Source organism: Anomalospiza imberbis, chromosome 2, assembly GCF_031753505.1.
Source record: "Anomalospiza imberbis isolate Cuckoo-Finch-1a 21T00152 chromosome 2, ASM3175350v1, whole genome shotgun sequence".
Lineage (NCBI taxonomy): Eukaryota > Metazoa > Chordata > Aves > Passeriformes > Viduidae > Anomalospiza > Anomalospiza imberbis.
Genome location: NC_089682.1, coordinates 1296784 through 1439235, shown reverse-complemented (window position 1 = coordinate 1439235; position 142452 = coordinate 1296784). Strand labels below are relative to the sequence as shown.

Genomic DNA, 142452 nt, shown 5'->3' with positions numbered 1-142452 from the left:
CAAGAAGAAGTAAATACATTAGTAATTAACCAACACTAAACACACCACACTCATTTAGTACATTAGCCAAGAAATCTCAGAATTGAAAAAAATCTCAAACTAGCAAACCAAAACCACTACACAAAATTAGTGTTTCCACCCAGTTCAAACTAAAACCACCACAGTCACTCATCCCCATCCTGACTGATGGGGAAATATTATGGAATTTTCTTCTCTTTTCCATTGGAATAGTTTGGACTGTTCAGTTGGAACCAAAGCTTTTTGCTCTGTGTTTTAAGTGCCCAACTCTTGGAATTCCACTAATAGAAAAGCTACTTCAATAGATAGAAAATGTTGAATAAACACTGGGATAATTCCAGTAATAGTGAAACACCTGGCACTGGAAAAGCACAGCCCCTGGAACTGGCAGAAATTCCCTCTTCCAGAGGTAAATGGATGCTTCCCATGCCTGAGTTTTCCAGCAGATCCTGCACAGAAGGAACAGAAATTGGTTTAAAAGGCTCCATCCCAAGTCCCTTTGTCCTTCTGGCTGAGGAATTACTCACAGTGACACAAATTTATCACCTCCAACAGTCCAGTGCTTCCAGTCTGGGAAATGGAGGGATTGGGAAAGTCACCCCGCTCATCTCCACGCAAAATTCCCAAATTGTTGCCAATAATTTTGGAGAGTCCAACACTGCCAGAGCTCCTGAGAGCAGAACTGCAGCCAGTTTTCCTTTCTTTTTCCCCTTTTATGCCCTTTTTTATGCCTTTGATGAACTTCAAAAGGAAGCCCAAATTTGGGCCTGGCTGGTGGCAGCTGAGCATTTTAACACCCCTGGAATTCTCAGGATGGATCTCATTAACAAAGGTCTAAAATAAGCACAGGAATTTCAGAAGGGCAATAAAGAGCTGCTTTGGTTTAGGGTAAATTTCAGAGAAAAAAATTTAAGGGTTTTTTTCTAGAAAGTAGATTTAAGTGTTTTTTTTTTTTTAATTGGTTTGAGGAAATATTTTTTTGGAGAAAAGTGGAAAAAATTGTTTACTTAGTAGGTAAAGTATTTATTAGCATAAAAAATATTAAATAATAAAATTTTTGGTTGTTTTTGAAGAGATGATACATTTAGAAAGGTTTTTTTGTGGGTTGTAGGGTGGTTTATTTAGTTTTATTAGTTTTTTTGGTGTTATAAATGTTGTGGCTTAGGCTTGGTTTGGTGAGTCATGGGTGTGAGTTGGTGGAGGGTTTTTGGGTGTTTAGTTTAGAGTAGGTTTAAATAGTTTTAAGGAAAAGAAAAAAATATTATTTAGGGATTTTTTTTTGTTTTAGTTAAAAACTATTGTGCTTATTCCTGTTCCATAACAAAGATAAGAGCAAACCTTTCCTTGTTGGGAGAGGTTTTTTAGCAGGATGATTCCCTAGGGATGAACTTTAGGAGAAGCATCCCAGTGTTTGTCACCCTCTGTGCTATGGCAGAGTGGGAGAGAAGGACAAATTCTTGCTGCTTTAGGGAGGTTTTGTCACTGCTCAGTTATTTCCTGCTTATTTTGGGATCCAGCTGGATCTCAGTGCCACCTACAGCCTTGGGAATGCAGGATATCAACCAACACCTCTTTGGAGGTGAAGTCCTTGGAGCTTCAGACTTATCCAGGGAGGGAGTTTCACTTTGGCAAAGACAACTTGACCTTGTTTTATTTCAGCTCTTCCTCTCCCGGAGTCCCTTGGGACAGTTTGGGAAATTGGGATGAGCATCCATAATTCCCATGGGAAGCCCAGAGTTATCTCCAGGCTTTGGGAAAGATCTGTTGCTCTCCTAAGGTTGTGAGCAATCCTCATTGCTGAAAGGTTCATGAACTGCCCAGAATTTTCTGGCACAAAATGGTTATTCCAGGAATTCCCACTGGCTCCTCCAATCCTGAGAAGGTCCCAGAACCACTGGAAAATCTCTCAGGCTGGGTTGGCCAGCATGGATCTACATCCACATTAACAGACAGCAGGAACTGTCCTGGTTTTCCTTGGATCTCCTGGATTCCAAAGGTGCCTTCCCTTTCTCTGGGCCCACAGATCTTGTTGGCACCAGGAGGAACATCCATGAAATGTCTGGAAAACCAGCAGATGAGCCATCAACCCAAATATTCCCTCTTCCTTGTAAGAAAACTTCCCTCAGAGGTGACTTCCTGCTCCGGGTTTTCCTTGCCATCCCTTTCCTCCTGCTGTTGTCACCCCATTCCTGCTTCTCTCTCAGTCCTTGGCAGACAACACCTCAAAAATCCCTGGCAGATCCCTCAGATCCCTGAGGACTGAGGCAAACTTCCCCAAAACACCTGTGGAGATCTTGGGATGCTCCGGCTTCTCCCACCAAGTGGCAAAACCCAACCAGAAGGACTCAGCTGCAACGGAAAGGAAAAGCAAATCCATCAGGAAAGGCTGGAATGGCTTCAGAGTCCCACTGAGGTTTGAGGGGAGCCCAGGATGGGGTGGGGCTGCACAGGATCCAGCTGTGCCAGGATATCCAGCACATTCCTGCCGGGAGCAGGGAGAGCAGCCAGTGCTCCAGGGGGGATGGATGCCACGGGAAGCCACCTGGGATGAGGGACAAACACGGGACACCAGTGATGCCTTGGGAAGGCTGACCTGCAACAGAGTTAAATAATAAAGTAGATTTATTAAAATAATAAAGACTAAATAAATAATAATGTAATAATAAATCATTATATATATATAAAATATATATATATAATATATTATTGTGTTAGAATAAATTTAATAATGTTATAATACTGAAATGTAACTATTTATTAAAATATGTTTTGATAAATATTTTAATAAAGATTTATTAAAAGGCCTGCATGGATCCACCCTGGGCAGCACCAGAGCCCAGCCAGGGCTGCACCCAAGATGAACCCAAATGGTCCCAAAATGCACGAGCGCTCCCGGGGGCTCTCACTGGGATCAGCTCTGCTCCATTGGCACATTGGAGTTCATTGTCCCATTCCAGCTTTAGCCCATGCAGTCCCATCCTGCTTGTTTTCCTCTCTCCAGCCCACGTTGTTTGTGCTCCTGGGCTGAGATTTGGATCATTTGTCCTTGGTGCCCAGCTGGAGCAGGAATTGTTTTGTCTCCCTGCTCTCTGAAGAGAGCTCACCATCCCATAATATGAAGCTCGGAACTGCACACTGAAGCGGCTGAAAAGTGGAAAATAGAAAAGCTCAAACCTGAGGCATCACCAGCACAGATGAGGTGCTGGGGAGCAGGAAGCAGGAAAAGGGGTAGGAGGAGCAGGGAATGCTCAGCCTAGCAGCTGGACAAGGAACGAATCCTGGCCACGTGAGCACCACATGGGACAGGGAGTGGGAATCAGGGAAAAGCATGGCCTGGAGATACTTAATGGGACTTCCAGTGTTTGAAGGGGTTGGAGAGGGATTTGTCTCAGGAGTGTGGAGGGACAGGACAAGAGGGAATGGTTTAAACTGCGGGAAAACAGAGTTAGGTGGGATTTTGGGAATTAGGAATTGTTCCCTGGCAGGGTGGGCAGGGGCTGGGATGGAATTCCCAGAGCAGCTGGGGCTGCCCCTGGATCCCTGGCAGTGCCCAAGGCCAGGATGGACACTGGGGCTGGGAGCAGCCTGGGACAGTGGGAGGTGTCCCTGCCATGGCAGGGGTGGCACTGGGTGGGCCTTAAAGTCCTTTCCAACCCAAAACAGGGATTCCACAACAAATTTGGGAAGAGTTTCCCCCTGGTGAGCTGGGTTTGCATTCCCAGCCTGGCGGCTGCCCTCTCCTTACAGATCACATCCCCAGCCTTCCCCACAGCCAGCTCAGCTCCCCTGGCCCCATGTCCATGGAGAGGCAGGGAAATCCCCCCTGCTCATCCCAAAGTGCCCAATTGTTCCATGGATAAATTAATTTATTTTCTGTTTTTCTGCATCTTTCTCTGACAATTCCAGGGATGGGGAATCCACAATCCTTCTGGGAAAACTCCTCTGGGCTGCTGCTGTCTCCTCCTAAAAGTACCCAAAAAATGACCCCGGATTGTGGGGTGGCTTCCAGAGGCTTTGAGAATAACAACAAAAATGAGCAGCACTGGAGAAATTCAGTGATCCCAGAAATTCCCCCTTCCCAAGGCTGGCTCCTGCACCTCGGACTGGTGGGATGCAATTCCAGAGGAAAATTCCCAGGAATTTCTTGCTCTGTGTTGGGATTTGATTGTCTGGAGCTGAGGTTTGGGAGCAGGAAGGGGAGGAGGGAGCTGTGCATCCTCTCATCCTCTAAATTCAAATAAGTCCCGATTTTTTGCATCATTCCCAATACTTTTTATCTGGAATGAGCAAGTCACAAATTAGGAATTCAGGCTGGGATTGCTTCCTTCCCACTGCCATTGCTTTCCTCAAAGTATTGCCACAAATCCACCAAGAGCACAGCAAAACACTGGAATTAAGGAATGAAGGAACTGAAGCTACTCTTGAAGGCTTTTAAATATTATTATTTATTAAAATATAAACACACCATACATTATTATTATTATTATTATTATTATTATTATTATTATTATTATTAATTATGTTCCAGTATCTTCTGGGAACATTTTCCTTTTCCAAGGATGCAAAAAAAAGGTCCTGAGGCACCTGAAAGAGCAAGAAAAATCTGAAAAAGAAGAAGAAGATCGTAATCTGGAAATTTGAAAGCATTCCTTTAATTAGTTTATAGGGTGTGAAATTCATGTGGAATTATTACCGTATGATTACAAAATAGTACTAATTATTACTAAATAGTTCTCAGCCAGGATGGTTCTTTACTTTTTACCAAATTAAGATGGATAAAAGGATGGAAAACCATCACTTGATAATGACATGGAAAATAAAATATACTCCCTGTGAGTTTAAAGAGAGAATGTTGGGATGACTGGAAATATTAGGCTGGAATAAAGAGAGTTTTTCTTTAATTTTCTCTTAATTCTTCAGGACTCTGCAGTGCCTCATCCCCTGGGACAACCAGCAGCAATGGCAGAATATTCCTGACACTCCAGTTATGCAGCAGGTCCTATCAAATCCTCTTATCACTTCCAATCCAGCTGAAATAGGAACTTATTCCTGTATTTATTTGCAGCAAACCCAAACACTGAGGCTGGAAAACCCCAGAGGCCAAGGGAGATGTTGGATTTAATCCAAAGGGAAACAAATCCATTTTATTTGAAATTAAATCCTGGCTCACTCAGAGCTGTTTGTTACTGGGAATTGCAAAAATGGGAATGTTTCACTTTAGGACAGTCAAAATATTCCTGTTTTTCCCCTTTTTTTTGATCCTATTTGGGGTTTGTTTGTGTTTTTGGCTGAAGGAATTGGGTGAGTTTGACATGACACTTCATGAAGGCTGTGGGAAGGAAAATAGAAGGAAAAAGAGGGCCTGAGAATGATCCAGGGGTTGGCAAATAACTCCTGGAATGACAGGCAAGATTGATAGGCAATAGGAAATAACCCAGACTTCCCAGGTTTGGGAATATTTTTAAGCATCTCACAGTTTCCAGCACACAACCATTCCCAAAATCTCATCCCTGACTGGGTGAACAGGATCCTAAATCACCTCCTTCCCTTAGTGATGGTATAAATTCACTTTCCTTCTCCCAGAGCCCTGGAATTGAGGAACGAAAGGGATGAACCTGTCATAAAATGTGTTTTTTGCTGGAAAAAAGGTGGGGAGGGATGGAAAGCCAGTGTGTGTGGATATATAAAATTATATAAAATATTATAAATATATTATAAAACAGATGATAAATCTATAAATTACATAAAAATTAACCATGAGGAAAATGGAATGAGAAGAGAACCCACAAAAATCATGAGGTGACAGAAAAGATGATGGGACAAGAGGCAGAAGTTGTCACCTCAAAACAACGTCCCTGCCCTGGGTATTCTGCTAGCAGGGAAGGATTTTCTCCGTCACCTCAGCCTGGCTTTATCCAGGAGTTTTTAAATCCCCTCTCCCTGAAGAATTCAATGTTCCAGTGGTGGAAGGTGGCTCTTCCCAAATCCCAAATTAATTTGGGGTTGGCAGGAGCTCCTCGAGGTTCATTTGTCCCCTCACAGCTGGACTCCATTTTGTGAAGTCTCACTCCAGTAAAAAACTCAGCCATTGGAGCTCTCAGCAGAGCCAAATAACTTTTCCAAGTTGTTTTTAAGGAAATTTTGAAATGAAAACGTTTGAAAAATCCCAAGGTTGTTTTGGAGTTTCGGGTCACTGACCCTTACCAGGGATCGGGGGTGTCAGGAGCGGAGCAGGGCCTTGGGGATGCGCAGGAGGTTGTGGTGCCTCAGAACTTGGGCACTGCAGGAATTTTGTGCGCAAATTGCTCCTTGTGGAACTTCCTGTCACATCCACACACTTCCCTGCTGGATCTCCTCAGGAATTTCTCCTAAATTCCCCAAAAATCTCTGGATCCCCCCAGTGGTAATCACCCCAAAACTTGATTTCTGATTTCCACACCCCAGCCCTGTCCCAGCCTTGGCTGAAGCTGCTGCACCCTCATTTCCCAAGGGAAGAACGTGCAAAAATTCCACAGAATTTTGATCAGTTTCCACAGAGGATGATCCTTCCTCCCTTAGGGAGTGCCCTGGCTCCGGCTGCAGCTCTGGGATGGATTTCCAGGGCGCTGCTGGAATGCTGGAGGAGCTGCAGCCAGGCCACCTGCAGTGCTGGGGGTGTTTCCTTGGCCTCTTTGCCAGAGCAATTCCATGTATTCCTTTCATCTCCCTCAGAAGTTCTCTGTTTTCCAGGAAATGCAAATCCAGTTTAAAGTTTTCCTAGATTTCTTTCCCCCTTCCACCCAAGGGATTGTTTTGACCGTTTGAGTAACCACAAAGAACAAATCAGTGACAGGAAAAGGGGGATTTCTGTCTGCCACAGGAATCACCGATGCAGTGGATGGAATAACCCCACTCCTAGTTTATCCATGGATAAAAGCTTCATTTGGCACTGGTGCTTTGGGAAGATCCTCCAGGCCAAAGTGTGAACACCAGAAATGGGAGTTTATGTGGATCAAACCTCACCTTTCCAAGTCTGTCCTTCACTAAAGGAATCATGGACTGGTTGGGTCGGAAAGGGTTGAAGAAACATTTAATCCAACATGGGCAGGGATATTTCCATGGCACTTTCCCCCTCCCAGGAGAAAGAGTGGCCAGCAGGTAGGGAAAGGAATTTAAAATAAACTTTGGAGCTGGAAAGCTCTTCTTTCCCCTTATCCATCACGGAATAAAGATGGATAAAATGTGGCCTCGATGTCCCTAAAGCCAGGCCCAACTCCCAGCATTTCACTCCTGGGAAGACCCCCCCATTTAATATTGCATCAAATGCAGAGATTCCATTTTCCATTTCTGTTTCTGCTGCAGAGAAGCCTGAGGTGACCATCCAGATGGGAAATTATTCCAAGTTTGGCACCAAAGGCTGCTCTGGTCTCCTAATAAACCATTTGTCCTGCTTATTTATTGGATCATTTATGTCCAGCTCTGAGGCCAAGTTCTGCCCAGAGCTAGGCATGAGTGATCCCATGAAGGTGCAGGAAGGAGCAGAATTTCACCCTGAAACACCTCCAGAAGCATTTGGAAACACCTTGGACTTAATTTTATAAACACTTGCTCAGGGTCTGGATGTTCTGGATGGGAAATAAATGGAAGGTTTTGATTGGATGGAAATAGTTTTAGTTGGCACAATCAGAATTAAAAACCAACCAAACAAAAAAGCCCAAACCAAAGAAACAAATAAACGAAAACACCTCCCCCGCAAAAAAGCCCACAAAACATCCCCTCAAAAGGAAAAAAAAAAAAAAAAAAAAAAAAAAAAAAAAAAAAAAGACATTTTGTTTTCCACAGATTTTGATCACTGGATTTCCCCAAGGAACTGGAATTTTTTCCAGACAATGAAAAGGCTTTGGGAGTTTGCACATGGCAGCATAGCCCCACCTCCTTGAGTGCCAGATATTCCAGAGAATCCCAGAATCAGCTGGGATCCTATAAGAATTATCCAGTCCAGTTCCTGGCCCTGAGTCTGGGATGAGTCTAGGAATGATCACAAGAACTGGGTTAGGCTTGGGAGGCAGCTGAGCCTGGAGCAGAGCTTGTGGATCATGGATAAGGTGTGGGAAGGAGCATGGAGAGGATGGAGGTTCCCACTGTAAATCCCAGCTCTGCAAATCCCAAATCTGTAAATCCCAGGTCTGTAAATCCCACATTGCAAATCCCAATGCTCTAAACCCCAGCTCTGTAAATCACCACACTAAATCCCAACAGTGTAAATCCCAACTCTGCAAATCCCAGCTCTGCAAATCCCAGTTTTGTAAATCCCAACTCTATAAATCTCAACTCTGTAAATCCCAACTCTGTAAATCCCCATACTGTAAATCCCGACATTGCAAATCCCAACTCTCTAAACCCCAGCTCTGAATCACCACACTAAATCCCAACTCTGTAAATCCCAACTCTGCAAATCCCAGCTCTGTTAATCCCAGCTCTGCAAATCCCAGCTCTGCAAGTCCCAGGTCTGTAAATCCCCACTCTCCAACCTCTCCTCTTTAAAGACGAATCCCAGGGAGGAAGGGCTTGGAGAACATTTGGAAAAACCAACAGGGATGAATCCTCATGGTTGGAAGGAAGAGGGGGTGTGAGCAAGGAGGGAGGGCTGGGATTGGATGGAGGGATTTTGTGGAGTGTCCCGGCCCATGGAAGGAGGTGGGAGTGGATGATCCATGAGCCCAAATCATTCTGTGATCCTGGAAAAAAACAGCCCAACCTCATCATCCCTGGGAGCTTCCAAAGCAAATTGTGCAAGGAAAACCCTGAATTTATCAGGGTTCATCCTGCTGATCCCACATGGAATAAAATACAAGGGCAAACTGTTCCCTGCTGGATTTTCTTTCCTTGAGATCCAGGGTGGAAAGCAGCAGATAACATTTTCCTCTGGTGGCTGGACACATCTCAGGGAAAGAGAATTCCCTGGTGTTTCTAAGGAAATTTGAAAAACTGACTTCTGGGGAAGAGGGAGCAAAGAATTCCAGAAGAGGAAGGAACTCCATGGAAAGCAAATCTCTGCCTTCAGTTATCACACAAGGAAATCATGGAGATACCAAGCCTAGGGGGAAAAAATCAATATGGGGGGAAAAGGGAATCCATTGGAAGCAGAATCAGGAACTGAGGGGGGAAATGGAGCAAAATATAAAAAGGGAAAGGAGTGCAAGAGGAAAAGGAAGGAACGTGGATGAACCATGAACAGATGTGAGGAATGAATTGCTGGACAATGCCCAGAAACATCTGAGAACTGGGAAAAGAGGCAGAAAAAGGAAGGGAAAGAAGCCAAAAATCCCAAGAGCACTGTTTTTATCTCCTCAGGATTTGTTTGTAGCTGTTCTGAGAACCCGACTTCTCTTTCCAGAACCACTCAGGAATTTTGTTGGAAGCTTCAGCCTCCTGTGAACAAATCCCACCTCCGGGAGGTTCTCCTGTTGTTAACCCCACTCCTGTAGTGGTGTCCCCACTCTGTCAGGGCTGGTCCATGGACATTTTCCCTCTGCTGTGGGAGGCCTCTGGGAGTTGCCACGAGGAGCAGGAGAAATCCAGACCAGCTCCACTCCTCACTAACAGTGAAATGTGGGCAGCAGGCACAGAAGCAGCTCCTCCCTGTGTCCAGGTTTATGTCCTGAATTCCTTGTCCTCTTTAGCAGGACAAGGAAAATCTCCTGGGGCTCTGCAGCTGGAGAAACATCTTGACACACAAAGGAACTTCTTTATTTTCACTTTGCATTCTGCCCTTTTATATCGTTGTGATGTAATTCCTCATCCCAGTTATTCCAGAGGGTGGAAAATCTTTGTTCCTTTTGATGATTTTCCTCAGGCTGGGAGATTTTTTATCCTCTGTAGTTAAAAAACCACCCAAACACACACACACACCATAATTTGGGATTTAATCATCATTGGAATCATGGAATCACTGAACGGGTTGGGAGGGACATTAAGGATCATCCCATCCCATCCCACCCCTGCCACGGCAGCGACACCTTCCAGTGTCCCAGACTGCTCCAAGCCCCATCCAAGCTGGCCTGGGACACTTCCAGGGATCCAGGGGCAGCCACAGCTTCTCTGGGAAACCTTTTAGTTCTCCTAAAACCTGCTTTATAATTTTTCTTTCCACCAATTTTTTAGGCCTTTCCTTCCATGCAGCCTCAGCTCCCTCGGAGAGCATGAAACACGTGACAAATGATAATCAATCTTGTGAAGAGCTCTCAGCTCCAGGTGCTGGGGCTATTCCCTTCTTTGCCAGAAGTGTTTATGGGATAACACTTGCAGAGTTTAAAAAGTACAGCTGGAAAATGAGGGCAAAAAATCCCAGAAATGCCTGACCTTGGATCTCCAGAGGGATGAGGAGTCCCTGTGTGATCCCCGTGCCCCCCTGGCAGAGGGCTTGTCCTGGAGATGTGTGACACAAACCAGTGAGGATCAGGATCTGTCTCTTTCCAGGTGCAACTGGAACACTTCAGAGCCTTCCTGCAATTCATCAGTGCAGATGTTAACGAGTTTTTGTTTACATTGCACGTTCAAGACACAATTACAGCCGCGCTTGTAAGGGACGGGTTAAACTGAGTCCGTTATTTTGTGGAAAAATGAAGGATCCTGGTTTGTTTCCTCCTGGTTTTTCCTCCAGGCACTTAAAAATCACTTCTTCCTCTTCCAAGGTCTTTCCTGACACTCTGGAAGAGATTATGCAAACCAGATTTTCATGGAGTTATGGAATAGTTTGGGGTGGAGGGGATTTTAAGGATCATCCTATTCCATTCCCTGCCATGGTGTCTGGGTTTGAAAAGCCAGGTGTTTGCTTTGGAAGGCAGGAGCCTCCCCTGAAATGGAAAATGTAAAGCCCCTCTCTCAGAATTATTATAATTTTGAAATTAAGGGGCTCTCAGGCAAAGATGTGGGAGCAGGAATAACAGTTCTTTAGTAGGAAAATTAAAACACAAATGCAATAATACAAAACAAACCAGTGCCAGAGTCAGAACAGACCTGGCAGCCTGTGGGTCAGGGTGGTGGCAGCAGTCCCATCCCATGGTGGCTCAGCCCTCCTGCAGTGCCAGCTGTGCTTCTGCTGGAGCAGGGATCCTGCACAAGGCTGGAGTTTTCCTCTGAAGCTCCAGGGCTGCTGGAGATGGGCCTGGGTTTCCTCTGGGAATGCAGTGGGCAAAGGCTGCTGTGGTGTTCCCAAAGTCAGATTGTATCCAGGTAGGAATGCTTGGCTCCTCCCCTGGGCGGAGCCTCTCCCCATGGGATGATGGAAATTTCTCAGCCATGCAGGGACACTCAGTGGCCATGGACAGAAGATAATTAATAATTAATGGCCCATGAACAGAAGAGATCTCCTGGAGGGAGGATTGGCTGTGGAAGAGATAAAGAAAGAACTGCCCAGTGAACAGCAGAGAACTGCCCCACCTCTGACAGATGGGAGCAGAACACACAGCCCAGCTAAACCTGAGACACATGGCAGGGACACCTCCCACTGTGCCAGGCTGCTCCAGCCCCAGTGTCCAGCCTGGCCTTGGGCACTGCCAGGGATCCAGGGGCAGCCCCAGCTGCTCTGGGAATTCCATCCCAGCCCCTGCCCACCCTGCCAGGGAACAATTCCCAATTCCCAATCTCCCATCCAGCCCTGCCCTCTGGCAGTGGGAGCCATTCCCTGGCTCCTGTCCCTCCAGGCCTTGTCCCCAGTCCCTCTCCAGCTCTCCTGGAGCCCCTTCAGGTCCTGGCAGGGGCTCTGAGCTCTCCCTGGAGCTTCTCCTCTCCTGGTGAACATTCCCAGCTCTCCCAGCCTGGCTGCAGAGGGGCTCCAGCCCTGGAGCAGCTCCGTGGCTCCTCTGGATTTGTTCCAAGAGCTCCACATCTTTCCTGTGGGGAAAATGAGACAATTTTGATTTGATGTTAGAATTTCAGATTCCAGATTTATCCACCTGCCTGGAGCCTTCTCTCCCTGGATCCTTCTCCTCTCCAGGCTGAACATCCCTGTGGGCCAGAATCCCATTTTAGAGGACAGGTCCTATTTCCATCCTGGAGAACTCCTAAACCCCAGAGCTGTACAACATCAAAAATGAGGAAAATCAGCTTGGCCCAAAACCCTTACTGCTTAATTGTACTGTTAATTACCTAAATCCTTTTATCCATTAGGAATATCCCAGTTCCATCACTTTTATGGGCTTTAACAGCGGAAGTTTGATAACTTGTAAGATCCTGTTTAAAAATAAAATAAAAATGTGCTGATTTTTTCAGGGAATTGTCCCATGTTTAGAGATGTTTGTGTGTCCTGTTGAGCTGCTGTTTAAGAGAATTATTTGCTGTCTCCAATGCCAAATAAAGCTGTTATTTCTTATCTCTGATGAGGATTAATTAAAATAAATCAAAATTTAAAATCCCATTTTTCACTCTGTTCTTCCCTCACAACTAAAAATGATTTAAAATGTAATTATTTTATCCAAAGCATTGCTGTAAAATATAAAGACTATAAATAATAATACCCAAAAAAAATTTTGCAAAGACTTTTCCATTTTCTAAACTTCCTGATTTTGCTGATTTCTTGGAATACACTTTATTTTTTCCTTGAGGAGGAAATTCAAGATATATTTTAAATTTCCAAATCCTCCTGTCACCCTAATTTATAAAATGTCATTTAATTTTCTTAAATCATTACAGATATAAGTGATATCAATAATAAACCACTGGGTTAATTACATAAATGGCTACATAAATTAATTTTTAATGAAATTTTTATCCTTTTTTTTTTTTAAGGAAACCACACTTGTGTATTCACTTTGCATTTTCACTGCAACCTTTTCAAACAAACTTGACAGAAATTTCCAAGATATTAAATTCCCCCAGAATTCCATGGCTGGCAGTGAAGAAGACTCTTGGATTAATGTAAATTACTCCAAGGGATTATCAAGCACCAGAGAAACCACCCCAAAAAAAAAGATGCATCAGAGAAAACAATTCCTTCTCTATTCTCGAGGATAAAAACCACTTCTTTGTGTCTCTCCATAATTCCCTTTTTTTTTTTTTTTTTTGGACAGAGCAGAATATTCCCGAATGTCCCAGTGCTTTAAAAGCTCATTTTGGACTCCAGCACCAACATATCAACGTTCTCCATTGTTTCTCTTGGAGTGGGGAGAAAATTCAGTTATTCCCAGGGAATTGGGTAAATTCTGGGATGGCATAAGGGATTCCTTGGATCTCCTCCCTCCTGCTCCATTCCTTGGGATTGCTGAGGCCTCCTGGGCAGAACAGAGTGTCCAGCTTGGATTAGGGCATGGAATCCTTGTGGAAAAAATAGAAATAAAATTAAATTTAAAAAATAAAATAAAATAAAATAAAATAAAATAAAATAAAATAAAATAAAATAAAATAATAAAATAAAATAATAAAATAAAATAAAATAAATAGACCAGCCTTAATTCCAATACCCTCAGAGCTAAAAAGTCCTTAATTAAGCCAGGACAGAGTTGAGGCATCTGAAACTGAGGCCATGCTTATCCCAATGATGGGACTCTCCTCTAGGGATGTTTGGAAGTCTCCTACAGGGATGTTTGGGAATCTCCTCAAGTGGTGGTTGGGAATCTCCTCAAGAAGGATTTAGGAATCTCCTCTAGGGATGTTTGGAATTCTCCTCAAGTGGTGTTTGGGAATCTCCTCAAGGAATGTTTATCCCAGTGGGAGTTTCTAAGTGCGGGAAGCTCTTCAGAACAGGTAAACAGAGAAGAAAGTTTGGATGAGCCCAGGAGGGAGTTGGCAGCTGCTTTGGAACAACAAATCCGACTTTTAATATTCCCTCAGCACAACCTGGAGCTCCTTTGAGTTATTCCAGTGGCCACTTGGAATTTCTAGGAATTATGAACACTTGGAACAAGAGGCTCCTCGTTAGGTTTGATGAGGAGTCTGTTTAAATATTGGGATGTTGCTCCTGACTGGGAGAGGGGAAACAGCACAGAATCCCAGAATGGGACTGGGAGAGCCCTCCATTCCCTCCATTCCCTCCATTCCCTTCATTCCTTACATTTTTTACATTCCCTACATTCCCTTCTTTTCCGACATTCCCTTCATTCCCATGGATAATTTTGCTGGTGTAGCTTCCAGGCCTGTTTTCCTTGGATTGTCAGAAGCTGAGGATGCTCAGCAGCAGTTTTATGAAATGAAGTCAAAAGTAATTTTCTTTTTTTTTTTTTTTTTTTTTTCAGTGATATTGCAGTTTTCCCCCTTGGACAAATGCACCAAAGAATTGTTTTCTGGTGGAACAGGATGATTCCATGCAGAAACTGTGTTCCAGAGGAAAAGTCAACCCCAGAGTTTGATAAAAGGCAGTTGGACTGGAAAAGTTACAAAGTTTGAAATAAAAATAATGAGTTTTGCCCACAAATTTTGTTCATTTGTACATAAAAATATTGGATTTTGTAGGAATTTTGTCCAGGCACAAAATCAGGCTAGAAATAAGACTAAAAGGAATTTCAGAGTATTTTATTTCATTTAAAGGTTCACAATTAGCCCATTTACCTGGATAAAAAATCTTTACCAGGCTCCCATCCCTTCCATCCCAGTTTTTAACCATGTACTGCTTCCCTGGGCTACATTAAAAAAAAAAAAAAGGGATGAAATTGGGGGTTTTTTTGTGTGTTTTTCTCTATATTTTTCCCTTTTTTTCTGGTGTTAAACTCCCCCAGATTGCCTCGAGCAACAAAGCCAGGCTTTGGCAGGTTAATCCTAGTTAAGGACATATGGCTCCTTATTCCCTGTGGGAATTCAGCCAGAAGTCAGCCAGAAAATCCAGATTCCCCTAATTAACAACAGCCAAACATTTGGCTAAAAAATCATGATGGTTTTTTGCTGTTGTTTGTTTGTTTTGTGTTGGTTTTGCATGGCTTTCTACCCATTTATCCATCTTTCTTTTTTAAGGGGAAAAAAACCAAGGAAAAAACCCACACCACTGTGGGATTGATGGAGCAAATTATGTTGCAATTATCCTAACGATGTCTTTGTGATTTTTTTGGGAAAATATTTGGTTTTTACTACGACCCTCCTTGGATTTGCCATAGATTTCAGGATGAATTGAAATAAATTTCATTGATTATAAATCATCATTGGGGGACATTTTTTTTTGAGGGAAGCCAAACCACTCTTAGATGGTCCAGAGGAGGCCACAAAATTGAGGATCCCACTGGGAAATTGGGAAGGCTGAAGTACCTCTAATAAAGAAAAAATGGGAGAGTTGGGGTTGGAAAAGAAAAGGCTGCAGGGAGACCTTCTGCACTTCCAATATATTAAGGATGTTCCTAAAAAAAGGATGGACACAGACATTTTCCCAGGGTCTGGATTGACAAAAAGCAGATTTAAATTGGACATGAGCAAGATATTTTTTGGTTTGAGAATGGAGAGGCACTGGAACTGTTCCCATGTGGCTGCCCCTGGATCCCTGGAAGTGTCCCAGGCTAGGTTGGATACTGGGGCTTGGAGCAGCCTGGGACAGTGGAAGCTGTCTCTGCCATGGCAGGGGTGGAGTAAAAGGATCTTTGAAGGTTTTTTTCAAACCAAACCAATCCATGAATCTGGGATAAACCACCCAAAAAAAAACAAAACCAGAGTATCCCTGGGATTGCCACAAAAAGGGAACATGAAACATTGGGAATATGACTAAGAGAAGCAGCTGGGAGGGATTTTAGGAGCCCTGATCTGCTCCATTAACTTGGACATGGATAAATCCTGGATTTCCTCCTCCCTGACCCATCAGACTTGCTCCAGATCTTCCCTTTCCCCACCTCTCCAGGCAGCAGGACACAGGTGACTACCAGGGAAAGATAGGAGCAGATGGAGCAGTTGGAAAGCTCTGGAATGTACAGGAAGCTCCAAACCATGGCTGGGAAGGTTCCTTCACACCCCAGTGGCAAAGAAACCCCAAAATTGCTTTATCAGAGCCTACAAGCTCTGAGCTGAGCCCATCTTAACATCCCTCCCCACCTGGAAACATCATTCTCCACTGGAATTCCCTTCTGCACCATCCCCCTTCCTCCTGAGTGACCTCCTCTTCCTCCCATTGTGCCAGAACCGGCATTCCAAGCCCAGGAATGATTCAGCAAATCAGGCAGTGCAGATTCCCAGCTCCTTGTTGGACGTGGAGAGCAAACGTTATTCACATTCCCAGCAGTTCATTAAAAAAAAAAGCTAAATCAAGATGTTGTTGAGCTTTATTTTCAGTCTGTTACTTCCAAAGGCTTAATAAGAAAATCCTGGTTTCCTTAGGGATGATTCACTCAGACTTTGGAGGCTCTGGAAGGGACAGAGGCAGCAGCAGTGATTTGTGAGCTCTGGAAGGGAAAGGCAGCAGTGGAGCCCTGATCCCAGCCTGGAATGCTCCTAATAAATAATCCTGAGCTCCAAGCCAGGTCCCAGGAGCTCTCCCAAGCTCTCCCTCCACAGCAACCTCATAGGCCCTGGAAGGACCTGGAGAGCTCAGCTCTCCCTGCCCTCCTCCACAGCCTGGCTGCCAGTGCTCTGGAATAAACCCCACATCCCTGTCTTCTTCCCATGAGAAACCCTAAATTCCCTGTCCCTCCTCTTCTCTTCTCTTCTCTTCTCTTCTCTTCTCTTCTCTTCTCTTCTCTTCTCTTCTCTTCTCTTCTCTTCTCTTCTCTTCTCTTCTCTTCTCTTCTCTTCTCTTCTCTTCTCTTCTCTTCTCTTCTCTCCTCTCCTCTCCTCTCCTCTCCTCTCCTCTCCTCTCCTCTCCTCTCCTCTCCTCTCCTCTCCTCTCCTCTCCTCTCCTCTCCTCTCCTCTCCTCTCCTCTCCTCTCCTCTCCTCTCCTCTCCTCTCCTCTCCTCTCCTCTCCTCTCCTCTCCTCTCCTCTCCTCTCCTCTCCTCTCCTCTCCTCTCCTCTCCTCTCCTCTCCTCTCCTCTCCTCTCCTCTCCTCTCCTCTCCTCTCCTCTCCTCTCCTCTCCTCTCCTCTCTCCTTTATCCCTACAAACCCTTCCTCTTGCAGGTGGGAAAAGGCTGAGGAGGACCTGGATGATTTTTAAGGCTCTTTCCAACCCAAATCATTCTGGGATTCTCTGATTCTACTTCCCTGATGATCCCAGCATCTTTCTGTTTCCATGTGGATGGGGAAGGACTTCTTATAAGGGCATGTACAGGACAAGGGGGAATTTTAAACTGCCAGAGGGCAGAGATGGATGGGATATTGGGAAGAAATCCTTCCCTGGCAGGGTGGGCAGGGGCTGGGATGGAATTCCCAGAGCAGCTGGGGCTGCCCCTGGATCCCTGGCAGTGCCCAAGGCCAGGTTGGACACTGGGGCTGGAGCAGCCTGGGACAGTGGGAGGTGTCCCTGCCATGGCAGGGGTGGCACTGGGTGGGCTTTAAAGCCCCTTCCAATCCAAACCATTCAGTGATTCCGACCTCAATGATCCTGGGGTTCTGGGATTCAGGATTGAGATAACATTGCTGTGCCCATCCATCCCCCAAGACAATGCCTGTGGCCAACCAGGAACATGGAAATCCGTCCTATCCCTGACTTCCAGCCCCTGACCCGAAGTTCCAGAACAAACCCCAAACCTCATTTCAGCCTCTCCATAATCCATGGGGGGATTTGTGGGATATGGGGAGGGGTGGACCCGAACCAAACAAGTTATTCCTGCAGATTTGATGAAAGGTTCTTGGGCCAAAGGGTTTTGCTTGAAACCCAGGAATTTTTCCTTCCCTGCTCCAACTCCAATGCAGGCAATTGTGTGTGGTTTGTGCTGTTGCTGTGAACATTCTCTGGATGCACAAAAGCAGGGTTAATTAAGCTCTCACAGCTATACATTAATTAATACTCAACATAAATAATCATAAAAACATTACCCTGTGATAGCAAGACTTGACCAATTCCAACGGGGCTCAATGGAGCATTCGAAGAATTTGGCCATAATCTGCTTTTTTTTGCCAACCTTTAAAGGAGTTCTTTCCCTGCTAAGCATGTTTTTGTTCAAGAGATTATCCTATTTCCAAGCCAATTAACTGCATTTCAACGAAAACAGGGAGAATTTGAAATAAATGATACCAGGCTGTTTGTAAAGAAAGAGAGAGGGGGAATGAGAACACAATTGAGAGTCTGAAATTGCGGTCACTTAAATCAAACCCCTTCTATGCACAGCTGAAAACATTTTCTCTCCTCAAATCCTGACATTTTACCACAGGAGAAGGAACAAGGGCATTAAATCTTCCAGGGGTTTTCACTTGTTTGGGTTGCCAGAGTGGCTCTGGTGCTGCCTCACGTTCTGAGTGTTTTAAGAAAGACATTAATTACCCAATTCAGGGGCTGAACAATCAGGGGAAAACAGAAAAAGAAGGAGAACACAAAATATTCTGAGCTGGAAGGGACCCACAGGATCATTGATAGCAACTCTTTGAGTACTTGGATCAAATCCAGTTTTTTTGTGGAATCAGAGCTGAACAAAGTACAGGATAAACCTGCAGGAATTTGGGAACAGTAGCTGAAGGGATCCCTCACCTTCCCAACACCCGAGGTGAACCCGAAAAACGACACTGGGGTCTGGGACAAGGTGTTCACACAGCCATGACCCAGGAGCTGGGATCAGCCCAGGAGAGGAGATCAGAACTTGGATATTCCAAAAGGAATTTGGATCTTCCAAAGAAATTCCTCCCTGGCAGGGTGGGCAGGCCCTGGCACAGGGTGCCCAGAGCAGCTGGGGCTGCCCCTGGATCCCTGGCAGTGCCCAAGGCCAGGTTGGACACTGGGGCTGGAGCAGCCTGGGACAGTGGGAGGTGTCCATGAACCCAGTGGAACTGGATGAACTTTAAGGATTCTCCAACCCAACCCAACCCATTCCATGATTCCATGAACTCTCAACCCAGCGGGTCTGGCTTGCTTTGACAGCTGCTCCTGCTGGTGGCCCCACCAGAGATGCTCCTGGTGTCCCCTTGGTGGGACGAGCAGCTGCCTCAGGAGTGAAATTCTCCAGGTGCTCCCAGAGGAACTTGAGCCCCAAAGAGGATGAAAACTGGCCCAGCCTTGAGCACTGAGGAGAAAGAGGCCACTGAAAGCTCTCCCAGGCTTTTCCATGCAGGTCTGGTTGAGCACAAGGAAGATCCAGCTGGATTCCCTTCCCAAACCCAGCAGAGAAGCCACGCTGAGCTGGGAGCACCCTGGAGTTCTTCTCCAATGCCTTCCTACCTCCAGCATTTCCACAAAGCCAGGGCTGCCAGAACCCTTGGGAAAGGAGAGCTCCCGTTTTCACCTGGAGCAAACCACCAGGGATGGAGCAGGTTTGGATGTCAACGCCCAGCTGTGTGGGCACCCAGCTCTCAGGGCGGATTTTTGGAACTTCAAAATCCCATCCTCAGTGGAGACCTCTCTCCTGCATGGAAAAGCAGAGGCAGCTCTCTCATTCCTCCTCCCCTGTGACATGGATCCACCAGGAGTCCTATTCCCATGTCCAAAGGCTGCATCCAAGGGCTTTAAAAAGTTGGATTCCAAGTCTTCCTTAGGTCAAATCCCAGCCTGGTGTGTTCCACATCCATCCTGTGAGGAGCTGTGAGGAGCCCCTCTTGAAAGGGAAGGATTCCTGCTGCTGTTATTTCTATTCCCTCAACACTCTGGCCCAGGGTCCCTTTATTTTAGGAACTGTCCAAACAAACTCTTTCACCAGTCCTTCCCTCGGGGGCTCCCCAAATAGGAGAGCCTGAAATCCTTCAGGATCGTCTGGCCCTCCCACTTCCTCCAGAACATCTGCTTACATCAGGGTTTATGAATGTGAGAAAATAGCTGCAGCTCCTCCTCTGCGAGCCGAGGTTCCAAGCAGCTTTCCCTGAACCCATCCATCAGGCCATGCTGGGGTTGCTTCCACGGAGCATTCCCAGTTCCTATCTCGGCTGTGGTGACCACCAGGGTGTTCCTCATTGGAAGTTCCCTCATTGTGGCTCTGCAAGGGGCTGGCAGATGGAGCCATGTCACAGCCAACTCCCAGTTCTGTGCAGGAACAAACTGCAAATCCTGGGAAAAGCCACAGCTGGCAGGACTTCTCCATCCTCCACATCTCAGGTGTTTCACCTCCCTGCCAGCAACAAGAAGGCACAGTGAGGAATAGGGAACATTCCCATCCTTGGATGTGCCCAAGGCCAGGTTGGATAGGGCTTGGAGCAACCTGGAATAGTGGAAGATGTCCCTGTCCATGGGATGAGATCATCTTTAAAATCCCTCCCAGTCCAAACCATTCCATGATTCTCTAAGCTGTCCAAGCCTAACATTTTATTAGGGAATTCAAACCACCCTTTCCTCTCTTCTGTCACTTTCTCTCGGGGTTCTGAAGGTCAGGGTGACCCCAAGATCATAAAGAGTCTTTTCTCCCTTAGCCCGACGCAGCCAAAGAAGGAGCCTGGAATGCTTCCGATTGCGCTTTCAAGGTTGTTTATTTATTCTTATCTAAACATTCTGCCTCTGACCTGCCGAGCTCTGGCTAGCAAGGAGGCCACGGCATTCTGGCCTCGAGCCTCGGGTGGCTCCCACGTTATATACTCAAAACTACGTGTACCATGTTTACAGTTCCCATACCAATACCTAAGATCTATGGTGGACAGTGTGTCCCTACCTTAAACCAACAGAAAATGTCACCATCACAGCAAGACATGGAGGGCAAGGAGAAGAAGGTCAGACACGCCCAAATTCCTCCATCTTGTACCCCCCTGAGCCCCATTCAAAAAATCCCAAAATTCTGCTTTTCCACCCTGTGTTAGTTCAAATATCACACTACTCAAACCCCTGTGGCCTGCAATTCCTCACACAAAACTGACAGCTTTTTCCACGGGCTAAAATGGAAGCCACAGGTGTTTTTGACTTCTTGCCAAGGTCCCCGAGTCCCCTGCCAGGGTCTGGAGACAGCCAGGGCAGCCAGAGGGATGTTCTGGACTCCAACACTCTTCCACATGGCCTGGGCTGCCTCTTGCTGTCAGGGCCTTGAGTTCCTCTTGCCATCTTGATGCAGGAGGAACCCAAGGCCCCCAAGCTCAGCTCCTGTGGACTTCTCCCAGCTCAAAGAGCTCCCAGATGCACCTCTGGACACCCAAACTGTGCTTCAGTAGCTTGGATTCCAGGGAATTTTCACTCAGGAACTGTGCTTCCCTCTCTTGGCCAGCTTGGAAGTTCTAACAAGCCTCTTCTGGCCAATTTTTCTTCATTCTCACCCCAGCAATTAGCTGGACAGCCTCCCTGGATTCCTGCATTATCCTCTTGCTTGCTGAGGCAAATTTAATAAAGTTTCCAGAAGAAAACATCTCCCAGACAAACTCCAGTTGCTTTTTGCCTTTGATGCCTCCCAGGAGCAAGTCTGGACTAACAGAGCTCCCAGCAGTTGAATTCCACCTTTTTTTTTGTCTGCTTCCCTTCCCGGGGAGCTGCTCCAAAGGGAGGTTCAGTCTCCCTGGCAGATTCCACAGCTGTGTGAAGTGTTCTCAGCCTCCTTCCACATCTGGGGCTGTAAATCCGAGCCCAGCTCAACATCCACAGATTGCTTCATTTATCTTGGAAAGGCTCCTGTGGATGGGCCTGGAACCTAAATTTTCTCAGCTCCTCACTTCTGATGGCCCCCCCTGGCTTTTTTTTTTTTTTTTTTTAATTTTTTTTTCACTTCTCCCATCAAGAATTGAAGCCAAATATAGAGATTTCTTATCCTGCATCCTGATCTAAATGAAAACCAGGCCCAGGCCAGAAATCATATTTTTGAAGCTTTTTTCCTTCAAGCAACTTCTGGTTTTTGCCTAAGGAGCAAATTCTCTCTCACTCTTAGAATCAGTTGCTCTTGGGCTTGTTTACTGAAGGAGGAAAACAAAATGAGTGCCAGCTTCAGAGAGATCCTTTGGTGAGATCCTATTTACAAAGTGTGCCCACCAAGTCCTGCTTCCCAGGAAAAAACAAGCAGGAACCAAAGACAGAAAACATTTCCCTGCTCACAGTTCCTGACTCTCCCCCTCCTGTCTGTCCTGCTTGTTTTTTCAGGACACATTTAACTATTTCTGGGGGTTTCTTGCTTTTTTCTCTTGCACAGTGACTCCACTTTGGAGGAGTGAAGTCACTCCACTCATCTATTTATTTCCTCCCATGGAACTTCCTCCCGAGCAAAGCTTTTGCCTCAAGGCAAGTAGTAACACCCTGCTGTAAACAACTCAATATTCTGTTCAATCCAGCTCTTCCTCCAGCCCTTACATCCCTAAACCCAGTTTTACTCCCTTGAGCATTCCTGGCATTCAGCTCCTGGGGCTACCTGACCATTATCCAGGGTCTCGCTGGGGGTGAGCCTCAAAAAAACCTGTATTTGGGCCTTTCTCCCACACTGGAATAAAGTTTTGTTGTCCTTTTTTAACCAGCTGCTTCAGATCATGGCCACAGAGACCTGCTGTGTGGCCCAGGTGGGCTGAGGCAGGGATTTCTGGCTGATTTCTGAGTAGATTAAATCCTGTACCTGCCTTGGAAAGCAGACCCTCTGCCAGGTTTTCTGCTGCTCCCAAACCCAAGCCTGGAAAATCAGTTTTGCCTTGGATAGTTCTTTCTGTGGATAATTTCTGGAACACCAACTCCAGAAAAGCTGGAAAAAAGGGGAAAAAACGAGGTGTTGCTGGAGCAGGGAGGTGGCACCAGGTGACCACTGGGAGCCCTTCCAATCCCCCCATCCTGGGATTCTCTGCAACAATTTTTTTCCTTCAGAAATATTCCTCACCTTGTGCATCAAACCCTCGGAGTCAGGACTAGGGAATGCTGGCTTTCCCTAGGGAAGTCAGCAGTCCCTGAGCCAGGCTTTTCTCACAGGCAGCTGCTGTGCATGGCAGGATTCATCCCAGCCTCCAACAGGTGTTTAAATTTGGGCAAGAAAGTTGAAATTTAAGGTATTTTAAAATGGTATTTAAACTAAGGCAAGAAAGTTGAAATCTGATTTATTTTAAAATTGCATTTAAATTAAAGCAAGAAAGTTGAAATCTGATTTATTTTAAAGGCTGTACTGAAAATATGGGCAATAAGAGTTTAGATTTAATTCATTTTAAAATTGTATTTTAATTTGGGCAAGAAAGTTGAAATTTACTGTATTGAAAAATTGCATTTCAATTTGGGAAAGAAAGTTGAAATTTAATTTATTTAAAGATTTTACTGAAATTTGGCCAAGCTGCCTTTGCTGGAAGAGACATCTCCCCCCAGACTTTGGAAGTTCCCATCTCCAGACACTTTCCAGCTGACCCAGCTCATCCACAACCCTCATTTATCTCAACAAAAAAAGAAAATCTTTCTTCTAGACTTTTATTTCTATACTTCTCCTTTAAATTCCAGGTTTATATCACAGAGATCTGGGGGGAAATAACCCTTCAGGGATTAATAAGGGTGGAAACATCCTCACCTGGCTGAATTCCAGCTCAAGAGCTCACCCAGACCTTTGTCACCTCGTGTCACACAAAGCTGCACTCCCAAATCAAATACTTTCAATCAAGCCACTTAGGGGACTCTGAAGTAAATAATTTGCAGCATTTTAGCCCAAATTACTGCTGTTTACTCCCTATTATTGTTCAAACAACTCCCAAGACATCACCAGGGGTTTATAAACACAGAAAGCAGGGAGATCTCAGCCCATAAAAGCTTTGGATGGGAACAAAAGGGAGCAATAAATGAAGGCAGACTCGTGTGGTGGCTGAGGGAATGGTTACAACCAGGATGGATCATTTGGTGGAGCTGTAAAAATAAAAATTGTGCATTTTTGGGTTGATATTTCTGGCATTTAATGCTTGAAAATCTTCTTCCTGAAACCTTCTGGGTTTATTTGCAGGTAAACATTTGCTCCATCGCAGTCAAGAGACTGCAGGATTGCCTGAAGTCCCTGTTTTAAGCAGAATCTCCAGGTCTGAGCATTCAAACTCTTGGGAAATCCCTGTTTTAAGCAGAATCTCCAGGTCTGAGCATCCAGACTCTTGGGAGAAGCCAGGGAATGCTGACCCCAGGCCAGTCCCAGGTTGCCTCCCAAGGAGTGGAGCTTTCCTTGGAAAAACCCTGCTCTTGTGAGGGAATGGGGATGGAAAGAGGGAGGGTCAGATGAGTCAGGAGAGAAAATTTCCCTGGCAGAGTGGCCAGTCCTTGGGATGAGCTGCCCAGGGAGGTTTGGAGTCACTGTCTGTGGGATGTGGCCCTTGGGGACAGGGTTTGGGGTGATGCTGGTGGGGCTGGGGTGGCACTGGATGATCCTGAAGAGCTCTTCCAGCCTGGGTGATCCTGGGATTCTGCTGACCTGATGGGATCCAGGCCAGCAGAGCCACTGCCACGGAGTGTCACAAAATTAGCCCTGTCCTTCCCACAGCAGTGACAAAAATCACCTTTTGCAGGAACAGATGGCAACGATTTGAATTCATTTTAATCCATAATATGAAACAGCCCAAATATGATAATTCAATATGCTCATATGATCTGTTCTGATCAGAAATAAGGTTATCACCTCCTGCTAAGTCCTGAATCCTGCAGCTTGTGACACACATCCCCTTTTCACACACCTTCCAAGGCCACCCTGATGTCACAGCTTCCCCTCAGGAATGGCCTGGGACAGGGGTTCTTCCCATTCCAAAGATTTACTCACTGTTGGGATAACCACAGGCACAGGGATGAGGAAATATAAGCAAGACTGTGCAGAGCTTGGAGGTGACTCCTGAAATTCCTCAGTCTGGAGATGATTCCCAGAGCTTCCTTCAAAAAACTTCCAGCACAACCTCCCCTGTCACCTTGGCAGGGTCGTCCTGCTGATTCTCCCAGTGAGAAAAGCACGGAATTATGGAATCATGGGATGGTTTGGGTTGGAATGGACCTTAAAGATCATCTTGTGCCACTTCCACTGTGCCAGGCTGCTCCAGCCCCAGTGTCCAACCTGGCCTTGGGCACTGCCAGGGATCCAGGGGCAGCCCCAGCTGCTCTGGGCACCCTGTGCCAGGGCCTGCCCACCCTGCCAGGGAGGAATCTTCTCCCAGAATATTTCATCATTCACCATCAACCAGGCTTTCCATGCTGGAGGTCCCATCCCATCTCTGCAAACTGGGTTGAACTGGGAGTGCTTTTAGCACAAACCACCACCATGCCAAAGGGGAAATAATCAGTGGAATTGGTCTTTATGAACAGCTGATAATTCAGTGTTCAAGGCTGGTTCTCCTCCCACAGATTTCCATGGCAAATTTATCCCTGCTTGCACAAAGTGAGAGGAAACCTGGAGAACTCAGGGAGCTTTCTGCTCATCATTCTGTTCATAAGAGAAGATTGGTCAAAGCTTCTTTTGCCTTCATAAAACACAAGGATGAAGCTCCCCAGTATTCCAAGGGCTGCTGACCACTGGAATTCCCTTTGGAGAGCCCTCCCCAGAGCAGGAGCTTTTCCAGAAGGGTGAGGTTTATCTCAGCACTTCCCTGCTCCAGAAATTAGAGCAAAGTGGAGCTAAGCAAATCCATGAGGGAGGAATCTCTGCAGGGTTTGGATGGTTTGGAGCAAATGAGGCCTGGGGTCATCCTTTGAAGGCTGGGAATGACCCAGGAACAATGAAGAGTTGCCCAGCACGAGGGGCAATGTCACAGAAAACAGGGACACTGTGTACCCGGAAACCACAATGGGATGGGCAACACACAACCAGTTCCATCCCTTTTTCCATCCCAATCTTCCCCACTTCCCTTTCCCGGACTGAAGGTGCCCTCAAGGAGCATTCCAGATGGGACACATGGAAATATTTCCATCCTCACAGCAACGCTGAGCACACAGCCCCTGGGAAAAGCAGGGCTACAAAGGCTTTGGCAAGAGAGGTTGTTCAGAACCCAGCACGGCCCCAAATTCCTCCGTGCGCTGCCGTGGGATCCATTGTGCAAACACCTATGGATCTGCAGGAACTCATTCCACCTGCCTGGGAGGGCCTGGGACACTCAGGGCAAAGCTCTGGCAGTTGGAGAACATCAATAATTCAAAACCTGTGTGTGACTCACGCTGCCCAGCCCATCCCCCTAAGGTTACTTAGACTCAATATTCACAGAAGGCACATTGTTATTTCTTCTTCCAAAAAGTCATGAATAATTTACCATTCATTACCCAAAAAACTTCTTTTTTTTTACGATATTTTTTTTACAATTGGCTTCATCCAAAAGAATGAGAAAATAGAGAAAATGTTCATTTCCCAACCCCTTCTTAGTTCATTGTTGTTGAGCATAAAAGTATCCCTCAGAAATCTTTAGTTAGCAAAAGATGACATTTTTGGGGTTTCATTTGAAGAACTGCATTTGTTTGAGAAGCAAAATTCACCTCTGCTCTGAAAAAAGTGTCTGGGGAAGGGAAAAAAAAAGGCAAAAAAAGCTGGATATTTGGACAATGCTCTGAGGGACAGGGTGGGATTGTTGGGGTGTCAGTGCAGGACTGGATGATCCTTGTGGGTCCTTCCAGCTCAGGATATTCCATGATTCTACAGGAATGCATCAGAAGTCACACTTCAGGCTACCAGAGGAACATGGACTGCTGGAGTCTTGCTCTCCCTGCTTGGCAGATGTCGACAAATCCTCCAGAATTCCACCTGGGATCGTTAGAAATGTCCCCAGCCAGAGCAGCTTCCTCCGTCTGCTCTGTGAAAAGCCATCCCTCCATGGCAGGCCTTGTCCATGGGATCAGGTGGAATCTGGCACCTGCCGGTTTTCTGTGTGGGAATGACACCTGATCCTACTGGGATGACACCTGATCCCATGGGGAATCACACCTGATCCTACTGGGAATCAGACCTGATTCCACTGGAATGACACCTGATCCTACTGGGATTACACCTGATCCCACTGGGAATTACACCTGATCCCACTAGGATGACACCTGCAGCGAGGGGCCTGGAGCAGTTACCACACAAACCGTTTTCCATGGAATTGCTCCACCTGGCTGAGCTGAACACATTTCCCAGAGGGTTCATTTTGGGGTCCAGACAAATTGATGGGTTTGGGGTGGGATGAGGACCCCGTTCCACCCTCACTGACAGCCAAAAATCCCCCCCAAAAAGGGTCTTGCCCTCATCCCCCAGGTTCCTCCCAAGAATTCAGTTCCTCCCTTCAGGACTCCTGGCCTGGGCCCCAACACCCCTGTCCCTCTGGAGAGGGTGATTTAACCCAGAGCAGTTCCAACCCTGCACACCATGGCTCAGTGCCCCCCAGAGAGGGCTGCTGTGGGAATGGAAGCACCGGAGCAGTGAAAGGTTTCACTCCCTGATTCCTGCCGGGATAAAATGATCCTGGGCCTAAAAGCACTCCAGGCACGCTTATCTCGCTCCCAGCCTGAGTTTGCCTCCCCGTGTGGCTCTGTTTTCAGATTTTTAAATTTCTCTAAGTCCTTAAATCTGTCCTATGTCTAAAATTGTAGCTTCCCATTAACGAGGCAAATTAATTGATGTTCACCAGTGCTTGACACAGCCCAAGCAGGATCTTCCCCATGATTTTCCCTGTAAATCCTGCAGGAAGGGAAGGGATGGTGCTGTTTTATCCTTGGCATTCCAGCACCTCTGGTGCAGCAGCTCCACCTCAGGCACGTGGCGGGACACAAGACCCTGGTTCACATCTCTGCCTCTTCACCTCTTTCCTGTCACCTCTGCACATCCACATCCAGGGATTGCACTTCCAACCCCTCAGCCCCATGATGCCTCAGGTTTGAGCTTTTCTATTTTCCACGTTCTGTGCTGCTTCAGTGTGCAGTTCTGAGCTTCACATTATGGGATGGTGAGCTCTCCTCACAGAGCAGGGAGACAAAACAATTCCTTCTCCAGCTGGGCACCAGGGACAAATGATCCAAATCTCAGCCCAAGAGCACAAACAACGTGGGCTGGAGAGAGGAAAACAAGCAGGATGGGACTGCATGGGCTAAAGCTGGAATGGGACAATGAACTCCAATGTGCCAATGGAGCAGAGCTGATCCCAGTGAGAGCCCCCGGGAGCGCTCGTGCATTTTGGGACCATTTGGGTTCATCTTGGGTGCAGCCCTGGCTGGGCTCTGGTGCTGCCCAGGGTGGATCCATGGAGGAGATCCTTTTCATAAATCCCTGCTTTATTCTTTAGCTCTGTCCAGCCTCTTCTCTAGCTCAGCCTTCACAAGGCATCACCCAGAGGAACCCCTGGATGCTTTGGGCTGAGCCTCACAGATCATCAATTCCTACCACCAGGAATGAGCAGGGACAGCTTCCCACAAATCCTGCTCTGGGGGACACCAGAGCAGTGCCTGGGGACACCGGGCAGCCATGGGGACAGGACAGGGCCTGTGCCACACAAGGGCTTGTGAGGAGATTCCTCTCTCCATTTTCTGTGGGAGAAGGAGCCTGAAACACCAGCAGTGACCTGTCCCTTCAGCATGGAGCTGTGCCAGGAGATATCATGGAATGGTTTGGGTTGGAAGGGACCTTAGAGACCCTCCAGTTCCATCTGGGACATGTCCACTACCCCACATTGCTCCGAACCATCCAACCTGGCCTTGGACAATTCCAAGGGCAGCCACAGCTTCTCTGGGATCCATCCTGCCAGGATACAGCCTTGGAGCCTCTGCCAGAGGAAAGCCTGAGGAGGAGAGGGATTTCTTCCTCCTTCAGAAGAAAAAAAAAGGCCCAGAAATTTTGTCACCTGAGCTGGACATGAGCTGAGCACAGAGGGAATGGTTTTGCTGGCCCTGACTCTGCTCAAATCCTTCTCCCTCAGCTTCATCCTGACTGGATTTTCCCCTCTCTGGTTGCTGCTGTGCCTCATCAGCCCTGGACTGGCACAATTCCTGCACCAGCCCTTGGCTCCAAGCAAGCAGAGCCTCCTGCCCTCACACGGGAGTTTATTTGGGCCAGGGCTGGAGAAGCCCTTTGCTCCTGATGGAATTCCAAATGAAATCCCATCCTCCAGGACACAAAAATCCTGAAAAACCAACCCCTGGAAGAGAAGAAACCCCAGCAGGAAAACCACCAACAATGAGCTTGGAATCTAACACATCCAAAGTGGGAAAGAGGGGCTGGGACAAGAGAAACACCTGTGGTGCTGGAGCAAGTTAAATTCAGCAAATTCCATCAGTCACAGAATTCCAGACTGGTTTGGGTCTGGAATCATCATCCCATCCCATCCCACCCCTGCCATGGGCACCTTCCACTGTCCCAGGCCGCTCCAAGCCCCAGTGTCCAACCTGGCCTTGGGCACTTCCAGGGATGGGGAAGGCAGGGAAATTATTTTCTAAGCAACCAGGGCTTTAATTTGTCTCCTGCCATCACTAAAACCTGAAAACCTGTGCAACATTGTCACTATAAACATGGGGTAAATCTAATTTGCAAGTGACACACCACTGTAACAGCCAGGTCACTTTTAAATTTATAGATCAACACATGTCACACAGATATTTATATACAGACTCCTGTATATAAAACCTTTTATATATAAACCCCTGTACATAAATATATATATATATGTGTGTTTGTATGTTATATATATATATGCATGTATGTATATATATAAAAAATATAATATATATTTATATATATAAATATATAAAAATATATATCTCTCTATATATAAATATATTTTTAAATATATATATATTTTATATATATATATCCATTTTTCCTTTATTTTTATGCTATGGATCATATTTTTTTTTTATAAACCTGCCCCTTTGCTTTTAGCAAAAATCAGCAGTCCAGTACCACAGCAGAGGCTACTTGTCTGTGAACTATTTCTTTTCTTTTATGTTACTTTTCTTTTTTTAAATGCTACTTTTCATTTCTAAATGTTACTTTTTTGCTTAATATGCACCAGTTTGCCCAGTTTAGATTCTTGTTCAGATATTCCTGTTTAGCTTCCACGAAGAAAAACTTGAGCATGAGACTGGAACTATTCAAGTTTCAAACCTGGCCAAATTAAAGCCAGATTAAAACCAGGCCACTCCTCACCAGCACGTTCCTAAGGATGAGACAGCGTTTTCCAAGGAATGGGAAGGATGGAAGGCAGGGAAATACCCATGGATTCCCATCTAGGTGGCAGCTCTGCAAGGAGCAGAGGGATCTGAGCCTGGAAGGAGGAGACTGGACAAAATTTGGGGTGTGAATTTATTTTAATTGGACGTAAATTTCATTGGAATGTGGAGGACTCCAACATGAGCATGGGCAGTTTGGAGACCTGAGTGGCTTTTAAACCTCCTGAGCCTGGAAGTGCCTGACATTCCCTGCCTGCAGTGTGGGCTCAGCACAGGCAGGATGCAGTGCCAGGAGCAGCAGTTTCCCATCTTTTTGGAATAACCCAACTCACCCCTCGTGCCTTTGCCTGAAAAGTGTCCAAGTGCTTTCTAAATCCACATGGAGCAATTCCAGAGGGGTGCCCAGAGGTATTCCAGCCTGTGCTGGGGCACATTCCCAACACTGAGGACCTGCAGAGGCAATTCCCAATAAAAGGTGCTTTTATTGCCTGCTTTTCCCAGTTGGGAAATGGGATGGAACTCCTGCAATGGCAGCTTGGGGCAAGGAGTGTTTAGAAGCAGCTCCCAACTTTTTTCATTTCCTATGAAGACACAGCTCCTTGTTTTTTCCATGTTTAATGGCTCCTTAAAGTAGGATAAATCATATTTTTACGTCTGCTGATTAGCAGAGACTTCATAGGAGAGGTCACACACAAAAACCAGGAACAAAATTAACAAAATAAACAAAATTATATCTATTATATATATATATAAACAAAATTATATATATAATTATTTATATATTGGTATTTTATATGTATGTATATATATATATATATATATAAAAACAAAATTATTTCCTAAATCTTGCTCTGGAGTAGTTCAGCACTCACCAGTCCAGGCAGCTCTTAGGACGTGTCAAATAGGGGGAGTTTTGGGATCAACCAGCAGGAGATCTGCTCTAGGACCATGCAGCCAGGTGGGTGAGCCTGGCAGGAGGAGATTAAACAAGATTGAGGGCAAATTTGCATTAATTGGAGGTAAATTTGCATTAATTGGAGGTAGATTTGCATTAACTGGAGGTATGAATCAAACTGAGCAGACACTGGGCCTGTAAATAATGACACAACACAATAAAGATTCCTCTGGCTGCCCTTAGGACACAAAGGCTCCTGAGGTGGGATGAAGGAGTAGAAAAGAACCCGCAAGGGAAGGGCTATCAGTCCCCAGGGTGGAAAAAACCAAGGAATGAAACAAATGGGAATAGCCTTGAGGAGTGCAGAGCTCCCTGATCTTTGTCCCTCCCAGCCACCCCTGCTCCTGGCAGGGTCATAAATAAGGAAAAGAAGGCTCTGGAGCTCTCCAACAACAAAACAGCTTCCAGGTATCCTATCAGCAAGAGCAGTTTCCAATGTTTATTGTGGAGATAAAGCAGGAAGAACGTTGCTCAGGCTGAATCCCACTGTAGGGTCAAAACCCAAACCAATCTGTTTTGCTCTACACTGGAATTTTTGAGCCCTGTTTTGAGGTGGAGAGCTCCACTGCCTTCCCAGTTAGTCAAAACACCATTATCTGGGGTAACAGGACACGGACACAATGGCTAAAGAAATTTTTAAAAAAGCTTTTTGAATCTTCCCCCCTGAGATTCGCTGGGGATTTGGTCCTCTTCAAACTCAAAATGAAGGCCAGGTTTGGTCCCACGGAGGGAAAAGCTTTTGGCTGGTTTGGGAATAACTTCCAGTCACTGAGGATGAGCCGTGGTGACTCACAGACTCCCAATGCAGATCCATGTTCTTGTTAGAGGGGGAAAGGGAGTGGAAGGACAGTCCTACAAGAGGGAAGAAGTCTTAATCCAGAAAAATCCCTCCATTTTAATTTCTGGAGGCCCCAGTCCCTTTTTTCTGCCCTCAGCCTCCGTGCCAAACATGGCAGCATTCCCAAGCCACCTCCAAACTTCTCCTGAGCTCCTGAAGTCATGGTCTGAACATTCCGCAGGGATGGGTTCTCTGAATCTCTCCACTGGCTACACACATCTGTCAAATTTTGGGAGTGAGACAAACAGGGGCAATTAATCTTGGAAAAACAGCAGAAGGCATGGCCCTGACCCCATGGCATCCCACTGTGAAATCCAAGCATGGAAACACCAAAACTTCTCAGCAGAACCTCTGGAATCATTTTGGTTTTAATGCAGGAGAAATCAACATCCTTTTTATTCTTGGGAATGATTGAACTCATCCAGGGAAGTCTTCCCCAAAAACACCACTCTGAGGCGGCTGCTTGACCCAGAACCACTGAAATGGTCCAAGATTTTTAAAAATGTGGGACATGCAGGAGAGCTTCTTGTGTTCTACCTGTCCATGCACATCCTCGTGCCTGTCACGAGAGGGAATCAACAACAAAAACTGGCAGCATCCTGCTCTGGCACCCTTTGGATGTTCCCTACTTCTTCTGGCATCCAAACAGTGTCCTGGGGTAGCAGGAGAGCTTGGAGCACACCCAGGTTTCACCCCCAGTGGCTGTGGGGATGCTCACAAACACATCAGAGGCTAGAGCTGCTGCCAATGCCAACAATTCCAGAGCAGGGAAGCACCCCAAAAACTTGGAGGAAGGAGTGTTTGGAAAAACAGACAGGCCTGGCACACTGAGAGCTGGCTTTGGGAAGGAATTGTTCCCTGGCAGGGTGGGCAGGGGCTGGGATGGAATTCCCAGAGCAGCTGGGGCTGCCCCTGGATCCCTGGCAGTGCCCAAGGCCAGGCTGGACACTGGGGCTGGAGCAGCCTGGCACAGTGGAAGGTGTCCCTGCCATGGCAGAGGTGGCACTGGGTGATCCTTAAAATCCCTCCCAACCCAAACTGTTCTGGGATTTGTTGATTCTCCCACTCAGGTGAGACCTCCCAGAGCCAAAAGGAGAACACGGAGCCTTTTACCTGCACTTTCACTGGGAATCACCCTCTGGAGATTCCATGGAGCAGTGGAACGATCCACACCTGCTCCACAGTCCTGGTGCCTCCTGTTGCTGTCACAGCCCTCAGAAATTCCAGCAGGGAATTCCTCCCTTCAGCAGCCCCCAGGGTGGGAGGAAAACTGGCTCCAGGGCTTGTTAAATGCCACCGCAGGGAGTGGGAATAAGGGAATAAACACCTCAAAGGGAGAGGGAATTCAACTGGAGCTCTATCCCTAAGCTCTGCTGGAGGGAGAATTCCCAGGCACTCCCTCTCCAACCTGCCTGTCTCTCCAGCTGTGCACTCCACAGACAGAGCTCACTTTTCCTCCTGTTTCTTTCATTCAGCACTTCATTCCAGAGGAGCAGCTCCTCCGTGCACAGCACAGGAGGTCCCGGGCTGGCCAGCCTTGTTTTCCTCAGGGAAGCGTGTGTGGAGCCAGAAGGAGCCGAAGCATGTAAAAATCCTGCCCTGAACACTCTCCCTGCAGCTGGAGCTCTCCAGTTTTCCACTGCTGGATGCTGCTGCCAGGCTAAGAGGAGCTCCAGTACTTTTCCATGGAAGGATGAAATCCCCAAGAATAACAATTTATCAGAGGAGCTGTGGCTGTTTGACCTGGCTCATTTTCAGAGATTAGGAACCAACAAGCTCCCGATGAATTGTGGTGACTTTGTGGTTGGGTTTTTTTTTTTTCTGGTTTTTTTTTTTTTTTTTTTTTTTTTTTTTTTGGGGGGGGGGGTTGGGGTTTTTGTTTGTTTGTTTGTTTGTTTGTTTTTTCCCTAAGAAGTGATTTTCATGTTTCATCAGTTCTCGGGGAAGGGAGGGGGAGAAGGAATGCACATCTGTCTTCCCGAGTGGATCAGGGAGAGGATAATAACAAATAATGATAACTCACCCACGTGGAGGGCCTTTCATCCTGCAGGAGCCTGGGAATGCTGCAGTTTGTGGGCCAGGCCTGGAGTCTGGGGATTTCAGGGAGAGCAGGAGCATCACACAGGGTAGGGCAGAATCCCTGGAACCCTGCAGGTATCCTGTGGTATCCACAGGTATTAGTGGGAAAAGAAGTGTTTTTAGCAGAACTTTCACATTCCTGCTCTCCTGGAGCAGATTTTCTACAGGAACAACTCCTTGGTTCAATGCTGCCTGAAGAGCAGGTGAGCGGAAAGGAGTGGGAGATATCCCTGTTGTGATGGAGGAGACAGTCATGGAAGGGGCTTGGAAAACCCTCAGGATGTCAGGGTCACTGTCATCATATCCCTGACAGAAACAACCCCTGGCCATTCCTGCAGGTCCCACCTGGTGCTGGCCAAACCCCAAAGATGTGGATGCACACAAAGCCACGCTCACGGAATCACGGCATGGCATGGCATGGCATGGACCTCAGAGCCCACCCAGTGCCACCCTGCCATGGCAGGGACACCTCCCACTGCCCCAGGCTGCTCCAGCCCCAGTGTCCAACCTGGCCTTGGGCACTGCCAGGGATCCAGGGGCAGCCCCAGCTGCTCTGGGAATTCCAGCCCAGCCCCTGCCCACCCTGCCAGGGAACAATTCCCAATTCCCAATCTCCCATCCAGCCCTGCCCTCTGGCAGTGGGAGCCATTCCCTGGCTCCTGTCCCTCCAGTTCCCGATGAAAAGTCCCTTTCCATGTTCCCTGTAGCCCCTTCAGAACCTGGAATTTTCTGTGAGGACTCCACACGCCCTCCTCTTCTCCAGGCTGAACATTCCCAGCTCTCCCAGCCTGGCTCCACAGGGCAGCTGCTCCAGTCCCTTTAGGAATTTTGTGGCCTCCTCTGGATCTGCTCCACCTTCCACATCCTTCTCACACTGGAGGCACCAGGATTGTTGCCACTGTTCCAGGTGGGATCTCAGGAGAGCAGAGCAGGGGGGCAGAATCCCCTCCCTGCCCTGCTGCCCACACCGCTTTGGGTACAGCCCAGGACACCAGGAAAAGGCTGGAAAAGGCTCAAACTCCTCACAGATTTCACCAGGCAAATTCTGCCTCCATGGAAAGCCAATGGAGCAGAAAAGGACACTTTTGGATGCCTCCAACGAGATGGAAAAAGCAAAATCTTCCCCCATGTCAGGTACCTCCTGCACTTCAGACATTTCCCTGCCGTCTCCACCGACCCGAAAACATCAGCGCTAAACTAACGAGCTGCACATTCCAGCTCTTTCCCAACTCCAGCCTTGCCTGCTGGGATGACTCAGAAGTGCCAGGTGCAACTTCAAAGCAACCACCAGGGCTGGTTGTTGTGCTAGGACCTCCAGAGGAGATCCTGAGGATACACAAATCAAAAACAGAACAGCGAATGATGGAGATACGGATGTGCTGCCTGGGAGAAATTGCTGGAAAAGCCACCCGGCTTCAGTGCTGGAGAAGGATTTCCATGGGCTGAGGTTTCCAAATAGGCAGGGAAGAATTCTTTCCCATCTCATGGACATTTGTCAAACAAAATGGGAAATGTTTTTAAGGCCTCTGCCAAATTTAGCTGCTGTTTGCTCCTGCCTGGCCCTCACCACCACTCCAGAGGTCACATGAGAAATGGTTCTCACAGCACAACATCAAGTGGTTCCTCCTCTGTCCAGGATAATCCCAGCCTCCCCATTCCCTCCAGAAAAACCCTGAGTACATGCTGGGATGCCACATCCCCTGTGCAGAGCTAAATTTGTCCAGTGCTCAGCATCTGGGAGATGTTCACAGGCACAGAACGCAGAGCGGGGAGCTCCTCTGAGCCATCCCCGCTCCCAGTGTTTGCCAGGAAAGCAGCCCCGTGTGAGCACAGAAAAGGTGCAATTCCAGCCCAAATCTGCCTCTGGAAAAATTGTCACCATCTCCTGCAGCTGCTGATCCTTCAGGGGACCCTCGGAGGTGGCAGCAGTGAGGCCCTGGCAACAGAAGCCCAAAAAAATGTGGGGACAATTATTGTAAATGCAGGTGAACTTGGTGGTTAGAAATGCTGATGTGTGACTCCAGCTCAGAAGCTGAATGATTTCTTTATTATAACTGTGCTATAACACATTAATACACTATTTAAAGGAGATACTGAAACTGCAAACCTACTTTTCTAACTACCATATCTAACTCACAACTGGTGCCCCTCTCTGAGAGTCCAGCCACAGGTGGGTTGGATTGGCCATCAGCTCAAACAATCCTCACCAGAATCCAACCAAGCAATCACCCCAGGTAAACAATTCTCCAAACACATTCCACATGGGAAAAACAAGGAGCAGAAATAGAAATTGTTTTCTCTTTCTTCTCTCTGTGCACCTCTATGAAAAATTCCTGAGAGAGAGAGAAATGTGCTGCCACAGACAATCCTTGCAGGAGGTGGCCACCAATCCTACACCTCAGGGACACCATGGCAAACCCCAGGGAGAATTCCAAATCAATGGAGCCCTTTGGGAAATACTCCTGGCTCATCATTCAGGAGTTACGGGCTGGGCACCAGTAAAATTCAGTGTTGGTGGGGATGGGGCTCTTTTCTCATGGAGAAGCTTCTTTCCAGATGTTTCTGGGATATTTTTGTGTGGATTTTCTTTTCCATAATTCACGTAAGAACCAGAAAAAACTCAGAATATGCTGCTGGGGTGCAAAAAACTCAACCAATGGTGCCTCACACAGGCCTTGAGCCCACCCTGAGCCCAGCTTCGTTAAGACAAACTCAGACCTGAATTAGAACTGTATTTAAGGGTGGCAGAGCAGATCAGGATTGCTCAGTAATGCTCCATCCTCTTTCCAGGAGCATCATCCAGACAGAAATGTCCCATCTGCTCTGGTGGCCTCTGCTCAGGGAATATTGTGGTGCCGAGGTCATTCCCATGGAATGACATAAACCCTGATGGTCTTGGGAATTTGGAGCCTGGAAGTATCTGATGAGGGAGGGTTAACTGTGCTTCAAGGCACTCTCTAACCCTGCTCAGGGCTGGTTTTGCCTTCCTACATCATGGAATTACGGAATGGTTGGTGTTGGGAGGGATTTTATGGATCACCTCATCCCACCCCTGCCATGGCAGGGACACCTCCCACTTTCCCAGGCCACTCCAGCCCCAGTGTCCAGCCTGGCTTTGGGCACTGCCAGGGATCCAGGGGCAGCCCCAGATGCTCTGCCCACCCTGTGCCAGGGCCTGCCCACCCTGCCAGGGGGGAAATTTTTCCTAATATCTGATCTAAACTTGTAATTTTTCAGTGTGAAGCCATTCCCTGGCTCCTGTCCCTGCATCCCCTGGAAATTGTCTCTCTCCAGGTTTCCTGGGGCTCCTCCAGGCCCTGCAAGGCCACACTGAGCTCAGCCCAAAGCTTCTCCTGTGCAGGTGAACAATGCCAGCTGTGCCAGCCTTTCCTGCCAGCAGAGCTGCTCCATCCCTCTGCTCATCCTGGAATATCCCAGCTCCCAGTCCAGTGAAAGCAAAGGAAAATTGCTGAATTTGAAGTCTCATCTCCAGAGCAGACAGGGACTGATCCAAAGAGGATTAAAGGTGAACAAGCTGGAGGGTTTGCTCTTTGAAATAAGTGGTTCCTAGAACATTGGGAGTTGACCCTTAATTCGTTCCATTTTTACATTAAGCTGGGAAAAGTAAATGGATTTTCCAATCCAATAATATTTATTTTGTTCTAGCCTGTTATAACGAGCTTGTGCTGCCCTGAAGGCAGCTCTGCATCCAGGGGCTCCATTTCATGGCTGCTGTTTTCTGGGAGAGAAGTAGGAAAAAGATTGACTTTGATGTTTTGTAGCCCATGGCAGAATCCTTCCTGAGATCCCTTCTCCTCCAAGGAAAGGAACCTTCTGGCTGTCAGCAAAGTGGGTGGAAGAATAACATTTTAACGTCCAGCAAGACTTCTGGTGATTGTAAAAAGAAACATTGCCAGAGTTTGGGATGTCTGAGCACACAGGATAAGGTGTCAAGCAAGGAATTCTGTGCAGTGTTTGCATCTCTGCTGCTCCACCTCCTTGGGAAGGTGAATTTCCCAACAGGCTGGAACAAAATAAATACTATTGCACTGGAAAATCCATTTACTTTTCCCAGCTTAATGTAAAAATGGAACAAATAAGGGGTCAACTCCCAGTGTTCTAGGAACCACTTTTTTCAAAGAACAAACCCCTCCAGCTTGTTCACCTTTAATCCTTTTGGGATCAGTCCCTTGTCCCCAAGTGTCAAACAGGCTGATCAAACATGGAACTGCTCCTGTGGCCTGATGGGACTCAGGGAGCTGGGCCAGGAGGGTTTAGGTTGGGTTTTAGGGAAAGGTTCTTCCCCAGAGGGGGCTGGCACTGCCCAGGCTCCCCAGGGAATGGGCACGGCCCCGAGGCTGCCAGAGCTCCAGGAGCCTTGGGACAGCGCTGCCAGGGATGCCCAGGGTGGGGTTGTGGGGGTCTGGGCAGGGCAGGGCAGGGGTGGCACTGGGGGATCCCTGGGGGTCCCTTCCTGTGAGTCTGTGGAACCCAAGCTGGGCAACTCCCTGGGGCTCCCCTGGCAGGGGAGACCCTCCTGGAGCAGTTCTGTGTCAGGAACCAGAGACGCACTGGACTTTTTCTGTCTGCAGCTTCTGTTTATTGTTATCTTATCAAAACTTCAGCACGCCGTCTGCACCAGACTCTGTGTGCAGGAAAACAGCACAAAAATGGCCAACGACCTCGTGTTGCAAGGCCTTTTAAGTCTAATCAAAAACTGAGCTACCCAATTAAAAAGTGACTCCTAAATTATTTCCCTTTCTACCCCAATAACTGACCCCTACAGACCCACAATGCAGATTTTTCCACCCAATTACAAGACACCACCCAAACCCAAGAAGAAAGAGGAAGAAGAAGGGAACTCGGGCCAACACCCTGTACCCTCCATCTTGAACCCATCTAGAACCTACTAAAAATCCTAAATCCCAAATTTCTCACCCAAGTCACACACTACACCACTCTCTACAGTCTATTTCACACTTTTGTGGTTTCTGGTTTCCCTTGAGGCTTTGGAAGTTTTCTCCATGAGTGAGGGTCAAAGTCAGTGCTCCCCTGGGGGTCAGGACAGCCCAGAGCAGACAGAGAAATATTCCCGGGGCCCTGGGTTTCCACATCTTCCAGCTCAGGATATTCCAGGATTCTGTGATTCTCTGAACCAGCTCGAAGCTGAGCATGCAGGACAACGGGGAAGCAGAAATTCCAATTTTGGGGTTTTCACACGGTGCTACTCCCAAGACTGGCAGAGCAGGAGCACCCCAGTTCCTGGAACATAGAGAACATCCCTGTCCCCACCAGAGCCACCAGTCTGAGCTGGGACAATCCCGACATCCCCCAGCAGCACTCACCCGTGTGCTCCTTCATCCAGGGATGTGTTCCCGAGGGGTTTGTCCAACTCCTGACTCACTGGGATCCCTGGACACAGCACACACCCCCATAAGGATCATCCCATTCCCAGGGCTGCATCCAGGAGGCCCAGCTGGGCAATTCCTCTGTGGTTCCATGTTGAGATGGAAATTCCCACTGAGGACACTCAAATCCCATCAGGCACTCCCTGGCAGGGAAAACAAGGATTAGGATGAAGTTGGAAATTCCCAAAAGGACACTGCGCTGAGTCTGAGCTCTCACCCTCCCCCACTCTGCCCTTCTCATTCCCAATTTTTCTCTCATCCTAATTCCCACATGGCCACAGGGTTGCCTTTCCCCACCTGCACCTCCCCATCCCTCAGGCAGAGGGGAAAAGCCTGGGGAATTGCTGCCACTTCCCCACATTCCTCCCCTTTTCCCAGGTGGATCCACCCACATTCCTGATTCCACACACCTGGGAAGGCTTCTCTTCCCATCCCTCACCAAGAGGAAGACATGGAATGGTTTGGAAGGGATTTTCTAGTGCAACCTCCCCTCTGCAATAAACAGAAACACCTCCAAGTTCCTAAAACTCCATCCATGTGGGTGAGGCATCCACAACCTCTCTGGACAATCTTTTCCAGCGTTCTTCCACCCTTACTGCAAAAAAATTCTTCCTTATATCTGATCTGAATTCACTTTTAATTTAACCCCCTCACCCTGTGTCCTTCACGCCCTGTTAAGAAGCCTGTCCTTAAAATTCCTTGAGATATTTCCTATTTCTATAGGATTGAGGTCCAAGTGCAATCCCAAAGTGAGGAATGCTGTGCTTGAAGCGTTTTGGAGGTGATTGTGAAGGGGAGGGATTAAATTCAGCCCCAATTCCGAGCAGGTGATTGTATTTGGGGTTGGAATGGGATGATCTGTAATATCACAACCCAAACCATTCCATGATTCCTTATCCTCTCAGGCTGATTCCAAGAATATGGAAGTGGGAAGCAAATAAAGAGGGTGAAAAAAAAGAAGTGAAGGAATCCACAATAAACATAAATTAAAATGTTTTAAAATATTGTGAGCAGTGTAAGAATGGAAAAGAGATCAAAAATAATCCCAGAGGAAGAGAGAGGTGACAAAGGGACACCCAGACATGCTCTGAGGGGACATTTTTGTTCTAGTTCTGTTTAACAGAGAAAAATCTGGAAGAATCACCAGATTTCTTAATCTGGAAACAGAAACTTGACTTGGCCAAAACCACAACCATGAGCAAGAGGAAATTCCTGGTGAAACTGAGCTCCATTTGCCTTCCCTGAGGCCTGGGATCCTCATTTGCAGGATTATTATCCTCAAGTGAAGGATTTCAGGGATGTTCCCCTGCCCTCGCTGCCCACAGCAGAGTCAGAGCCTGGCCCCACGTGCAGCTCTTCAAAATCACAGCTGGGAAATCCACAGTGGGAGGAAACCATCCCAGCCTGGAATCAGATTTCGTTTTTAAGCATCCAAGAATTTAAGCAGAAGCAAAAGGAGCAGTTTCCCCCTAAATTAGGAATCTGCTAATTGAGAAGGAGCCAAGGGCTGGGATTAGAGAGCTTTCATTGCAGGAATTTTGGTGGGATAATCCAGGGTACTTTTTGTGTCGTTGGGGGTTACAAAGCAAACAACAACAAAACCAAAACAAACCCCAGGAAAGAAGAGGAAGTGAAGTTTTAGGGATTAATTTCTATAAACACCAGCTCCTGCTGGGTTTCTGTGGCTTTGGGGAGCTCAGGGACACGATGGAGAGCAGGATTTGGATTATCCAGAGGGGAGATCATTCCTTAAAGGCCCAACATGGTCAAAAATCACTGGGAGAACAAAATCAGAGCAGCACTACAGGAAGGAGAGGCAGGAATAATTGTGGAGGTTCATCCAGGAGAGAGATCCATGATTCCATAAAGAAAGGAAAAAAAAAAAAAAAAAAAGAGAGAGATTGTTGAACATCAGGTTAAAAACAGAGCTGGGAAAATGGCACCAATCTCACTTTTAAAAGCTCCTAAAAACCACTTTTAAAAGGGGAGAGGGACAAAGGAGTTTTCCCAGGAATATCTGATGGGACACGGAAAACTCTTGCACAAGGAATTCAGTGGGGAAAGTGCCTGGAGCAGCTGAGTGCGGCTTGGGATGGGATTTGGAGAAGGTTGGGGTGGCTGGGTTGGGCCTTTTTGCTCAGTTCCAAGTGAGGGACGAGTGACAAACTGGGAGATAATTGGGATGAAGGGACAGAGTTCAGTATTCCAAGGAAAAGGAGCTGTGGGAACAGCAGCAAAGAAACAATGGACCTCAGGAGATCAGAGTCCAGCAGCTGGAGGTGAAGTTTCTGGGAAGAGAATTGGGAATAGTGGTGGAGACTCCATCAAAAGTGCACTGGGAAGCCACAAGATTCCAGAGAAAGGCCTGGATGCAACCTCTGGATGGAAAATGGAGCCCTCAGTGGCCAGAACATCAAACAGGGCTCATACACATCACGGGATTAAAAACAGAGCTAAGGATTAGGGAATGGAGCAGGGAAAGGCCTGGAATCCAAGGGCATGGAGCAGGGAAAGGCCAGGAATCCAAGGGAATGGAGAAGGAAAAGGCCAGGAATCCAAGGGACTGTTGAGTGACGAGGGCTAAAGGCAATAAAAATAACTTGGAGGAGTAAAAGTGGTGCTTTTCCAAGCAGGAATGTGGGAAATTCCACAGAGGTGTCAGATCTATGGGAATGTATTTTGTGTGTTCACAGAGAGGATTTAACATTGGATTTAATATTCCCAAGGAAAAGCCAAGGTGGGAAACACAGGTCAAGGAGATTTCTGACCAGTTATGGATTTCTGACAAATTAGGGGCTTCTAACAAATTGTGGATTTCTAACAGATTATTGATTTCTAAGCAATTAAGGATTTATTGCAAAGTAAGGATTTCCAAATCATCAGGATCTGAGGAAATCCCTGGCATGAGGAGGAGCCAGCACCAGGAATCTGGGAGCCTTGAGTAGCTGGGAAATAGAAAGCACAGCACTTCCCTGGAAAAATGAGGGGAATTATAGAGCTGCCAGCAAGACAGGAAGCCCTGGGAAGCAGAAATTCCCACTAAATAAAACTCTCATTTTCCCACTAGAAGATGATCCTGAGCAGTTTTACTGGGCTTGGCAAGAACAAATTGGGCCAAGTTACTGAAATTCCAGCCTTAAAAATGGGAACAGATGTGGTGGATCCAGGGACATTATGGCACAAGGTGTTGTTTGGATGTGGAACCATGGAGTAGTCTGGGGTGGAAGGCATTTTAAGGATCATCCTATTGCCATGGCAGGGACACCTCCCACTGTCCCAGGCTGCTCCAGCCCCAGTGTTCAACCTGGCCTTGGGCACTGCCAGGGATCCAGGGGCAGCCCCAGCTGCTCTGGGAATTCCATCCCAGCCCCTCAGCAACTTCCCAGGGAGGAATTTCTTCCCAATATTCAATGTAGGGGAGTAATGATGATGCTGTGAGAGAACAGAAATGACAGAGAATTCCAGGGAAAGACACCACAGAATCCTGGGCAGGAATATTAGCTTTTCACACCACTTTTCCGTTTATTTCTCTCACACGGCGAAAAACACATGGAACAATTTTATCCAACCTTCTTCAGTTCACAAACCCCTGCAGCAAATCCCAGTGGTCCCAGAAAATATCTTCATTCTATTCCTTCCCTAATCCCATTTTTCTCAGGGAGTGAAACCAACACAGGATGTCTCAAAGCATCCAGGTTTTCTCCCCAGGCACAGCAGATGGGAAAGGGGCAGGGAGAGGTTTTCCAAAAGGAAGTTGGGAGCAGGAGCCTGATTCCCGTGTCCAGGATCATGCTGGGCAGCAGGTTTTCACTCTAGATCCCAGAGCCAGCCTAAAATTAGTCTGAACTAATGTGTTCCAGTAGAAATTAAGCCAGGGATTCTTTTCAGGACACACTTGGAATTCCAAGTTGGTTTTATGTTAAAAAAGCCATATTTCCTAAACACACATATTTTAATTCATTTGAGTTTAATTAATTTTCAGTCTTCTACTGAATTTTTCAAACCTCTCCATTAATTCTTTTTCAGTTTTCCACAATAGAAATAAAATATAATCCCAAATATTCAGGCAGGCAGATGACAACGAGCTTCACAACAAACGGTTTGTGTAAATCTAGGCTGCCAGACAAAGTCAAGACTTTTTAGCTCTGTTTTCCCTGTGGAAGACAAGAAGATGGAATCAAAGCCTTATATTTTTACAAAGTAAATTCAATGATATAATTGAAAAAGCTACTTTGATTTTCAAATTCCAGGAATGAGGAGCCTTCCATAAAAATGCGCTTTTAAATTGTTGAATTATTCTTATTCTGCTCACCTGGAGAGGAGAAGCTCCAGGGAGAGCTCAGAGCCCCTGCCAGAGCCTGAAGGGGCTCCAGGAGAGCTGGAGAGGGACTGGGGACAAGCTCTGGCAGGGCTGGCACTGGGTGGGCTCTGAGGTCCCTCCCAACCCAAATCCTTCTGGGATTCTGGGACTCCAACTGAAGTCTGAGCCTGCAGGTGAGCAGAGGATGGTGCTGGAAAGGCCACACGTTGCCCTGGCCCCTGCTTTCCCCTGGAATGCTCCTGGAAGCGATGGCACTGCAGCTGCAGCTGTGCCTGATGGATCATCTGAGAACCAACCAAAGGGGGAAACAGCCCTGCAGATGAACTGGAGAAATGTGGAATTGTGGATGGTTTGGGCTGAAGGGACCTCAGAGCCCACCCAGTGCCACCCCTGCCATGGCAGGGACACCTCCCACTGTCCCAGGCTGCTCCCAGCCCCAGTGTCCAACCTGGCCTTGGGCACTGCCAGGGATCCAGGGGCAGCCCCAGCTGCTCTGGGCACCCTGTGCCAGGGTCTGCCCACCCTGCCAGGGAAGAATCTTCTCCCAGAATATTTCATCATTCACCATCAACCAGGCTTTCCATGCTGGAGGTCACATCCCATCTCTGCAAACTGGGTTGAATTGGGAGTGCTTTTAGCACAAACTACCACCATGCCAAAGGGGAAATAATCAATGGAATTGGTCTTTATGAACAGCTGATAATTCAGTGTTCAAGGCTGGTTCTCCTCCCACAGATTTCCATGGCAAATTTATCCCTGTTTGCACAAAGTGAGAGGAAACCTGGAGAACTCAGGGAGCTTTCTGCTCATCATTCTGTTCATAATATTTCTGTTCATAATATTGTGTTCAGTGTGCACTCACCCAGGGAAGTGGACTCAACAAACAAACTGAGGAAAGCAAAACCACATCCAGGATTGGAGTGGAATTTTTTTTGCCCTCATTTTCGCATGGAAAGGCCAGAGAATTCCCAGAGGTTTGCCAGCTGCGTGGTGAAAAGCTCCAGTGCTGGTTGTCCCACTGTCCTATCCCTGCCAGCAGCCCAAGGATGGGAGATTTCCTCAAGTCTTTGGAGACCCAAACCCAGTGTGGACATTTGGGCTGCTGCTCCTCTGGGAAAGCCAGGCATGCCAAGAGCTGTCCAAGAGCAGCAGAAATCCAGGTGGATGCTCCCCTGCTCCTCCTCCCTCCCACCACAGGGTCCAGCTGCTCTGTCCAGGGCTCGTGGTGTTGGGAGTAAACATTTCCCTCTCCTTTCAAACGATGAAACAGCCAAAAAGGGAACGAGGGCAGCTCCAAAGCCCTTCATTAACACACACTCTGAGTGCATGAAGCACATCCCGAACTCTACCAACCACAGGAACTGAGAGAATTGGATTTTGGGCAGCCAAATCCTCCTTTGGTTCTGTTCCAGCTGCTCTTCAGCCTCTCCAGATGTAGCAATCACTAAAGGATGGGCCAAGCCTGAGGACAGGAAAGATGGGGCAGTGGAAACTCATTCACCTCCAAATTCATCTCAAAACACGAAGATCTTTCCCAATATCGCCTGAATTTTCAGTTTTTCTTATATTTAAACATCTGTCTTTGGCAGAAACCTCTCCCTGCCCTGTCCCACAGAGCAGCTCTGCCATTCCGTGGGGAGCCTTAGGAAGTGCCAGGTTCCAGCAGCTGGACTTGCCATGGAGCCATGGACCAGACCCACCCCTGGCTCTGATTCCTCCTGAATTTCTGTCTCTGCATGAACTCAGTGAATCTTTAGTGATGCCCCACTAGCCAGGCATGAATTCTTTGCCATTTAACAAACTCTGACTGCAGCTGCAATAGGAGAGAAATTCCCTGCTTTTCATTTCCAAGAAGGCTCCTTTTTCCAACTCTAGTAGTGAAAGAGAGGCTTAAGTAGACCTTACACCAAGTAGTTGCCACAGAGGCATGAATAAACACGAGGAGCTCCCTCTCCTTTGTGTTTGCACAAGAAAATTATGATTTTCTGTTTGCTTGCAGCAAATCCCAGGATTCTGCTGTAAATAGACAGGGCAGGAGTGAAGTACTCAGAGAAGATGGAACAAATCCATTGTTTGCAGTGATTCTCCCAAGCTCCAAACCAGACCCAGCAATTAATTTGCTTTGATAGATCCATGGTTTTCGTTAGAGTTCCTCATATTTAATTATGTCCTAATCCACCTCCAAGAAAGCAGAGGGAGCTCAACAGAGAACCATTACCTACAAACAGGAGTGGGAGCCAAGCATTTGAAATCCAGTTATTGATACAAAACAGAAGGCAGGCTTCCAGCTCAAGCAGCCCCTCGGGTTTAATCTGAAGATCTATCAGGAAAAATCTCTTCTCTTTCCCACTGGAGGCTTTCATCTCTTCCCAGGAGGCAGCAATCATCTTCCCAACCCCTCCCTCATGGTCCTAATTGTCCAAAGGGAGTCTTTGTGTTTGTGCACTTAATGAATTTACTGAGGGAAGATCGTATCTGCCACAGGACAACTCCTGAGCTGCAGCAGGGAGTGATTCCCAACCTCGTGTCCTGGAAAAATCCCTTCCCATGGAGCCAGAATCCCAGAGAAATTGCTGCTCGGTTCTCCTGAAAGCTCAGATTGTCACCAGCTCAGAGACACCCTCAAGGTTAAAAGTTTCCTCCAGGCAAAGTTGTTGCTTCTCGCCTGGGACTCCGAGTTGTCCAAACCAGGGCTGGGATGTTCCTTAAGGAATTGTCACAATTTCAGGGAAGGAGAAAAACCTTTCCCTGCAGGTGGAAGGTCTCCAGTTGTGTAAAGGGTGTGGCACTGGGGTAGGAGAAGCTGGAGGTGTCCAAGGCCAGGTTGGACACTGGGGCTTGGAGCAGCCTGGGACAGTGGAAGGTGTCCTTTCCATGGCAGGGGGTGGAATGAGATGATCCTTAAGGTCCTTCCAAACCATTCCATGATTCTGTGACACTGCAGCCTTGCAGCGAGCAGATGTCATTACGACCACCCAATTTCAGCTGCTCCAAGCCCAGCTGTTGACTTAAATGCCCTGGAAAAACTGGATTTCTCCCAGGATTTCCAGTTTTCCGTGGTGAGAGTGAGAATCTGCCCTCAGTAATCCAGCTCAAATCCCCAGAGGCAGATCCCGGATGGAATGGTTGGTGTTCTGGAGCATTCCCTCAGTAATTCTTGTCCAAGATGGTTTGGTGGAAGGTCACACATTTAAAAGCCTCATGGCCAATCCCAAATTTTCCTTTAAAAGGAATCAAACTATTTTGGGTGAGAATGGCAAATGTGGGTGATGAATTCTCCTAAAGGAGCTCATTTTTTGGACCAGCTCAGTGATTCCCATTCCTAAGCCACATCCACGCAGGATAAAATCCACCTGGAAATGCTGAGCTGTTACAGCAGTGAACAAAAGCTGTAATTTTGGTGTGGGTACCAAGACTTTCAAATCCCACTGCTTCAATATCCATGGAAATGAATCCAACAGCAAGAAGTTTCCCAGAAGGTTCCAAGAAATTCCAAGCAGATTCCTTGAATTCCACCCATCCTAAAAAACCTGTCTCTTTACAGAGGCTTCTCTGTGCCTGCAGAAGCCACAGTCCTAAATCCTCTCCTCCTGTCTGGCACTTCCACTCATCCACCTGGAGACAATAATGGAGCATCCCTGTCCCATTTTCATCCAGTGGCTCTTCAGTTATTGAATTCCTGCAGAGCCTGGATTGGAATCGAGATAAGGATCTCCACTCTAGGCTCAGGGAGATAATATTGCTGTTACCTAACCCTGGGCATCCAAATATCTTTAAGATCCAGCCCTTACCACCCCAAAACTCTCAGAATTCCCCCCAGCTGTGATTCCCACACCTTTGGAGATGGTTGTGAGGGACCAAGGTCTTTTGAGGTGAAATTCTTTGAGCTGAAATGAAAATATTTCAGTACCTGATAAATATCTGGACTTCCCCTCTGATCAGAAAATGCCCCCAGGCATTTCAGCCTGTTCTCCATTCTTTTTGAGGGAATGAGTCACGATTTTGGATTGCTTCCACTTGGTAGGAAGGATAAGGACACAGCTCCTGAATGTGAGCTGCTGGGAGGTTTGGGAGACTTCAGTTCATTTTCTGAGCTAAAGTGGAGTCGTGGTCAGCCCCAAACTGATAAAATAAACCCACCCTGGTGGAGTCTGAGGGCCATCCAGCTGCTGGTGATTCTGCCTGGCAGTCAGATTCCAAGGGAAGGGCTGGAGCTACTGGGATCTGCTGATAGCCCAGATGAAGGAAGGAGAGGCATCAAAGAGCAGGGAAGGCCAAAATCCCCCATCCACAGCCACACACACATTTGGAATGTTCCTCAGCAGGGAGGCTCCCAAAATCATTGTTGGGAGAACAAAGGGGAGTTTGGGATGACAGACATTTCAAACAACAGAAAAGTTGGAGGAGAGCAATAAGAAAAACAATTGGAATGGGAAAGGATTAAGTGGTCAACAGAAAACAACAAAAGGAAAATTAGCATCTTTTCAAAACTCACAAAGCAGCCTCAGAAGCAGGGGGAGAACAGTAAAAAGCCCAAATTATGCACAGTTTAACAGCAAAGCTCACAAAGAAATGAAGTGACTCCTGCAGAGAAAGGGTGTGGGGACATCTTATAAATTGACCACATTCCAAAGAGGAATAAAAAAGCAATTCTCACACACATGGCCTGGGAGGCAGCCAGGCCCACTTGGTGCCCTGAGTTTGGAAGGCCAAATTCTGAAATGCATCTCAAATCCCAAGGGTTCTGCAGAGGGGGAAGCTGGAAAAGAAACCAACATCCACCAAGTCCAACTGAGATTGGGAGGAGCTGCCAAGGAGTGCAACAGCAAAACGTGATTTTCTGGATCTGTCACCTCAACAAACTTCAGGAATTTGGGATGAAATTTGGCGTGACAGGCAATGAACTCAGGTAAAATTCAGTTTCTTGTTTGTTCTGAAAGGTTCAGCTGATTTCATTGTGCTGCTGTTTCCCAGGAGGAGAGTTGGAGTTGGTGAATCATTATATCACTGGAAGGAATTTCCCTCTGGAGAGCTTTGCTATTCCCAGGATCTGAAAATTTAGCAGAAGCCTGAAATTCGATTTATCCGTGTCATGGTTTTATCTTCTGCCACCAAAGTCCAAGTGAATTTCATTATAAATCTTAGAGAAAACACACGTCCTTAGGAGACCTCCTCCATTTCAGCAGTGAAATGTTCATGGAATCCTGGAATTCCCGGGGCTGGAAAAGCCCTCCCAGCCCATGCAGTCCCACCTTGTCCCCAGCCCAGAGCTCTGAGTGCCACCTCCAGGGGACACCTGCAGGGATGGGCACTCCAAAGCTCCCTGGGCAGCCCCTGCCCAGGCCTGAGCAGCCTTTCCATGGGGAAATTCCTGCTGCTGGCCAAGCTGAGCCTGCCCTGGCCCAGCCTGAGGCCGTTCCCTCTCCCCTTGTCCCTGTTCCCTGGGAGCAGAGCCCTATCCCCACCTGGCTCCATCTTGCCACACAATCCCTTTCCTGTTATTTCCCAAACAACCCAGGAATCTGCCCAGGGAGCGACTCTCTCCAAACCCACAGCGGGGTTGCAGAAGCCTCATTTCCCTCTCTCCCATCAACACCCTCAGATAAGAGCTTTTAATGACACAACCCTGGGAGGTTGTTCCTCCAGCCCATGCTCCCTCCACACGTGGCACCAGCCAGACTCTCCCAACAACTTTTCCACAGTTTGTTTTCCCACAACCATCCAGTGTTAGCAAACATTATTTACAGCACACAGTTCTGACTGCCTCCAAACAGAGTCCTTATCTGCCACAATAAACTTCCTCACATCCTTAAATGTACACTTGTTCACTTCCTTACTGAGTCCTCTTTGGGTGTCATTTCAAGGCTTTTCCAAGGCCTAAACACTCCTCAGTTTGTTCGGGAGCCCAGAAAGGCAGCCAGAGCTTTAAATGGAGTTTGGAATAATGAGGCCCAGCATTGCTGGGAGTGTTTGCTTCTACTGCCCTACATATTTGTATTTGTATTTGAATAAACACCTTTGGAAAGCTGCTTCTCTGGCCTTGCACAACTCCAATCCCTTTATTTTCACAATTCCCATTCCTTTATTTTCACAACACTTCCCTCAGGGCAGGGCAGACAATGTCGTTCCCTGGTTAGGAAATTGGAGCGATGAAAGTGTCTGGGCAGAGCTGGAGAGGGGCAGGAATGGCTCCCCGTGGCACTTCACTGGCAGCAGCTCCTCCCTGTCCCACAGGAGCCCCTGGCCTGGCATCCTTTGGGAAAAACCAAGTGCTGGTGCTGAACGTGGATTGGGACAGCCCCGGGATCAATCCAGGCTGGGATGAGCAGATGGAGCAGCCCTAGGAGAGATGGACCTGGACCTGCCCCAGCCCAGAGCCCCCCGTGCCCTGGGCTGAGCCCCAGCTGGGGATCAGGAGAGGGATTGGGATTGGGATTATGCCCCAGTGCCCCCACAGGTGAGATCCTGTGAGAACCCAGGACATCCCTCTGGCTGCCCTGGCTGTCTCCAGACCCTGGCAGGGGGCTGGGAGACCTTGGCACAAAGTCAAAAGCACCTGTGGCTTCGATTTTAGCCCATGGAAAAGGTTGCCAACTCTTTATGAGGAATTACAAGCCACAAGGGTTTGAGTGGTGTGGTAGATGAATTAACACAGGGTGAAAAAGTAGAATTTTGGGGCTTTTTAGAATGGGGTTCAGGGAGACAAGATGAAGGGATTTGGGCATGTCCTGACCTTCTTGCCCTCCATGTCTTGGTGTGATGGTGACACTTTTCTGTTGGTTTAAGGTACAGACACACTGTCCCACATAGATGACAGACATTGGCACGTGGAGCTGCTGCAGAGAGCCCAGAGGAGGCTCCAGGATGAGCAGAGGGATGGAGCAGCTCTGCTGGGAGGAAAGGCTGGCACAGCTGGCATTGTTCACCTGCACAGGAGAAGCTTTGGGCTGAGCTCAGTGTGGCCTTGCAGGGCCTGGAGGAGCCCCAGGAAACCTGGAGAGAGACAATTTCCAGGGAATGCAGGGACAGGACCCAGGGAATGTCTCCCACTGCCAGAGGGCAAGGCTGGATGGGAGATTGGGAATTGGGAATTGTTCCCTGGCAGGGTGGGCAGGGGCTGGGATGGAATTCCCAGAGCAGCTGGGGCTGCCCCTGGATCCCTGGCAGTGCCCAAAGCCACCTGGGAGAGTGAGTGGCATCCCCAGCTATGGCAGATGGGATTGGATGCCCTTTCCAGACTCTTCCATCCCAAACCCTCCATGACTCCATTCTAGGATTCTCCCAAGCCGACTTTTCCCCACCAGTGAAATTCACTCACAGCCAGTAGGAAATCTGTGCACAGCTCACCTGGATGCCAACACAGCTCTTTCCCTTCTGAGCCAACAATTCTGGAGCACAAAGGGAAAAGAACAAGATCCCTGTGCCATCCAAGCGACACTGGAACAAGGCCTGAACTGCACCAAACTTTGTGGCCAAATGCAGCAAAAATTGAGATTTGCCCTTGAAGTGCAGCCCATGAAGTTCCCGTGGTGTCACACATTGGCCAGAAATGGATTTAATTCCGAGTTTAAACCTGATGAGTGATTTACTAAAGGCCTCCCATCCTGATATTTGGTTTTCCAGCTGCAGCATGACTGTGCACAAGTGTGTGGGATGAGAGGGCCACAATTCAGGCTGCAGACTAATGGCTTTTCTCTTATCTCATTCCTCGCCCCCGAAAAAAAACCCTGCTATTTTCTAGATTTCAATTTTCTGGACACAAATGATACTAAAAAGTCATCCTGGCTGATGAGGTTTAAGAGCAGGATTACAGCAAGATTGAAAACCTCAATTCTGTCGGAGAAAAGCACTCACTCCTCACCAGATTGGTGCTTTGCTGCTGCTCAGATGATAATACCCACATGAATACCCACATGAAAACCCCTGAGGAGCCACAGGCACACCCTGGAGGAGATTCCAGCTCCATCCATTTGGGACTAGTGAAAGGAGATCCTTTCCAAAGAGGTCCAGAACCAGCCCGGGGCATTTTCTGCCACAGAAACTCACCGGGGCAAAGAGCACAACCATATTTTGTAAAAACCAGGATCATTGTCTGGATATTCCTGGAGATAAGGAAGAGGGAAGCACACACATTTTTTTCCAGTCCTGTTGGGGCCTTCCATGAGATGAGGCAGCTCCAGAAACCCAGCACATGGTGAAGTCTAAATGCACATCCCCAGTAACCTACTTTAAAATTTCCACCGAGCCTGGCAGAGTCAGTCCAAGGCATGATTCAGCCTCTGGAGAAGTTCCAGGTCAAGCATGAGTCGGAGGTAAAATGTTGATGGAGTTCAAGGACTGCAAATCCCAGAAGCAGCAGAGGAGAGTTCATGGAAATGCTAAACCTTGTGGGATGGTCTTGCTTAGGAACTTCGTGCCCTCTGGGGCTCTAATGGCATGTGAAAAACTCTTCAATAGAAGATTTCTGGTGCAACCCAAAGGCCAGAGAGCCTAGGTTGGTGTAGGAGCTGTTATCAGCAAGAGAACTGATAATGAGCTGATAACAAACAGTGACAGCAGGACCAGGCTGAGCCAGCTCTGCTGCCAGACCAGGCCAGGGCCCTTCTCCGCTCCACAGAGAAGAGAGGTTAAAAATGTGAAATTCCACACGATCCCCAAATCCCTGAGGCTGGAAAAGCCCTCCCAGCCCATGCGGTCCCAGCTGTGCCCCATGCCCACCTTGTCCCCAGCCCAGAGCTCTGAGTGCCACCTCCAGGGGACACCTGCAGGGATGGGCACTCCAAAGCTCCCTGGGCAGCCCCTGCCAAGGCCTGAGCAGCCTTTCCATGGAGAAATTCCTGCTGCTGGCCAAGCTGAGCCTGCCCTGGCCCAGCCTGAGGCTGTTCCCTCTCCTCCTGTCCCTGTTCCCTGGCAGCACAGCCCGACCCCCCCGGCTGTCCCCTCCTGGCAGGAGCTGTGCAGAGCCACAAGGTCCCCCCTGAGCCTCCTTTGCTCCAGGCTCAGCCCCTTCCCAGCTCTCTCAGGAATTCTCCAGCCCCTTCCCAGCTCCCTCAGGAATTCTCCAGCCCCTTCCCAGCTCTGTTCCCTGCCCTGGACACGCTCCAGCCCCTCCAGGTCTCTCCTGCAGGACCAGAACTGGACACAGCCCTCAAGGGACCTCTCAGAGCCAGCCCAGAGGGACAATCCCTGCCCTGCTCCTGCTGGACACACAATTCCTCACCCAGCCCAGCTGCCAGCGGCCTCTTGTCCCCCCTGGGCACCCCTGGGCTCGTGTCCAGCCCCTGTCACCAGCACCCCCAGGGCCTTTTCCAGCTTTCCAGCCCCTCTGCCCAGCCTGGAGCTCCCTGGGCTTGTTGTGACCCAAGGACAGGACCCAGCACTTGGCCATTTGCCCCCGTTCACCTCAAAACAATTCCAGCAACACCCTCTGTGTCTGGAGCCCCAGAGATTTGTCCTCCCTGAGCTCCAGGACACATCCAGGAATATCATCCCCATACTGCTCCGTCCCCACCATCCCTCTGCCAGGGACAAACACCAACAGAATTCCCAGGGTGGAGGTTTGAAGGTTTCCCACACGTGGGTGCAGAGCCAAACTCCCAGAAAGGCCCTTCCCAACCCTGCAAGCTCACGGCACTTCCAGCCTGGACACCCTCCCTTCCATCCTGGATTTCCTGACCTGGTGCAATCCAGCAGCCAGGGCCAGCCCTGGTGGTTCCATTGCCACCTCAGGTAGGACTGCTGTCCCATCACAGGGACATTTCCATACCTTCCTCAGCAGCACCAGGCTCATTTCCAGCCTGGCTCCCGATTTCCATGCACTGACAGCTCCACTTCCCCTCCCAGTGTGGAATATTTTGGGCTCACACAAGGGAAAAGACAGTACAGAAACAAGAACACAGAAAAGGTAGGAAATGCTGCACTTCCCTGGAGATGAAGCTTCAGTTTTCCTCATTGTCCCAGTGAGGGAATTTCAATGTATGGCAGAGCAAATCTTAAAGTGAGATTCCACACCTGCATTGTCCCAGCCAGGAGCACCCTCCTGCCCAGCAGATACACTGGCAGGAATTCCCACTGTGGCTGTGTCCAGTTCTGGTCCTGCAGGAGAGACCTGGAGGGACTGGAGAGTGCCCAGGGCAGGGAAGGGAGCTGGGAAGGGGCTGGAGAATTCCCGAGGGAGCTGGAAAGGGGCTGAGCCTGGAGCAAAGGAGGCTCGGGAGGACCTTGTGGTTCTCCACAGTTTTCCACCATTCCCAGCCTTATCTGCATCATTCCCCTGCCATCAGGAACCCAGAGAGAACTTTGGGATTCAGCAAATTCCCATTATGAGGCAGCACAACCCCAATTTCACCCCCAGGAGCTCCAGATCTCCATCCCTGCCCAGAGCACGTTTCCTGCCTCATATCCCTGTGGAGTTTGGGAAAAGCCCAAACTCCTGAGCTGAAACCCTCCCAGTCCTTTCCAGTTCTTATCAGGAACTGCCTGCAGGTTCCCAGTTGTTGAGCACCAGTGGGGTAATAACAACTTCTTCTTCCTCTTCTTCTTCTCCATCTTCTAATTTTCTTCTTCTTCTTCTCTTTCTTCTCCTTCTTCTCCTCCTTCATCTTCTCCTTCTTCTCCTTCTTCTTCTTTTCTTCTTCTTCTCCTTCTTCTTCTTATTTTCTTCTTATTCTCCTTCTTCTTCTCCTCCTTCTCCTTCTTCGGAACTCAATAATAACTTGATAGTAACTCAAAATAATCATAGCAATAATAACAATAAAGATAAAGACAATAAAGATAAATATGATAATAATAATAATAACAACAACAACAACTACTACTACTACTACTGTTCCCAGATAATCAGCTGTCAAATTGTGCAGGCTGGAATATTCAAATCCACCTCCAAATCACTCTGAAAAGGGAACTTGGAGAGTCCTGAGCTGCTGGACAGACAAGGAGGGCAAGTTCCAGCTATTTTCTACCACCTTAAAATGGAAATAAAAGGCACTTGGGTAAGGAGAACCCCTGGCTGGTGCAGCACATGGTGAGGAGAGCTCAGAAAAGGTCTTAAACCCCAAATTCTGGAAGTTCAGGAAGCTCCCAGTCTTCCTCCACTGATTCCTCCTCCCTACCTGAGCCAGAAAGTTCCCAGGATTCTCATTTCCTGGGATCAAGGGGTTGAAAACCATCCAAGCTCCTCTTCCCACTGTCCCCTGGCAGTTCCCACATGGAGTCTCCTCCTCAGCAAGGAAACCTCCCCCAGCTCCGTGCCAGGGAGTGCAGTTTCTGGGAAAGCTGCCACCACTTCTTCCAATCAATTGTTCTGAGATGCCACCACTTCGCCAGGGCTGGAAGTGCCACTCCTGGGGGACATCTGAAAATAATTCCTTCATTTTTTTAGGTCAAACATTGCCCTCCAGCACCGCAGAGCCCACATGACAGAAGGGACTGAAGGGAGAAGTGGCCAGCTCTGGAACTGAGATGCCCAGCACAGAGCTCCTGGTGTGGTCCAGGCTGGAATGTCATTGAATATCCAAGGCACTGAGGTTTGGAGGCAAGAGGATGAGCTGAGTCCAACCTCTCCTCGGGGGTAAGGGAGGGGAGCAGCAGTTTAGGTTTCAACCTCAAGTGATACCTCATTCATTTAGGGGGAAAACCCCAAGAGGGGATGGATGTGAGGCTTGAGATTCCTCAGGAAATTAAAAAAAAAAAAAAAAAAAAGGGAAAAATCCATCAGTCCAAGGCCTAATCCGTGCACTGTGACAGCTCTTCATCAGCCCATAAAGGAGCAATGAACACAATAATTCAATTTTGCCTCAGTAAAGGCTCAGCTGGAAGGGAAACCTGAGCTTGTTACAGTTATCCAGCTGAACAACAGGGAAAATCCAGCCAGGACGGAAGATCTGGAATGCCTGGGGTCAGAGGAGGAGCTGGCAGCACCTGGAGCAGCAATAATTCCCTTTGGAACACCCAGCTGGGTAAGGAGCAAACAATCACACCTTGTCTGCTCCACCTGTGCCTGCCCAGCCTTAATTAGAGCCCATCTCAAGAAAATTGGGATGGACTGTCTCAGACAGCATTCCCAGGAATCAAACACACACCGGCACATGCAGAGGGCCAAGCAGGAAGAGCAGGAGCCAAAATCCCCACCTTGGCCTGCTGGGAGCCCCATAGAATCTCCCAGGAGCAGAGTTCCCCTCTGCCTCAGAGCTCCCAAAATCCCAAAACCCTTCACCCTGCAACCAGGGGAAACATGCACAAGTGGGAGAGACCCTGAGGAATCACCTGATTCTAAAGTCCCACCCCAAGCACACTCACCAGGACCAGGAGTTGCCAGGACACTTTTGTTCCCAGCCAAAGGGGTTTTTCTATGGAAGTAAAAATTTGCTGAGTCAGGTAAACCCCAGAATTCCATGGAATGTCTTTTTGGGGCCTTCCAGCCATAAACCCCAGCCCACAGGTGCTCCCAGCCATGTCCACGAGCACAAGCAGGGCTTTAGTTAAGCTGCTGCTGTAGGCAGGCCTGAACTTATGGAATCATGGAATCGTTTGGGTTGGGAGGGACCTGAAAGTTCATCCAGATCCATGGCAGGGACACCTCCCACTGTGCCAGGCTGCTCCCAGCCCCAATGTCCAACCTGGCCTTGGGCACTGCCAGGGATCCAGGGGCAGCCCCAGCTGCTCTGGGAATTCCATCCCAGCCCCTGCCCACCCTGCCAGGGAACAATTCCCAATTCCCAATCTCCCATCCAGCCCTGCCCTCTGGCAGTGGGAGCCATTCCCTGGCTCCTGTCCCTCCAGGCCTTGTCCCCAGTCCCTCTCCAGCTCTCCTGGAGTCCCTTCAGGCCCTGGCAGGGGCTCTGAGCTCTCCCTGGAGCTTCTCCTCTCCAGGTGAGCACCCCCAGCTCTCTCAGCCTGGCTCCAGAGGGGCTCCAGCCCTGGAGCAGTTCCGTGGCTCCTCTGGATTTGTTCCACGAGCTCCACATCTTTCCTGTGGGGAAAACGAGGCAATTTTGATTTGATGTCAAATTTGGGATTCCAGCTTTATCCACCTGCCCCATTCTGGATATGAGGCTGCAAAGGGTGAGCTGGAAGATGCCAGAACAAGCAGAATTTTCCAGGAAGGAATCCAGTCCTTCCCAGGACTCCCAGTTGCTGAGCACCCACGAGGTCACACCGCAGGGAGCTGTTCCCAGACAACCATCCTTGGGATAGTGCAGTGCAAATGCCAGGCTGGGATATGCAAATCCACCTCCAAAGGAACCTGTGCCCTCTGGAAAGGGAACTTGACAAGGTCTGAGCTGAGGACTGGCCAAGGAGGGCAATTCCCAAATGTCTCCTACAACCTGAGATTGAAAACAAAGGCACTTGGATAAGTGTTCATTTCCAAGGCCAGGTTGGATGGCACTTGGAGACACCTGGCACAGTGGAAGGTGTCCCTGCCCATGGCAGGGATGGCACTGGGTGATCCTTAAAATCCCTTCCAACCCAAACCATGCTGGGATTCCCTCTGAGGTGACTTTTCCTGGCTGCTGAGCTGCCTTCCCTACACTGCTCCTATCCTGTGAGGGCAGATATGAACCTGTGTCGGGGTCCAGCACATCCCTCTGGCTGCCCTGGCTGTCTCCAGACCCTGGCAGGGGGCTGGGAGACCTTGGCACAAAATCAAAAACACCTGTGGCTTTGATTTCAGCCCATGGAAAAACTGTCAATTTTGTGTAAGGAATTACAAGCCACAAGGGTTTTAGTGTAATAGGTGAATTAACACAGGGTGGAAAAGCAGAATTTTGGGGTTTTTAGAATGTGATTCAGGGGTACAAGATGGAGAGATCTGGGCATGTCCTGGCCTTCTTCTCCTTCTCCTTGCCCTCCATGTCTCACTGTGATGGTGACACTTTTCTGTTGGGTTAAGGCACAGACACACTGTCCAACGTAAATGACAGACATTGGCACGTTATTGTAAACATGGCACACGGAGTTTTTGGGATAAAATGTGAACACCGCCCTGAGGGCAGACAGAATGCCATGGCCGACCTGCTGGACAGAGCTCAGCAGGGAGAGAAAGAATGTTCTAGATAAGGGAAAATAAACAACCTTGAGAAGCTGATCCTGCGCATCCAGACTCCTTCTTTGTCTGCACAGGCTGGGAATCGAGGACTTTTACACTCTTGGGGCGTAAAACCTCAACACCCCAGACCCCGAGAAACCTGAGCAAGGTTCTCCCTCCGGGTGAAGTGTCCCAGCCCTGCTCCAGTCCTGGAACACTTCAGGAGCCAGTTCCATGCCCTCAATCCAGCCAGGAAGCAGCTGACAGTAATTGCTTGTCCTGCTTTGCTTCCCAGCCAAGGAGAACGAGGAGCAGGGAACAATAGAGGAGAAATGACACTTGTGGAACAAGGCTGCTTAAGGAAAGGCTTAAATAATCAACTCTGACAAAGACATCCCGAAATGTCCAATTGTCCCAGGGGGAGGGAGGGGAGCTGCACAGGCACTCTGTGCTCAGACTCACAAATCAGGGAAATTAGGGAACAGAAATGGCACCTGGGGCCACCCTGAGTCATCACCGAGGGGAGTTCATTAATGAAAGGCCTGAGGAAAGAACAGATGGCTCCACGGGGAGCTCCAGGAGGGCTTAGGCTGCCCTAGCAGGCAGTGTCTGTTTGGAAAACTCCTCCTGATGAAGGGAATGATAAATGACTGGGAGCAAGAGAGGAGAGGGAGATCAGAAGAGCCAAACTGGAGTTTGAAACCTAAATAGCCCAAAGTATTCAAACAAATCAGCTCGAGGTCTGTGCAGAGTTTCTCCCCATTTGTGCCTCGGTTCAGGTCAGCAGAAGGGTTTGGAGCAACTTCTCATCTTCTTCACTTGGTGTGCTCTGCTCCTGGCTTGGGACAACAATGGAAATCCTGCACAGCTCCAACCCGTGTGTCCCTGGCTGTCCCTGGCTGTCTCCCAGGAGCAGGGAGGTCATTCTGCCCCTGTACCTGGCACAGGTGAGGGCACACCTCGAGTGCTGTGTCCAGCTCTGGCCCCTCCGCTTGGGAAGGACCTTGGGACACTGAGCACATCCAGAGGAGGCAGCGAGGCTGGAGAGGGGCTGGGAGCACAAACCCTGTGAGGAACCACTGAGGGAGCTGGGGGTGCTCAGCCTGGAGAAAAGGAGACTCAGGGGTGACCTCAGCGCTCTCCAGAGCTCCTGAAAGGTGGCTGTGCTCAGCTGGGGCTGGGCTCTGTCTCCAGGAACTGACAGAACCAGAGCACACAGCCTCGAGCTGCACCAAGGGAAATACAGGCTGGATATCAGGAAAAGGTTTTCACAGAAAGGGTGATAAAGTTCTGGAGTGGCTGCCCGGGGAGGTGGTGCAGTCACCATCCCTGGGTGTGTTTAACAAAGCCTGGGTGTGGCACTGGGGGCCAGGGTGGAGTTGAGGTGTTGGGGCTGGGTTGGACTCGATGGTCTTGGAGGTCTCTTCCAACCCAGTGATTCTGGAATTCTGTGAATTCTGTCTGTCCCTGTGTGTCCCTGTCTGTTCCTGTCTATCACTGTGTGTCCCTGACTGTCCCTGGCTGTCCCTGGCTGTCCCTGTGTATCAGTCCCTGTCTGTCTGTCCCTGTGTGTCCCTGTGTGCAGGAGGTCAGAGCCGGCCCAGGCTCTGCTCCAGGCCCAGCAATGGCCCCAGAGCCACGGGCAGGGGCTGAGCCCAGCAATTCCCCTGCCCAGGAGGCACAACTTCTGCCCTGGGCCGGGACCGAGCTGGAACAGAGCCCGGAGAGGGGCTGCAGTGTCCTCCCTGGGATATTCCAGAATATCCACAATCCCATGGCCTGGGCTCTGGGATGATCCCAGGTGAGCTCTGTGGGCCCTCCCAGCCTCACCCATCCTGGGATTCTGTGGCTTAGGCTCCAGCCCAGCGCTGAGTTTAAACCACTTTGCAGGTTTACCTTGCTGAGCCTGGGTGAAATCACATCAGGTCCTCACAGAAAGAAATAAATCCATTAAACTCAGGCCCTGTTTCAATGCCTGGGAGGCTGCACAGGTCTGGATCTTTTTCAGGAAGCTGAACCAGGTCAAACACCACCAGAGCTTGGAGTTAAACCAGTTTGAAAAAGAGAACAAGATCTTCCAAGAACTTCACTCAAGTGGAGTCCTGCAAAAATCCTTTCCTGCGAGGGAAAAAAGGGGCTGGGATATGATTCTCAGAGCAGCTGTGGCTGCCCCTGGATCCCTGGCAGTGCCCAAGGCCAGGTTGGACACTGGGGCTGGAGCAGCCTGGGACAGTGGGAGGTGTCCCTGCCATGGCAGGAGTGGCACTGGGTGGGCTGTGAGGTCCCTCCAGCCCAACCCATCCACAATTCCACATTTCTCCAATTCATCTGCAGGGCTGTTTCCCCCTTTGGTTGGTTCTCAGATGATCCATCAGGCACAGCTGCAGCTGCAGTGCCATTGCTTCCAGGAGCATTCCAGGGGAAAGGAGAGGCCAGGGCAATATGTGGCCTTTCCAGCACCATCCTCTGCTCACCTGCAGGCTCAGACTTCAGTTGGAGTCCCAGAATCCCAGAAGGATTTGGGTTGGGAGGGACCTCAGAGCCCACCCAGTGCCACCCCTGCCATGGCAGGGACACCTCCCACTGTCCCAGGCTGCTCCCAGCTCCAGTGTCCAACCTGGCCTTGGGCACTGCCAGGGATCCATGGGCTTTTTGGGGCATTATGAAATCATAAAATATGGACAAGAAATAGAAAATTACCTGAGATCATCTTTTGACTGAAGTTCCAACCACAAACCTTCATTTCAGAGCTAACCAAAACTCAGAACTTCTTTTCTCATCAAAGTTTTGAGATTTTTAATTTTGGCCTCAATCCAAGTGTTAAAGGCAGAGAGAGGGGCTGGAGCTGGCCCAGGAGGGATTTAGGTTGGATTTTGGGAAAGGTTCTTCCCCAGAGGGGGCTGGCACTGCCCAGGCTCCCCAGGGAATGGGCACGGCCCCGAGGCTGCCAGAGCTCCAGGAGCCTTTGGACAGCGCTGCCAGGGATGCCCAGGGTGGGGTTGTGGGGGTCTGGGCAGGGCAGGGCTGGCACTGGGGGATCCCTGTGGGTTTATTCCCACTCAGGATTTTCTATGATTCCATAGAAGTTTTCCAGCAATTTCCCAAGAAATGCCCAATCTGGAAGAAAACAAGAATTAAACCTGGTTTTATTCGCCTCAGTTGTTCCCGGAGTCCACTACAAACCCTTCAACCTTCATTTTAAACTATATCCTATCTCATAGAAATTCTCTTACTTCCTATTTTCCTGTTATTTCATGACTAGTCAATGGAATTATGCACTGACTAATACCAGCATGTCATAACATGACACAGCATCATTGAAATCTCCTTCTCTTTCACCCAAAAATGCTATTTTTAACAGCATTAAGGGCAGTTGCTGCCTGGCACTGATCAAAACATCTTTTTTTTTTCCCCTCACAGGGTAGTTTGGTGCTTTGACACAGAAAAGAAAGGAAGATGAAATATTTCTGTCAGCTCTCAGCAGAAGTTACTCTAAATTATTTGAGAATCAAATTGAAAAATCAAATGGAAGTGATGGGATGTTTGAACTGGGTGTCACTCTGTGTGTACAACACCACATACAATACCCAGAAATAGCTGAAAACTGTGAAAAATACAAAATAAAACACTATAAAAATATTGTTAAATCAAAACCCCCACTACAATTATTGAAAATAAGGTTATTTCCCCAACAATTCCCAGAAATATCTGAAAACTGTGAAAAATACAAAATAAAACACTATAAAAATATTTTAAAATCAAAACCCCCACTACATTTATACAAAATACAGTTATTTCCCTAACAATTCCTAGAAATATCTGAAAACTGTGAAAAATACAAAATAAAACATGACACAAAAATATTTTTAAATCAAAACCCCCACTACATTTATATACAATACGGTTATTTCCCCAACAATTCCCAGGAATAGCTGAAAACCTTGAAAAATACAAACTAAAACAGAATGAAAATGATTTTTCAATAAAAATTCGCAGTACAGTTATGGAAAATGAGGTTGTTTCTCACACAAAAGGTGCAGCAGGAGGAAAAGAGCTGCGATCTGTTTGATTCTGCAGCAATTTTTGATCCCAAATCTGGCTCCATCTGGGTGGTAAAAACCTCTCCCTTTGAAGATGGAGCGGCCACTTCTGGGAGAGCAGCAATAAAATAGGAATTGGCTCAGGAATTGTGTCCCTCAAAGGGAAGGAAGTGATTAAAAACCCCATTATTCCAAATTCTCCTCCTTTCTGCAACACTTCTGTGTCACTCCTCAGGAACAAGCACCCCTCATCTCCAAGGTTTCCCTTCAGGTGACCTGGGATACTCTGGGATCATTTGAAATTCCAGGAGAGCTGGAATCAATATGCAGCCTCACCAGGACTCTTCATTTGTAGGGAAAGATTTTCATGGAATCCCAGAATATCCTGAATGGAATCACCCAGTGCCACTCCAGGCATGCCCAAATCCCACCCTGTCCAAATGCTCCTGCAGCTCTTTTAATTAGGCTGTAAAAAATGACATAATGAAATAAAGGAGCAGGTTTCCAGGCACTCAAAGATCCTTTGGGATGTGGGCAGTGATGTGGGGCCACCATCACATTCCCAGGATCCACCAGGATTTTCCAAACTGACGTCCTCAGCAATTAAAAGAGAATAAAGAGGTAAAATTAAAAATAAATAAGTCTGGGATAGTGGAAGGTGTCCCTGCCCATGGCCTGGGCTTGGAATGAGATGATCTTTAAGGTCCCAAACTGTTCCATGGTTCCCACTTTTCCTACCTGGAAGAGGAACGGCCTCAGGCTGGGCCAGGGCAGGCTCAGCTTGGCCAGCAGCAGGAATTTCCCCATGGAAAGGCTGCTCAGGCCTGGGCAGGGGCTGCCCAGGGAGCTTTGGAGTGCCCATCCCTGCAGGTGTCCCCTGGAGGTGGCACTCAGAGCTCTGGGCTGGGGACAAGGTGGGACTCCATGGGCTGGGAGGGCTTTTCCAGCCCCCGGGATTTGGGGATTCTGTGAAAACAAAGCACTGCACGTGTCTGCAGGAGCGAGGCACCTTGGTGAGCCCCTGGACTGGATTTCATCCTCCCAAAAATCCCTCAGCAAATACTTTTGGTCACCCCCCCTGCCACGGGACTCCAGCTGGGGCCTGTGGCTTGGCCACGGTTGTCACTGAAAGAACCCATCACATTTCTGTGGGTTCTCACACGAGGAACACCACTATTGTCCTTCCCTAAATGCCAGCATTTAGGGACTGTGTCATTCCCACCAGAATAACCCTGGGAGGGGGCTCGTGCTCCTCACAGTGCAATTAGGGAGGGCTTTTAGACCACAGCTGATTTTAGAGCTCCCCGAGGTCGGCAGGAATGTCCCGGGCAGTGGGGATTGGGATCCTGGGATTTCCAACCCTCTCCCAGTCACTCAGATTACTCAGAGGCTGAGGAGCAGAAAATCCTACACAGGGGGAAATGCTGGATTTCTCAGCAGTGATTCACCCTCCCAGCACAGGGAAATCAGGGAAATCAGCACCTAAATGGGCTCCAGGAGAGCTGGAGAGGGACTGGGGACAAGGCCTGGAGGGACAGGAGCCAGGGAATGGCTCCCACTGCCAGAGGGCAGGGCTGGATGGGAGATTGGGAATTGGGAATTGTTCCCTGGCAGGGTGGGCAGGGGCTGGGTCGGAATTCCCAGAGCAGCTGGGGCTGCCCCTGGATCCCTGGCAGTGCCCCAGGCCAGGTTGGACACTGGGGCTGGAGCAGCCTGGGACGGTGGGAGGTGTCCCTGCCATGGCAGGGGTGGCACTGGATGATCCCTAAAATCCCTCCCAACCCAGCCCACTCTGGAATTCTGTGATTCTGTAGCTCCCCGTGATGGCTCCCAGCACCCAGAGATCAGGGCAGAGCTCTGGGTTAGTCTCACCACCAGGAATTTTCTCACCTCACAAACCAGGGTTCCACAGGCCAGAGAAGTGAGAACCTGCACCCAGCCCTGAGAGGGGACAAAGAGGGGACAACCACAGCCAGGGAGGTGTCACCTGGAGCACATCTGGGAACACCACAGCTCTGAGTGCAAATAAATCACCCTTGTGACCAGAGACTGCGAAACTGATGCAAAAAAAAATGCTCTTAATAAACCTGTTCTAGCACATTCCAGTCAGAATTTTGTTGTATTTCCAGTGGTGCCAGTGACAGGACAAGGAGCAGTGGCCATGAAACTAAGACACAACAAATTCCACCCCAGACAGAGGAGGAACCTCTTTCCATGGAGCCCGGGAACAGCTGCCCAGGGAGGTGATGGATTCTCCCCTTCTGGAGCCATCCCAGACCCACCTGGATGTGTCCCTGTGTCACCTGCTCAGGGTGACCCTGGCTGGGCAGGGGGGTGGACTGGGTGATCTCCAGAGGTCCCTGATCATTCTGGGATTCTGGGATTCTGGGATCTCAACCCTTGGAGCACCACACTGGGCACCAAAAAGGAGCAAGTGGTTTGACCTGGCACCCACCAGGCACAGGGGCACTTCCCAGGGCATGGGGAGAGAATTGGGAAAAAAGGGAAGACTCGTGGGGCTGAGATAAAGACAGATGATAGAACACAAAAAAGAAGGGAAAGTCATGGAATCATGGAATGGTTTGGGCTGGAAGGAACCTCAAACTCATCTTGCTTCACCCCTGCCATGGCAGGGACACCTCCCACTGTCCCAGGCTGCTCCAAGCCCCAGTGTCCAACCTGGCCTTGGGCACCTCCAGGGATGAGGAGCTGAGCATGACCCAACACACCCAACTCCCACCTCCAGCCCTGCCCATGTCCTGCACAACAAACAAAGCCTTTGGCTCTGGAGTTTCTTGGAAAACTTCTTGGAAAACGCCTTTTCCAGCCCAAGATTCTGCAGCTTTGCCTTCCTGATGATCATCCTGCTTCCCCTGGCAGCAATCCCAAACCCTCCCAGTGCAGCTGGGAGGGATCTGAGCAGCACCAGGTCACTTTTGGTTTTGTTTCTCTTCCCCTTTGGGCTGGGTGCAGCTCTTCTGGAATTGTTTTTTCTCAGTAAAGGGCAGGGAGTTATTTATAGGGGATTCCAGGGATTATCAAAGCAAACTCTCTGTTCTTTGCAGTGGCTTGGACAACTGGGAATATCCTACCTTCAGAGTGAGCAACTTGGAGGATGCTTTGTGCCCATGCCAGGAGCACTCCTGAAGTCCCTTCATCCTTAAGGAATATTTCATTCCTGCCATTCCCTGAGCAGAAGAGTGGGAATGCTGCCTGTGCATCTTTAGGATAATGAGGTCCCAGTGCCCACAGATGGAACAGACCCTGTGACATTGTCATCCTGCTTGTTCCCCAAAAACAGGGGACAGCCATGATGCCTCAGGTTTGAGCTTTTTTATTTTTCAGATTCTGTGCTGCTTCCGTGTGCAGTTCTGAGCTTCACATTATGGGATGGTGAGCTCTCTGCACAGAGCAGGGAGACAAAACAATTCCTTCTCCAGCTGGGCACCAAGGACAAATGATCCAAATCTCAGGCCCAGGAGCACAAACAACGTGGGCTGGAGAGAGAAAAACAAGCAGGATGGGACTGCATGGGCTAAAGCTGGAATGGGACAATGAACTCCAGTGTGCCAATGGAGCAGAGCTGATCACAGTGAGAGCCCCCGGGAGCGCTCGTGCATTTTGGGACCATTTTGGGTTGTGCTGCCCAAGGCAGATCTGTTAAAGCCTCTTAATAAATCCCGAGTTCATTCTTTAGCTCTGTCTAGTCCCTGTTCTAAGTCAGCCTTCACAAGGCACCACCAGGCTGCAAGGACACTGAGCGTGCCACGAGCCTCCTCTGCTGCTTCCAAGGGGAACTGGGGAGGGAAAATCCAGCTGGAAACCTTCTCCTCCCTACCTGTGACCTTTACATCTGCCCTCAGCACCACACTGAGCTGAGCTGAGCTGAGCTCGTCAGCACAGGCAGCAGCTCTGGAGAGCCCTGCAGGAGTTGGGCATTCCCCAAGGAATGTTGGATGTCTCCACCAAGAGAAGCTTTGCGTGTCTTCACCAGCAGAATTCCCAGCTCTGAAACCCTGCTGAGGTGGCTGAGGGATTCCTCTTGGGATAAGGTGCATTGTACTGTCAGGATACATGGAATTATGGAATGGTTTGGGTAGGGAGGGAATTTAAATCATCCCATCCCATCCCTGACACCTTCCTCTACCCCAGGATGCTCCAAGCCCCATCCAACCCGACCTTGGACACTTCCAGGGAGCAGCCACAGCTTCCCTGAGCATCCACAACTCCTCTGTTCCTACAAAATCCAGCCAGGGGCCTCTTACAGATTCAGTGGAATCTCACCATCCCACAAAACTCCCCTCAGGATTTTCCCAAGCCAGCAGCACCCTCCACACACACCCAACTTGGCAGCCCAAGCACAGCCCAAGCCCAGCAGGGATTAAAGCCCTCCCAGGAAAACATCCTTTAACCTGGAATGCTTCAGGAGTGCAATCTGTCAGTGCCAAGCTCCCCCTCTTCCATGAGTGCTGCCTCCTTATCAATCCTCTCATTTGCTGGAGTTTGTGTTTTTCCAAGGGCTCTTCAGTGGGATGTTCCAGGAAAATCCTGCCAGCACCCAAGTTGGAGAGAAGTGAATCATAAAATCTCAAATTAAAATCCCTCATATTTTAAACAATGCTGATGAGTTTTAAGCCTGTGCTTCCAGGCTGTAAGTTGAAAATAGCTGGGGAGGAGGGGCTGTCTCAAAATTGCAGCTTTCCAGAAGCTGAAAGGAGCCTGAAAAGTGGAATTGGTTCAAACTGACAGGGAGGAGATTTAGATGGGATATTGGGAAGGAATTCTTTATCCTGAGGGTGGGCAGGCCCTGGCACAGGGTGCCCAGCTGGGGCTGCCCCTGGATCCCTGGCAGTGCCCAAGGCCAGGTTGGACACTGGGGCTGGGAGCAGCCTGGGACAGTGGGAGTTGTCCCTGCCCATGGGATGGGATGGGATGTTCCCTAAAATCCCTCCCCACCCAAAGTAGTTTGTGATTCCATGAGAGAATGGAGATCCTGGCAGTGCTGGACCCATCCTGGGCAACTCTTTGGGCAGAAATAACCTGGTCACATCCTAAGAGAAATTCCTTCCCTTCCCTTCCCTTCCCTTCCCTTCCCTTCCCTTCCCTTCCCTTCCCTTCCCTTCCCTTCCCTTCCCTTCCCTTCCCTTCCCTTCCCTTCCCTTCCCTTCCCTTCCCTTCCCTTCCCTTCCCTTCCCTTCCCTTCCCTTCCCTTCCCTTCCCTTCCCTTCCCTTCCCTTCCCTTCCCTTCCCAGCATACAGAGCTGATCCCACCAAGGGGCAGGGATGAGTTTCAGGAATCAAATCCCAGCTCCATGAGCCAGGCTGATTTTTGCTGGTTTTTGCTGATTTTTGCCATCCGACTCCTTCCCTGGATGACTTCCCCAGCAGCTGGTGCCCAGCTCCTCCTGCACTCCCAGGCAGGAGAGGATTTCCAGAGTGACACTGAAACAGAAGATCCTGAAATTCTTTATGCTCACACTCCCAACAAAGGGGGTTTTGGTGCACTCAGGATTCAGGGAGAAAATCCTTGTGTGATCAGAGTTCCCAGGATCAGGGCAGTGGGATTCTTTTGATGGTGCAGAGCCCTCAGTCTGTTGGAGAAACCTTCAGGGTGCAACATTCCCCCATGGAAGAGAAAAGATCAGGAGAAGGGAGGGATGGAGGACATTGCCAAGATCTCCCCCATTTGTTGGCTGAGCAGACCTTTCCAAGCCAGAGCTACCAGTTGTTACTTGAATCCTTTTCCCAAAATCCACAAACAAGAAACCCAGAGGATTTAGGAGCAGAAAACTCCTCATTTCTTACCCTCAGAAAACCTGAGGAGCTTCACTATTGGATTCTCTGAGAAACAAAATTCCAGTCCTGGCATTCCAACTGCTCAGCCTTTGGGAATGGCCATGTAATGGGACATTTCAGGCCATGGTTTGGCTGCATGGCTCCTCTGGCTCTCCAGTGCCCCGAAATTTTACTCTTGGATATCCAGAGCCTCTCAGAGTCCATGGCACAAACTGGGCTATGGACAATCAAAAACTCCTCCCAAGGTTTCCCTTCCTCCACAGGGATTTATGATCCCTCAGGGCACAAATATCCCTTTTTTCCCTTGGCACAGCTGTTTGCTCAGTCCCAGGACTGCTCCAGTTTTATCCCCTCGCCTCCATTCTGGCGTTTGCTGTTATTCACTTCCCAAAATATCCAACTCTTGCTCTGGGAGCTGACTGGGCTCAACAAATTGCAACCCCCCCACTCCACCTCTAATTAAAAAACAACCTTTGAAAGTCCCTATTAGAAACTATGCATGATGAAGAAAGCAGTACCTGCAGTTGAGAGGTTTATAAATAAATCCAGGCGCTGGGGCAGCTCCAGGGCTGGGACAAGCACGCTGCAGTCCCGCTCCTGCCACCCCCAAAAAATGGGACAACAATTAAAAAGTCCTAGAGACAGTCATGTAGAGAAAATGATCAGTAATGTCAGGACTCTTGTCGACAAATTGAGCACTAAACATGTGTGAAGTCTGGCTTGCTGCTGTGCATCCCTCAAATTTAAGAGCGTGCTGATACACACCATTGAATTGAGGAGTCTGAACTACCAGTGTTCCCATACAGAGGAATTGTTTCATACAAGCAGATCGCCAGAAAAAAAAAAAAGGGAATGTAACAACTTTTAAGCCTTATTGAAGGATGCTGTGGACTTGGAGAGACTTTTACGTGGATAATAATTGAGAATCTTGTTGCTTTAACTGGATTTCGAAGGGTTGGATTTGCAAAAAAATGTAAAAAATCTGCAGTCCTGCACTGAAAACCAGCACCATGTTAATGTAGAATGTGACAGAATCTTTTCTTAGGAGGAAATTGAGTAGTTCTCATTAATTCTGCTTTGGTGCTCAACATCTCAAAGAAGTTACTGGGGTAAATTTAAAAAGAAAAACCCACAAAATTTGGCAGGAGAGTTCCTTGCTGACAATTTCAATTACTGTGGGAAAACAGGAATATAAAAATTCTGTGTAATATTTGACTTCCAGCATAAGGGGCTGAGCCTGGAGCAAAGGAGGCTCAGGGGGGACCTCGTGGCTGGGATTCCATGGGATGGGAGGGCGTTTCCAGCCCCAGGGACTCTGGGATCAACCTTGAAATTGGGACAAATGAAATGGAAAATTAAAAACTACACCAAAGAAACTGAAAAAGGACAAAAACCCCAACATTTTTACATTCACAGCCTCTGCTGAGCTTCATGGAGTGGAGCTGAAATCTTAGTTATTCCCTTTCTTACTCAATCCAAATTCCAGGTTAGAGGCAAAATCCCTTTAAACTCCAATCTTTCTGTCCAAGTTCTGTTTAAGAAAACCTTTGGAGAAACCCCTGAGTAAGACACATTCTGGCACTTTTTACACCCAAAATGTGAATTTTCAGCAGTGAGGGCAGCTCAGGGAGCCAAACCTGGGGCAGATTCCCAAATCCAAGGCTCCTCCTGGCTGAGCTCATCCCTGGCTGGGAGCCAGGTCTGTCCCACCAGGAATAGTCATGGATAAGGAAAGCAGGCAGCAAGCACAGCAATAAAAGCACCTCTAATACAGATTCAGCTTCAGGGAGTGTGTAGTGTATTTTTCCAGAAAAAAAAAAAAGAAAATTAAAAGAAAGGAAAAAATAAAATAGGGAAAAAAGAGAATTAAAAGAAAAAGGAAGATCAAAATTAAATTTTAAAAAGCCCATGATGAAAATATTCCCAAACAAACAAACCCCACAAATCCAGACTTTCATGACTCTTAAAGGAAGATGTAGAGAAAAATAAAATGGTTTTTTTTTCCTGATGCATTAGAAAAAAAAAAAAAAAAGAAATTCAGAAGAACTGGTTTCTTTTCCTTCCCAAAATTCCACATCTAAGGAAAAAAAAAAAGAGCACAAACTCCCCCTAGGAATGATTCAACCACTGGATTTACATCAGAGAGCAGGAGGTCTTTAATCATATCATTGATTTTCCTCCTGTTTTCAACAAAACAAAGGCAAAAAAGACACATGGACACAATATTCTGATGTTTTTTCCCAGTTTCAAACATCCACTTGATGGCAAAACAAAGCAGCTTTGATTCTCCTGCTCCTACAAAAGCTTGGCAATCTCCAATTCCCACCTGGAATTTTCTGGCCTTACCTAAAAAGGAATTTTTACCTGTGTTTTGAACATTGCTTACCTTCAGGACCATGAGGTGGCTTTTTGGCAGTGAAAGATTTGGGAATTTTTAATACTTAATTAAAAAAAAAAAAAAGTGTCAGGTTTTACTTTTAATCACACTTTTATTGCCTTTTCCCCCCCAAAACAACCCCACCAAATCACATCCTAGATTTCTGTATTTACACTGCAGACTTCTTAATCTCTCATGTAAATATCCATATTCTGGAGTAATCTCTGGGAAAAAAAATGCTATTTATAGCATCCTGCTGCTGGAGAAATCTTCATTATCAATGTAATGCTCCGAGAGAAAATCAAATCAATTTGCAGAGCTGTCAAACAGCAAGATAAGCACCCAGATTAAAACAGATTAAAACTATCCTAATTATTTTAAACAAAAAGAAACCTCAGTTGTTACAATAATGAAGATACTGTGACAGACCACACACATCCCATGCCCAAAAGTGATTTTTTCATTTTTTTGATGGATAGGATTTATCACAATTCTTTTCCAATAAAAAATGGGTTAAAGCAGTTTCAAACATTTGGGATTTTCAGTTTTTCTTGGCAGAGAGTTTCTCCTCGGGGCTGACTGGGAGGATGCCACTGCATTCTTCTGCCTTGGCCACGGGGTGTTTGATAAAAGCCCTCCTGATGACATCAATGTCCCGTCCCAAATGATCCATCATGGGGGACACCAGGGAAGGGGGGGCCTCTAAGTCTATCAGAAAATACCTGCAAAGAGAAACACACCAAATCAACCAAAATTCCTGGGCAGGAACAAAATCAACCAAAAAAAAAAAATAAAAATACCTGGGCTGGACAAAATCAACCAAAACACCTGGGCAAGAACAAAATCAACCAAAAAATACCTGGGCTGGATAAAAACAACCAAAATATCTGGGCAGGAACAAAATCAACCAAAAAAAAAATACCTGGGCTGGACAAAATCAACCAAAATTTTTGGGCAGGAATAAAATCAACCAAAATATCTGGGCAGAATAAAATCAACCAAAATACGTGGGCTGGCACAAAATCAACCCAAACACCTGGGCAAGAACAAAATCAACCAAAAAAATACCTGGGCTGGATAAAATCAACCAAAAAACCTGGGCAAGAACAAAATCCAAAATACCTGGGCTGCAATTCAAGGAAATCTTCTGGGCTTTTTTTTTTTTTTAATGAGAGTTCCTAAGTATTTTCTGCTCCTGTGGTGTTTTTGTTAAAATGAGAATTCCCAAGTTTTTTCTCACATTTTGGTCCCTGGATCGTTTCAAATAAAAGCTGAGCGTTAGCTTGATTTCAGTGATGAAAAGCTGAATTGAACCCTGTTGGAATCATGGAATATCCTGAGCTGGAAGATGTGCCACAGGATCATCCAGGCTCTGCCCAGACCCCCAACAATCCCAGTTTTTCCCTGGGAATGTTGTCCCAACACTCCCAGAGCCCTGTCCAGCACTGCTGACCCAAGGAGATTTATGGGGATGTTTGAAGGAGTTTTGAATAAGTTAGAGATGGGATTTTTGAATTGTTGTTGATGATGTGATTTATTTTTTTATGTTCTATATAGACAGGAAGGGTGAGTTCAGCTCACATCTTTACAGTACGGTTCAGAAGGCTGTAAGACTTTTAGTTACAAGATTTTTAAAGGATCTATTGATTAATAAAATATTGCTAACGAGGATATTTGTTTTTTATTTAATCTTTAAATATTTTGTCTTGTGGACTTACGTTACAGTGTAAGATTTCTTAGCTAATCACGTTATGATTAGTAACTTATAGAAATTTATTAGAAACATAGTAACTTATTAGAAACTTATAGTACTGTATTCTAATTTCTTTGTTTCTTTTTGTAGCTTTAAAAAAAATATTTTAAACTCCAAAACTCTAAACCTTCTTTTAGTTAGTTTAATGTGTTTCTATTTTAAACTATAAATTTACATTCTCACTTTTAACACTTAAGTTTGGAAGGTTTTTCTAAGGCCTTAGATCAAATCTTATGTTTAATTCTAAGCCTTGGCTTACAGGCCCAGATTCTAACAGATTCTAACAGAGGTTGAGGATTTTGCTTTTTCTCTTCCATCCATCTCCACATCCTGGCAGTTTTTAAGACAAGGCAGGATGGCAGGAGCAGCTCCTTCCTGGAATTCCTGATGGGTTTTTTGGGGAACAGATGCCAGTGGGAACCATCTCAAGCTCATCCACACACACAGAGATTCCTTCCTGCAAAGCTCTGCCTCGGAGCTGAATGGAAATGGGAAAAATAAATATTAAAAAAAAAAAAAAAAAGCAAAAAGAGGTGGATTTATCCCAAATCACATCTGAGATGTGAACACGGCTTAAATCTTCAGTCTGCTGGGGCTTGCTGAGCATCCAGCACTGCTGACCTTGGTGGGACTGAACCATGGAATATCCTGAGTGGGAATTGAACCATGGAATATCCTGAGTGGGAATTGAACCATGGAATATCCTGAGTGGGAATAAACCCCCAGGGATCCCCCAGTGCCAGACCCCCACAACTCCAGCCTGGGCATCCCTGGCAGCGCTGTCCAAAGGCTCCTGGAGCTCTGGCAGCCTCGGGGCCGTGCCCATTCCCTGGGGAGCCTGGGCAGTGCCAGCCCCCTCTGGGGAAAAACCTTTCCCTAAAATCCAACCTAAATCCCTCCTGGCCCAGCCCCAGCTGCTCCCTGGTGCTGTCCCTGTCCCAGGTCTCAGATCCCCAGGGAACCCTTTGGTGTCTCCAAAGCTCTCCTGACATCCATGAGGAAACAGCCACCGCCACCCTGGAAGGAGCAGAACATGGCTCCCCACTGATCTCTCAATAACCAAAGTAATTTCTGCAATAAATCCCTTTCCTGAAGATCTGCAGCTTCTTCAGGAGCTCAGCTGGAGTTTTCCAGGAGGTTTTTCCAGCTCCAGCACACCTGAGGGAGCAAAGGGGTGTTCTAGGGGACACAACATATCCTGTGCATCACTTCCTTCCCAATATCCCAGCCAGCCCTGCCCTCTGGTAGTGGGAAGCCATTCCCTGTGTCCTGTCCCTCCAGCCCTTGGAAATTGTCCCTCCAAACCAGAGAAGGTGGAAGGAACCAAAGTTCTGGTTCCAGCTTTATTGGCAGTGCTGGTTCATTCACAACAGTTCACGGGAGTAGGGCTGGATGGGAGATTGGGAATTGGGAATTGTTCCCTGGCAGGGTGGGCAGGGGCTGGGATGGAATTCCCAGAGCAGCTGGGGCTGCCCCTGGATCCCTGGCAGTGCCCAAGGCCAGGTTGGACACTGGGGCTGGGAGCAGCCTGGGACAGTGGGAGGTGTTCCTGGCAACCCAAACTATTCCATGGATGGGTACTGAGGTCCCTTCCAAGCCAAACCATTCCAGTATCCCACATTTCTCCAAGCCCACCTCCCCATGGAGCACCACACAACCAAAAGTGACATCATTTAAATGAAGACAAAATGTCCAAGCAGGATCAGACACCCCAGTTTCATCTCAAAACTGCCCCCGACAGAGAGGAATTTGCTCTGCAGGAATTTTGGATTCTTCCTTAGTCAACTACAGCAGGAGCACCCCATGTTCACAAAGGAGATCTTGGAGGGAAAGTCCCCAAGGCCAGGAGGGAACTGGGAATCTGAAGGGGAAATACAGGAGGTGGGGCTGTGAACAAGCCCTGCTCGTGCCCTTCAGGCTGCACTGGGTTCAGCTTTTTGCATCACATCCCAAATATTGCACCCCAAGAGCCCCATGGGGCCAGGAATGACTCAGGCAGCGCTGCTGGGTTGCAGAATCCACCCCTGGAAAACATGGGAACAACACTTTTCCTCAGCCAGCACCCTGATGTCACACCAGCATCCACGTAACAGTCTCAACTCATCCCCAAATCCTTTCCAGAAAGTCCAGAATTCCTTATGGGAGGGGTAGGACAGTAAAAAACCCACATGACACCCCTAATCCTGAGGCAGGAGAGGTGCCCAGCTGGAATGGGCTGTGCCTGGGTGTCCCTGAAGCCAAGGGAGCAGTGCCAGCCCATGCCAGCCCAGCATTCCAGGGTGCCTGAGCTGCAGGAATCGCCCCAGGGATTTGGAGGAATTCTGCTGGGCTCGCTCCTCCTCGCAAATCCCCACAGCAACAAAATTTGGCTTTTGGGCAACTCGGCTTCCCACTGCTCTGTGGGCTCCAGGATGCAGAGATGCCACCAGGGCTGGAGTTTAGGGACAGGGACCATTCTCCAGCCTGGCCAGTTTTGTGGAAGTGCAGCCCAGCAGGATCCAAGGATGCACCACCCAAAATCTGGGGATGTGGGATTCTCTGGTAAAGCCATTACAATCCACTGGTGAATTCAGCAGATGACACTTGAACTCTCCTCCTTGGGAAGCAGCCTTCCAAGTCCTCTCACCTAGCAGGAGGGAGGATGCGGGGAGCAATCCCAGCTGGTGATTCCTGCCCCCTTCCCTCGCACTGATCCCACTGCCATCCCCGCTCTGCATCCAGAATTTAATTCCATTTCTGCCCAGCTCTCATCTGCTGCTCTTCATAGTGCTCCTAAAACGGCAAGAGGGTTGTTTTTTGGTTTGTTTTGGGTTTTGGGGTTTTTTTTGGTTTTTTTCCCCCCTCCTTCCCTCCAAAAGCTGCTTTGCAACTTTGTGCTTTCTCTGCCATTAGCAAAGGGTGGAAATTTCCACTGACGCACTGTTGATAAGCCAAGGAGAAGGGGGGGAAGGGAGGATGAGCTGTTCCAGCAGATCTTTCTGACTCCTCTCAGGAAAAGGTATTTTATCAAAATTGCACGCACTGGGAAAAACGTGGGGTTTCAAAAACAACCACCTCTCTCCAACGTGAGCAAGGTTGCTTCCCCCTGCCACAACAAAACAAAAAAAAAGAGAGAGAAGGGAGAAAGAAGCAGAATAAAAAAAAATAATTTTGATTTCTTCAGGAAAGAAAGAAGGGCTGGATAAACAATGAGCAAGACAATGGACAATGACATCCCTGAGGAGATCTGAACCCCTTCCCCTCAAATCTCCATGCTGAAATCAGCTGCCAGGAGGCCACGGGGGTTTTTAAACCCTCAAACCTTCATTGCAGGCAGTGGTCTATGACCCCACAACGCTGCTGTTTGTGGAGTAAACAACCCCAAATCCCAGAGAGACAAAGCCAGGGAAAAATACAGGAATGCAGCAGGGAAACCACCTCGTTCTTGCAAACAGAAATGCAAAAAGCATTTGTGCTCTCTAGGAGTCACCAGGGGAGAAATGCAGGAAAATTCCACTGATTCACGATGAGCCCACAGTTATTTTTGTCCTCCTGCTTGACTGCAAACACAAGGATGATTTAAATGCAGGGGAGCAGACTGGAACACATTAAAACAATGCATTAACTCCAAAAGAAATTAAAATATAAGATGGTCTCAAATAAAAGAGGACGTGCCTTTGTATATGAGGGAAATAAAAAAAAAAGAGGGCAAAACAAAGAGCCAGGTTTCATTTCTGGAATTTACCATATTCAAAACAGAAACTGATTGAACCTTGAGTGCTAAGGATGCTCAAATCTGTTGCTTTCAGATGGCCAGGGTAGGACTTCAAGGATCCTGGATGAAAATTCCCTTTGAAACCCTCCTGGAATACAACTCTGAGCCGAGGGGAACAGTGAAGATGTGGTGGCCTTGGAAGAGGCTGTGGGGTCCCAAGGTTTTGGCCCCAAAATGTCTCCCTTGTGTGAAGGTGGAAGATTCAAGGGAAAGAAGATGTTCTGAGGAACAGCAGAGGTGAAAGGAGCAGAAAACACCTGGAGGAAACCACAGCAGGTGCAGGAGGAGCTCCGCGTTGTCCTCATTAAGGTAATTCCACAAAAAATATATTTTTTTTTTTTTTTTTTTGCTACCTGAATGTTCATTTTTAGGACCATGGAAATGGGGGAATTTGCTTTGCCCCTCCTCAGCAGGGCAAGCTCATGATCAGGATTGTCAGAAGGACCAGGACAAGTGTTGCCTTTAGCTTTTAAAAGTATGGCAGTGGAAGTTCCTTGAAAATCTGGGAAGGACCAGATCAAAGCCAAAAGTTGGACTTTTGTGACCAAACTGTGCCACAGCAATGATGGGAATGAGCCACAGAGAGCTTGGGGGGAGATACATCCACAGCCCCAGGAATGGCTTTTCCCACATTCCATCTACAGGCACCTGTTGTTCAGCTAATTAAATCATGGAAAGATATTTCATTAATTTAAAGATAATTTTAAAAAAGAAATTAAAATTAAAGTCAACCCCCCCCCCGACAAAATGGTGGCTGGTTGCCACCCCACCAAGTCCAGTGGCCACCACACTCAGTCAAGGAGCTTGCACAAGGAAGCCACAGGATTTGGTGGATTCTGGTGCCTCCACGTCACCAGCTTTGCTCAAAGCCTCTAAAAAGCACCAAAATTCCAAAGGGCACCTCCACAGGTAAGGTGGAAAGGAAAAAACATCCCAAACATTTCAGGGCTTTGATCCTTGAGGCACATCCACACTTACATGGGGAAAAGAATTTGAAGGCTCAGTAATGGTTCAACTCATCAATGAAGAAAGCCCCATCTAGTGGAAGAAGACAACCAGCTGAGCAGAAAATACTTCAAATGTCCATAAATCCACAAATATTCCAGCTGCTTTTGTTCTCATCCAACTGCACTGCAGAGCCAAGACACCTTTTCGCCCAAACAGCTCAAGATGTTCTAAAATCCAAACAGCAACAACAAGTTGGGTTGGGCATTAAGTTTAAATTTATTTTGGGGGGAGGTTAAGTAAGGGAAAATTGCAGCTCCTTTCATCTGTTTTTGTTTTGCTCTCTTTGGTCTTCAAGAGCCATGAAAAGCATCAAGAGGCTCGACTTGAGCGAGGCCAAACATGTTTGGAGAATAAAGAAAAAATATTAACTCTGCATAATTTGGGTTCAATAAAGGGTGGGGAGAGGGTTGTTCAAACCTGTGAACGCTCCAGAGAACATTTCTGACAGGTACCCATTATTTCAGTCCTACAAATCAAGGCAATCAAATTACACCCAGGCGGTGGGGATGATCAGAGGGCACTTCAACCTCTCCCATCCACATGGAAAATTTCATCCTGCCACAAGCAGAAGGCTTAAAAATGAATTGTGCAACTTCCAAAGCTCAGCTGCTTTGTGGGGAGAGGCAAAGCCTGAACATGTAAGAAAATTCAAATGGAAATGTTTCCACCAGAGTCAAAAAAAGGGGGTGTCCAGAGAGGTTGTGGATTCCTCATGCCTGGAAATGTCCAGGTTGGATGGGGCTTGGAGCAGCCTGGGAGAGTGGAAGGTGTCGGGGTGGAACGGAATGGGCTTTTCAAGATCCCTTCCAGCCCAACCCATTCCATGATTCCTTGGTCAGTTATTGAATTATTCCTCTCAATAACCATCCATTCCTGCTGGTTTAGGTTCTGGAAACAAGAGCCTTTCCTGGGCAGGTGCTCTGGCAAAGCCGCCTGGAATTTCTGCCTCCTGAGACCTTGGATGCTGTTGTGTACCCCTTGATCCTCAGGGACCCTGGAATTCACCTCCTGCAGAAAATCCCCCAGGCACGTGTGAAGATAAACTTCCCAAAATGCAATTCCTGGGTGAGAATTCCTGATCACCTCCCCAAAATGCAATTCCTGGGTGAGAATTCCTAATCAACTCCCCAAAATGCAATACCTGGGTAAGAATTCCTGATCAACTCTCCAAAATGCAATTCCTGGGTAAGAATTCCTAATCAACTCCCCAAAACGCAATTCCTGGGTGAGATTTCCTGATCAACTCCCAAAATGCAATTCCTGGGTGAGAATTCCTGATCACCTCTCCAAAAATGCAATTCCTGATAAACTCCCCAAAATGCAATTCCTGGGTGAGAATTCCTGATCAATTCTCCAAATGCAGTTCCTGGGTGAGAATTCCTCATCAACTCCCAAAATGCAATTCCTGGGTGAGAATTCCTGATCAACTCTCAAAATGCAATTCCTGGGTGAGAATTCCTGATCAACACCCAAAATGCAATTCCTGGGTGAGAATTCCTCATCCACTCCCAAAATGCAATTCCTGGGTGACAATTCCTGATCAATTCTCCAAATGCAATTCCTGGGTGAGAATTCCTGATCAACTCCCCAAATGCAAGTCCTGGGTGGTAATTCCAGATAAATTCCCAAAATGCAGTTCAGCAAGAACAAAAGCAAGCCTTGGGTTTGCTATTTCAGAGAACACGGGGGCTGAGGAGACAACTGTGAGTGAAGAGCAAAACAAAAAGATGAAGAGGCAAAGCAAGCAAATAACAAAAGAAAATTGCCATCTTTTCAAAATCGGATTTGAAAGCAAGAAAAAAAAAAACAACAAGGCAAAGAAAAACTGGCAAATAGAACATGGAAATTGTTATGAATAATCAGAGCTTTGCTGGAGAACTCGTAAGTCATGGAATGGTTGGGGTTGGAAGGGAATTGAAACTCATCCAGTGCCATGGCAGGGACACCTTCCACTGTGCCAGGCTGCTCCAAGCCCCAGTGTCCAACCTGGCCTTGGGCACTTCCAGAGAAATAAATGTGCAACTCAATAAAATGAAGTGAATGAAATTTTAAAAGCGTGGTGAGGTGAAAACATTCCTGTGTCCCAGGCAGATGTAACAGAGGGAATCCCACACTTCCCAAAACCAAGGAGAAGGAAAGGCCCTGGTGCTCCATCAGTTCCCAAACCCTGAGCAGGCTGAGCTCCATCACCTTTGCTCCAGAGTTAAGAATGCAAACAATGCTGCAGGGATGCTAAAAACCACCAAAAACTCTTAATTCCAGCCCCCAGTATTCCAAGTTCCTCCCCCAATCCCCCATCCCAGCTCCAGCAGCTTCAGAGAATCCTTGGAGCCATCACCTTCCCAAAGGAATGTGTGAATCCTAATTTTTTTTTCACAGGTTGTTTTGGAGCTGCCTTTGGATCATCTCCAAAGTGAAAACCACCCCCAGCCCAAGGCTGACCCCAAACACCCCCTGAGCCCTGCTCCGAGCCACGGAGAGGCACAAGGGTGGGGCTGAGGCAGGGCCAGAGCAAACGGGGAACCACAAAGTGCCACCCCCAGCGTGCTACTATCACTTTACAACCAGTTGGCATCTGCTCCAGCTCGGGCCTGACCAGATCTGCTCTGCTGGCCTCAGCCAGCCCCAGCCTGGAGAGGGACTTGGTGCTTCTGGAGCATCTCAAACAGCAAACAGAGCCCGAGCTGAACATTCCTTCCATTCACAGGCTGGCACACACCTTATTTAAATCAGTTTGCTTTTGTTTGTGCCAGACAGAAACACCTCTGGGACCAAAAAAAAACCAACAAGCACCTTCAAAGCAACTGAAATGCAGCTCATTAATAACAAGTAGTGGCGAGTAGAAGAAATACTTGGCACGGATGTGTTGCCCAGCAGGAGAGAAAAGTTGGGAATCTTTATTTAAGTACATTCTTCCCCTGGTTTTTCACATTCTGGGCAAGTCAGGCTCCAAGTCTCCCCTTAAATTTCCATACCTGGAACCTGGTCCTTGGCACATTTTATTCAGCCACAAGATGAATTGTTACAACTTCAAGTCATTCTCTGAAATACTTAAAAACCAAAATATTCGTGTTCCACTATGAATAAAATGAATGTGAATGAGTGGCTAATTCAGTTTAAAGATCAGTAAATCAGGGATTGAAAAGTTTGATTCTTTAATGAATCCCCACAATTCCCAAAACTTAATTTTCATAATGACCTACAGGCAAAAACGGTCAGTATCACGTCTTCCAAAACAAAAAATAAAACAAAAGGAGGAGGATGCCCAAAGAGATGCATTTAAAAGAAAAACTTAAATTTTAACAGGTCCTCAATGAGCAGGATCTCCCGAGGGAGAATAATCCCATTGTTTGTAGGATAATCCCATTGTTTGTAGGGTCTGAGGGCTGAGGAGAGTAAAACTGCTCCTGCCAGTGACAGCTGAGGGTCACAATCCCCCTTGGCAGGCTTGGAGAAATCTGTTTTACACAGCAATTGCCAGAAAATTCCTTTTCTCTGCGAAGCCTCCTGGATATTGTTAAGTTTGTAACATGCCTTTATTCACTTTATATCCCCAAAAACCCACATGATGCTGGAGCATTCCAGAGCTCAGGGAAAAAAACCCCTTTTTTAAGGACAAGCCATCCCTCCTGATGATTTATCAATTTGTATTTTCTGCTTCAACTCTTTCCCTACCCCTAAATTCACCACCAAAACCTGCACAAGCTTTGCCCTGAAAATCATGGAATGGTTTGGGTTGGGAGGGAAGTTAAAGATCATTCCGTGGGCAGGGAACCTTCCAGCAGCCCAGCTGAGTCCAAGGCCCATTCCGTTGATTTTTATATAATTATATGTAATTTATATATAATAAATTTATATATTATTTTTATATAATTATATGTAATTTATATAATTAAATTATATAAATTAATTAAATTAATAAATTAATTTTTAATACATTAAATAACAATATTTAATGTATATAATTATAATTATAGACATTAAAATTGAATTATTAAATTATATTATAATTATATATAAAATTTTATATAATTATATTAATTTTCATATAATTTACCAGCCAGGAGGTCCAAGAATTGAGTGTCCATCCCAAATCTCCAACTAACTACATGCTATAGGAAAATGAATCAGTTAAAGCTCTAAGAGTCAGGAAAATTAAAAAAATAAATAAACTTAAAAAATATTAAAAACCTCAAACAAGCAAAAAAATTAAAAGCTTTGGAAGATTCAAGATGCTCCCCCCAGACACTCATTTGAATTCTCACAGAAGCCTCTTAAGTTTATTCAGAATAAGCCAAGACCAAGGAAAAGTAGAATATTCTGGATTATCCAATGTCCCACTCCACACCAACCTGCTCCAAAAGGGACAGAGGAGAATTAGAAATTGGCTGGGAGGGAGAAAAGATTCCAGGATTTCATGGAAAGTCCAGGAGCTTAGGGAGGTATCTGGAAAAGTCGTTTATTTTCTATTTAACTTTGTCCTATTAAAAAAAAAATATATTTTTTTACAGCTGCTGTAAAGTAGAACTGGCTGATTTTACAAGGTGGCTCAAAAACTGACTTATCACTGATCAACTCCCAAAATGCAATTCCTGGGTGAGAATTCCTGATCAACTCCCCAAAATGCAATTCCTGGGTGAGAATTCCTGATCACCTCGCTAAAATTCAATTCCTGGGTGAGAATTCCTGATCAACTCCCCAAAATGCAATTCCTGGGTGAGAATTCCTGATCAACTCCCCAAAATTCAATTCCTGGGTGAGATTTCCTGATCAACACCCAAAATGCAATTCCTGGGTGAGAATTACTGATCCACTCCAAAAATGCAATTCCTGGGTGAGAATTCCTGATCAACTCCCCAAAATGCAATTCCTGGGTGAGAATTACTGATCCACTCCAAAAATGCAATTCCTGGGTGACAATTCCTGATCAGCTCCCCAAAATGCAATTTTGGGATGAGGATTCCTGATCAGCTCCCCAAAATTCAATTCCTGAGTGAGAATTCCTGATCAACTCCCCAAATTCAATTCCTGGGTGAGAATTCCTGATCAACTCCCTAAAATTCAATTCCTCGGTGAGAATTCCTGATCACCTCCCCAAAATTCAATTCCTGGGTGAGAATTCCTGATCAACTCCCCAAAATGCAATTCCTGGGTGAGAATTCCTGATCAACTCCCCAAAATGCAATTCCTGAGTGAGAATTCCTGATCAACTCCCCAAATTCAATTCCTGGGTGAGAATTCCTGATCAACTCCCTAAAATTCAATTCCTGGGTGAGAATTCCTGATCACCTCCCCAAAATTCAATTCCTGGGTGAGAATTCCTGATCAACTCCCCAAAATGCAATTCCTGGGTGAGAATTCCTGATCAACTCCCCAAAATGCAATTCCTGGGTGAGAATTCCTGATCAACTCCCCAAAATTCAATTCCTGGGTGAGATTTCCTGATCACCTCCCCAAAATTCAATTCCTGGGTGATAATTCCTGATCAACTCCCCAGAATGCAATTCCTGGGTGAGAATTCCCGATCAACACCCAATATGCAATTCCTGGGTGAGATTTCCTGATCAACTCCCCAAAATTCAATTCCTGGGTGACAATTCCTGATCAATTCTCCAAATGCAATTCCTGGGTGAGAATTCCTGATCACCTCCCTAAAATTCAATTCCTGGGTGAGAATTCCTGATCACCTCCCTAAAATTCAATTCCTCGGTGAGAATTCCTGATCACCTCCCTAAAATGCAATTCCTCGGTGAGAATTCCTGATCACCTCCCCAAAATTCAATTCCTGGGTGAGAATTCCTGATCAACTCCCCAAAATGCAATTCCTGGGTGAGAATTCCTGATCACCTCCCCAAAATGCAATTCCTGGGTGAGAATTCCTGATCAACTCCCCAAAACACAATGGCTGGCCCAGCAGGAATCCACCCTGCCTGTCCATAAAGCTGCAAATTCCACAGGAAAATCTCCAGGAATCCAATCCTCTGGAATTCCCAGGCACTGGCACTGCCAACAACCTCCCCGTGCCGTGGCTCTGGGGTTTGTGATCCCAAAGAAAGGCGCACAAACCATTTCCTGGAGCACCTCTCCCAATCCCTTCTCCTCTCAACAATCCAGGGCATCTGGGCGAGGTTCCTGTCACATCCAGGGAGGGCAGGAAGAGGGACTGAGAAATATTTGGGGACATCTGACCTGGGAGGAGGAGGAGGAGCAGAGGAGGTGGCTTTGATCTGGTGGTTCCCTGCTTGAAGGTTGCAGTTATTGGTTACTAAAACCTTGTTTTGCTCAGTACATAAAATCCACCAGCTCTGAGGGCCCTGCAGACAGGAGGGGTTTGCTCAAAGATCTCTGGGAGGATTTGGAAGTGCTGGGGGGTGAGAGCTGGACCTGCCCCATCTCAGAGCCCCCCGAGCCCACCTGGGGATCAGGAGAGGGATTGGGATTGGGATTGGGATTGGGATTGGGATTGGGATTGGGATTGTGCCCTGCTCAGTTGAGACCCAACCTGCAGAGCTGCCCCAGCCCTGTCCCAGCCCAGGGAGGAGCTGGAGCTGCTGCAGAGAGCCCAGAGGAGGCTCCAGGATGAGCAGAGGGATGGAGCAGCTCTGCTGGCAGGAAAGGCTGGCACAGCTGGCATTGTTCACCTGCCCAGGAGAAGCTTTGGGCTGAGCTCAGTGTGGCCTTGCAGGGCCTGGAGGAGCCCCAGGAAACCTGGAGAGAGACAATTTCCAGGGAATGCAGGGACAGGACCCAGGGAATGGCCTCAAAGTGAAAAATTACAGGTTTAGATCAAATAGTAGGAAGAATTTCCTCCATGTGAGGGTGGGCAGGGGCTGGGATGGAATTCCCAGAGCAGCTGGGGCTGCCCCTGGATCCCTGGCAGTGCCCAAGGCCAGGCTGGACACTGGGGCTGGAGCAGCCTGGCACAGTGGGAGGTGTCCCCATGGCCAGGGTGGCACTGGGTGGGCTCTGAGGTCCCTCCCAACCCAAACCAGTCCCTGACTCCACTTCAGGCACTGCCATTGTGCCCGTGCCTGTTTTGCTCTCCTGCTCCATATGGGATTTTTTTCAAACCATGCTTGACCCTGCCAGTTTTGCAATGTAGGATGAAATCCTGTTGCATGCCCATGGGAGCTGAGAAATTCTTGTCTCGGGACAGAATTAGTGATTACCTCATCCTGCTGTCGGAGCAGAAGCATTTTATAATCATTAAAGCCTTTTCCAAGGGCAGAACAAGGAGCTGGTGTTCCTCTCCTTGTGCCAGCGGGGAGCTACGGCAGAGGGATGGAATTCCACTGATTTTGGGTGCTGAAGTGGAGGTTGGATGACAGTTCTTGGCTTGGGTGGCAGCACTTCTGCAGGTCAGGTTTTGGGTTCCTCAACAGAAGACAGGAGCCAGCATCTCCAGAACTTTGGAGAAGAGATGAAGAGAAGCTATTTCTCCAGGGGATCTGTGCCAGGGCCTCATCACCTCCACAGGGAGGAATCCTCCCCAGTGTCCCATCCAACCCTGCCCTCTGGCAGTGGGAAGCCATTCCCCCTGTCTGTCACTACATGTTCTTGGAGAAATTCCCCTTCCTTCCTTTTTAAAGCGTTCCTTAATGTCGCCCTGTTCTTTTAAAAGTTTTAAAGTTCTGTTAAAAGTTTTCTATGCCTTCTGATGTTTACATATTTCCACTGGAGTTCTCACGCACTGCCATGTAAATAATGACTGTTTTGCATTCTTCTCTGTGAGAGGAGAGAATTGGTGGACTGTTGGTTTGACCAGTGTGGTTGGGGAAGTGGCAATTCCATCCTCCAATCCACTGCCACTTTTAGAATTCTGTATATTGCAAAGTCAGAAATAAAGCTTCCTCTTTTCCTTCTTTTGCATCTTGAGTGAGTGCAGGAGTTATGTCGTGTCGTAGTGTGACACCTTACAGTTCTAGAAGGGTTCTGAGGTCTCCCTGAAGTTCCTCTTCCCCAGGCTGATGGAACAGGAGTGTGGTGCAGATCCCCCCTTCCCCTGGCAGCTCTCACCATTCCCATTTGGCAGGAGCACCACAAGGTGCTCAGAAGAGGGAATGAAACCAGGAGTCATGCCTAGAGAGTTGATCCAAGGAGGACTTTGCAGCTCTGGAGTCCCCTGAGCTTCCCCAGAGCCCCTCAAGGAAGAGCAGGATTGGCCAAGCTCCTGCAGGATCCGGAGATCTCGTTAATTGTTATTTGGATTAGGCAGCCCCAGCAGTGGGGGTTGCTTAGCAACATCTCCCAGGCCTTGGGAGAGGCAGCAGCCATTTCAGAGGTGGCCTCAAGGAGCAAAACCACCCTGGGCAGGGGATGGAGCCTGCAGCACCTCCCTCTGCACTGTGGGGCAGCCCAGTGCTAATTCCCATTTATTGTGTTTCCATAAAACACAGGATTATTTCCATGAAACACCCTTCAGTGAGGGGCTAGGAGAGCTGGGGGGGCTCACCTGGAGAGGAGAAGCTCCAGGGAGAGCTCAGAGCCCCTGCCAGGGCCTGAAGGGGCTCCAGGAGAGCTGGAGAGGGACTGGGGACAAGGCCTGGAGGGACAGGAGCCAGGGAATGGCTCCCACTGCCAGAGGGCAGGGCTGGAGGGGAGATTGGGAATTGGGAATTGTTCCCTGGCAGGGTGGGCAGGGGCTGGGATGGAATTCCCAGAGCAGCTGGGGCTGCCCCTGGATCCCTGGCAGTGCCCAAGGCCAGGTTGGACACTGGGGATGGAGCAGCCTGGGACAGTGGGAGGTGTCCCTGCCCTGGCAAGAGTAGGAATGGGATGATCCCTAAAATCCTTCCCAACCCAAACCATTCCATGATTCTGGACTTCATCAAACCCCAAAACTGTATCAGAAACACAACCAAGGGCACTTTACACACTACAAGAAACACTTACAGGGCATTTTCCTCCCATGTTAATTATTAACACTGGAGGAAAGGAACCCATCCTGCCAACTAGCAGATTAACTTGAGCTTTATCAGAAAACAGCCTAAAAATAGTTATTTAAAAAAATAGTAATATTGTTTATGTTGGGGAAGGTTCTGCAGTGCAAACACCACCACAGAAGTGACAGCGCTCAGAATAAAACACGCAAACCACTCCAAGCAGGACACACAGCCCCCAGCAACCACCCAGCACCTTGCTGAGAGCCCTCCCAGGTCCCACCTGCGACCCAAAAAGCACCAGGAAGACCAAAGGTCCTGATGCCCATTTTCCAGGAGCAGCACTGACAGGATTTAAGAAGGCATCACCACATACCCTCCTCTCTTGTGGCGCTGCTTGTGCTTGGAGATTTTGTAAGGCAGAGACCTCTCCCCCAGATTTTCCAGGTTCCTCACGATGGCTCCTCTCTCCATCAGAGCCTCAACGGTGCGTTTGAGCACGGCAGCTGTCTCAGGCTTGAAAAGAAAGAAAGAAAAAGTGAGCAATTCATAGGAATCTGGGTATTTTATGTGCTGGAAAGGACACCTGCACCTGCACAGCTCAGCACTTGGAGAGGGGGTGCTGCAGCCCAAGAAGACAAAGTGGAAGCATTGAGGGAGAGAATTTTTAGGAGCAGGCAATTCCTCAGCAAAATTTCCTGCCATTTCCAAGTCAGGCCCCAGCAAAAAGAAGATGAGTTCATGGATTTGACTCACCTGGAATCACTGGGTCTGTGCCTTGCACAAGTCAATACTCCTACCAAAGGAAAATGATGGATTTGGAACAGTTTGGGGGTCCTTGCACCTTTGCACCGCTGTTGTTCATTAATATTTCAAGTAATCAGTGTGGGGAAAACAGATCCATATGGAGACAGCAATTAGCACCATTACATAGAAATGATATATATCATTTACATCCTTATTTGCACTGCACCTGTGTAACACTTAGGGAAGCACAGGATATCCTGGGCTGGAAGGGACCCACAGGGAGCACTGATCCAGCTCCTGGCCCTGAGCACAGCCCAACAATCCCATTCTGTCCCTGGCAGCGTGGTCCAAAGGCTCCTGGAGCTCTAGCAGCCCTTCCACAACCTCATTTCAGGGAGTTGTGGAGAGCAATGACAAACCCTTCTTAACCACCATGCAGATTTAAATTAAATTCAATTAAATGTTGTTGGGTAAACTCCCTGCCCTCCATCCCTCACCCCTCAAGTGACACAGAAGCTTTTTGTCTCTTTTCCACATGCCCAGGGATCAGCACATTCTCCGAGTGGCTGCAAGGCCAACATGAGGTACAGTTCCTAAACACAACGAAGCCAAAGATTTGAGCCCCATGTATTTAAAAACAAAACCAGAGATAAAGAACAAGAAAAGAAAGCCACAGATTTCTACATTCAGGATTGTAAAATTTGCAGCCTTCCCCACTTGTGGCCATGCTCTGAAAACATCAACTAATTGTTGGGTTGGAAAGCTTGTCACTATAATGCCTCTCATTCTCCCTCTCCCAAAATTGCCATGGTTTGTCCTGGCTTGCCTAAAGCCATCACCCAAACTAAAAATAAGCTGAACTCTGCTAACTAAGAGATCCACAGACACAGGTTCCTTGGTTTGCCTCAGAGCCAGCCCACTTGGGGACAGAGGAAATGGGCCTGCCTGGCTCCCAGCTCGGGAGCCACAACATTTTTTTCCTGAACAGCCAGCTCTAATTCCAGTCCCAGAGCCCAGCTCTAATTCCAGTCCCAGAGCCCAGCTCTAATTCCAGTCCCAGAGCCCAGCACTAATCCCAGTCCCAGAGCCCAGCTCTAATTCCAGTCCCAGAGCCCAGCTCTAATTCCAGTCCCAGAGCCCAGCTCTAATTCCAGTCCCACAGCCCAGCTCTAATTCCAGTCCCACAGCCCAGCTCTAATTCCAGTCCCACAGCCCAGCTCTAATTCCAGTCCCACAGACGTGGGGAGGGAAGAGGAGACAATGGGAGCTGCTGCTCCAGAGGGGACGAGGAAGAGCTGGTTTGGAATTCCAGCTCTGGACACCCCTCCTGTCCCCACGGGCAAACCAGAGCCGTTCCCAGCTGCTCTCACCCCTGGGGAACTTTGGCAGTGGCCTCGGGCCACATCAGTCGGTCACAAGTTGTCACCTTGCTCTAGAAAGGTGCAGAACCCTGCGAGGGTCAGGCTGGCAGGGCCCACAGAGCTCACCTGGGATCATCCCAGAGCCCAGGCCATGGGATTGTGGATATTCTGGAATGTCCCAGGGAGGAGACTGCAGCCCCTCTCCGGGCTCTGTTCCAGCTCGGTCCCTGCCCAGGGCAGAAGTTGTGCCTCCTGGGCAGGGGAATTGCTGGGCTCAGCCCCTGCCCGTGGCTCTGGGGCCCTGCTCTGCCCTCCTACACACAGGGACAGACAGGGACAGACACACAGGGACACAAGGGACACACAGGGACAGCCAGGGACAGCCAGGGCTGAGGGCTCCTGGAAGAAGGAACCAAAGGACTTCTGTCTCCAAACTCCCCACCCCTCCACCCCCACATATTTCAGAGCTGCCCAGAAGCTCTCAACCTGTTAACTCCACAGTTCCCACCAAGACAAACGTAGCCCCAGGTGTCACACCAGCCACAGGTGAGGGGACGCCCTGAGCACTTTGTCCTCAGTTGGCCCTACCTCAAAACCTGTGTCCAGTTCTGGTCCTGCAGGAGAGACCTGGAGGGGCTGGAGCGTGTCCAGGGCAGGGAACAGAGCTGGGAAGGGGCTGGAGAATTCCTGAGGGAGCTGGGAAGGGGCTGAGCCTGGAGCAAAGGAGGCTCAGGGGGGACCTTGTGGCTCTGCACAGCTCCTGCCAGGAGGGGACAGCCGGGGGGTCGGGCTGTGCTGCCAGGGAACAGGGACAGGAGGAGAGGGAACGGCCTCAGGCTGGGCCAGGGCAGGCTCAGCTTGGCCAGCAGCAGGAATTTCCCCATGGAAAGGCTGCTCAGGCCTGGGCAGGGGCTGCCCAGGGAGCTTTGGAGTGCCCATCCCTGCAGGTGTCCCAGCAGTGTGGGGTTGTGGCCCCTGAGGATGTGGTTTAAAGGTGAGCACACCACTGGGGCTGGTCCATGGTTGGACTGGATCTTCTTAAAGGTCTTCTCCAACCCCAGCAGTTCTGTGTTTCTGGCCTCTCCCTCTCTCCTCACAGTCTGTCAGCTCAGCACAATCCCACCCAAGAGCAGGAAGCTGTTCCATGCACACCTGGGGGTGCCCCATCCATTCCCCCCAGGATTAAAGCCACAAATGCCCCGGAAGAACCATCAAAGCAGCACCAACCACCTTGTCCTGAGGGGACACTGTGTATCAGAGGGAACAAAAACGCTCCCATGGGTTCTATCAGTCCCACAGGAGTCACCTGGCAACCAGGACAGGTATAAAGGAAGGGGAACCAGGAAAAAATGGGAATTCTCTGGTGGCAAAGTGGCTTCAGGCATGACCATCAGCCATGAAGCTCAGAGAGCAGCTTGGAGACAAACCAAACGTGGAAACAAAGCCTTTGGAATGCTGATGCCTCCTAAAAAACGAGGAGCCACCCACCTGGAACCAGAGCTGTGTGAGAGGACTCGGCTCCACTGCTCCTTTTTCCATCTCATTTCCCCCAGAAAAATCCATGGGATAGAAAATCCAGCACTGGCTACAAAAAAAGCTTTGTCAACCACCAAAACCTCCTCCAAGAAGAGTCATTGGAAAGAGAAAAGGAAGCAAACACCAAATCCTCAGTAGTATCAGGGCTAGGACAGTTCTCAAGTTCTTCTGGCCACTTGCTCAGTCCAACAGGAAGCATTTAAAGTCAGTGGGCACATCCCAAATTATAAACAGGAATAAGTCCATCCCAATTACTTGATTATCCCTTCAGTGTAGTAACAGCAGGATAAAATTATGTCTTTTTTTGGTTGCTCAGCAGTTACAAAAGGTTGGTCTGGGATTATTTACTGAGGTGGAAATCAAAGAAGGCAAAATCCATGTTGAGAAGGAAGCTGCAATTCCAAGCAGCAAAACTAAGGGGAAAAACCATTTCATTGCTGACATTTACTACTTAATAAAACATTAGAAATTATTAGTGAAAATTATTAAAAACCCTGCAATTACTGTAAAAGCATCAACAACCCAGAGCAGCAGCCCCAAGTCAGGTACAACCACTCAGGGCAGTCAGGAAAGGTCAAAACCCAGAAAAATGCAGTATTCCAAGGAAAGAGAAGATGTGGGAGAACCCTTGGGGAAAATGGGCTGTGCTGGAGCAGGCTGGCTGGAAATGGAGCAGGGGGAATGGGAGAACTCTCAAAACCTGCCTGGAAGTTCAGGGGTGGGGGGATCCCAGACTGGTTTGGGTTTGGGGGGACCCTAAAGCCCACCCAGAGCCACCCCTGCCATGGCAGGGACACCTCCCACTGCCCCAGGCTGCTCCAGCCCCAGTGTCCAGGCTGGCCTTGGGCACTGCCAGGGATCCAGGGGCAGCCCCAGCTGCTCTGGGAATTCCATCCCAGCCCCTGCCCACCCTGCCAGGGAACAATTCCCAATTCCCAATCTCCCATCCAGCCCTGCCCTCTGGCAGTGGGAGCCATTCCCTGGCTCCTGTCCCTCCAGGCCTTGTCCCCAGTCCCTCTCCAGCTCTCCTGGAGCCCCTTCAGGCCCTGGCAGGGGCTCTGAGCTCTCCCTGGAGCTTCTCCTCTCCAGGTGAGCCCCCCCCAGCTCTCCTAGCCTGGCTCATCCCAACATTCCCACACCTTTCTTGGAGCCCCAGACCTGGATCATTTTAGGGACAGCAGGATGCAGGGACAGAGGGTTCTGTATCTACAATAGAACAACTTTCCTAAGACAGAATAAAGGACAAACGGGAAACCCCAGGTGCTCCTGACCATGACAACCTTTCCATGCTCCCACCCCACACTGAGTGAACACAGAAGCAGGAGAGACCATTCCAGAAATGGCAAATAGAAAGTTACAGCAGGCATGTCACCAAAAATAACCTGGGGGGAAGTGATCAATATTGCTTCTGAGTTAGAATGTACACCCCATCCTGAAAATAGATTTTAATTAGCATCTGGAAGGTGTGGAAGCCAAAGAACCAGAAGAGAATACAAAGCCCATGGACCTGGATGAAGAGGAAGCAGCAACTTTTAAACTCAAAGTGATGCCTGAACTCTTCTGTTCCCAAATCCACCTTTCTTCTTCAAAGAATCTAAATTCCATGATGGATTTTGATAATTTTTAACTCATCTTTTAAGATCAAAGTAAATTATAAAAGAAATTAAATTTAAATCTAAGGAATACGAGTACTCTATAAATACCAAATCACTTTTAAATTAAAACATCTATCCCAACACTGAATTTAATTCATTTTAGAGAGCTGAAATTCTTGAGAATTTCTAAAAAGAAGCCTAAAAAGGTGTCTTTAAAATCTGAAATAAACAGTAACCAAATCCTCCATGATTCAGGGACGTTTCAATGGTTTATTAGTAGAAACAGTGAAAGTAACAATTGGCCACAACGTCAGAGAAGGGTTTGGGTTGGAAGGGATTTAGGGATCATCCAGTGCCATGGCAGGGACACCTCCCACTGTCCCAGGCTGCTCCAAGCCCCAGTGTCCAGCCTGGCCTGGGGCACTGCCAGGGATGGAGAGTCCTCAACCTTCCAGGCAGAATCAATTCAGAATCAGTTAAACCTCAGAATTAATTAAACACCTTCCTTGAAACTCCAGAAACTCCAACTCTTCTCCCAACCACAACACATTTGAATAAGGGCTTCAAAGCAACACTGCAAAATTCTCCTTATCAGGAACTTGCTGAGAAAGAGCTCCCCAGGAACACCAAGATGTGTTCCTGCCATGACTTTTTGATGTGAATAAATTTCATCATTTTACTTTGTACATTCATTAAGCTTAATTAAGAGTGGAATGCAAAAATAATGAAATCCAAACAAACAAACAAAACAAAGAGACATGGAGGGAATATCCCCCCCTTCTCCCTCCTTGTTCCCCGGTTTTACAGACTGGGCATGACACCACAGGGGCTGGGATGTCCCCATGGTCAGTTGGGGTCCCTGTCCCACCTCTGGAAAGAGCTGGAGTGCAAAATCAGCCAACTTCCCAGAATCAGAGAATCCCAGGATCCCTGGGGCTGGAAAAGCCCTCCCAGCCCATGCAGTCCCAGCTGTGCCCCATGCCCACCTTGTCCCCAGCCCAGAGCTCTGAGTGCCACCTCCAGGGGACACCTGCAGGGATGGACACTCCAAAGCTCCCTGGGCAGCCCCTGCCCAGGCCTGAGCAGCCTTTCCATGGGGAAATTCCTGCTGCTGTCCAAGCTGAGCCTGCCCTGGCCCAGCCTGAGGCCGTTCCCTCTCCTCCTGTCCCTGTTCCCTGGCAGCACAGCCCGACCCCCCGGCTGTCCCCTCCTGGCAGGAGCTGTGCAGAGCCACAAGGTCCCCCCTGAGCCTCCTTTGCTCCAGGCTCAGCCCCTTCCCAGCTCCCTCAGGAATTCTCCAGCCCCTTCCCAGCTCCCTTCCCTGCCCTGGACACGCTCCAGCCCCTCCAGGTCTCTCCTGCAGGACCAGAACTGTTCACAGCCCTCGAGGGACCTCATCGCAGAGGGACAATCCCTGCCCTGCTCCTGCTGGACACACAATTCCTCACCCAGCCCAGCTGCCAGTGGCCTCTTGCCCCACCCAGACTGGTCTAAGCCATCTGTCCCTTCCAGGAGAGGGATTTTCAGGGATCAGAGCTGGCTCGGGACACGCAGCTCTTACGCCCATCCTGCACATCCTCATTGCTGCCCCAGGACAATGAGTCAGGACAAAGTTGAACACGGTGAGTAAAAAACCTTCCACGGCACTTTTTGAGGACCACAGCTGTAATTTTTAAATCCTCCTGCCCTTGCAGACACAAGCATCCTTGGCTCTGGAGCAGAAAAAGGTTTAAGGTGGAAGTCACAATGTTTTCACCAAGTATAGAGGGAATCTTGCCAATCCCTTGCTCAAATTCTGGCAGATAAATCCTGGGATACACAACAACAGGAGTCAGGTCAATATTAAAAATCTGAATTCTCTTCTATCACTCCACCAACACCTCAAAACTAAAGCCCAAAACACCCAAAAAGCAATCCCTGAGTACAACCTGATTGAAGTGAAAAGAGAAGGGCCAGGGGTGAAACCTCCTGGCTTGTTCCCTTTCCCAGCACCAGAACATCCACAAGGAAACTGAGGCAGCCACGTCCCAGGAAGGGAATTCCCTGCAGGAAAAAGCCTCATTGCCACCATCTCTGTGGGATTTTCCACACAAACCCTGCCCAGAACCCACCTGGGCCAGGCCCCGACACCCAGAGGAACCCGAAACCCCAAAGAGCAGGAAATTGGGGTGTGAGGCTTGGCCAACACAAACAGAACCAGCTGGTGACAAAGAGGCTGCTTGAACCTCTTTGAGAATCACTGACCTGGAGAGCTGCTCACTGAGTAAACACCTAATAAACTAATTATGGAACCGGTTAATTAATAGTTAACTTGTGAAAACGCTCCCTCGTGGAAAACACAAATCCAAACCAAGTCTGTAAGGCAGGAAAATGCTTGTTTTTCATCCCAAATCCAAATTTTCCTGTCAAAAAATGTTTCTTATCCACCCCTTGGAACAAGCAACAGCAAATTTTCCATTTTTCTTTTACATCACAGCAGCAAAAGAAGAGAATAAATGAAAAATTTGGGTTAATTTGTTTTGTCTGCAGCTCAAATTCTGGGTTTAACAGCCTTGCCCCAGTTTTTGCCAAGCTCCCATCTCCAAAGGAACATGAATCCCTAATTTAACACCAGGCCAGCCCATCTCCTTACTGAACCACCAACACTGGACAAGGAATTCATGATTCCCAGCATGTCCTTATGGGGGAACAGGGATGAGGAGAAGGAAGTGGGAGATTCAGGGCTCTGCTCACCGAATGTGCTGATGTTTTATCTCCAGAGTCAAGAAGAAGGTGCTGGTCCCACTCAAGAACTGCTTAAGCAGCAGTTGAACAGCATATTTAAAGATAAAACAAAAAAAAGGAATTTTTCACAATATCCAAGCAGATTCCTCTGCTAAAGGGGGGTTCACTCCTGCTTTGTGCCCTGAGCCCAACCCAGCCCAGTCCCACCTCCCAAAACCAGTGGCCAAACTCAGGGTCTGGGATCCTGAAGTTCTCCTTGCAGTCTCCAAGAACCCAGTTTGGCTTTGCCTTTGGAATAACCAGGAGAAGCAGGAATCATCTTTACCTACAGGGACGCAGGGCTTACTGAGAGTAAAATACTCCAAAAATCTCTGTTCTGGTGGGTTGGTCGGTTTGGGTTTTTTGGTTTTTTTTTTCTCTATTTTTATTGAAACTTTGTACAGAAGTTTGAAACATTTCCATACAATACTTTGAGACAGGACAAAATGCCATGGTAAAGGAATGTAAACTGCAAGAAACACAGTCTGAAAGTATCCAATTACTCTCTAATAAGAGTTTTAGTTTGAAGACTAATGCAGGAGGCAAAATAAAATGCATACAGTATACAAAGAACAGTATACACAGGGCCAGCAATGCAAACTATGGAAATTTTGCATCAGATTTACTTCAAAGATTGATAGCAATATGATAATTCTATACACTAGACCAAAATTAATTTATCATACATCGTTTCTATGACAAAAAGCTTGTCATTAAGGACAGTAGCAACTTACAATATAATTAAGCTGTATTAATCTCATTAACACTTCTAAATCTATATTCCTACTACAGTAAAGGTTTTTTTTTTTTCAGTATATTGTCTTATAAGATCTTAACAGACCTTTAAATAACACTTTACCAAAAGAGACCTGGATCCATTATAGTGATCTTATCTACATGCCCATTTGGCTTATTTCCAAAAAACAACCAAGGGACAAGGAAAAAGGCAGGTTTCAAATGCTATATGATATCATTTGGTTTTGGTCTGAAATGTATTTTAGAGAGTTAAAAAAAAAACCAACAGAAAAAAGGCAGTTCATTAACTGGTATTTTTATATAAAATCTGCAGAAAAATACAACAGCAACAAAACCCAAAAATACTTCACAGATATCTAAAAAAACATTTTTCTCCGAGATACAAGGTAAAGCAGCATCACTTTGACACTGTGCTTTAAAAAAGAAGATGATCAATGAAGAGACTGCTCAAGTGAGATTAGAAAATTTTGCTTTCTTCTTGAAGAAGACTACTAACATTTTGCACAGCAACTATTTTTATAACCACCTCATTTTAAAAGCGTGAATTCCTAGACACAGAATTGTCATTTCACCGCCAGTTTTGCTCAAAGTGTCTGACTTTACACAGTGGAACTGAGAATGCCAAGTGTCACCAGATGTCACTATACCATGAGTTCAAGATTGGAACAGAAGTGAAGCAAATGCCTTGAAAACAACACCAGGAAAGAAATCAAAGAGAAAGTGTTTTGTAAACAAAACAAAACCACTTTGCAAAAATAAAATTAAAGAAAAAAAAAACAACAAAAAAAAACAAGAGTTCAGAGATCTCACAGTGAAATCAGAAATTCTAATTATATATGTTTTACATTCTAGGACTACTCTTTACCTTAGGCCAATTAAAGCACATTAAACCATTTAATTATATACAAACATTTTCTTTTAAAAAACAAAAAAAAAATTAAAACATTGCACAGAAGTCTGCTTTTAACATCACATAACAAGGTTAGTTTTATTTTCAAAACAATTACATTTAAGGGCACAGAACATACAGAATACCAAATTAACAGATGAGTAATTTTGCTTCTCTGTACATGCTAAATCCAAAGATTTCCTTGAGAAAGCTGGAGCTTGGCAACTCCAGCTTCTTCCATGTCTCTGTTCTCTGAAAGGGAGCAATTCCCAACACCTCCTCTATCTCAGGATTTAAAAAAATAGATATATAAAAAAAATAAAGCTGTTTTAAAGTTGTAAGCATCTTTTAAGTGCTGGCAGAGCTCCCTGGGTGGCTCTGCCCCCTCCACTGTAACCTCGTGGAAATAAATCCTTTTCTCTCCTCTGTTACAGGGCTCATGACTCTCATCAGAAGTCTCATCCTGGCCCTTCTGGGATCAGGGAACACACAAGTGGAGAAGTAAAAAATACACAATATAAGGAATATACTGAAGGCCATTTTTATTTCTTACAATCTCGCACTGTTTCCTTTCCCTAAAAGCTAAACAGGAAAAATTATTAAAAAAAAAATTAAACAAAAAAAATTCTCTAAACTTTGGCAGAGAGTAGCATCAAATCAGCCATTTAAAAAAACATTAAATAAAAACGTACTCCCAAAATGTACGTTTAAACTCTCAAGAAGCCTCTTCTTTTTTTTTTTTTTTTTATTAATTTTTTAAATAAAAGGCTTCTACCATTTCCAGGAGCAAAATTCAAATATCTTACCAGAAAAAATAAGTTAAGGGAAATAACAAGAAGAAAAAAAGCTGTCATTCCAAACTCAGTTTTCCAAGACTTGTCATCCTAAGCTCAAGGCAGTAATAAATAAACCCATTGCTGCAAGACAGAAGCACAACCAGCCCCACCCAGGGGAAGGGGGCCAGGCAAAAAAATTAATGGAACTGACTGTCCCCTCTGGTTCTGCTGGACCAAAAAAATGGGTGTTTAACCCCAAAATCATCAACTTCCCCCCTCAGCAAAGGCTTGTTTACGCTATAAAAATCCCTTCTCCTACACAACGTCCTTCTCGCCAGCAGGCAGCTTGCTTGGAACCTTAGAAATATCTTTATTTAATAATAAAGGCCTTTTATTAAGTGGTTTTATGCAGCAAAGAGCATCAGCAACTTCCAGGGTCTCTACGACACAATGAGGCTGAAGAGGAGCACACAAAACACCTTGGAAACACCTGAAGAGAAAAAGCACTGGAGAGAGAATTTGCTCGAAAGCTTCACAATACCAGGTCCAAAGATGGGGTGGGGAGGCAGATTAATAACCCATGATTATTAATCACAGCCTGCCCATTAGCAGTGTCATTAATGTGGCAGCTCGTTAGTGTAGCAAAAGGGAGAATAAAGGAAGTGGGAGATGGAGCACCGCAGTGCAGTCCTGAAGGACTCGACTCCCTTCCACAGCCAAGGACGAGGTCCCCATGGAGCTGACCATCCGAGCAGGACACTGGAATCCTGCCTGCTACCTCTTCCAAGTGTCCTCTCGGAGCAGCAAATGGCTCGGGGAGGGGCCGAGGGATGGAAGCAGCAGGGAGAAGCCGTTGGAAGAAGCGCTGGAAGCGCCTGCCCCAGCCGCGCCTTCGGCCGCCCGCCCGCGTAAGGCACCCTGGGGACAGCACAGGGGGCGATGGAGCCGAGCCAAAGGGTCCCTGAGCTAAGCTGGCTTCCCAGGCGGTGGCAAAGCGCTGGACATCGAGGAGCAGCCTGGAAAATCCCAGTGCCGGGCGCTGCTCCAAAATGGTGCCGAGCTCCGAACGGACACGGGTCTCCTTCCCTGGGCCAAACCAGGTGTTTGAGCCACATCCCAGCCTTCTCAAGAGGATATTGTTGGACTGAGAATTATCTTTACCTTCTACAAGTTATTTTTCATCCCACTAGCGTTGCCCTAAATGATTTTATCCTGTATGGAAACAATTCCCTACGTTTTTACATCAAACCATCCTTCACAGCTCAGCCCACTGAGGAAGCAACTTGAGATGCCATTAATTTCACACACCAGGATTTCACCCTTAAATAGGATTTAAAATGTTTTCCCAAGCCAAGCTGTGGCCACACAAATCATAAGAAAATGTGTCTTGTCCCATTGGTAGCAACATCAACACCACGTATGGTGGCTCCTCTCTAACAAATATTGCAACAACACTCCAAGTTTTCCACTTTGGAGTAGTTCTACTTCCCAGCAGCAACAACTACACCAAGTGGAGAAAAGTGGGGCAGCTCAGCCTCTGGTCAAAGTTTTGGAATGAATGATATTCAACTGATACTAAAACACCACCAAAATAAAGAAAACCACCCCAAAAACAGAAGTGAATCCTTTTATCTGAAAATACGTATTGGAAATTATCTACTAGGAGCCATGTGGATGGCACCACTGGAAAAGCAAACTTTCTTCAGCAGTCAAAGGCAGGATTGACCCAAATTTCATCTCTACAAAATGGTTTCCCCCACAGGAATTGGTTCTTGTTTGTGTGCTAAGGAAACGGTGCTGGACGCTCACAATGGTCCCTCAGCCCGGTTTTGGCCCAGCCAGTTCATGTTCTCCTGAACGAGCTCAGGAGCAAAGACAACTGGAGGAATTATTTCCATGGAAAGCCTGGGTATGACCACTCTGTCCTGGAGAGGGAAGGAGTTTAATACTGGTGGGCTCTGCTCCCAAAACCAGGACCCAGCTTGGCTTGGGGAAGGATGAGAGCACCAAACTGCTGCACACACATCCTGTCCACCTGGGAACTGCTCAACCCTGCCTGGGCATCCATCCATCCATCCATCCATCCATCCATCCATCCATCCATCCATCCTTCAGAAGGAAACATCCTCTGAATCTGGAGACCTACAAATAGCTGTGACTGCCTGGGCAGAATTCAGGTTTTTGGAAAAATCCTGAGGACAGGACAGACCTCAATTGCCGACACAGATTTGTGGCTGCACGCGCTGTCTCCTGACACTGAATCCCTCAGGATCGTTCTGAGGAGGGAGGGAAGGAGGGAATTTCTTCACACAAAGGTCACTCATGGGAAGGGGCTGCCCAGGGAGCTGGTGGAGTGCCCAGCCCTGGAGGTGTCCAAGGAATGTGGCACTCTGGGCTGGGTGATGAGGTGGGGGATTGGGCACAGCTGGAACTTAATGAGTAGGGAGGGCTTTTCCAAGCTCAGGGATTCTGGGACTCCTCAAAAAACAAAAAGGAAGTTGGACAGGGTGAAAGGGGAAGTGGGAGAAGACATGGGGCAAAAGGACTCTGGAAAACAAGGAGCACTTTCACCTCTCTCCCCCATTTCCCCTTCCTCGCCTTTGCAGCTGTTCTCCCCTGCAGCATCGGGGCTTCCTCCTCTTGCTCCACTGGGATTCCTCCCATGTACAGCAGAGGAAAACCCTTCTGCAGGGTGAAAAACAGTTTTTCAAGACATGCAAAGCCTCATGGTTCTCTTTTTCCCATATGGTGGAACCTAAAAACAGATTTTTCCCTAAAAAGAAGATAATCCGAACAATGTCCTAAAGGTTCAGAGGCTGGAGAGGCTGAATGAATCTTTTTGGACATTTACTGAAACTCAAGAAATTCCACCCAAACCGGAGGAAAAAAATTCTTTCCATGGTGGTGGCAGAACCCTGGAACAGCTGCCCAGGGACATCCCAAACCCACGCCAAGAATTCTGTGATTCTTCAATTTCAATATACTACAAAACCCCAAAGAAAACACATTTCTTTTTCGTCCTCCTCTCCTCCATTGACAGTTTGTCATCTCCAGGCTTATTTTTGTTTTAGTTTTTTCTCTTTTTTTTTAATACAGAAACTTTTCAGTAATGGAATTTACAGTGGATAAAACTCAAAAGACAAAAATTTCCTTACAAAGAATAAAAAAAAGGCAGAAAGCTGCTAAGAGCTATCATGTTTTAAGTGCTGTAAAATGAGACAAAACAGCTTCCTGTTGTTGCCAGAATAAAAATGAGAAACTGAAAAAAAAAAAAAAAAAGCCGTGAGTGCAATTAAGAAGTGCTAAGTTGGCCAAGGTAACACAGTTATTTTATAAATGTGCATCACAGCTCTGCATCTAAAAAATCTTTTGACACAGCTTTAATCACTCAGATTTTACACACTGATAACTGATTACCTGTTATCTTCACTTAATGCTGACTGAGCTGTAACTGCCTGACTTCAAACACAGCCACCTGCCTGCCTTTGGTATATTTATACACAGAAAAACAAAAGGTTAGTGCTGCAAATGGAAAAAAAAAAAAAAAAAAACCAACACAAAAGGGAAAAAAAGAAAAAGCCGCCACAGGACAGGTTCTGCTTTCAGCAGAGGGAGGACAACACATCTCAAATGGTCTCAAAATAGGCTAAAGCTGAGTTGATCTTACAATTATAGCGTAAACAATGCCTGGGTTGTGGTTATGTTGTTTGAAAAGAAAAGAAAGGAAAAACCAAAAATCTCCAGAGACCTGTATCAACTTCTGTATGTTTAAGCCATACCCTTAAAAGTTCACTATTCACTCACAAAGAGAAGTAGACAAACATGAAGATTCCAAGCGAACAGACACAGACCAGTCCAGTATTTAGTAATAGTTTAACTTTTGGAGTCTCTTCCAGCATTTGTAAACAAACAGTCTCCTCCTCGACCTCCCGAACCACTCTCTTGTTTACATTTTTACTTTTAAAGCCACAGAACCAATCTATGAATTTCAAATGTCTCGCCCTGTTGTCAGTCCCCTCCTCCTCCTCGTGCTTTTTCTCCCCCATCAGGGCCGCCTGTCCGTTGGAATAACAATCCACGGGCGTCTCCACCTCGGAGTGGCTCACCGAGATCACCGGGTTGCTGTCATCCCTGCACGTCACCAGGAGGTTGATGTCCTCCGGCTTCACATTTTTAATGTTCTCCTCCGACTTCCCGTTGGGAATGATGTGGTTGGCATTCTCGTTGCACTTGAGGATGCTCTTCTCCTGCGCCTGGTACAGCTCCCCCTTGCCGGTGCTCTCCGGCATGCCACGCTTCCACAGGGCCCAGAACGTGGTGGTCCGCACCTGCTCCTTGGTGGGCGGCGGCGTGAGCAGGCTCACCACGACCGTCACGGCCCCAGTGATCCAGAACAGGGCCGTGGCCACGTACATGTAATGGATGTTCTTGATGAAGCCGGGCCTGGTGTCCGGCTGGTCGCACTCGGGAGCGCGGTAGAAGAAGGCCAGGATCAGCCGGATGGCGCCCAGGACAAACCCGGCCATGCCACCGTAGAAAGCCCCCTGCTCGTTGCAACGCTTCCAGAAGATGGCCATGAGGAACAGGGCGGCCACCGGCGGGGTCAGGTAATCCGCCACCTCCTGGATGTACAGGTACATCTGCCCGCCCTGCATCTCCACGATGATGGGCACCCAGGCGATGCTGATCACCACCATGAAGGCCACGAAGACCCTGCCCACGATCATGAGCTCCCGGGAGGTCGCGCTCTTCCGGATGAGCTTGTAGACGTCGAGTGTGAAGATGGTGCTGGCGCTGTTGAAGATGGAGTCCAGGTCGCTCATCAGGGCAGCGATCATCACGGCCATCATGAGCCCGCGCAGCCCCACGGGCACCAGGTTCATCACCAGGCGCGGGTAGGCGATGTTGGAGCAGCCGGCCCTGCTCCCGCACACCTGGAAGCAGTGCTCGGGGTTGATGCAGGCGATGTCATCCACAAACAAGATGCGGGAGATCATCCCCGGCACCACGATGATGAACATGGGCAGCAGCTTCAAGAAGCCGGCCATGAGGGTGGAGCCTTTGGCGTGAGCGATGTTTTTGGCGGCCAGAACTCTCTGCACTATGACTTGGTCAGCGCACCAGTACCACACTGAGGCCGGGGTCTGTCCCAGTAGGAATCCAGGCCAGGGAATGTCTTCGTCCGTCGGCTCGCGCAGCATTTTGAGAGAGTCGGGCTTTGGACTGACGTTGCAGGAGTTGGTGTTGGAGATGTTGTAGGTGAGGAGGATGGAGGTGATGTTTGGTGATGCCAACATGTACCTCCTTTTCACTTCTTCAAACCCACCGACCTCCATGAGGCTTATGATCATGAGTGTGAGGGCCCCGATGATCATAAGCAGCGCTTGGAGGGTGTCCGTGTAGATGACGGCCACCAGCCCTCCGGTCACAGTCAGCAGCGCCGTCATTCCGATCAGCAGGATCACCGACAGGTAGAGGTTCCACCCTAGGGACTCTTGGATAAAAAGTGCCCCTGAATACAAGTCAACCGAGAGTTTGGTGAAGATATAAAGAAGTAGAGATAACGCTGCAAAATAGATTTGAATCCTATGCCCTCCGAACCGCTTGGACAAGTATTCGGGCATGGTGTACACTCCCGACCGGATGTAGACTGGCACGAAGACCCATCCCAAAAGCTGCAAAAGCATTAAGGCGTTGAACTCCCACGCGCCTACGGCGAATCCGCTCGCCGCTCCAGATCCTGCGAGCCCAATGAAATGTTCACTTCCAATATTGCTCACAAACAACGAGGCCCCGATAGCTACCCAGGTCATAGAACGCCCTGCCAAAAAGTAGCCACTCACGGTGCTCCGATTGTTTTTCCACATGGCAAAGAAACCTATGCACATTACAAGCACGAAGTACAGGGCCACAATGGCAATGTCTGCTGGCTCCAAAGAAGCCCTCATTTTGCAACCAAAAAGCCTTCGCTGACGTCCACTTCTCGCCCCCCAGCCAACGTCTCTTAAGCACCACGTGAACCAGTTTTAACCAAAATCAACACAGCGGGTCAAATTCTTTGTCCCTTGGTTTGCTGTCCTGATGCTGGTGGCAGTGGTACATTTACTTTTCTCCGCTTCTCAAATTTGGGAACTTAGCACGCACTTTTAATCCACATTCCACAAGAGCATCAGCCTTAACTCAGTTGATGTAGGAGAAATTCTTAGTTGCAGCTAAGTTTAGTGAGGCCTACTGTACCAACCCTGCAAGGCAGCAAAGACAAAAGACAAAGATTGAATTAGAGAGGAATTTCATGAAGTAATGAGAAAAAATTTGAAGTGTAGTAAAACAAATCACTGAACACCACAGATTTTTCCCCCTTTATATTTCCTGCAATCCATAACAGACATCATTCAATGTTTGTAGGGCTAAGTGGTAAAAGCCTTTCACAAGTCAACTTCAGTGGTTACAGGTACCTTTCAGAGACGCAGCGATTCGGGAGGATTGAGTAACCCAAATTCCCCAAGACACAGCAAGCAACAAAAACACATTTTTTCTTTACTCTGGTGTCTCACAAGTCTCCTTGTCAAGACACTAACCAGATCTTCCTCTTTCAAGCAATCTTAGCAAAATAAAATTAAAATAACCCAACAAATAACAATGGCTATGGAGCCCAAACCTGGCTCAGCATTTCCTGCACTGCACCCCCCAAATCCTGGGACATCCTGGCACAACAGGAAAGCACCTTAGACACCAACTGGTTGCTAGAAAAATCAAAGTGAGGTCAGAGCACTGTCAAAAATCAACATCCATTTCAAATCAACTGGAGAATCAAGGTTATTCCACAGGTTTTGAAGTGAGTTTGCTCCTGTCTGGGGTACAGATAATCACAGGGTTATTTTTCACTTGGAAAGCTCTCCATACACATCCACGTGATCCAAGGGGAGAAAACATCCCATTCCAGCAAGTGGCAGAAGCAAAACTCCACCTGACATCCCACTTTAGGACCAGTGCCTTTTGGACACCCACACCTGGGGTTTTGTGGGAGCACCAGAGGCACAGGAGGGAACACAGGGTGGGTTCTGGCAGCTGGAAGAATGCCAGTCACAGCTGGAAGGATGCCAGGAAATGCCCTTCCAGCATCCACTCCCATCCCAGCATGGAGAGCTGGAAGGTACGGAGGCAAAACTTTCCCTGTCGCGCTCTTGCTGCATTCCCAATCCCACCTGACAGCTCCCAAACACGTCAGGAAACAAAACCCATTTTGGCAAGCAGGACCGAAGTGCTGGAAGTGGAGGGAAGGGGACAATGAAGACCTGGTGGAAGAGGAAGGGGCACTGAGGAGCCGCACGGTGGCTCCCTCCCTCATGGATTTGGGATGTGCTCCCAGCTCTTGTTTATGCCTTGGGAGGTACCACAGAATCATGGAATGGTTTGGGATGGAGGGACCTCAAAGCCCACCCAGTGCCAACCCTGCCATGGCAGGGACACCTTCCACTGTCCCAGGCTGCTCCAGCCCCAGTGTCCAAGCTGGCCTTGGGCACTGCCAGGGATCCAGGGCAGTGCCCCAGCTGCTCTGGGCACCCTGTGCCAGGGCCTCAGCACCCTCTACCAACCCAGAGGCTTCTAATGGGTTTAGAGAGAGCTGGACACAGGATTCTTCCATTTCCTACACCCAAGGGCCATGGGAAGGGAAGACCAAAGCAAAGAACAGGTTCAGTCTAAAGATGAGAACACAAACCTTTAGTAGCAATGAGATTATTACAGAAGGTGAGGAACAGGGTCTGACTCTACTCCTCTTTCCCACCCACCAGTAAAAGCACAAGAAAACCAACACTGGGTCTTTTTTCTGGCCATAAAATCTCACAAATCCTACAACCACCAGCTCCAGGCATCCCTTTCCAGTTCATTCTCCGGCACGAGGCTGAAGCTCCCATTTCCCCATTAATTAATCATTAATACAAACAGCCTGATAGCATATTCTAATATTTGGCTTGTTTCTTGTTTAGCATCCCTTCCATATATTGGGTTTGTTTAAAGGGTCAATAAAACCATTTCAGATTCCAAGAGAGTTAAGGTTGAAAATGCACACGTTGTGTTAAAGGCAGGAATGGTGCTGAGGTAAAAACGTGCAACTCCTCACAGATTTTAAAAATAGCTCCCAGCAAGCCACAACTTCAACCTTAAGGAGAAATCCACCACTATGTCATTTGTATGGTACAGCTGGTTTTCAGGAGAAAAATAAAATAAAATTAAAAAAATAAAAAAAAAGGGTTCCCCCCCAGCACCACAAACCCACTTGAGAATAGAGATATTCCTTCTGCTGGAATTACAGCCAATAATGAAAGACTAAGGAGAATGGCACAAAACGGACTGATTACAGCACTGGGCTAAATTTATCATTCCTCAGAAGCCTCAAACCACAGATGTATTTTCAATTCTTCCACAGAAGAATTCACATTTCTCCCCACCCGCAAACACAGGAGTAGTTAAATGGTCTAATAGCTTAATCCAACCCAAAATTATAAACACTTCACATCAGATGACGCAATCAGAGCCAAGTTTAATGGACTATTCTTAGTTTTAAGCACTTTGGAGCAACACTTTAATATTGTTGTGTCTTTTGCTATATTCAGCTAATTTTTCAACAACGTTATGTTTATACCAAAACTATAAATATTTTAAGAGAAAGGGAAGAAGAGATTTGACAAAAAAGAAAATCTGCTATACAGAAAACCAGAAGAACAGCCAGATAAGGAAAATGTAATAATTAGTATTTTTAATCTTCTGTTGTCCTTCTCATTACTAAAAAATATTTGATTTTAACTTGAGTTCATCCCCCACACTCTTCCCTGTAGGTTCATCAGTGACCTGTCCCAAATATCCTATAGAGCATTATGGAAAAATCACAAAAATATCTGTTAAAATCAATTCAATTTGATACCAGAAGTATCCAGAGTGTTTCTATAAACAGGATATTAACAGGGAAGCTGTGGCTGCCTTGGATCCCTGGAAATGTCCAAGGCCAGGCTGGATGGGATAATGGAAGGTGTCCCGTCCCTGGGGGTGGGACTGGATGGGCTTTGAGGTCCCTGGGAATCCAAGTCTTCTGTAATTCCAGGATCCAGACCCTCTGACAAGTGCGTCAGTATTAGATGCAGCTGCCCTCAAATAAATTGTGACATTCCTCAATTAAGTCACTTCAGATCCAGGGGGCTCATTCCAACCAAAATAAACAACAAGAGACATGCCTGGAGTGTCTTCCATAGGAAGATACAGCCAGACCATGCACCTGAAATAATCAAATTTCAGAGAGCTGAACCCTGTCCTTTGTCACCAGCACCTGAGAGGTTTTTTTGCAGGGCTCAGCTTGCCTGAGCTGGAAGGTGAAAAGTTTTCAGCAGCCACCACAAATTTGCTGCATTGTCACTAAATTACAGCACTGAAGTAGCTTCTTGTACCAGTTTCTTAGACCTAATTCCAAAATAACCCTGGAACTTTTCTTCATTAGGAAAATGAGACTCGTCCCTCTGAACTTTCAGCAAGTTCTGACCTCAAGTCTTACAAAGGACTTTTGAGATGCCCCATGTGAGTTTAGTCCTGAGTTATTAGAACAGTGAACATTGTGGCACTGACAGAGGGAGGAGGGAAAAAAAAGGCAGAAAGACAGTGCTGCTGCCAAGGACTGGGAATTTTCTTCCCTGAGGCTGTTTTCTGGCTGGATCATATCAAAGACACAAAACAATGTGCTTCCCTCTTGTCTGGAAATAGAGGCTGCAGCTCTGGTGAAACAATGCATATGTCTCTCCAACACCCAGCCTGTTCCTTAAGGGGAAAAAAAAATCCCAAGCAAGTCCCTGAAGACAGATTTCATAATGTGAAGCAGATCCAGGGTGGGATTTTGAGGAGAAATTTGTACGATTGTTCTAAAGGAAAACTTTCTCCACAGTGCTTTTCTAATAAAATGGGTGTTTAAAACATGCCAGAGTCCAACTGCTCCAGCTCTGAAGCCACTATTTCTTCTCAGCTCTGTTGGCTTTTTGGCAGATGGGAAGTGTCTGAGCTGACTTTCCTTTTCTCCTCACCAATCCTGATGTTTTAAGGGTTAATTGGGGGACATGGATGCCCACCTATCCCACAGGAGCGTCCACTGTTAGCAAATTAAGTGCTTTGCTCACAGATTTCCAAGCAGTTTTTTGATTATTTCTTGGGACCAGCATTTTCCCTCTCCACCTTCAAGTAGGAATATTTGAAATCATATCTGCAGCACTTCACCTACTGAACAGCTCTGTTGTGTGGAAGAAATCTGTCCAGATTGCCAGGATCATGGAAAATATTAACTCTGCCACAGAAAAATTAATAAATACCAGAAGTCTCGTGCCTTGAGTGGGGTCTGTACCATGTGCAACCCCCTGAGTGTGTTTTCCAGGCTCCTCACACTCCTGGCCATGGACACACCAGTCAGTTCCTGCCTGTCCACTGCTCCACAGTAAACACAAGGGAAAAAATCTCTTAGGAAAAAAAAAAAAAAAAAAAAAAAAAGGAAAAGCTTTGTTCCATTTACTGCAGCACTCCAGAACACAAAAAAAAGGAGCACTGAAGCTCTTCATGGAGTAAGTGATACATAAATTATGTAGCACATGCCCTTGAGGAAGCAGGGGCTATCCTTGGCAGCCGCTCAACAGAGCCCTCAGCATCCAGGGCAGCAGTTCCAGGCTTTTCCCTGAAAATCAGGAGCTGGGGCAGAGGAATGTGCCAGGAACCCCCCTGGGACAGACAGGGAAGGCAGAAGTTGACCTGGAGCATCCAATAAACAACTGGAGCTGCTGGGGATGCCAGGCCAGCCCTGAACTCCAGAGGCTGCAGCAGGAAAGGGCCACATTTCCAGGTTACCTGAGCCCACCTGACTGAACCTGTTGGTCACACTCTGCATCATCACACATGGACCTCCTGCTGGTCTGGAGAACTCAGGAGCCAACTCTGTAAACCACCACTATGAAAAAGAAATCCAATTTGAGGTGCAAGGAACAAGTCACTCACTCAAAGGAGCTGTTATGAACACGCAAGGAGCTTTTGTTTTGGTCAGGAATCACTCCAGCTCTGGTCTTCGTTTTACTGCAGCAGCACAAAAAAGCAGCTTGTTCCAGCATAAATTCTTCTGGATTCTTTTCTACACAACTGCTGAGGGAGACATGAGAGAAATAAGTAACCCCAGAGCAAGAGACACGGAGAACTCACCGCCAGTCAGAAATGGGGTGTGCAGTGGACAATTACAGAGCAGGAACTGGAGTGATGCGAGGCCAACTGGAGCTCAAGGGCACTGGGACTGACACTGTTAGAGCAGGACATCATTTAGTTGTCGTTGCTGGGTTTTTTTAACCATTTCCCCCCTCATCCCAAGCAAATGCATCTATTCCAGTGTCCCACCAAGTCACAAATGAAGGGGAGAAGGCACAGGAAGGACATTCCAGCAGTCAGTGGACACAAGAGAAGCTTCAGCCTTGTAAAGCAAGAAAAGATGGATTTTTTCATAATCTGCATCACCCTCCTCGAGCCACTTCATGCCACTGCCTGTGACATTCACACTTGGCTGGTTCCCTTTGCCAAGAGCCAGTCCCCAGCACTCCAGCAGGAATAAGGAACTGATTTGCATCCACTGTTCTTCCCAAAACTCCAAACACCTACAGGGCAAGGGGGGTAAGCTGGGGACAGAGGGAAGGAGACAAAAAGTCCCTTTTTATCTGTTAAATACAGAGATACCAGAAATAAATTCTGTCTTCTCCAGGCCTACCTAGACAGGATACCCATCATACCCAGGAGATTAATCCATCAATTATCAATTTAAAGAAAATATGAAGTTAATACCTTCCTTTTCCCCTTGTCAGCCCAAATAATTGGCTTTTGTTTCCATGGGTGACAAATGTTATCTGGAGGAATTTCTTCATGGAAAGGAACTGGAAGGGGCTGCCCAGGGAGGTTTGGAGTCCCCAGGAAAGGCCTGGAGGTGTCACTCAGTGCTCTGGGCTGGGGACAAGGTGGGCATGGGGCACAGCTGGCACTCCATGGGCTGGCAGGGCTTTTCCAAACTCTGGAATTCTGTGAAGGGAGTAGAAGCTGCCAAGGAATTGGCCTTGCAGAACCCTTCCTGCCTCGGCTGCAGCTCCAGCAGGGCCCTCCTGAGCTCAGTTTGTCACCACAAAGCTCAGTCCAGCAAGGAAACCACAGAGAGGTGACATCCCCCCTCCACAGGACACAGTTCTTTTCCACAGGAACTGAAAGCAAAAGGGGAAGAAACAACCCAGTAGCCACGTGGTCAACAGCAAAACCAAGGGCACCAGAGGGCAAAAAGCCAAACATTTCCATGGAAGTGGGAAGGGGCTGGCAAAAACTGGAAGGTTCTGGCATCACACAACACCAGGCAAGATCTCCCTGCCAGGTCACACTGCAGTGGAAAGTGCAGCAAGACACCGAGTCCCAAGGCTAAAATCCCTTCTTTTGGCAACCCAAAATGCAGCAGCACAAACATTTCACTGCCATGGCAGGGATGGAGGAGATGAAGACTTGGTCACCAGAGCAGCAGCAAGAGAATGGGTCAAACAAGCCTCAACAGCCAAGAATTTGATTTCTGGAGTGGTACTGGGACCACTTCAGTTCCCTGGACAAGGTTATCACCTTTTTAGAAGCAAATATCAGAAATGCTGCAAAATCTCTGCCACTGCTGAGGACGCCCTTTCCTTCAGCTGGAAGTTCAATGCTGTGATGCAGCTGGTGGTGATCATCACTCAGCAAGAACTGGATAATCCCAGCCTAAAAAATGTGCTGGTTCATCCCATTTGAGGAGGATTTTGGCTGGGAGAGTGCAAAAGTTACATGGGAAATGAGAAAGGAGACGTGTCGGTCCCCAAGAAACTGGGCAAGACACCAGGAGGAAATTCTTCTTCCAATTTCTAGGAAGAACCAAAAAAAAAAAAAAAAAACCCACACAAAAAAACCCCACCACCCAAAAAAACCCAGACTCATTAAGCGTCTTTAGGACTTCCCCAAATTCCCATCACATTTCTGGCTGCCCACAATCTTTGGAAGAACATAAAGCACCCCCAGGATTATTGATAGGTGAGACAGAAGTTCAGGATCATAGATAGTCCAAGATTTTGAGGCTCTCCAAGCTTCCCAGTCAGCTGGGTGCTGTTTCAAGACTTGTGATCCTTCTTGGAGATTTCAAGACACCAAAACCAGAGTTCAGTAAAATTCTCTTGGTTCTAATACAATTAATGCTAATTACAAAGCTTGATGCAGAATATCTCTATTAAAACTACTGAACATTGATTTCTTTTTCTAAAACCCCAACCCCACTGAACACATTCCCTCCTCTGCATGGACCTGGCTTTTTATTATTCCTTAAATATTTGCAGGACCGAACACAAGGATTGGCTTGCAAGTGGACAAACCAGGATTAAAAAATAGCAGAAGAACAGTTCTTCTGCAGTTCCTCCATGCTATTTCATGGGTTCAAGACCCTCCCTTTACACCATCCACTTCCTTCCTACCCTTCTCCTCACCAGGGGTGATGAATTTTCTCTAGAATCTCATTTTCAGCACCAATATTTGCACCAGTGCTCCACAGGAAGGACAGGTCTTCACATCTTGCCTTACTCTCCACATATTTACTTCCAATTTTTCCTGTTCCACTTCTCCATAATTAGTTATATTTTGCATCTCTTCCTGTGTTTTTATTTTTGCCTGCTTTCACCTTTTTATCAGCTCCTCAATGCACACTGGGTATATTGCTGCTGCTCCATAGGGCCGGAATTTTTCCAGGGAATAACCTGGTGCCCAGAGGTTCCTGCTGCCCTCAGGTAAGGGACACAGAGAGTGGGACACGAAGCTCTCCCAAGCAACTGCTTCCACATAAACAGCTCTTCCTTCACCCCAGGTTTGCAGCCAGGGAGGTGTGGGGGGCTGTGGCTCCAGGAATTATCAGCCTCCCATGGATGGAGCCTGACAAATCATAAAATCCTGGAATGGTTTGGGTTGGAAAGACCTTAAAGCCCATCCAGTGCCACCTCTGCCATGGGCAGGGACACCTTCCACTGTCCCAGGCTGCTCCAGCCTGGCCTTGGACACTTCCAGGGATCCAGGGGCAGCCACAGCTTCTCTGGGCAAAGAAAAGGGAAGATAAATTACTTGCCAACAACTTAACAACTGCCCAAGCAATTTTTGTGTGGCAATGATGGTTCTGGGGCAAGGGAACTGGAGAAATCAGCTCCTGAAAGAACACGGGGAGAAAAGCAGAGCTTCCATCATTCCAAAGCATGGAACTGATAAAGATTAGGAGACAGAAAACACAAGCACACATGAGCTGAAGGAGCAGCTTCTCCTCAGTGTTACAATGGACAACTTTTCCAGGAGTCAGTCACGTTTCAGGGCTTTCCAACAATCAGAGATTAATGCTGCTCAGCACAAAGGGTTCTCCCAAGAGTTTAGGGACATAATCTGCTCCATGCTGAAGTTCCCAACACCTCCCTACTCACAGCCAGAACACATCAGGAACAAAACCCAACCAGGAGCAAAGAGCTCACTGCTGAGGAGGAACCAGGGGCAGCCCAGAGAAGTTTCAACTCAAAGGTTTAACCCCCACTGCTGTCCCCTGAAGAGGGGCTGGCCAAACCCCACTGAAATCCCACCAGGAGCCTGCAAGAAACTGAAATTAGGCTTAAACTACTCTGCAGTAGAGAATAATCCTCTATGTTCCCTCAGACCCAGGCACGTATGCCACACTTGGCAAAAATTCCAGCTCTTCCAAGACTGAAAATGTCAAATATCAGGCAAGAGGGTATCGTTCCCAAATGCTGTCTGCACCACACTCTCCAAAATCCAGTTCTTCTTATGGAATGCTCAAGGCAGAAAACAAAAAGGTGACTCCTCCAGCAGAGTCAGTGCTGGATCTTGCTGTTTTCTGATCCTGTCTTTTAGTTCCAAGGCTTTGGTCTCCTTCCCAGCACCACCCCCAGCTCCAGGATCCCTCCCCGCCAGGCTCAAGAGCCTGTTCCAGCCTACTGAAAATGCCAGTGGGAACAGAGGAAAAAACTTTTGTGTAATTTTAACCTGCTCAGCTGGGAAGAGGGGTGGGGAAGATGCACAATTCCATTGGAAGAGCAGGTGGTCCACCAGAAAGGAAATAAAATGAAATAAAATAAAATAAACCCAGTATCTTCCTGCTACATTCTCTCCCCCTCCTTCCTGGCAACTGAGACATCAAAAGCCCAGTTGCTGCAGCTGCCCACACAGCAATTAAGTGGAATAGTCAAGATGTCAAGCAACACTACTGCCCATTTACTTTGGCTTTCCCAAAATAGCCAACAATCTCCACACGGCAGGTAGGGAATTTTGGAAACACGGCAACCCACTCCAAAAGCAACAAACAGCTGCTGAAGACAAGTTGTGTTGTGAGAACATGGCTGGAGAAATAAGAGCACACATTCACTGCAGAATTATTATTATTATTATTAGTTGAAGTGTCCAGGGCCAGGTTGGACAGGGCTTGCAGTGAGCTGGGATAGTGGAAGGTGTCCCTGCCATGTGGAACAAGGTGATTTTTTAAGACCCCTTCCAACCCAAACCACTCTGGGATTCCAAAAGTGGATGGTTGGGTCTCCTAGTCCAGGTATTTGCTGAAAAAAAGGTGGTTAGGTTTTAGGTTATGACTCTGTGTGTTTGAACTTTGTAATAGGTGAAGATGAGCACACTGCTAATAAAATATGGATGAATTTCCTCATTTTTAGTGAAATGCTCTGAGTAATTTACAAAGTGCCCATCAGTTACAGAGGGGTGCTGCTAAGGACGGGTGTCCCTCTGCTCTGCTCTGGGTGACAAGCTGGGGATCAATCAAAGGCTGCACTCCATCCTGGAGGTCTTTTCCAAGCTCAGAGACTGTGGGATTCCCACTCTGTGTCCCAGTCCCCTCAGAGGCCTGGCACTGCCACCCTACAGTCACTCTGCACAAACAGCCTTGGAGCAGCAGGAAACCATTTCCAGCTCTTCCTTCCTTCCCTTTCCCTCATGTCCTTCCCAGGGAGTTTCAGAGCTCCCTGCAGAGTCCTGCTCTTCCAGCCAGTGAGAATTCCTGCAGATTCACTGCCCTTCCCTGCTGGAGGTGCTGCTCCACCACAATCCCCCTACTCGGAGCCAAAGATGGGAGAAAATCAAGAATTCTTAAAAACTCAGCTTTTGTTATGAACAGGGAATTCAGGCCATGGACAGCTGTGTCTTCATTTCGCATCTTTCCCCCCAGCACAGCTGCAGGGCTTGGCTGGGGCTGCTGTGGGCAGGTAAGGCTTGGTTTGCAAACACCTGGACACTGCTGATAGCAAATTTGCCACCAAACTCCCGCCAGCATTTGTTCTTTCCGTGCTGCAGTGTGGAAAGCAACACAATGGGCAAAATGAATCATTTCACCTCCGTGTGCTCACACCTTGCTCTGCCCAAAGCATCTCCTCCACAAACTCACATGCAGCAACACAAAGCTCTCACCCTCCAAATACAGAGTAAGGAGAATTATTTATTTTGGGGTGGTTTTTAGGGCTTTAATTGTTGTTTTCCTGAGAGTCACTAACTGGAGGCTCTGCTGATGAAAAATTCTCTATATATACAGAGTATACAAAATATCCTGTGGTTTAGTATATAAAAATACAGTGGTTTTAGTCCAAGTCCATTACCTCTCACAAATCAGGACACAGAAGAGCTGCTCAGCTTTGACTTCAGAATAAAATCCTGACTTTTTGTGGCAAGTACATGCAGACAACGAGAGACAAAGGCTGGTAAGTGGAACCAGTGCAAAGTGAAAGTTTTCCCATTCCCAAAGCTCTTGGGTGTTGCACTTTTAAGGCACAAAAGGAGAGCTGAAGAGGCTCTGGAGCCTGCCAAGCCTGAGGAGAGCATCAGGCAGGATGGATGGGGTGTGCTGCCCTGGGATCCTCCCAACAGAAGCCACATGCAGGAAAAGAACAGGAAAGGATCCCTAACTTGGACACGAGCAGGGCTGGGCAGCAACAGGGCTTAAAGTGACAAAAATGAACTTGGAGGGACTTATTCTGCCTGGATCCCTGAGAATGCCAAGGGAGTATTAAAAGAAAGTTGCAGGTGGGGAAAACCCCACAGAAGCACCAAGTTTGCCACTGAAGAGAGGCAGAGAGGTTTGCACCAAGCTGCCAGAGAGCTCCGAGAAGTTCAGGACGAGCTTTAAAGCACAAGAAAGCCAAGTGACAAGGGTTTGGGGTTTTTTTTGGAGGACGGGGGAGCTGCCACAGGTGAGGAAGGACATCACAGACACCAAAAGAAGAGTCAGCACTTGCTCAGACAGCACCAGGACACACAGCCACCACAGAGGGACTGACAGGGCAGGACAGGAACACCTGCCCAGGTGCTGTCGCCAGTGTGGAAATGCAATGTTGTTTATTCTTCTACAGGAATGAGTTATGGAATCATTCCACTATTTCAGACCGGCTTATTATTCCCATATTTTGCCTCACTTAATTCAGCATTACAGCCAGGATTATGCACAGCTTACAGGGGTCATTAGAGCAACCCCCCCAGCCAAGATCCAGCAGCACCACGGAGCATAAAACCACTCGAGAAAATATTTCCAAGTGTTGTCATGGCACAAGAAAGGCAGGAGCAGCAAAATATTGGGAAACGAAAAAGCACCCAGATCTGATGTGCTGAAAACAGCATGAAAATAGCAGCACCTACAGACAGACTCTAAATTTTAGACTTACAACAAGAGTGGGTTAAAAACACCAGCACAAACTGCAATGTTTGGACATAATCACAGAGCTAAAAAAAAAAACCTTAAAGGTACATTCATGTGGAAAGAACATGCTGGAGAGTCCAACTTCAAAGAGGCAAAGGTTGCAGATGTTAAATCCTGAGTGCACTGATGTTCATTAGAAGCATCTTACAGCTAAAAGCTTATCCCTGCATCTCCGTGGTCAGATCCTAGAAACCAGAGAGCCTTTCCAGCAGAGAGCACTCCATGGCATCCTTTCAGAGAAGTCAGTTTATTCCTGCCTCAGTATTATGGCAGATTTGCTATGCTTGCTGTCCTGCCCTGCATTCCGAGTGCCCGCCCGACTTAAAGCATCTCCCCCATCAACAGCACGGCTACAAGAAAGCATCTCTGCCTCATCCACCCAAGGGAAGAGGTGTGGAAAGGAACAAAAAAAAAAAAAAAAAAAATCGGACAAAAATGATAAGTTGACAATCAAGTGGAAAAGCAGCGTATTTTTTGCCCGGGTGAGCTGGTGCAGCAATGTCACCCGGCTTTCTCCCTGCTGCTGCGTTTCTCCACTAGAGGACCCAGGTGAGATGTCTCTACTACAGCTTCTGCAGCTAAACCACGGGGAAAAATATATTAAAAAAAAAAAAAAAAAAAAAAAAAAGCCAGCCCCGACATGTGGATGGTCCATGTAAAATGAATGGAAATGTACTAGTGCATGCGGCACACCAGACGTGCTCCCGTAATTCCCAAAAAACCACGGCCACGCTGCTGAGCTGCTGCTGCTCGGTGGGAAAGGGTGCTGGTGGGAATGAAGGGTAAATCCAAGCAGAGTATCCACGCCGGGCTGGATCAGAGGGCTCCAGCCCAGCGCAAGTGCTGCTACATTCCAACACCAGCACCGCATATTAAGCTGGAAAGTAGCAGATAAACAAAGGCTATAGAAGGTACTAGAGAAGGGCCAGTATCAGCTGTTATTTACCAAATAAACCTCCCATCCACACGGAGATGGCCTTATTTTATTATTATTTTTACGCACACACATCCCCCATTCCCACCCCCCCCCCCGCTTCCCCCACGTATTGACTCAGCTCCTGCCGAATGGGAAGAGCATCATTTAACCGAGCTCTGTTATCACCGCGCTGCCAAAAAACAGCGGCAACGGCTGCTGCCACCCCCAGCGCCCCTTCCCGGGGGCGATACGGCCCGGCCTATCGGCCCCGCTCAACTGGTGTGGGCAAAACCCCATCCTTGGCACTTCCCTGGCACACGGGGGGGGAAGGGAAGGTGGCACCCCGCGGATGGGAGCTGGCTGGAGCGAACCCCTGCTGTTCCCCCCTCTTCCCTCGCCCCGAGGCTTCCCGGAGCCCAGGGGAGCCGAGGAGGTGCCCGGTGATGCCAGCGCAGGTGCGGGGAGGGGGATGGAAAGCGCTGGTGCTGCAGAGGGAGAGGGGGATGCGCTGGCAGGGGCATGGGAAGGGCCGGCTTCACCTGCTCCAGGCGCGGAGGGAGGGGATGGGCAGGGAAAACCGCATCTCTGCCGCTCGGAAAGCGTGGGATCTGCTTACCTGCGGACCGGAGGGGAGGGGGAGAGGGGACTGCGGCTCGGGGGCAGCGACTCAGCCAGGTCTGCGAGGGCGCGGGCAGGGAAGGCGCGATGGGCGAGGGGCCGGAGCGCGGAGGAAGCCCCGCGGAGCCCGGGACACGCTGCGACACTGCGGGCGACAGGGCCGGCCGGGCCACGCGGTGCGGCGGGGACAGCGGGCACCGAGGGGACACCGAGGGGCACCGAGGGGACACCGAGGGGCACCGAGGGGACACCGAGGGGACACCGAGGGTGGGGGTGTCTGCCAGTCCCACCTGCCGCCCTCCCTTCCTCCCGTCTCCTCTCCCTCACTCACCCTCTGCATGGCTTTCAGGATCAAAGCCAGTTCATAGCGGGGCATCTTAGAGCTGGCAGTGGCGGGAGGAGCGGGGCACGGGGTGGGGAGCAGGGGGCTGCGGCGAGGCCGGAGAGGAGGAGCAGGGGGGACGGGAGGAGGAAGAGGTGGAGGAAGGCGCGTCCCGGCGCTGTGGCGGCTCCTTCCCGCGCGGCTCCCGCGGCTCAGACGCCCGTACGGGCAGGGGCGGCGCGGCTTAAAGGGCGCAGGAGCTGCGCACGCTCGACCGGGCCGGCCCTGCCCGCGCCAAGCGCCGCCCCCGCCGGGCCGGGGCTGCCCCGCACCGCGGCCTGAGGGCCGGGACCCCCGCGCGGCCACGGCCGGGCCCTCCCCGCGCTGCCCCCGCGGCCGGCGCCGCCCCCGGCCCCGCCGAGCCGCAGCCGCTGCCGCCGCCGCCGCTGCAGGGAGTGGAAATTTCCACTGCACCGCCCCCCCCCCGCCTCCCGCCCGCCGCCGCCGCCGCCGCCGCCGCCGGGCCGCGCTCACTCCCGGCCGGGGCCGCGCGTGGCGGGGGCGGCTCGGGCCGCGCCGCGCGTGTGGGACAGCCCGGCGTGTGGGACACCCCACCCGTGTCACCGGGACACCCCACCCGTGTGGGACACCCCACCCGTGTCACCGGGACACCCCGGGCGTGTGGGACACCCCACCCGTGTCACCGGGACACCCCGGGCGTGTGGGACACCCCACCCGTGTCACCGGGACACCCCGGGCGTGTGGGACACCCCACCCGTGTCACCGGGACACCCCACCCGTGTGGGACACCCCACCCGTGTCACCGGGACACCCCGGGCGTGTGGGACACCCCACCCGTGTCACCGGGACACCCCGGGCGTGTGGGACACCCCGGGCTTGTGGGACACCCCACCCGTGTCACCGGGACACCCCACCCGTGTCACCGGGACACCCCACCCGTGTGGGACACCCCACTCGTGTCACCGGGACACCCCACCCGTGTCACCGGGACACCCCACCCGTGTCACCAGGACACCCCACCCGTGTGGGACACCCCACTCGTGTCACCAGGACACCCCACCCGTGTGGGACACCCCACCCGTGTCACCGGGACACCCCACCCGTGTGGGACACCCCACTCGTGTCACCGGGACACCCCACCCGTGTGGGACACCCCACCCGTGTCACCGGCGCTCCGAAAGGCTCGGGTGGGACGGGACGTGCGGAATCGTCCCGCTCAACCCGCTGCCGTGGGCACGGACACCTTCCACCGGGCCAGGTTGCTTCGAGCCGTGGCCAACCTGGCGCCTTCCAGAGCCTTCCTCATCCTCAGGGCACCTCTACGCCCCCAGGACGTGCCTGTTCTCAGAGCTCCTCAGAGCACCCCCAGGACCTCCCCCGTCCTCAGGGCACCCTCAGAACTTCTCCATCCTCAGAACTCCCCAGTGCAGAGCCAGGACATTGCCCATTCTGAAAGCACCCCGAGGTCCTTTCCCATCCTCACAGAACCTCAGGGCACCCCCAGCTCCTTCCCCATCCTCAAGGCACCCCCAGCTCCTTCCCCATCCTCAGGACACCCCCATCTCCTTCCCCATCCTCAGGGCACCCCCATCTCCTTCCCCATCCTCACGGCACCCCCAGCTCCTTCCATCCTCAGGGCACCCCCAGCTCCTTCCCCATCCTCAAGGCACCCCCAGCTCCTTCCCCATCCTCAGGACGCCCCCAGCTCCTTCCCCATCCTCGGGGCACCCGCAGTCACAGCCATGGGGTGAGCGGCTCTCGGGTGGGTGTGCCGGGGTGCGGAGGCCCGAAGAGCAGCAGGATGGAGGTAAAGCTGCTTGTCTGGCCTTGGTGCCCGAGTCCTCCCAGCGAGGGAGGTTCTGGACACGCATTTCCCAGCCTGGCACGCGCCCCTGGCCTGGAGCTCACGTGCAGCCGCCAACGTTGGCGACAGAGATCCCTCCAGGTGCGGCACATCGGACAGCAGCGTCCAGCCGGGCTGTGCTGGAAGCTGAACCACTTGCTCCCACTAAAGAAGGAGTTTGAGGGGCCTGGGGTTTGTTTGAACGCTCGTTGTCTTGCCCACAGCAGAGACTTGTCCCTCCCTTCCCTCACACCGATGCCCAACAAGCTGGCTTTGGCACAGCCATTAACACCCAGAAACAATCAAGTTTCTGCCCAAGCTGTTGAAGCCTTCATTGCTCGATCCTGTCCTCAGGAAAGAGGGATGAGAGAGCGGCCCCACCGTGCCCAAGGGGAAGCAGAAAAAGCAGCAGATCTCAAGATTAAACAACTTTAATGACGTACCACTGGAATCCCAGCCCACCCAGAGAGGCCTCAACACCTTCCCTGGGAGCCCCAGCCGTGCGCTTTCCATAGCCAGGGACGTTTGCTTCTGCTCTGCCTGCACAGGGAGGCTGCCACAGTCAGTGCCGCGGATGCTGAGAGCAGGAATGGAATTGGAAAACTCCTCCCAGCGCTTTTCAGCAGGACTTGCGGCTCAGCCAGCCCTGGTACTGCTGTGAGCTTTCCTCATCTCAAGCAGGTGTGAGCTCCCCGTGGCTCCCAACGCATCCTGTGCCCTCCAGGCACGAGGGCTGTGCGAGTCCTGGGAGCTGTTTTGGGTACTGCTACAAGACAAATTGCCTGTGCAGAAGTGTTTACAGGTATTCCCAAGCTCCCACCCCTCCGTGCTCAGGCAGTAATTGCCAGGCAGCTGACAGGGAGAATTTACTGCCTGTTGCTGTTCACAATGCAAACTCTCCCTGGGTTTGCTTCCCTTTACTTTGCTTCCCTGTTTGTTTTCTAATACACTGTTGTCTGGCCTGAGCTTCTTCCTTATTCTGGACATGTGCCTGGCAAGCTCAGGAGGAAATCCAGGTGAGGTGGGAATGCCCAGGTATCCCGGCCGTTCCCACATCAGCCATTCCCACCCTCCAGGTGCTCCTTGCGCAGCCACAGGTGACCCATGATGTTCTCTTTGTCACATTTGGAGCTGTCACATTTCGGCCAGGGGCAGAAAGGAGCAGGGAGAGCTCTAATTCCCGGTTCTTCCAATGCTCTACCTCCTTCAAACACTCCTCTGGCAGAAGAAAAGGAAACGTTCAACCCCTGTCCCCGCCGTCCTCTCAGTTCTGCTTTCAAATGCCAGTATGGGATTCCCAGTAGGATGTAACTTTACAGTCTCTGTTCAGTCTCACTTCTGACTCCATTCCACATGGAATCTCCCTAAATACACATCTGCATGTGGACAACTCCTCCCCTTTTTGGGAATCCCCCCCAGCTGTATTTAAAGCTGTCTCAAGACTCCCCAAACATCAGCCTGAGCCTGAGTCCATTTTTGTCTGTAATGGGATTTGCTCCCAGCAGAAACATTTGATCCTGAGACCTCATAAACCCATTCCCAGGTGGGTGTTTGATATCCTTGGAATGAGATCTGGGTGCTTGAGGGTCTCTCATGCACAGTCAGCAATACAGGTGACTACACCTGTCTGTCACACATGTGTGGGCATCTCATGGAGCATCCCAGAATCCCAGAGTCACCAGGAATGTAGGAAGAGCCCTCCAGGACCATCCAGTGCCCCACCAGCATTGTCCCAAGCCCTGTCCCCAAGGCCACATCCAGACTCCTCCTGAGCACTCCCACAGGCAGTGACTCCAAACCTCCCTGGGCAGCTCATCCAAGGCCTGACCACTCTGCCAGGGAAATTTTCTTTCCCAATCTCCAACCTGAGCCTCCCCTGGTGCAATTTGAGGCCATTTCCTCTCCTCCTTTCCCTTGGGACACGGCAGCAGAGCCCGACCCCCCCTCACTGCCCCTCCTGTCAGGGATTGTGCAGAGCAGTGAGGTCCCCCCTGAGCCTCCATTTCCCAGGCTGAGCCCCCCCAGCTCCCTCAGGAGTTTTCCAGTCCCTTTCCAGCTCCGTTCCCTTCCCTGGACACGTTCCAGCCCGTCCAGCCCTGCTCTGTCCATCCCTTTATGGAAGCTCAGGATGATCCCCAGATCTTTCCCCACCAATCTAAGGTGTCCACCATGTCCGAGCTCCCTTGAATCTCACAAGCTTGGTTTTTCCTCCAAAAGCATCCAAAGACTGTAGGAAATTTAATATTTAAAAGCACAGGGTTAGAGAGGATTGTCTGAACGAGTGGTGACCATGCCCTGAATACTCAGTAAGGCAATAAAAACTCCCCTAACGGGGATTTTATTTACTTTATTTAGGTAATAAGTGTCATGCAAAATGTCCTGACTTTTTCATGCTGCAATTTGGGCAAACCACCCTCTCTGCATCCTGGTGTCTATCCCATCCATCGCTATCCCAAAGAGCAGCACAGAGAGCATGTATGAAATTCCACCCTTAATACATCACCCTTTGTAATAAAGCACAAGATAAAAATATGTCCTCATGCATTCCATATACATATGCCAAGGTTTTCTTTGGGAAAGATGTTGGGAATGTTTGAGGCTTGTAGCAAAGTGGGGATCTGCTCTCAGGGAACAGGGACAGGACAAGGGGAAATATCCTCAAGCTGGGCCAGGGGAGGCTCAGGTTGGACACCAGGAGCAATTTCCCCATGGAAAGGGTGCTCAGGCCTCGGCAGGGGGTCACAGCTTGGACTCGATCATCTGTGAGGGCGTTTCCAACCTCAGTAATTCTGGGATTCCATGAAAAAATGTCCTGCAATATCTCAGAGGCTACTGACAAAGAAGCTGGCCCAGCATGGCAGTTAAGGGTGAAAATGAAAGACAAAAATTGGCACTTCTAGAAGCTCAAAATCACCATTCAGAACTTCTCTAACCACAGCTATTTTTGGTTTTAGCAGTCTCCTGACTAGGCTGTACAAAAGCTCATTTTGCATCAGGGCCTTTCTACGCCACAGAAAGAAAATTCTCTGATTAAAAACTTTAATTTCCACCTATGGCACGTCACTCAATATCAAAATAAAATCAAAATTTATCACAGGTTTCAGACTGGGATGTTGGTTACCTCCAGCCCCAGGTCAGGAGAGATATTTGGAGGTGCTGGTAGGAAACAGGAATTGCCTGTGGAAAGAGGAATTGCCCTGCTGGGTGAGGTTTTGTTTGCCTGGCTATGGGCAGGGGTGTAGGACAGGTGCAGGCCTGTTCTTCCTGCTGTTTCCTCACTTCTCCAAGAGGTTTGCCCATAAACACCACACGCTTCAGGTGGGTTTAGGATTTAGGAGTAGGGTCTAATGAGAGGATGTGAAAGAGAGGGGAAAAGGAAAGGGAGGAGAATAGATGGAAAAAAACTGGGATGAAGAAAGGTTAGATTTGGGGGAGATTAGGACAGGGAAAGATGGGAAGATGAATGAGCTAAAAGAGAACAGGAAGAATCATGGATTTGTGTGTCCAGAGGAGGCTCCAGGATGAGCAGAGGGATGGAGCAGCTCTGCTGGCAGGAAAGGCTGGCACAGCTGGCATTGTTCACCTGCACAGGAGAAGCTTTGGGCTGAGCTCAGTGTGGCCTTGCAGGGCCTGGAGGAGCCCCAGGAAACCTGGAGAGAGACAATTTCCAGGGAATGCAGGGACAGGACACAGGGAATGGCTCCCACTGCCAGAGGGCAGGGCTGGATGGGAGATTGGGAATTGGGAATTGTTCCCTGGCAGGGTGGGCAGGGGCTGGGATGGAATTCCCAGAGCAGCTGGGGCTGCCCCTGGATCCCTGGCAGTGCCCAAGGCCAGGTTGGACACTGGGGCTGGAGCAGCCTGGGACAGTGGGAGGTGTCCCTGCCATGGCAGGGGTGGCACTGGATGGGCTGTGAGGTCCCTCCCAACCCAAACATTCCACGGATCTTGTCGCCTCCCTTTAGGCATTTCCCATTTGGTCACCCCAAAGCTTCTCCTCTCCAGGTGAACAATCCCAGCTCTCCCAGCCTTTCCTCCATCCCTCTGCTCCTCCTGGTGCCTCCTCTGGAATTGCTCCAGCAGCTCCGTGTCCATCTCCCACAATGTGATGCCTGCACACGATGGAAGGAGTTCGGATTCTTTTCGCTGTTTAGTTTTAAAAAGCTGCATAATTGCACACATCCAATCTGCTTTAAATGAGGACTAGGTTGCAAAATCAATACCACATAATGAGGAGCGTTATTTTTCCTTCCTCTCCTCTGCATCTGCATATGCAAAGTAGATAATTGCCCACTTTTCTTCTCCATGGGCTCTGTGCCACATTTATTTTTCAGGGTGGAGCCACTCTGGAGCTGTGTCAGGATGACATAGTGGAGGAGGCTGCTGTCTCCAGAAGTTTTTCCACATTTGTTTCAGCAAACAGAAGATGAGCAGTGAATTTGCAGGGGATTATGTGGAAAAGGATGAGCTCTTGGGTTTACACCAGCTGGGATGCTTCTTAGGAAGGGATTGAATCCCTCCTTCCTTACTTGGGTGGGGCTGCACGAGTCAGTTAAGCCACACTACTTGCAGGTGGCCTTGAATTTCACCCTCCCAGTTTCTGAGTGTCTGAATTGACATTTTGTGGTCTCATTTGCAGAAGTGCTGAATGATCCCAGATGGAATAAATTCAATTGGTGCTACACATGTGAAGTGCTCTGAAAGAGGAATGCAGCAACTTCTTGAAATACTCGCTTCAACTCTTCACTGTCTCAAACTCAGGAACCAGAATCTAAAGAACCTTCAACTGCAGGTAATTCCAGCCCATCCCAAACCCATCACACCCAGAAGGAAACAAAACCTGTTTATGGCTGATGGTTCTTTTCCATGGAAAGGGGAGGAAGGGGCATCTTCCTGCTGTTTATCCTGATATCCAAGAAGTGTCCTGCCCAAAATACTAAACCCAGGATGGCTGGGAAAGTTGTTGTGACTCCCCTGCCCCTCTCACCCTTCTCCTGAGTGTTAATGGCTCTGCCATGTGGGATCAGGAGTCTCCAAAATTCCTGACAGGAGGTCATAGACAGAGGGGTCGGGCCCTGCTCCCAGGGAACAGGAACAGGAGGAGAGGGAATGGCCTCAGGCTGGGCCAGGGCAGGCTCAGCTTGGCCAGCAGCAGGAATTTCCCCATGGAAAGGCTGCTCAGGCCTGGGCAGGGGCTGCCCAGGGAGCTTTGGAGTGCCCATCCCTGCAGGTGTCCCCTGGAGGTGGCACTCAGAGCTCTGGGCTGGGGACAAGGTGGGCATGGATACAGCTGGGACTGCATGGGCTGGGAGGGCTTTTCCAGCCCCAGGAATTCTAGGATTCTGAGAAACACTGTTGTGTGGGTGGTGGGAATGGCTGTGGAGGGATTTGGGGCTCTGGGAGGGCCCAGCTCTTCCAGAGAAAGCTCTGGAACCCAGGGGATTATGGTGTGGCTTGGGAGGTGCAGTCACCAGCGGGGCTCAGCTGGGTTATCCCAAATGCTGAGTGCCAGGAGAGCCTGGGGAAAAAAGAGGGAGAAATTGCTCAACTAAGAAAAGCTTTAAACTGGGAGAGAGGCAGGCCAGTGATAGAGTCCAAAAGTAACTGTAACAAATTTTAATTTACATGGAATACAATAGAAGATTAGAGATATACAAAATGAGATTAGATGGGCTATTGGGCAGGAATTGTTCCCTGGCAGGGTGGGCAGCATTGGCACAGCGTGCCCAGAGCAGCTGGGGCTGCCCCTGGATCCCTGGAAATGTCCCAGCTCAGGTTGGGTGTGTTCCCTGCCCATGACGTGGGGGTGGATGAGCTTGAAGATCCCTCCAACCCAAACCACTCCATCGTTCCCTGATGAGGGAGCAGCAGGCAGAGGGAGACTGGGAGAAGCTGCAGAGCCACTGCAGGCACACCTTTGTTTCCTGCGTCCCATCTTCAGGCCACAACTCGGTTAAATCCCAGTCAGTGGCTCATTAACCCTCCAGTGTGAGCAGGCACTCCAGCAAACTGGGAACAACAATAAATGCAGAAGCCTGTAAGAGTGAAAACAAATAAAATGGATGTAATTAGCAAAGGGAAGAGAAAATTCCAGGTAGGTGTGGCTGTTCTTTAGGAGCTAGAGCAAGAAAATGGTGAGAAACAGAGGTGTTCTTCCTCCAGGATGGCAGGATGGGAGGAGGTGAGACAGGGAATGCCAAAATGATTGATGGCTTTTTCTCCTCACTCCTCAGCAAGGAGAATGAACAATGGTCCATTGAGTAACCACGAAGAACAGAGAGAACAGAGCAGAACACTTCAGCGAGTTGGGGTTTTTCCAGTCAGCCAGACCTGGCAGAAACCAACTGAGAGGATGTGGAGGACTGGCTGAATCCTAGAGGATTGCACAAGGAATCCCTTCCCACACCTGGAAAAGGGAAGAGCAGGGACAGGTGCTGCAGTCACCTGTAAAAAAAAAACAGCTTGGGGAATGTCACAAGACAAAACAGCCTAACTTGAATTCCTGGAAATTTCTGGAAACGAATAATGAAACAAAGTTTTCTTTTGTGCATGGGAAATAATGAAATGATAAGTGGAGGCCAAGAATGATTTGCCAGGAACAAATCCTGCCCAGCCAGGCTCATTTCCTCCCCTGACAAGTAGCAGCTCTTATGGACAATAGATATTGCATATCTTGACTGGAGCGAGGCTTTCAGCACAGCCTCCGCTGAGGGAACTAAAATGAAACCATTGTAAGGTGAACTCAGCTGTTTGAAACATCAAAAACCCTCCAAGAGGGATTGTTGTTGGTGTGGAAAAAGGATGGAAAGCGTTTCTGCAGATTCCCTGCCCAGGGTTTGTGCCGTTCCCTGTTTTCCTTGTGTTTTGGAAGATGAAGGATTGAGTGGGAAAGTTTCAAGGATTATCATCTTGATCCTTGAAGAAATGGTGTGAAAACAGCAGGATTCAGTGCAGGTGTAAACTCAGTTTTAGATAAGAATAAACCCCCCAGTGGAAGGAGTCAACAAGGCAAAAAACCTGGACAAAAATCTGTGGGGATTTTGTAAGAGCTTGAGCTCCCTGGGAATTAACAGCAGTGTGGGAAAGCAAGGATTGTCCTGAAATGTCTAAACAGGCTGGTTGGGATGCGTGGAATAATTCCTGCACTCCCACTCAGCCCTGGGGAGGCCTGAAAGTGAAAAATGAACGATTCACTTTGGTCACTGAACTCGAGAAACCCCAACGTGGTCTCCAACTTCCGCATGAGGCCAATTAGGGAAAGCCCTGAGAGCACAAAAAGGTGCTGAAAGTCTGTAAAAATGCTGACCCTGGAGGGAAATCTCAGAGATCTGGGTTTGGTTGTTTTAATCTAGAGAAAATAGGACAGAGAAGAAACATGATATGAGTCTTCAAATATGTAACAGGTAGGAGGCAGCAGGAAACTCTCAATGCTTGGAGGGGAGCAGGGAGCTTAAACAATATCCAGAATTACAGTTTCTGCTGGATTTAAGGGAAAACTTCCTAGTCAGGGAGTTAAGGAAGCCTTGGAGGGCATTGAGGGCATTAAATGCAGCTGGAAAAAGCACCACAGGTGATTGGTGTGTTGGGGAAGCCCCGAGGGAAGAAGCTTTGAGGCAAATGTACCTAAAAAGCTGCAGAAATGGATTTAAAAGGCTCAGCTGACCTCTGGAGCTGGAGACATCCTGAGGGTGCTGTCCATGGGTGAAGCATCTCTCAGCGCCCATGAAGTTCTTTCCAGCAACCTCAAAGCAGGAAAAAAAGAGAAAAATCAGCTCTAAGATGCAAACACTGAAAGGTTTCTGAGTCCCAGATAATTTCTGGAGGTCTCTTTGTGCCTTCAGTGATTGCAAACAAACACAGACTGTGCCAGAATGGCCGAATTTCTGCTTCAGTGGTTTCCTGCGCAGGTGAGAAAAAGGATGTTAAGCTCTGTTGGTGCCTTGTGCAAAAATAAATAAATAATGAGAGAAAAATAAATAAATAAACCAAGGCAGGCTGCATCCTGTGCATTTCTGGCAAGAGCAGCCTGCAATCCCATCACCTGGGAGACAACCAGGGACTGGCACTGATGCTCTGCCAGGGAACGAGAGGTTTTGTCAGGATCCTGAGGGATGGGTTTCGTTGGGTCCCTCTGCAAACATTTGGGAGGCAACAGAGCCAAGGCAAGGAAAAGCAGCAGAGGTACAAGGAGCTGGGAAGGGGCTGGAGAATTCCTGAGGGAGCTGGGAAGGGGCTGAGCCTGGAGCAAAGGAGGCTCAGGGGGGACCTTGTGGCTCTGCACAGCTCCTGCCAGGAGGGGACAGCCGGGGGGGTCGGGCTGTGCTGCCAGGGAACAGGGACAGGAGGAGAGGGAACGGCCTCAGGCTGGGCCAGGGCAGGCTCAGCTTGGCCAGCAGCAGGAATTTCCCCATGGAAAGGCTGCTCAGGCCTGGGCAGGGGCTGCCCAGGGAGCTTTGGAGTGCCCATCCCTGCAGGTGTCCCCTGGAGGTGGCACTCAGAGCTCTGGGCTGGGGACAAGGTGGGACTGCATGGGCTGGGAGGGCTTTTCCAGCCCCGGGGACTCTGGGATTCTCTGATTCTGGGAAGTTGGCTGAGTTGCCACTGCAGCTCCTTCCAGAGGGCTCTGAGGTCGTGCTGAGCAATCCTCCCAGTGCTGGGGATGTGATAATGGAATTCCTGCAATTCAAATGACGCCTCCCTCAGAAGCCTCTCTCTGCTTTTCCAGCTGTTTGTCCTCTTCTCTGGGCAGGAATTTGCTGCTAATAAATTATCTTGTGCAAATAGAATATCATGAATCAACTGATCCAATTTAATCAAGTTTAAACCTACATTTTCTCTGAGGAATCCCTAGCCCAGATTAATTTAGAGAAGTAATGAGGTTTGATCCCTTCACCCTTAGAAATCACACATGCAAAAGCCATGTTGCTGTTCATAGTGCTGATATCCAGCAGAAATGCTCAGAATGTGGGAAATACATGAGAAAAGCAAAAAAAAAAAAAAATCAAGAAAAACAATTTATCCCTTGTTCCAGTGGAACCCACCTGTCTTCTTCTTCCCTGATCATGGTGGCTCTTCCCAAATTCCAGTTTATTGAAATGGTGAATGTTCAGCCAGGCTCTGTCTCTCCTTTTTTCTTTTTTTTTTTTTTTTTTTACAGAGACAATTTCTGCACCAGGTTTTCCTGGACATCCATTCTTTTTTCCATTCAAAAATTCTTTTCACATTCAAAAAGCGTGTCTGGTCAGAAAAATGCAGATTTCAGGCATTTTTTCAGCATTTTCAGGTCTCGGAAAATCCATCTGGAGTTGTGACTTTGCTCCAGCTCTCATGGAGCTGCTCCCCACCTGCAAGTCCTTCCGTGCTCCAGGCACAGCGAGCCTGGCACTTCCAAGAGTTCATCCCCTGTGCAGGACTTCTGATGTAACAGGAAATGTTTGGATTTCCACTTGAAGACCAATTCCATTTAAAGATTCCATGATCCAGAACACGCTCAAGTGGTTTTGTCCAAGAAATCCCCAGAAAAAAACAAAACGGAACAAAAGAAACCTCCGTAGGTCAGTGTAGAGATGTTGGAAATACTCAATAAATGAGAAATCCTGGAAACACAAAGCTGGAAGAGACCTTCAGGATCATCCAGTCCACCCAGCACCACCCACCTGGAGAAGAGTTGCAGATCCCACATCATTGATTCCACAAGATTCAGGAATTCTCTCTTGGAATGACACAAAGTGGATTCATCAAGCACCTCCTTTGCTGCTGCCAGACAGAGAAAAATCATCCTGGGGCTAACAAAAGGCCTTGCTGTTACTCTTGGTTTCTTCATTACATGGTGACAATTTAAAATTTCAAGTGACAAACGGGATCCCATGTTTTTCCCCAAGTCAGTGGACAGAGCTCACCGGAGTCACACTCCAAAGGAATTTAGTCCTTGCAACAATATATTAAGGAAACTGTGTGGTGCAATGTGAATAATTTCAAATCTTTTGGATGATCCACTTATTCCAACATGTCCAACCTGCAGCAGACGCCACAGAAGCCTCAAACTCAGCTTGTGCTGGTGATTAATGCAGGTGTTAATTCCTCCAGCTAACATTTGTGCAAAGATACTCTGCTTTACAAAGATCAGGAGCTTGCAGGTATTGGATGTCACTGATATCATCGACCTGGGGGATTAAATCACCTGGGAATTCAGGCAGCTTGAAGAATTTAATCACAGTTTTTCTCAAACCATTCCAAATTTTCTGGTAATTTGTGTTCCTGCCTGGATGGGAATTCAGAAGTAAAATATCTTTTTGAGAGTGCTTCAACCCCCCCTACCCCCCTCCCATCCAGGCTTCCGAACTGAAAGTAGCCAGGAGATTTTGCTGAACCCCCCAAAATGTGAAAGATTTGGGGGTTTTGGGGTTCAGGAGTGAGGTCAGAGCTCACCAGGGGCTGCAGCTCCTCCAGAGGGGCCTCACCAGCCTCAGTGCCCTGACGGCACCTGAGCTTTTCCAGGAATTTGCAGAAGCTTCCTCAGGGCAGTTCAGGATGAGCTCTGGCTCATCTGGAAGAGGGAGAAAGCTCCAGCTCAGCCTGGAGTTTTTATTCACTGGGAGGTAACAAAGGAAAACTGCAGGCAGGAAAATCTGAGTGGACAAAAATCAGCTGCACAGAATCACAGAACAATTTGGGTTGGGAGGACCTCAGAGGCCACCCAGTGCCAGCCCTGCCATGGCAGGGACACCTCCCACTGTCCCAGGCTGCTCCAGCCCCAGTGTCCAGCCTGGCCTTGGGCACTGCCAGGGATCCAGGGGCAGCCCCAGCTGCTCTGGGCACCCTGTGCCAGGGCCAGAGGCTCAGCTCTTTCTGCCACACTCCAAATAAAAATTCAGACACCTCTCTGAGGATCTCAACCTTAAAAAAAAAAAAAATATAAACCCAACAATGGAGAGCTCAGAGCCCCTTCCAGGGTCTAAAGGGGCTCCAGGAGAGCTGGAGAGGGACTGGGGACAAGGGATAAAAGGACAGGACACAGGGAATGGCTTCAGAGTAGGATTTGGTGGAGTATTGGGAATTAGGAATTGTTCCCTGGCAGGGTGGGCAGGGGCTGGGATGGAATTCCCAGAGCAGCTGGGGCTGCCCCTGGATCCCTGGCAGTGCCCAAGGCCAGGCTGGACACTGGGGCTGGAGCAGCCTGGGACGGTGGGAGGTGTCCCTGCCGTGGCAGGGGTGGCACTGGGTGGGCTCTGAGGTCCCTCCAACCCAAACCATTCCAGGATTGTACAATTCCCACAGATGAAAACAATTGCCAGCATCATTTCCTATTGACACCAACCCATGTCCAGAACCTCTCACTTCTTAACTTCCAAGAAAATCAGGATTCCCTTTCCATTTGCAGCCCTGCTGGCCCTGCTGTGCCATTTCACACCCAATTTCCCAGCCCAGCAGGCCTGGCAGGAGCAGGGGTGCTGAGCCTGGGTTACCAAGTGAAGCAAGTCAGGGCAGGCCCAGCCTGGCAGCAAAGCCCAGCTCTGCCAGGCGTGTCCTTGTGTGTCCCTGTGTCCCAACACTCCCACTCCACTGCCCAGTGAGGGACAATGGCAGGGGACTGTCCCTCAGCCGGCACAGGCTGGGAGTTTTGTGCAGGGCAGGATGACCCTGAGGGTCCCTTGCAGGATATTCTTGCTGCTATAATTCCCTTTATGAGGTACCACAAGGATCCTCAGCAGTGCATCCTGTTAAAATACAGCTTTTCCTGACTTGTTTCAGTGGCTACAATGTCTGGAAAACATCCAAACAATTATTTTTTTTAGTGGAAGCTGATCCACCTGACACTGGCACTTGCAATGAGTTATGGTCTTCGTGCGACCAAAACTGAGGTGAAGCAGAACAAAATTCTGTGTGTTCCAAATGTGGGGATTTATCTCCCAAATTTTACATTAAACAGAGAACCATTCCTGCAGCAAATACATCTGGAAAACAACCTGTGGAAAATACAGCAACATTTGCAGGGAAGCAGGAAGTCAGAGAGCCCCTTGCAGAGATGGTGTGAGTGCTGATACAACAAAAAAAAAGAGAATATTTTAGTAATTCCCAGGTCGAAATGAGATACAAAAGTGAAACAATGACCTGTGGTGTTGCTTTATGGGATGTGGGACCCTCTGTGTTGTGTAATAAGATGTTCCAAGGCTGCCAGGCAGAACAACTCATGCTTTTCTCAGCAGCAGAACTCAGGGAGTAACAGCAACTCCTTGGCTGCGTTTGGGGCAGCGGAATCTGCCCAGTTCCCTCCCTGTCCCAAACTGGAGGATCCCACACAATCAGCAATTCCCAGCATCACTTCTTTTGCTGGTGCCTCCCGTTCCCAAGTTCTCATGGCAGTCCCAGGGAAAACAGAAGGTCCCCAACGCCTCCCTCCCGTTCCCGGGGCAGCAAAGCCCAGAATTAACCCCTGACAACGCTGCAGCAGCTGGCGACGCTGGCACCTTTCCCTTGGCACCACCACCCCCTGTAAAATCAGCACGGAGAGCCCACACCTCATCTCCTCATCCTTTTAGGAGCGGCCACACCAAACCGGCCGGGGCAGGACGGGCAGCGCGCGGTGTCCCCGTGGTGCCACAATCCCCTCTCGGCACTCGCGGTCTGCGCTGCCCCAGCCCCTCACCCTGAGGCCCTACGAGGTCCCCGTGCCCACACGTGGGCTGGTGACACATTGCCACGTCCCCGGCTGCCGGCACAAGGATGCAGGGGACGGCAAGGGATGCGAGTGCCAGCGCTGTCGGGGCTGGCTGCGAGCATTTCCATGGCAATGCCGCCGTCTGTCTGGAGCTCTGTCTGTGCCAGGAGCTCCGGCAAGAGGCAACGAGGCAAAGCCCAGAGCCTTTGTGGATGGGTGACCTGGGGCTGCAGCCTGTGGAGGGATCTGTGCCGTCACTCCCAGGCAGGTGTGGGCACACGAGTGTGCTGACACACACGGAGAGCTCTTGGAGAGGCCACAAAGATGGGGAAGGGCCTGGAAGAGCCAAACAAGGAGTAGCTGAGGGACCTTGGATTGTCCAGCTGGAGCAGAGGGGCTGAGGGAGACCCACCAGGGGCTGCAGCTCCTCCTGAGGGCTCCTCCATCTCTGCTCCCTGGGACCTGACAGGAGCTGGCCCAGGAGGGATTTAGGTTGGATTTTAGGGAAAGGTTCTTCCCCAGAGGGGGCTGGCACTGCCCAGGCTCCCCAGGGAATGGGCACAGCCCCGAGGCTGCCAGAGCTCCAGGAGCCTTTGGACAGCGCTGCCAGGGATGCCCAGGTGGGGTTGTGGGGGTCTGGGCAGGGCAGGGGTGGGATTGATGATCCTGCAGGTCCCTTGCAGGAGGGACCATTTTATGGATTTAAATGTATTAAAGAGAAACCACTGGGAGTTAATCTCTCTCCCCTGCCCCAAATCCTTATTTCCTCAAGATATTCCATGATTCTGTGTTCCTGGAGGAGTTCTGGGCCTCATTTAATTTTCAGGACCAATCAATGCTGGCACTGCAAGCACAGATGGGTGGAATGAGCAGAGGGTGAAGGAGCAGCACAGACCAGGAGCCACCACAGCTTTGGTGGCAGCATCAGCGTCACCTGTGGGACTGCAACACCATGGGAATTTTGGTTTTTGGTGGCCTTAACTGGGGTGGAGCCGTGTTCCACCTGCTGCAAGGTGTGGGCAGGATGCTGCCGGTGAGTGTGGGCTGGGGATGAGCACACGATGCAACAGCAATGAAGAAAACAAATCAGAATTTCATTTCCTGCAAGAAGCAGCAGCTCTGCCCTGTTTGGTGATGGCTTCTGACAGTCACACTGGAAACAGCAGGAAAATTGCCCTTAGAGATCCACAGGAAGCAACAAATGCCCTTTAGCAGAGGGGTAAGATAAAATTTGCCTTTTTCAGCTTCCATTCCTGGGCTTGTCACATGAAATCTGAACACTGACCAGTGTGAAAATGCCAAAGAAACTGGAATGCTTGAAGTTTGCTATCTATCCTATCTTTCTTTAAAAACAAAAACAAAAAAAAGCTGCTTTTACCACTTTGTAGCCCTACCAAAATAAATAATTAACAATAATGAAATTGTTCCATATCACATAAACAATGGCCCCAGGCCTCACTTTTTGGTGGATGATTTATATCTATCGTTTCCTTTGGCAGGGAGAGAAACAGCTCTGGCTCTATCTCGAGATAAAATTATAAACACAAATATCACACAGCAAAAGGCACTCCAAGTTTTGAAGCCCTGCAAGGCTCAGTCACAGGTTTTTTTGTTTTGTTTTGTTTTTTTTTCCATAATATCACCTCACCCAGGGGAAACTGTTCCAGTTTCAGCAGATTCCCTTTGATTTCCCAAATTTAGTGGGCAACACACAATGGCTGAAGCCTTGGAGAATCCAAATTGGACATTTTTTATGTTGTGACACATCCAAAGTTCCCTCCACAGACGATCCTGGAACAACCCACCTCTCCAGAAAATACTGTTTTCTCTTTGTCCCCAGCCCACCTCCAGCTGTTCTTCCCCCTGGAGAATGATCCATGAGTTTCTTGCTCTCCAGCCGCCCTTCCACACCACAAATCCCTTTTGTGCAGGACCCAGGAATGGGAGAAGGAGGACCAATATTTATAATTATGTAACTTGGCACCACCTGCTCTGAGAGTGGTGTTTGGAACGAGGAGAAAGCGAAAACCCCTTTGTTCAGTGGAATTTTCCTCCATGGATTTGTTGGATTTGCAGGGGCCGGGTTCTTGGAGGTGAGTTGGAAAAGAGGCAATAAAATCTGACAGCCCTGGAGGGCAAAGGGATCCTGGGCTGGAGCAGGGCCTGAAGGGGCTCCAGGAGAGCTGGAGAGGGACTGGGGACATGGCCTGGAGGGACAGGAGCCAGGGAATGGCTCCCACTGCCAGAGGGCAGGGCTGGATGGGAGATTGGGAATTGGGAATTGTTCCCTGGCAGGGTGGGCAGGGGCTGGGATGGAATTCCCAGAGCAGCTGGGGCTGCCCCTGGATCCCTGGCAGTGCCCAAGGCCAGGCTGGACACTGGGGCTGGAGCAGCCTGGGACAGTGGGAGGTGTCCCTGCCATGGCAGGGGTGGCACTGGGTGGGCTGTGAGGTCCCTTCCAACCCAAACCAGTCTGGGATTCTGTGCTGTGCCACCTGGGAGAGGGGAGAGAAGCCCAGGGATGGACAAGCAGGTGGAAAGGCAGAGTTAATGAATGGAGCTTCCTCCTCTCCCCTGTTTGCTGAACTTACTGTGGTCCCAGGAGGAGGAACCTTTCTCTGGCAGAGCCCTTAGAGGCCATTTCCATCCCAAACTTCTCAAGTTTAATGGCATTTTCATAGAATCATGGAATCTCAGACCCGTTTGGGTTGGGAGGGACCTAAAAGTTCATTTCATCCCAGCCCTGCCATGGCAGGGACACCTTCCACTGTCCCGGCAGCACCAGCTCCTCACTCCCGGCACATCTTTGCCCACCCTGAAGCAGCTGCTGGAAGGAAAAAGGGCTGTGGAAAGGGAAAATGGAAGAGGCTGCTGAGTTCCATGAGGGCTTTTGAACAAACAAGCAAATGTGATAATGGGAGAAAATGAGAGGCTTTTCCTGGCTGGATGTGGATGAGAGGTTTCAGAGGGAGAAATCCAGCTCTCAGGATACACTCACAGTATTTTCATAAGGATTTGTCCTTCAGAGATGGATTATACAAATTTTCTTATTACAGGAATGGGAAGATTAAAGATCCCAAACGCTCTGTACTTTGGAGTTGTAATAAATGTGCCAGGAATCTGGAGAGATTTCCAAAATGCATTTTAATCCATAGTAGGCTGGAAGTTGTGCACTGTAAGCAATTTTCATTGTTAGATGGAAGTAAATATAAATTACTGGAGAATCTGAAAATCCTGTTCCACCCAGCAGCTCTCAGAGCATTTCAATCCTGTGTACACAGGCATTTGGAAGGGAGGAAGGCAAAAAAGCTGTGACAAACCACCACTTAATGACACATTTGCCAAATGGAGCTGGTGGTTTGCATGCACAGAAGCTCTTCCTGCACCTCCTAAAGTGCACAAACAGCCTTTCTCTATGCAAACCACCTCTGCAGGGTGTCCACACCTCTATCCAGGATGGTGCAAGGGCAGGGAGAGATGGAAAACTCAGATTTGCAATTGTAGAGGCCAAGCTGAGGCCCCTTTCAAAGTTAGTTTTCAGCTCCTCACTTAAATACATATTTTATATTTATATTTTAATAGATTTAAATGCATTAAAGAGAAGCCATTGGGAGCTAATCTCTCTCCCCTGCCCCAAATCCTTATTTCAGGCTCTCCCAACTGTGTTAGATGTGAAAGGTCTGAGCAGGGAGCGTTATCAGAGCGGCTGCAGTGCCCAGGGGATGAGTCACGGAGCAGATTCCCATTCCTGCCTGTGGACAGAGCACTTGGAACACAAAAGGCTGGGAGGAGGAGGAGGAGGGACAGCACTGCAGCAGCCCCCAGCTCCTGGGAGGCTGGAGGTGGAGCTGGCGGGTGAGAACTGCAGGAATTGTTTCCATCACATGGTTAATGACTCAGCAGCGTTAGCCCAAAATATTTATTTTTTCTCCTCTCCACCAGCTCGTCTATGGAAAGGAATGGGGGCACTGGGAGAGGGGAGGGAGGCTGGGGCTCTGCTGGCTGAGCATCACACGGATTTTCCACTCTGGATCTGCCATCTCCAGGGCGGGAACACCTGGGCTGCCACACCCCCAGAGAGATTCCAGCTGGATTTGGTGCCCAGAACTGTCTGGAGTTTTGGGCACCTCAGCATAAAACAGGCTAAAATAAAGCTCCTGGGGAGTGTCCAAAGGAGGGACACGGGGATGGGGAAGGGTCTGCTTTGGACAGCGCTCCCAGGGATGCCCAGGGGGGATTGTTGGGGTGTCTGTGCAGGGCCAGGGCTTGGATCAGTGATCCCTCTGGGTCCTTCCAGCTCAGGAGATTCCAGGATTCTAAGTTTGGATCAAGGCCTTCTGTCAATAAATGCACCTTTCTCTTCCCCAGCACAAGGGATTGAGCCTCCAGGAGCTGTCCTGAGGTGCAGCTGGAACCCCAGCAGCAAGAAGGGTGCAAAGCCAGCCCTGACCACGCCGTCCCTGCATTCCCAAACTCTGCCTCTCCCAGCCCTGGGAGCAGCCAGGAGGGGAGGAATGGCCGGGAGGGGAGAGGGAGGAAGCCTCGTCCTCTCAGGCCACGCTGAGGCTGCTGCTGAGCTGGCTCTGTTCCTCCTGCTCCCAGAGCAAGAAGTGAGAGGATTTGGAGTTTTGTTTTAAGCCGAGCTCAAGCACACCCAGGGCTGGCTCGTGGACAGCCCCTGCAAACTCTGCCCCTCCCTGGCGTGGGTTATGTCACAGTGACCCCAAATCCCAAATCCCTCCACTTCCAGCCTGGCTTCCACACAGAACTCCTGCAGACCGCTCACGTCCCGTGTTTTTCCTGTTGGTGAAAAGTGTTCATGTGGAGTTTGGTGCCAGCCTGGCCCGCTGGAATCCATCCCCAGCGTTCTTCAAGGCACCCACAGCCCTGAGCAGAGGAGTTGCTGAAGCCTCCCACCAGCCACACGGCACGAGAGCTGCAGGCTGGGAGGTCACATATTCCTTCCCAATGTTCCTTCCCAGTCTGGGGAAGCCCTGCCCTGAGAGGACACTCAGCACTGTCCCTGCAGCCATGGGGACTCCAAACTGGAAGGAGCTGGATTGGAAAATCAGCCAACTTCCCAGAATCAGAGAATCCCAGAATCCCCGGGGCTGGCAAAGCCCTCCCAGCCCATGCAGTCCCACCTTGTCCCCAGCCCAGAGCTCTGAGTGCCACCTCCAGGGGACACCTGCAGGGATGGGCACTCCAAAGCTCCCTGGGCAGCCCCTGCCCAGGCCTGAGCAGCCTTTCCATGGGGAAATTCCTGCTGCTGTCCAAGCTGAGCCTGCCCTGGCCCAGCCTGAGGCCGTTCCCTCTCCTCCTGTCCCTGTTCCCTGGGAGCACAGCCCGACCCCCCGGCTGTCCCCTCCTGGCAGGAGCTGTGCAGAGCCACAAGGTCCCCCCTGAGCCTCCTTTGCTCCAGGCTCAGCCCCTTCCCAGCTCCCTCAGGAATTCTCCAGCCCCTTCCCAGCTCTGTTCCCTGCCCTGGACACGCTCCAGCCCCTCCAGGTCTCTCGTGCAGGACCAGAACTGGACACAGCCCTCGAGGGGCCTCTCAGAGCCAGACCAGAGGGACAATCCCTGCCCTGCTGAGGGCACACATCTGACACCAGAAATGCCCCACTGGCTGGTTTTTAGGTGCCAAGAGCTGCCTCAGAGCACAGGCTGCTCCCAGCAGGACCTCGTGGGGAGGAGAAGAGTCTGGCTGGGCCCTGAGGCTGCAGGAAGGGTCACCACTTCTCCCTCAGCATCTCCACCATCTGTGCTGCCCTGCCCTCTTTCTCAGGGGGCAGCCAACACCACAGTCCAGCTCTTAATTTAGACCCCAAATGTTATTTATGAGTTCATCATCCCAGATGGACTCGGTCCCAGGAACCTCTGCTCTCAAAGACTCGTGAAAGCCTCCGTGAAAGCCTCAGTTTTACAAATTACAGTTTTACAAACTGGGATGAATCAGTGCCTCCCCTTGCTGCCTATTTGTGTTCCCTATTCCCTGCTCGTAGGCAGGTGCTCCACAGCTCAGGTGCACATCCAAAGAGTTGGAAGAGCCCCTTTGAACTCACAGCCAGGATGATATGAAGTAAGAAAATTTAAATTTGCTGAAGTTTGCCACTTCCAGTCATCTTGCCTATCAAAGGGAAACATCCCAGAGAGACTAAAACCACGATCAGCCAAATGATCTGACACAACCTGAATCATCAGGTGGGAAGAGCCCTTCAGGCTCAGCCAGTCCCACCCCAGCACCACCAGCAACACCCCAAACCCTGTCCCTAATTAGGTGCCACTTCCCTGATGAGGGGTGTTGATATTTGCAGTGATTTCCAAGAAGAAAAGTGAGAAGTTCCAGGAGCAGCAGCCACTCCGCAGCCCTTCAAGGAGGGCTCACTCCAGCATGGGTTTCTGCTGGGTGGGTGACACTCTGAGGACTCCTTTGGTCCAAAATGGAAATCCCAGGTATCTCAGAGAACCATGGAATGGTTTGGGTTGGAAGGACCTTAAATCCCACACAGTGACACCCCTGCCATGGCAGGGACACCTCCCACTGTCCCAGGCTGCTCCAGCCCCAGTGTCCAACCTGGCCTTGGGCACTGCCAGGGATCCAGGGGCAGCCCCAGCTGCTCTGGGAATTCCATCCCAGCCCCTGCCCACCCTGCCAGGGAACAATTCCCAATTCCCAATCTCCCATCCAGCCCTGCCCTCTGGCAGTGGCAGCCATTCCCTGGGTCCTGTCCCTCCAGGATTTGTGGTGGAGTTTGAGCTGTCTGGGAATCACTGGATGAATTGTTCCCATCACATTGTCCATCTTCCATCCTCTATCTGAACATGACCCCTCAGAAATGAGAACATCCTGAACCCCAGGTCACTCTTGGAAAGACAGTCGAGGCTGGGGAATCCTGAGGAACACGAGGAGCAGAAGCTGGTGAGTGCTGTCCTGAAGGATGACACTCACACAGACCTGGTGGCACCGACCACGGCAAGGCCACCAGCAGCTCTAAGAATGATCAGATTCTGGTTTTATGGATCAAATTTGGGGAAGTGAAAGGAGGAACTTATCAATTCCATGAAGAAGAGATTTGTCCTCCCTTGAACGCAAAGTTCTGGAGCGTGTGAAAGATTAGCAGGAGGGTTTGCCATGGGCCATTTGCTGCAACCCTTTCTGCAAACTTCCTGAAATAAAAGAGCACATTGCAGCTCCTGGGCAGGAGCCTTGGGGCACATGAGAACATAACCAAGAAATAATTGACCACAAACATGAACTACGTGCAGAAATAACACCGCTCAGTGCTTTATTGACTCGAGCAGAAGAGGCAGAAATTCTCCTGCATTTGTTAAGCGGCACCTCCCAGAGACCTCGGAGATCTCATGATTATTCCCTGCTCCAAGCATAAAACTCAGGGGTGTTTTATGGATAAAATTACCTGGGTGCTGGGGCTAAAAGATGCTTTACCTGCAGCACCCTCATCTCAGAGAACTAACCCTGACCACAGTGAAATGGAGAAGAAATTCATGCATTAAAATTCCTTGGAGAAGGAATGGCAGAGCTTGTGTTAACAAGCCCAGAGGAGCCCAGGGAAATGGGAAAGCTGCTCCCAGCCTTACAAGATCAGACACAACACGTTGCTGATTTAACAAGCTGCACTAATGCAGGATTTCTTGGCTGTTTTTCCCCCTTAAGGAGGAATTCCCCCCAGTTTTAGTTCCTTGCTAATTTTGAAGCCTCGCACTCATTTTGCTGGATTTTCCACACGCTCATTCTGGAGGTATTTATTTATTTGTGTGTGACCAATCCATCGTCACGGTGTACAGGATTCTGAACACCCCCAGCATGGATTACAGGAGTTTTGGCTCTTGGAATGCACAGGAGAGGCTGAGGGAGCTGGGGCTGCTCAGCCTGGAGAGGAGCCCCAGCTGAGAGAGGCCTCAGCCCTGGCTGTCCCTGTGTGTCCCTTGTGTCCCTGTCTGTCTGTCCCTGTCTGCCCCTGTGTGCAGGAGGGCAGAGCAGGGCCCCAGAGCCACGGGCAGGGGCTGAGCCCAGCAATTCCCCTGCCCAGGAGGCACAACTTCTGCCCTGGGCCGGGACCGAGCTGGAACAGAGCCCGGAGAGGGGCTGCAGTCTCCTCCCTGGGACATTCCAGAATATCCACAATCCCATGGCCTGGGCTCTGGGATGATCCCAGGTGAGCTCTGTGGGCCCTCCCAGCCTGACCCTCGCAGGGTTCTGCACCTTTCTAGAGCAAGGTGACAACTTGTGACCGACTGATGTGGCCCGAGGCCACTGCCAAAGTTCCCCAGGGGTGAGAGCAGCTGGGAATGGCTCTGGTTTGCCCGTGGGGACAGGAGGGGTGTCCAGAGCTGGAATTCCAAACCAGCTCTACCTCGTCCCCTCTGGAGCAGCAGCTCCCATTGTCTCCTCCTCCCTCCCCACGTCCGTGGGACTGGAATTAGAGCTGGGCTCTGGGACTGGAATTAGAGCTGGGCTCTGGGACTGGAATTAGTGCTGGATGTTCAGGAAAAAATGTTGTGGCTCCCGAGGTGGGAGCCAGGCAGGCCCATTTCCTCTGTCCCCAAGTGTTTCCAGAGACTCATAAAAAGGTGGCTTGGAAGAACCAGAGGACACAGTCTCAAGCTGGGCCAGGGGAAATATAGGTTGGATATTAGGAAAAAGTTTTTACAGAAAGGGTGATAAAGTTCTGGAGTGGCTGCCCAGGGAGGTGGTGCAGTCACCATCCCTGGGTGTGTTTAACAAAGCCTGGATGTGGCACTGGGTGCCAGGGTGGAGTTGAGGTGTTGGGGCTGGGTTGAACTCGATGGTCTTGAAGGTCTCTTCCAACCTGGTGATCCTGTGACTCTGAATTCTGTGATGCTGGGATTCTGTGACTCTGTGGCTCTGTGATTCTGTGACTCTGTAATTCTTTGACTCTGTGACTGATTCTGTGGCTCTGTGATTCTGGGAGTCACCGCTGCCCTGCAAGTCCATCCATGTCCAGGTGTGAAAATGGGAGCAGAAAACAACCCTGGAGCTGGAAAACTTCCTGTGGGCCCAGTGAGGTCCTTTGGCTTCCTCTGCTCATTGGAGCTGAGATTTCCAGGTGACCTTGGCCCCACTATCAGTGAGATAACACTGCCCTGTCCTGGCTGTTCCACAGTCACAGAGCCAGTCCTACCTCTACAGAGTGGGATCCTCGTGGAGAGGGATGAGGGGAGAAGGGGAAGCAGGAGGTGGAGGGTGGGATTTGCTGCTCCTCAGCTGGGAAAGGGCTGAAACAGAGAGGGGTAAATGGGGGTCAGGCTGGCTGGGAGCAACAGGAGGAGGGAACAGCAGTGGGAGGCAGGAGTGAATCTAATAGGAATTAGATTTATTGAGAATTTGTTAATTCATTCACCAGGTGACAGCAGCTCAGCCCATGGGTTTGGGTCTGGAGGGACAGGACCCAGGGAATGGCTCCCACTGCCAGAGGGCAGGGCTGGATGGGAGATTGGGAATTGGGAATTGTTCCCTGGCAGGGTGGGCAGGGGCTGGGATGGAATTCCCAGAGCAGCCGTGGCTGCCCCTGGATCCCTGGCAGTGCCCAAGGCCAGGTTGGACACTGGGGCTGGAGCAGCCTGGGGCAGTGGGAGGTGTCCCTGCCATGGCAGGGGTGGCACTGGGTGGGCTCTGAGGTCCCATCCCACCCAAAGCACTCCATGATTCCACGACCCCATGCTCACTGCAGCCTTGCACACACACACACTTCAGCACGGGGACTTTTGGCTTGCATTGAGATTTCACCCATGGACTGGAAATTGTGGGGGATTCTGGGCCTCCCCTGGAAGGGATCAGTGCCTGGATCAGCTGCCCGAGCTGAGAGGGATTCCCCTGCAGGTGACCACGATCCAGGTGTGCAGCAGGCAGCCAGAACCACCCAGAAGGGAGACCTGGAAGAGGTTTTGGTGTCCAGAGCTCGGTGGGTATCTCACAGCCCCTGTCTAAGCTGACCAGGACAATTCTGGGCAGAAGGGGAATGCCTTGGGTTGCAGGGGACCTTAAGGACCAGCACACAAAACCCTTTGATCTGCCCTTGCTGTTTCCAGCCCTCCCAGTATGTCCTGGGGAACAGCAGGGGCAGCCCCTTGCTCCAGCCCTTCTCTTCTGTGGGAAAGCAGCTGCTTTTTCTACCACAAAAAGTAAATTTTGGGTTGGATAAGGTGAGGCATAACACATCAGGGGATGCTCCTCTGACAGGCCCAGCAGAGGGGAACAGCCGAATTTTCAGGATATAATCCTTCCCTGGGTCATTGGCTATGGAACTCCTTTCAGTTTCATTTCTAAGCCAAGAGGGGAATACCTGGGCTTGGAATTCGAGTCACTCCTGGTTCAGAGTCCAAAAACCCCAAGATGTAAAGGCTGGGAAGGAAGGATCCCTGAAAAGCATCCCTTGGGATCTGCAGCTGTCTGGGGATAGTGACCCTGCTGGCCAGCAAACGTTTGGGGTTTGGTCAACACTTCACATTCACATCCAGGACAAGTGGAGTTCAAATTCTTCCCAACAGACTAATTAGGCAAAATATTTAGAAACGCTGCCATTCCAGTCATGCTTTTGCCATAACATTTGGAGAAACAATGATGCTTTCAAATAGTGAGAGCTTCTGAGGCTGGGAAAACACACAGGCCCTCCATGGACACAAAATTATAGTCAGGTTTAAGAGCTCTAATGACAGAAATTTCTGATTTACCCATGCATCCAAATTTTGCTCACTGGGCACACCTGAGAAGCTTTTAATTGGGTTCAGGGGGGCTTGAACTGTTCAATAAAAGGGGAATATCGTTTCCAGCAGGATCAGGGAGCTAATCAGACAGAATATTCTCTGCCAGAGCAGGCAATGTATATTTACAGAGCTTTTGTAGCTCCTTTGTTGTGCATTCTTTCCACACAGCAGCACAGAAAGATCATGTTCACAGCAGCGCCTGCTGCGAGGTGTCAGATTGCCATTGGATTCTTCCAAATAATTAAAAACTAAAACGAAGGAGAAGCGAGGGAATCCTGGAAATGGGAAACAAACTCTCCCGTTTTCACTAGGCTGCGAGGAAACCTGTGAAAAATGCAATGTCTCTGTGCCATAGAATGTGCTCCTGCTTTTCCCTTCAGCGGAGCATGTCGTGATGAAACCGTGGCTGCGTCACCAGCGGCGTGCCTGAGAGAGCAGCCAGCCACTTCCAAAGGGTAGGAAAAGCAAATGCCCAAGAGTTTATGGAGTGACAGAGCCAATTCTTGTCCTGATTTATTGAACCTCCAACTGGAGCACTCCGAATCCCCTTCTGCCAAGTGATGTCGTTGGACTGCCGAGTTATTTTCTCATGCGAAAAACCAAAAAGAAGGAGAAAAAAAGAACAACCCTTGGAACTCTTAAAATTAAAATTAAGGACCTTCTCTCCTCGTCAGGCTGCAGCAAGCCCAGTGCATTTCTCAGCACGGCTCTTCTGCCAGTGGTTTTTAAAGCACGAAGGTGGTTTTGTTTGGGTTTTTTGGAAAGAAAAACAATGGATTATGTGGGGCCAGGCAGGTGAGGCAGCATCTACAGCTGCCTGGGCTCCTCCTCCTCCTCCTCCCCTGCCTTCCCTGAGTGCCTAATCCTGTAAACACCTTAAAGCAGAGCTGGCTCCTGCCCTTGGTGCTATCAAGTGGGAAGGCATTTTATTTTTCTGGAATGAAAGAGCCAATTTATGCCCTTTTATGGACCAGGGGAGGACTCACTGCAGTGGAAACTTTTCTGCAATAAAGGTTCCCTTGTTTATGAGCCCTTTGTGTGGCACTTGTGGGACCACTCGGTGCTCTCAGGAATCTCCTGCAGGCTCTGCTAAGGAGATCAGACCGTCTCATTCCTTCTCCCGGTGATTTGGGATGGGTTTTTCAACACTTTTTGGCTGCCACCAGCTGATGGATAAACCGAGTTTGTTCCATATTGGAAATCCCAGGATGGTTCGGGTGGGATGGGACCTTAAAGCCCATCCAGTGCCACCCCTGCCATGGCAGGAACACCTCCCACTGTCCCAGGCTGCTCCAAGCCCTGTCCAAGCTGCTCTTGGACACTTCCAGGGATGGAGCAGCCACAGCTTCTCTCTGCCAGGACCTCTCCACCCTCCCAGGGAAAAATTTACCTCCAAAATCCCATCTAACCCTGCCCTCTTCCACCTTAAACCCATTCCCCTGATCCTATCCCGTGCCCTTGTCCAAAGTCCCTCTTCAAATTTGTTCCCCAAAGGTCTGAGATAGCCAGAAAAGCCACCATTCCCCGGAGCAGCTCTGCTCTCTGTTCAAACCAGTTCCACCAGTAAAAAAAAAGCATGTTTGTGCATAAATCAGCCCTGCCAGGCCCAGATTCTTGCTGCCTTTTCTGTTTTGAAGTGCTGGTTTTGTTTGTAATTTCCAAAAAGCTGCTTTCACCTCAGAGTGAAAGACCAATATGACAAAAAAAAAAAAAAAAGAGTGAAATGCTTTATCAGAGTTACAATAAAGCCACAGAACTCGTTTGTATATCCAGTTAAAAATGACTGAGGGGGGAAAAAACAAGACAAAATATCTGAGAGGGAACAAAGAGACCGAATATCCATCTATTTATCTGTCTATCCATCTAATTTTAAACCTCAAATAACAGTTAATCCAGCAGCGTG

At 48.8% G+C, this 142452-nt stretch overlaps 2 protein-coding genes and 1 long non-coding RNA gene across 5 annotated transcripts; 1 reads left to right on the top strand and 2 right to left on the bottom strand.

Annotated features, from left to right (window-relative positions):
- The first annotated feature begins 46608 nt into the window (after window positions 1-46608).
- LOC137468118 (uncharacterized) lies at window positions 46609-55203 on the top strand. 2 transcript variants are annotated; one of them, XR_010995764.1, is made up of 2 exons: window positions 46609-48490; window positions 54962-55203. It is a non-coding gene; the product is annotated as an uncharacterized lncRNA (long non-coding RNA). The 2 variants fall into 2 exon arrangements; XR_010995765.1 differs by lacking the exon at window positions 46609-48490 and adding an exon at window positions 53729-54092.
- Window positions 55204-69940: 14737 nt separating this feature from the next.
- On the bottom strand, window positions 69941-115425 carry MRPS6 (mitochondrial ribosomal protein S6). Its single transcript, XM_068179482.1, has 3 exons — window positions 115291-115425; window positions 85591-85730; window positions 69941-70542 (listed from the first exon to the last, which is right to left on the bottom strand). The coding sequence occupies exons 1-3, from the start codon at window positions 115333-115335 to the stop codon at window positions 70362-70364; spliced, it is 366 nt and encodes a 121-aa protein (XP_068035583.1). The 5' UTR covers window positions 115336-115425; the 3' UTR covers window positions 69941-70361.
- Window positions 93552-115430, bottom strand: SLC5A3 (solute carrier family 5 member 3). 2 transcript variants are annotated; one of them, XM_068179480.1, is made up of 2 exons: window positions 115291-115430; window positions 93552-101879 (listed from the first exon to the last, which is right to left on the bottom strand). In XM_068179480.1, the coding sequence occupies exon 2, from the start codon at window positions 101583-101585 to the stop codon at window positions 99438-99440; it is 2148 nt and encodes a 715-aa protein (XP_068035581.1). In that variant the 5' UTR covers window positions 101586-101879; window positions 115291-115430; the 3' UTR covers window positions 93552-99437. The 2 variants fall into 2 exon arrangements, with proteins under 2 accessions (XP_068035581.1, XP_068035582.1); XM_068179481.1 differs by lacking the exon at window positions 115291-115430 and adding an exon at window positions 106657-106883.
- Between the last annotated feature and the right edge of the window lie 27022 nt (window positions 115431-142452).

Bases quoted from the DNA above. Each gene is read 5' to 3' on its own strand.
- SLC5A3 (XM_068179480.1), bottom strand. From the start codon at position 101,585: ATGAGGGCTTCTTTGGAGCCAGCAGACATTGCCATTGTGGCCCTGTAC.
- MRPS6 (XM_068179482.1), bottom strand. From the start codon at position 115,335: ATGCCCCGCTATGAACTGGCTTTGATCCTGAAAGCCATGCAGAGG. The intron at 85,731-115,290 runs GTGAGTGAGGGA...TTTCTTTTCAAG, and splicing joins TCCTGAAAGCCATGCAGAGG to CCTGAGACAGCTGCCGTGCT. The intron at 70,543-85,590 runs GTATGTGGTGAT...TTCTCTTTGCAG, and splicing joins CAGCGCCACAAGAGAGGAGG to GTATTTTCTGATAGACTTAG.